The sequence below is a fragment of the Amblyomma maculatum genome, chromosome 7 (genome assembly GCF_055883805.1).
Source record: "Amblyomma maculatum isolate TAMU_Amacu chromosome 7, ASM5588380v1, whole genome shotgun sequence".
NCBI lineage: Eukaryota > Metazoa > Arthropoda > Arachnida > Ixodida > Ixodidae > Amblyomma > Amblyomma maculatum.
The window spans coordinates 138,590,645-138,734,823 of NC_139350.1; the positions used below are offsets into that span (position 1 = coordinate 138,590,645).

General features: G+C 44.4%; 3 long non-coding RNA genes across 8 annotated transcripts; 2 read left to right on the top strand and 1 right to left on the bottom strand.

The window, feature by feature from the left end:
* The first annotated feature begins 7,903 nt into the window (after positions 1 to 7,903).
* On the top strand, positions 7,904 to 9,736 carry LOC146184853 (uncharacterized). The gene is made up of 3 exons (XR_014708939.1): positions 7,904 to 8,150; positions 8,878 to 8,991; positions 9,089 to 9,736. It is a non-coding gene; the product is annotated as an uncharacterized LOC146184853 (long non-coding RNA).
* Positions 9,737 to 38,737: 29,001 nt separating this feature from the next.
* LOC146184854 (uncharacterized) lies at positions 38,738 to 95,542 on the top strand. 6 transcript variants are annotated; one of them, XR_014708942.1, is made up of 18 exons: positions 38,738 to 38,880; positions 43,882 to 44,025; positions 44,567 to 44,632; positions 50,352 to 50,455; positions 53,971 to 54,121; positions 56,989 to 57,091; positions 58,629 to 58,766; positions 62,185 to 62,309; positions 63,125 to 63,249; positions 66,884 to 67,034; positions 69,757 to 69,859; positions 71,399 to 71,536; positions 74,949 to 75,073; positions 75,885 to 76,009; positions 79,642 to 79,792; positions 82,712 to 82,814; positions 87,591 to 87,648; positions 95,394 to 95,542. It is a non-coding gene; the product is annotated as an uncharacterized LOC146184854 (long non-coding RNA). The 6 variants fall into 6 exon arrangements; XR_014708944.1 differs by lacking the exon at positions 50,352 to 50,455; XR_014708940.1 differs by lacking the exon at positions 44,567 to 44,632.
* A 19,353-nt stretch (positions 95,543 to 114,895) lies between these two features.
* Positions 114,896 to 115,504, bottom strand: LOC146184855 (uncharacterized). The gene is made up of 3 exons (XR_014708603.1): positions 115,397 to 115,504; positions 115,081 to 115,227; positions 114,896 to 114,938 (listed from the first exon to the last, which is right to left on the bottom strand). It is a non-coding gene; the product is annotated as an uncharacterized LOC146184855 (long non-coding RNA).
* Positions 115,505 to 144,179: the final 28,675 nt, after the last annotated feature.

A 144,179-nucleotide genomic window follows, 5' to 3' on the forward strand; every position in this document is an offset into this window, starting at 1 on the left:
TCGCGTCCAAGTTCACCAACCGAGGCGGCCAGGAATTAGAAACACGTGAAAACCGAGATGGGCATTGATAAGAAGAAAGAGAAGAAAGGAGGGACACTGTCAGGAATGAAGAGATGGAAACAGAAAAAAAAAGTGCCAAGAGGCTTTACCCTTCAGCAGGAGGGGAGGGGGGGGGGGGGGTGTCGTGAATGAAACATCATCACTCGCGTGAACTGGCTTAGTCGCTCAAAATTGTGGCTCGTTATCCCTAAGCGATCAGCTGCCGATCGGAAGTGTAAGAGTTGGTTTTGACAGGAGCATAGAGAGGAGTTATACACAACTAGATTTTTCCTGTGGAAAGGGGGGGTGAGATAAACCGCAGCAAGGGAAGAGGACTTCTCCAAATGGCTCACCGACAGCAATAAGAGCAGGAGCCTTCTCCGGTTCCTAACAGAAAATAATTTGCACGGGTTCTTATAATATGCCTTATGGCAAGCTTGCGCAATAAAAAAAGAAAAAACAGCGTGCGCATGCAGTAGTGCAACGATCGAGTGACACAGTTCGGCACAATGTTACAAGTGGCTCACAAATGCAAATTTATTTTTGTCCCAGCTTTTCCAGGAACAGCGGGTGCAGATCATCAGCCAGCTGGATGGAATGGAAGTGGACCTTGCAGGAGATGAGCGTTGCAACTCCCCTTGCTAGAGCGCCAAGTACTGCACGTACAACGTTATTATCATTCAGACTGACCATATTCTACAATGGGAACAGGTAAGAATAGGAGAGGTAAGGCAATGCTACGATACGTAAATTGGCAAGCTGCAATTCATATTAACTGTGTGAAGTCAACTGCAGTGCCCAATAGTGAGAACATGGGGCCTGGCCTCAACTTAACGAGTCTCAGTGCAGTCTTTAACAAAAGGCGACAATTTCTGCATATTATTAGGAGAAATTATTTTCAGCCTCATCAAGAGTGCCCTTGGCAAGTGCTGCTTGCATGTCTATACATAAAAAGAATCAAATTAAGCATTATATAATACAAACAATTGAATTACAAACTGTTTCATCGTTGCAAACTATTGGGGAAGAGATACATTTGCTGACATATATTATTATGTAATGAGTTTTTAATTTCATCTATCTACAGACCGCCACCCAGCTATCTGGACATATTGCAAGAGCAGCAAATTGCCCATACAGCACTACTTTGATGCTTGGCGCATTACTAAAGATGCATGCAGTTGCTTGCTTTAATAATAAGGGCGAATACATGGTAATAACATTATTCGCGTTTAAGAAGTTGGAAGCTGTGAGCAGGTCAAAGGGCTGTGAAGCAATAGAACCATGGATCCAGACAATCACAAGTCTATGTTGCTGCCCTGGGCCAGGGTAATGGTGACCTGATCATTATTATGTAGTGCAGCCTGTTGAACCACATATGCGATAAGCGTGATGGCCATGATAGACCATACAGCAAATGCCTGCATTAGCTCCTTGCAAACAGGCAATGGATGAGCAGAGGTAATCTGTTTTGTATAGGTTTTTTTGTAAAGTTTTCACTTTGATGTTGTTTGGAAGGTGCACGGCTCACACTTGTGGCATTTGTCAACCAATGATAAATTTAAGAGATAGGTAATGCAAATAGAACTTCACGGAAAAAACATTGTACACATCCGCACATAACAGCAAGTTCACATATGACATAGCCTAGAAAGAAACCCCTAATGAAGCGAAGAAACAAAATAATGTAAATGTGAGTGCTGAGACTGCAAGATATTTTAATACTGAGGCAGTTTGATTATACATGCCAGTATGGAACACAAATACAATGTGATTTTTCATACTGTCCTATACTGACAATTTTAAAGAAGACAAAGTGTGGCATGTTTGCTCGACAACATCTCTTAGATTTCTTTTTACCGTAATATAGTAGTACAAGACCTGGAGTCTTTTGTGAATATGATGCTAAAACTGTTTTCAGCTGCAATGCAGCAGCTGTAAGCGGATTCAACATCTACGATTGACTAGAACACACATCAACACTGCAACTCATCAGCCAAATTTTATATATATATTTTTGTGCATATATTTTTAACAGATTCATGTGCTTTCAAGAAGTTGAACTCCATTCTGAAGAACTCCCGGTTTTTGATTGACACTCGACAACTGTCTCCCAAAGCCCAAACATCTTCCCCCGAATATTTTCACAACTTTGTCATCAGGTTTGCTCCCAAATCAATTGCATACTCAGATGGTGGGATGCAAGTAAGGTTTGTTGAATGAAAGACAAGACTAAGACATTATTTTTCACACCAGTGTGACCATGTAGTCCAACTTTTTTGCATGGCATATGCAAACAATAAGTCCTTGAATGAAGCTTTTAATGCATGTACATAATATTGTCATTATAAAAGGAACAGAGACCGAAGGAAATAGAACACAGTGCGAAAAAGAAAAACAGAAGTTCATATCATTTGCTTCATTTCCTTTTGCTCCTTTTGATTCTTCAACTTGCTAAGCAGCCCATTGGAACTTGCAACAAAGCAGATCGCTTTTAGTTCGTGCTATGGAATAGCCCTGGAGGGCTGAAAAATTGCTTTGTGATCAATTTCAAGCACTTCAAAACAGTCTTTCTCGTGGTCTAGTGCTGAGGTTTTGAGAAAAAAAGTGCAAAGGTTTTTTTTTTTTGGGGGGGGGGGGGGTTTAATGTGAGGAGGGGGAAGCTGCTGTGTTACTGGACGCATTTGTGCCTTCTTTTTATGGAAGTTGGGCTTGACTTTAGTCTCCTTAATGCAGGGCTGGATCTGGAGCTCTCATGTTATCAGGCCAGGTAAAACGAGACCCTACAATTGCGATTCACAGGAGTCGACCCTGACATCTGCCAAAAAAAAGTGCCCACCACGTAACTCAATCCCAACTTCTGCATAAAGTAGGCACTCAATGCACCTTATGAGCCAGCTGCCACAATCCTTCCATCCTGATAGTAAATACACTGCTGTAAAATTAGCTGAACTCATCTTGTGTCTTTCTTTTCGAAACTTGGAACACTTCCATGTCAAAGGTAGTTATCATACATTTGGAGGAGACTGCAATGCACACTTCTGACATTCAAGGATGCTTCATATAATATGGTAAAAGCATATTTGGTAGAATAGTAGTGCTAGCCATTCTGTAATCCCCTTCCATGGAAAAAGTGAGACAGGAGGCTATAGACGTACTGCACAGGCCACCAAGGGTCCTCATTGAAAGTCATTGCTGGTACATTAGAATAGGCAGATGGGATGAAATAAAGAACAGTGCACCAGGAATACATAGACAGAAATGACATGAGCTGAGACACTGCAATGACCCAACGTTGAGGGCAAGCACGGAGGGCTGGCTGCAAAAACACCTCGTCTCTCTTTTGTGCTCCTCATCTTAGTGCAGTCCCAAGACAAAGGTAGTTTTTAAAGAACTGGAAGTTATCAAAGCAACTTTCCGAACCCTCTAGAACCTTCTCGAATGTCCCGAAGCTAATGTATTGAAACTGAAAGAATGCTCAAGGTTCACTTGATCACTTGGACTAATGATGATCGCTAGAATACAACAGCAGGAAGAACACAGGTGATCCACGATATGAAGTTGTATAGCCCATGTCATACATTCATTTTGCTGCTTGAAGATCATTGCATCACATTCTTAATTTGATATAAAAGCGCTGGATATAGAAGCTAAAACAGAAGCAATCTCTGCTGTAGTGATGTGAATATAATGCATAGTGGTTTCTTACAGAAGCCTCTACTTGGCATCATTTTGCTAGTAGGCAACAAGAAACACATTTTTTTCCAAAGTATGAGAAATTCATTCATATTTACCTTCTTTTTAGGTCGCATCTGGCTGTTATTCACTTCAATGAAAATTCTTCTAAGCTCCAGGCACAGAAAAAGAAAGGAGAGGACGGCTGGAAAGTGAAAATGGCAAAATCAAGAAAATGACATTTCAGTGCTGCTCCAGTGAAAATGGAGCATACGTTTTGTAAGTTAAAACTTTGTTCTACTTATATTATTACACAAAAAAACTAAGTGAACTGTTGTAATCACGATGACTATTTCACGCAGCGTACGTCCAGAGGCTCCTCCAGGATGCGAAGAAACAGTCTCAGGGCTCTTCACACAGAGACACAGATGCTAGCATAGCTTCAGAGCGCCACCTTATGACTGATGCCTATGAAAGACCGTCAAAAGAAGAACTAATTGCTGCACACAGGCACAGATTTGTGCTTCATCATGACTATTCAATTGCACAGCAGAACTGTCAGTATACTTAACCCAAATGCTCAACAGAATGGCATCAGCGAGGCACAGCATTGGCCACTGGAGCCAAAACAATTGTTTCAATATGTTTTCTGCGACTAACAATATGAGCGCAGTTTCATATGACTTTTTTGTCGTAGTGAGTGCAGTCTTGTACCCATATCTCTGTGCTTCGCATCTGGCTGCGGCCAAGCAAACGTGCACACAAAACATGTTGCTGTTTGCTTATCGCGGCAACTGCACATGGTATGCGACCGCTCGCAGGCCTTCAAGTATTGCATCAAAGCTGGCGCTTGAAACAAAAAGTAGGAAAGACAGAGCAATTGTGAGTTCAAGGTGTGTGTACAGCTAGATAGTGAATAATTATGCCGATCAGAGTTGTTCAGCTTCTTGAGGTCAAGCTGGAAGTAAATGGAAGTAATTAAAGTTAGCTGACTTCACAAGCAACCATGTCACATCTCTCTTTTCACGGGCTCGCTGTTCCCCATCCGTTAAGCTGCACAGTTTACAAGACAAGAGTGTAAATGCGCTGATTATTATTATGTGCGCGAAATAATACTGTGTTCTTAGCAGTAATTTATACTGCTGAGCGACTATGAAAGCACAGCGCTTTGCCGCAGATAGAATTTGTTTTTTAATAACGTCAATTATTTACTGCCTCAGGACATAATGAAATATGCTCTAGGACTTATCTAGAGAAATGCTGTAGGCCTTCTCTCGAAATAAAGTTGTTTTCTTTGTTTCTTCAGTGCCTTCTTATCACTGCACGTCATGTGAAACCTTGTAAGGGGCAGATACAGCATGCGAATCCTAATACGTGTTTACCGCGGCGTCTTGTATCTATCCAGCCTAGCCGCTCAGTAGTTTGTGGTGAAACTGCACACGGAGCTTTGATAATTCGGTAACTTTTATTTGCTCGCAGTAAGTTAGGTAAGGGTGCTTAATTCGTTGCTGCTGCGTACAATGCGAACCCGCAATCTGCGCCTGTATCAGGGGCCGAAAGCTGCCAACACCAGCACATGATACCACGGGTTCGCACATCGCGCACGGCCGAGCCAGGTAGGTACAGTTGTCTTAGCTAATTTACTATACGACAAAAGTTCATACACTACAAACTTACTACGTGACAAAACAAGTTTGATGCAATCAAGTCAACAGTTGAAGCGGTAGGATTTTAAAAGCCGCCACAGTATTGATACATCACAACAATGACTAACTCATTGCACCCGTGAAACCGTCGTTTATCTGTGCGCTATATTCAGGCTAGTAAACACACTACTTACCAGCGTATGTTGTCGCCTTGACTCGATCCGAGGTGCGTATTTTGATTTGGTGGACACGAGAATGGAGTGGTTTCCTCCGAAATTTTGCTGTACTACGTACGGCGCGGTGCACTGGGGCACGGCATTTAAGGCGCCGACCTAATTCTGGAGACCGGTAAGCCGATTTCGAAATCCATTTCGCATAGGAGACACAAGAAACGAGAACATACACGGTGGAAAGCGGCCCGCAGGGAACTGAAACGAGGTCGCCGCTCAACCGCGCCGTGGTTACCGTGGTTACCGCGGTGCCCGCGTGACACCGGAAGTGCAGGGGAAAAAACTTTCAAAAAGTGTTTCTGTCTACAAAACATTCTAATTTTCTTTCCTGATAACTAAAAGTTAAGCGTATTACAATTATTTTGGCATGAGTGGTAGTTTTATGGATGCGTGACGTTGCAAAGAAGCAGACCAATAGTCATTCGAAAACGCGTGTACGTAGACGCGTTGCACAGAGGAGACGAGGGAGCACAAAAGTGGAAGGAAAGAGAGCGCCAACTTTCTAATAGGATTGTGGGACCTGTGCTACGCGTAGACGTGTTTTATTACGTTCAGATGTGTATCGCAGCATAACCTAGCGACAGAGATAGTTTGCGAGCAATGCTCTGGAGGTGTTTGTGGGCCTCTTTAAAACAAGTACCATTTAGTTTTTTGTGCCTCGTAGTGCAATCAACCGCACCAAAGCTTGCAGAAATATCGAAAATCATGCCCGAAAAAGCAGCAAGCGCAGCGCATCCAATGCAGACGGCTCGGGCTTTTGCCTACACCACGAAAGTCACTGCTGTCTCCAGCGCTGCAGCATCTCCACTGACGTCATGGGCTGATGCTTGTCTATAGGTTCATTGCAGTAATTACAAGTGACAGTTGCAAAGACAGACACCTCAAAATTTTAAGCATTCACCTGATATGCACGTAGTAAAGAAAGGATGCCTGCTCATGTAATGGTTAGCCTGCAGATAGTGCAATAACAACATCAGCGTTGCGAAAAACTGGAACAAAATTTGTGCACATTGAACCACTAGGACGGAAGCTAAGAATTATATAAAAAGACACCATGAGAAACTAAACCTTAAGGCTGCACAAATCAACATATGATGGCCAAAAGCTGACACCTTAAAAAAACTGCACTTATCGAAATATTTGGCAGGATCCAATCCCAGCTGAAAAAGTTCATTGGTTCCAGTAAGAATTCTAGCTGGTTTTAACTGGAGCCAAATGGAATTTGTGGGTTCCAATTGGCAACAGCTTGCCCACTTGGTTTTGCTAGCTGGCAAAATGTTCTCCTATTGGAATTCTTAATGGTAACAGAATATGGCAATGGACGTAGTTGGCATGCTTATATTAGTTAGAAACTTAACTGGTTCCAATTAGAGGTCCAATGGGTTCCAGTAGGAAACTAGGCTGATTCCAATGGGCATCCAACTGTTCTAATTTACCAGTTCCCCTTCAATATTCCACTGGTTCCAAATGAAAATGAGGTGGTTTCTTATTGAAAACAAGGAAATAAGTTCAAAATGTCACACTTTCTTTCCTTTGGTCATCCAGCATGGATTTAAGCAGTTAATGAAAATTTAATTTATGTGCATGACCATGTTACAGTGTACATAAAGTGAATGCTATTTTTGGCATAGTTTAATCTGACTCATAAAAGAATGGCATTGCCAAGAAAGTCAAAATTACTGATGTTATATATAGTTATAGACATCTGCTTCTTTAAATAATCCTTTGAATGCATGAAATGTTTTAAACAAATTTTAAGTTCTAGTTTAAAAGGAAAGAAAATATTTTCAAGATTTCCATAGAACACAATTCTTGCAACTATTGTGAACTGATGTTTCTTAATTGAGTACAGAATTGAAACCCTGCTAATAATCGAGTAAAAAACCTAACACACTTTATTTTAAAAGTACTGGTGAAAAATAAGCAAACTCAATGCTTTGGATGAGACCAGAACATGTGCACGTATACAGGTGCATATCTACAGGCATATATATACGATATATCCCACGGGCATATATATTATATATGTACGACATTCTTTCAGCTGCTGTCTGCTAGCGTAGCAGACGATGCGAGTTCCGATGATCGCCTACATCAATCAAAGCAAAGTGCAGCGAAAACAATTATTTGCAAAAACTTAAAATTGATTTTAATAGCAGTAATTGTAAATATGTCACTTATCACTTGCTATAAAATTTTGACTAATGCATGTTTTCTGCACCGTGAGCGACATCATCGCTGTCGTGCCTTCGGCTTTAGCCTTCAGAAGCCAAAAATAGCCATTCCGAAGTCTAGACTAGACGACTAGCGAGGGACAACATGGCGGTGACAATGGCAAGCATGACTATAGCATGACGGCATGTTCGTGCAAACGCGTGTTTGCAAATGCTCTGTGCGGCTAGAATCCTGCGCTAATTATATGTTACCATAATTTAAACGTAGCCGTCATTATGAATGATTTTTCGGCATTTCATCTGACGCACTAAGTGGTATCACAACTTCTGGCAAGACTAAAAAATGTGAAGCGACTTCTACAAGGCCTACGACATGCTACTCTTCGGTAAGTAAAAAGTTTCTTTTCTTGTGGTAATCCCACCCTGTGTAAGTGTTCTAAGGTTGCATTGGTGTTCAGCTAAATTTTTAGAGCGTAATTAAGGCACTGACAAAGACCAACATTGACTGAAACGGGCCCGATAGCTACGATGACCGCTGCTGATCTCATTCGAGCGAACTGTCCAAGTGAGGTGATAACTTTTGTTCTCCGTGATTGATTTCCGTAGATTTATTGTATTAGCCTGTCGAACTACGTTTGGATTTACCTGCGGCCAGCAGAAAACCAACTTCATTATCCGATTGTTGCCGCCTCAGAACCGTCACTGCATATCCTGGTGGCTTCACTGTGATGACATGAAGCGCTGGTAGTTAGGTTTAAAACTAGAAACCTAGGCCAAAAATGTGTGAACAGGCAAAGACCGGTGGCTGAATGATTCAGTCTATACCTATTGCGACTAGGTTTATCCATGCTGCGATTGTGAGTGAGCATGTACCTTACTCACCTTTCACTTGTTTCATTTGGAAGCACCATTCAAGGAAAATATTTAGAGACCACATGCTTGTACAACACTTCACTTGTCCCTTGGAGGATTCTCGCCACATGTGTTTTTGCATTTGTATGTGGTTTTTTCATTTTACTCGTTCCAGAGCAAAAACTTGTACTCGATGACTTGTACTTTCTAACTAAACTAAGCTTTGCTAAATACACTTTTTTTTTCTCTACACGGCTACAGGAAGCGGCTGCAGGACATGGGCATGCCACTGCAAATGGCTCGGGAGACTGCCATGAAAGACGTGACGGGCCTCATCAACGAAAAGATTGCATATCTCAGAAGGCAAGCGAAGAGGTAATTGAATAATTTTATACCATTTTGTGTGTGACATTCAAAAAGCATCTAAGCTTGTCAGCTCTGTGATTACTTATGCTTGCCTTTATTACTTTAGGGAACAAGCTGCCAATGGAGCACTGCAGGGAGAAACCACACAAGCAGCTACGGCAGATGGCGATTGCTGAAGAATGCACAAAGGCACATTCAAGAAATTTTTTGAATTTGGATCTTTCACCATTCAGCTGTGCTGTTTTATGGGTAGCTAGTTTAAAAGGATCTTATTTGTTTCAAGTAGAGAAGCACTTTGCATTGCAAGTACATTCAAGTAATAAATGTGAAAGTGTGTTATTGAATAGAGCTTTGTTGTCTTCATTTCAAGTAATTCATGCAGATCTTGTTCTGGCCCACTCCAAACACAGAAATTAGTCCTGCAAGCATCAACATGCACCAGATGATGAGAGTATGGGTCTAGTATTAGTTCCCTAGTTAATATTCATTGGAGTAGGAACTTCCCAGCTATAATGGGGCAGCATTGATTCCATTATGTTATAATGGGTACTAGTTGGAATCGCCCAGTTAAAACCTATTGGAGTTGTCCAGTTAGAACCAGCTGGAATCGCCCAATTATAACCAGCTGGAATCGTCCAATGGGAACCAGCTGGAATCGCCCAATTGGAACCAGCTGGAATTTACCAATGGGTGTCCGAAAACCTAACTGGTACCAATTAGAAAAATTCCAATAGGAACCAATGAACTTTTTCGGCTGGGATGACCGTGCATCCCACTCAATGGCAGAGGAATGGGCAGCACAAAAGATGACAGTGGAAACTAGCTATGCATGGTAGGCAGCAACTGTGAACCATTGGTGGTTAAATGCATCTTATAACCACCCAATGCTTTAAAATGAATTCTGTAGGACTTTTGATGACTGCACTTTAGGGACATTGAGAGCAAAACTAATGGGGCAGTTGCACATGCAGCCAAGATGAAGCGTCTTCGTTGGAATGCAGAACATATGTGGGCGACTGAAGACACAAATGCGTGCTTCAGCAATCACAGGAAGGTCATAAAAAAGCACCTCGCCGGCATTGCTGAATATCCCATTAGCCAGTAGTAACTATGCTGCAGATTTTTTGCTGAGAGCACTGCCCACAGGCAGGACTTCTACTGCCAAGAGTGGCTGAATGTGGCCATGGGTAAAGCCTAAATCTCCTGAAATTCTGCAATCCCACAAACAACTGCAGAATTAGAAATTTTTTGTGAAACTGTGTGCCAGCAGCCATATACCCATTTTTTATATACTACTGTTTTTACAAACGTCAGCAGGAATGACAGAACGATTGAAAAATTACTAATATACCTGTTTTCGTAAAAATAAAGGGGAAAGGGAGGATTTTGAGACTTGAGAAGAACTTTAAAAGAAATAGTATTATTATTACAAGTAACCTCAAACTTCCAGGCCAACCTTAGCTGAAACACTCCCTCCTACCTTCTCCTCAGGAAAAAAATAATGTCAATGCAGATGGTACACTAAAATATGAGAACAGTGGAAATGATGGCGTTATTTAGGAAGCAAGGTAATGCTTCACACTTGCGTACAACAATAGAGCGAAGCAAAGCCTCCAATACGGAAATGCACGCAGCCTCCCACATAGCAGCAGTTGCCGCTTCTACTCGGAGTTTCGACCTTTCCAGTTCTGCACCCGTTAGCTCTTCTTTTCCTTTCCCTACATCAGTCCACATCTCTAGCCATCTACTCCTTTGAACCTGCTCACTGCGTGCTTTGCGCGAGGTCATTGAAAAGCTGGCTTCTCCTAGCACCTCCAATTCTAGCAGCGAAGTTCAGTTTAGCTACCTTGAAACACAGTGGGAAAAAGGAAAGAACTGATATTGATTTCATACTCTGTTTCTGAATAGGATGCAAGGCACATTCTAAAGCATTATTTTAAGCCTTCCTTAAAATTTTGCAGATTCTTTGTTCTCAATTCCCAAAATGCCACACAAAGTTTGGAGCCTTACTGCACATGGCTAGTGCAATATGTCAGGTTTCACAATTGACAATACAGAGTACTTAAAAATGCTAATTGAGGCACTAACTCTTCCAAAGCAGGCCACAGAATAAAGAAGTTTGACAGTGATAACTGAAAAATTGTCAACTGTGGTGCCTAACGTCCCTATGAGGGACATCATAGTGAAAGGTACGGGTTATTTTAGACCACCTTGAGTTTTCAGCGTGTGCTGACATCGCACACCGTGCCTTTTGCATTTTGCCTTCATTGACATGCAGCCAATATGGTGAGTATTGCAGAAAAAATGTTCTCTCAACCTCATACCGCACCTCCGACATGCACTATATGCCCATAACATCACCCTATGGACCACCATGGGGAACAATGGGCAAATAGAAGACACTCTCCAGCAGGCAGCCACCCACATACAACAATACGCTCGCACTATTGGCCTCACTTGCTCCCCAATCAAATCAGAACTCCTAATCATACACCCAAAACCTCGCACCCTCCCTACAACATCCATCAACATAACTCTGGAGGGCCAGCCTATACCAGAGGTAAACACCATATGTATCCTTAGGCTCCACTTGCAAAACACCGGATACAATAGTTTCATTACCAAAACACTTAAAAGCACAACTGCACTGGCACGTCACATTTGGCACGTCTCCATAAAACACTATGGTCAAGATGACATCTGCTGCCTCATCTACACCTTCTTACTGAGCCGTTTTTGTATACTGTTCCATATCTAAAACTATACTATTGGGAAATGACACCTTAGAAGCCCTCCTCAGGAACGCATACAAAACCACTCTCCATCTTTACCCTCATACACAAACCTCAAAACTCCAACTAGGACTCCATAACACTATGCATGAGCTCGTTGAAGCTCACAGACAAGCTCAATACTTATGGCTCACTAAAACTGCTACAGGTAGACACATACTTGATAGACTGCATATCCGAAAACTCGCCAACCACCCTCAGCTTCTCCCCCTCCCTAAACCCATACTCCACAACCTCCTAGCCAAACCACACACCCCGATTACCGCACCACACCGCACGCAGAGTGGCCCGTGCACGCGGCTTGTGCAGGCACGTGCTCTGCAGTGGCGATTGTGAACAACACGGGGTGCCCACTAATCTCTATCTCCTCCCCCCCTTCCCTCCAGAACCAGCAGAGGAGGCTGCAATAGCTGCTGCCATTGCCCACACTGAAGCTCGGTCATCATCATCATCATCAGCCTGATTATACCCACTGCAGGGCGAAGGCCTCTCCCATATTTCTCCACTTAACCCGGTTCTGAGCTAGCTGCATCCACTTGACCGCTGCAAACTTCTTAATCTCATCCGCCCACCTAACTTTCTGCCGCCCCCTGCTACGCTTTCCTTCCCTTGGAATCCAGTTTGTTACCCTCAGCGACCATCGGTACATTCTTTCAAATTCCAAAACTGCATTGCTAAATTAATTTTGCCAGAGTCAGGATCCATGAAACCACATACAGCATGCTAGAATCCATTTCTCCTGAACCATCTGGCCAAGTGGAGCTGATCTGGGTGCCTGCTCACTCGAGAAATCCTGGCAACGAGGCTGCCAATGTCCTCGCCCGAGGACTTATAAACCAGGTGGCGGCTCACTAGGGCCTGGATGACTCGCGAGAGCGCATGCATACCTCCAGCGAGCTGACGCAGGCCTATCAAGCCGAGCGTCAGCTCTGGCCCCTACCCCACCCATACCTTACCATCTACCACCAAATCCTATGGCGCCACCTGCAGGCCCTAAAATTCCCCACACCCTACCTACTATAGTGAACTAGAATACATTCTAGTGGCGCGAACGACGACACTCGGGCATGCCGATTTTCAGTGACGCCGCCACACGGCGCCACTGCAACATCTCTTTTCAATGCTTTCTTGCAGTAGTGCAACATAGTACCAATGCTTTTGTGCGCCTATTCAATAAAAGTGGTGATTTTTTCCCTATGCCGACGTATGTGGACCTCCACTCATGATAGAAGGCGTTTCATTCGACATCATTCGGGTTTTCGCCGTTGCACTAGGGTGAAAGCGCTCTTATTTCGCTGGCGTCTGCTACAGCTCATGCGGGGCGAGTTATTGCGCACTGTAAATCGTTACGGCACATTCATTTGTACAGGACAGGTATTTTTCTGAGCCCTGCAGAGCCCGCTTTATTACAGAGCTAACGCAACTGTCAGCAGCAGACTGGTAGCAAAGTGGCCAGGCATCGTGCGCACGCACGGGTTCTCGCATCTCTCCAACCACGCCGCAGTAACTTTCCTTTAGCTAATAATGATGATTATATTACCCTACACTATTCGGTATCCACTGGTAATCAGAAATGCTCATTTTAGCTTGATATCTGCTAAGCGTTAGGAAATTTGCGAACTGGTAAAGTGAGGAGCAGCTTCAAGCTGTTACATTTTTTTTTTTTTGACAATGTGGTCATGAAAAAAAAAAATCTGACGCTTTGAAACGAATTATCTGGCGATATTCTGTGGCGTCACCATTATTCTTTGTTCACAGACACAATATCTAAGATAAATCATCGCTGTAAGCCAGGGGCTCATTAAAACCCTTTCATCATCTCATATGCATAACATATATGCCAAAAATACATACATGAGGGCAGAGCAGTTTTGTTTAGGCACTTCACAAGGCTTCTGCACTGCTGTTTAATTTTATTTGAGTGCATGGGACAAAAGCCATCAACAATGAGTTATTTTGTGAAATTATTGACTACGAAAACAGTGCTAACAATGAGTTGTTTTGTGAAATTATTGACTACACAAACAGTCCTAAGAGCATCCATCTGCTCATCTTCAGGTGCTTTGAAGCTTGACATTGCGCTGGTTAATGCATTTTGTGAAAAAGTGCATGCGGGTAGTTAAGCAGTGATTTCAGCTGCACCAATTTGACAGTGGTCGGAGCACCCAAGTTAGCAGGTTTGCTTGGCCAGTAGCATACACTGAGTACAAGCTGTCTGCTTGAATTTAGGCTGAAGCAGGTTGCAAACACTTTCTCAAGGTCAGCCACAAACTGGTATCACTTCAAGGGTACAAAAGGCCTCTGTTGTCCTTAAAATTAGTAAAATTAGCCAAGTTTATTACATGTGACTTATCTTTTTCTTTTCAAAAAAAGTATAAAGCCTTTCTCACAGTTAGTTTGAAGTAGAATTTGAGGCAGGATAGAGAGGCCACAATTGTATACAGCTGCCAGCCAACTAGCTCACCCCAGGCAATTTTTTATTTTGAAGTTAAGTAATTAGTAATTATTTTTTCTAATTGACTAACTATTGCCTTTAGACAATAACTGGGTTTGCAGAATTTTAGACCGCCTTCTAAAACTTCCATTCCATTTATTTCCGATAAAGAAAGCCTCATCGTTTTTCCAAGCTCTAAAGAAAGCCCGCAAAATAAAAATATTATCAGCCTGTATAGCGCTGAGACTGGGCTGTTGAGTCACGGCCGCAGCTAATTTCTGTCACTCAACCCATGCACGGTTGGGAGCACAACAATATCGTAGTGCATGAATGCGTCAGTCACGTGATTTTTTTTTATTTCGCGGGCTTTCTATAGAGGTGGGAAAACTATGCACGTGAGGTTTTCTTTATCCGGAATAAATGAAATGGGGGTTTCAGAAGGTCCTCCCCAACTTTGCAAATCACATTTATTTGAACACAATACTTAGTAAATTAGAATTGCAAAATGAAAAATTGCCTGCACCGTTTTTTTTATCAATATTTATTGTCCTAGGCCATCAGTAGGATATGATATGAAGAATGAATAAATGATTAAATAAATGTGCCAGGTAGAAATCCAAGGATATACCATGACTACGCGGAATTGAATTTAATCTAATCTGAGCTGTCTGCTTTATTGAGCCAGTGGTAGTATTCGAGATCACACAAACAGTCGAAGCTTTCTTCCCCGAAGCCTTCCTTTTGTTCAGACCTGGTGCGCCAGGTGGCTGTCAGCAAGTGGTTTTTCTGGCCTATCTCAAATGGTTTATTTTTAACCCTTGGCTGAAGTTAGCTTGGACACGCGGTATAAAATATGTCGGCTATCGTTTGGTGCCACAGGCTTAATAGCAAGAATCTGCACTGAGCACAACTTTCTGCAACATCAATATTGCCCACATCCAGCCTTGGCTTCACGAGTTTGATGGTAATATATGCCGGACAACCCGGCAAGAGTGTATAGGCACTGCATCAGGTGCCAGTGATGGCTTTTCACACGGTATATCCTCACTTCTGCCGTTGATCATATATGTGTAAAAGCTCGTTAATTCGAACTTCACGGGACCGGGAAAAAAGTTCGAATTATGCGATGTTCGAATTATCGAATCGCCTCGAAAAAACTGACCAAAACCGTTTGTACTACGGTAAATGTACCGTATTTAGTCGCGTAACGAACTCGCTTGCATAATGAACCCACCCAGCCCTGATTTGTGCCTACGAATCTGAAAAAAAAATAATAATAAAGGCGTCAGTCGTTAGCGCGTCCCTCCGTTTCGCGCCTTCACCGTCCACAACGCATTTCTTGGCAGTGCGCCAAGATGCTGCGCGGAGATAACGGCGTGTTTATCTTTTGACTTTAGCTCGGGTAGGGAGGAGGAAAGCGAACTTGGCAAAGTGCCAGCGCTTGTCCGGTTGTGCAAGCCTCCTTTTCAGTATGTTCGCTTTACCATGCTATGAGCGACTTGGGCGGGCGGTGCCGTCTACTGCCACTCCAATCATCGGAATGAACGGTGCTAAAAGCCGGCGTCATGATCGTGGCTGACTCGCGAGCTTCCGTTGACGACTGATGACTGATGAGTGGAAGGATGGATGGCTATCGAAAAAAAAAATTGACCCATAGTGTCCGTCCAAAATCATAGCCTTTTATGGGCATTGGCTGGGACCGCGCCGACAGTACTTATCCCTATTTCCAAATTAACAGGGTTGAAATTAACGAGTATTTAATTGCGAGCTACGGAGGTTGCGCAGAAGAGAGAGCAGGCAGCCGCCGCCGCACGGCCATGCACTGACCTTGCCGCGGCCGCGTCCCCTCCCTTCAATGCCGCCGGCCGCCACGCCGGTCATGGCGCCATTTAAGTTTTACCCACTACTCCATGGTTTTACCTGGTTCCTTATTCTGTCCCCGTTTTGGACGTGCGCAGCCTCTAATTATGCCTACCGATCGCGGAGGTGTTTTTTTACTTTTTTTTCCCGCGCGATGTGCGCCAAGCCGCCCAGACGCGGCGGCGCGTAGTTCGAATTATCCATAGCGGAACCGACTCGCGTTCGAATTAACGGGCTTTTTTATACACAGATCTCTATGGAGCTTGGCCGGACCAAGTAGTGTAGTTCGAATTATCCGAAAATTCGAATTATCGAGGTTCGAATTAACGAGCTTTCACTAGTCACGCAGCAGGATGAGATGCGGCTCGAAATAATGCTCACACACTGCCAATGTTTCTCTGAGAAGCTTTTCCTGCCTTCAGAAGCTTCGTTTCCACTTTGTGCGATGTTTGTTGCCCCTCGGAGCAGCAAACAAAGGTGACTGGAGCATCCGGATAGCCGCGCTTCGGCATCTCGGAGCAAAACAGTGCAAGTTGGTCTTATTCCTGGCCATTTCGAACATCGCATGGTGCTTTTGAAGAGCTGAGATGTCTTAGTTGCTGTGATGGAAGGCAGAACTGAAAGTTCGAGGGCAAAATCGCAAGAATGAGCAGATTGCATGGCGCGCCAAGCCTTGACTTCCCTTTGCGGACGCGCACGCGGTCCTAGTAAACGTAACTGCAGCGCCACCAGCGGCGGTTAGTGGCGTCCGGCGTGCAAGAGGTGCCCATTTTCCTTCCGTTCGCGCCATTTTCCTTCCGTTCGCGCTAGTAGAAAGTATTCTAGTTCACCATACCACCTACTATCCCGCATGCACCCGGATGCCTTCACCCCATCTTGTTCCTTGTGCTTCCATCCCAACTCTGCCCTAACACATATTATGATGGAATGCCCTGCTGATATTCCCCTGCCAGGCTCAGAGCTCTCCACCTGGGAGAAATGGGAGGTCTTACTGCACGCAACGAACCTGCATCGGCATAAGGCCACCATCACGCAGACCGCGGATGTGCTGCAGCGACATGGACTGTCACGCATCTAGTGTAGTGAGGCCGTGCCTGGCCCAGGCTTGCGGCCTACACCAGTGGACAAAAAATTTTCTCTTTCACTCTCTCTCTCTCTCTGGCTCAGTTGCCAAACAGCAATCCACTGAGTCACCGCTTGCTTGAAGAGCGCGTTTATTCTGGCACATGGTACACCCTGGCACACTGCACGTGATCCTCATACGCCTACCACAACATGGCACGTTATTTGGAAGTGCAGAGTCCAGCTGCCAGGACCACACTGTTGTGCAGCCCTCTGTCATCACGTCTCGTTGTGGTCTTTTGCAACCATAAGACGTGCAGTGTGCTCCCAGAGACACCTTTCTGTGTTTGAGATAAGGTGTAAAGATGGCCTGACGTACCACTTCAGCCTCCAGAGCAGCAGTGGGCTCATTCACAACCAGAGTGGCAGGTGTACGCACGAGTGCCTCTGCGAGGGCCATACACTGCCTCTGCCCCTCCCAAGAGTCGCACCATGGCCCAATGGGAGCACCATAGCCCTGCAAAGACATTACATTATGCATACAAACATCTACTGCAATAATCCTACAGTACACTCTCGTTAAGACGAACTCGCTTAAGATGAACCCTCGGTTAAGATGAACAGTGGAGGTCGTTTGTTTGGTTCACATAGAGTCAATGCAAAAAAAAATCCGCTTAAGATGAACACTTTGCAATCGCTAATTGGTTAAGATGAATTTTCACGGCCGGCCGTACCCCACCTACGCAGCTTACTCGACCGTCCGAGCAGCGCTTCAGCGGAAAGAAAAAAAAAAGCTTTTCAGTGCCACGACCATCCGTGCCGCCGACGCACGCAGACCCAAGCACGTTGGCGTCAGAAATGCGATTCTACGAAGGCGGAAGAGTGCCGCTGCTCGTCCTCTCCCACCGTTCCCCCACTCACTCCTTTTGTCCCCGCAGTACGCCAGGCTGGATGCTGTCACCTGTGGTGTGCGCTGTTTGTTTTCGTGTGCGCTGTGTTCGCCGTGTTGCTACTATGGCTAGTCGGCCAACAACTCGAAAAAAGCCGCTTGAGCTTTGTGAGAAGGCCGAAGTTTTGACCGAAGTTCGCGCCGGCCGGTTTTCGAAGACTGAAATAGCGTGCAAGTTCGGCATCGAGAAAAGTAGCGTGAGCGGTATCGTGAAGGACGAAGTGCGGATTACCAGTGCTTTGGAAGATGGTGAGTTTGCACCGAAGCGGAAGAGGATGCGCACAGCTATGCACTAAGACCTTGAAGACGTTGTGCTTGCCTGGGTGAAGAGAGCACACAGTGCGAATTTGCCAGTGAATGGAGTGCTGTTGAAAGCTAAGACGGAAGAAATTGCCCTGCGACTGAATGTCGAGTTTGCATGCAGCGATGGGTGGCTCGACCGTTTTCGGAAAAGGCATGGACTGGCCTTTCGTTGTGTTGTCGGCGAGGCCACTGCAGTGGATGAAGCGGTCTGCAGCGATTGGAGGCAGAACAAGATGAATGAACTCATGGACAAATATGACCCTCAAGACGTATACAATGTGGACGAAACTGCGCTTTTCTACCAGCTACTCCCAAATAAGAAGATCAAATCAGTCGATATTGTCGACCATAAACCCTGACTGCTCATTGGAGGGTCAAATTCTAAAGTTAAAGCTCAGCTACTTTGGTCATCTGATGAGAAGAGAGGAGTCGCTGGAGAAAGATTTGATGTTGGGAAAGGTTGAGGGTCGCCGGAGAAGGGGCAGGCAGCGAACACGATGGTTAGATGGCATCCTCGAAGCACTGCAGATGAAGTTATGTGATGTTAGGAAGATAGTGAGAGACCGGAAAGCGTGGCGTGACATGGTCTATAGGGTCACGAAGAGTCGGACACGACTGAACGACTGAACTGAGCTGAACTCCCAAATAAAACGCTCGCATTTGCTGGTGATGACTGCGTGGCAGGCAAACGGAGCAAGCTTCGAGTAACGGTCCTCGTGGGTGCAAATATGACTGGGACTGACAAACTAAAGTTGCTGGTGATTGGCAAATCTAAAGCACCACACTGCTTTAAAAACAAAAAAACGCTGCCGGTCACGTACATGGCTAATTCAAAAGCGTGGATGACGCAGGCACTTTTCGAGCAGTGGCTTCAAGACATGGATCGCCACTTCCAGATACAGAAAAGTTCTCATTGTTGTTGACAACTGTCCTGGACACGGCCACGTCGCCGGACTTCATGCCATCCGACTGGAGTTTCTACCAGCGAATACAACGACGAAGCTGCAGCCTATGGACCAGGAAGTAATATGTAGCTTGAAGAGGCACTATCGTCGCTTTCTGCTGCAAAGGATGCTGATTTGCATGGAGAGCAGTAAGGAGTACACAGTTAACCTGTTAAGTGCTGTCCACTTACTGACGAGCGCCTGGGAGCAGGTTACTCAAGCCACTATTGCCGCCTTTCGCCATGCAGGATTTGTGGCGCTTAGTGATTGCTCAGTGCAGAATGACTGCGATACTACGAATGAGGACCACACTGCGAACTTGAAGGATAGAAGTATTGTTTCTGCACTGAGCAGTAAGGGTATGTTCATCGACATCAGTGCGTATGTCAGCATTGACGAAAGTGTGGAAACGTGTAGGGCTGACGCACTGGACACTGATTGAAGAAGTGCTTGACCTACCATCGGAAACTGCTGCTGAAGATGACAGCTTGAATGTTATGCCTGAATCTGCACAAGTTACCTGTGATGCAGCTGATGCCTGCCTATACACTTTAGTGCAGTTTTTTGAACAGTGTGAGGGCACTGAAGGGTACCTTCAAAAGTTAAGCGAGATGTCTGCTTTTGTAGCAGGCCGTCGATTTTCACGACGGACACAAAAAAAAATAACAGACTGGGTAACAGTCAACAATGCCTGATGCCTTACTACTGCAAAGTGTAGTAGACAATCATTAGTCCAATAAATGCTTGTATTGCAGTTTATTTTCCTGAAAGGCCATTTTATTCATTTGTTCTCATATACGAGGTATTTAGAAACACTCTGCATGCTCAAACGTCATTTTTGGAAGCACTCTTGATTAGACGAACTTCTGATAAGACGAACAATTTTCATGGTCCCTCGGAGTTCGTCTTAAAGGGAGTCTACTGTATTTCTACAGACATTACAGAAGTATCTCAATGATACAATTCTCAAAGGAATTGTAAATTAATACGTAGCTGAAAATCGTATTATTCAAAACAGGTCCCAAAAAGTAGCAATGAAGTATACTTGGCATAGCACTTACTTTTATTACCTTATTCTGAAATAATCATTTTGTGTTTTTCAGTATCTAGAAGCAAGCTTTTCTCAAACTAATAGAAACAAGTCAGTTTCATTGCTTCACTCCACACTCATGACAAAAGCGCTAAGAGCATCTAAAACTTGGTTGGCGCCAGGCACGTAGCCAGGGGAGACAAACACAGCAGCACCTGTGTTGTTTGTTCCTCTCTTCGTTCTGTTCTTGCGCTGCACTGTTCCCCCTTTTCATATACAAAAGCACTCCTTCGCCAGGTCTAACCAGGTTTATGAAGTTGTGCATCGCCACTAGGTAACCGAGTCAGCAGAAGCTGTAAACTTGCGCTACCAAATTTCAGTCACAGCTGCTAATCCTATGCAGGAACATTCGTGCAGCTTGGTTCTAAAGCAGCGCTTTATATCTTCCTCGTTCCTGCCAGCTTGAATACCAAATATCACGGTGGCGGGGACAACAGATGTCTAAAAATTTTCGCCGTATGTTTCCAGACGCTGTCCCTGGCTGTTGCTCTCAAGCCGAGCTGATGGATCCGCGCTGGTTTTTGGCCCCGTATTCTTGTGCGGCCAATATGGCATTTTGTGCTAGGCAAACTTTTCAAGTGATGTCAGCGGCACAGCAGCTACATGTCTCAGACCATTGAAACTTTGGCACATTGACAGCAGTAGTGGTGGGGGACAACAGACATCTAAAATTCGTCCCTGCATTTTTCCAGATTGGTCATTTGAAGCCCGCTATCTTCAAATTTCCTTTTACTTGAAGTCTGCTATCAAACTGCTCCCACCATTTTTTGGACATTGCAACTATTTTCTATGATATGTAGTCTTTTTTTTATATGTGCATTACCTGCTTTTCTTCACCAGTTTTCTTTTGTTTTTTGTCGTTTTAATACTAACATGGTTAAGGAAGTTGTAAAGATGTTTGAGAAGCTCAAACATGAACTGAAACAGGAATTAAAAGATTTGAAGGAAACCCTTGACCGTGACCTATGGAAGGAAATTAGAGAAATTAAGAACACTCTAGCACACATTAATAATGACTACGAAGGTATGAAGAAGTCCGTAAATCGTGTGGATGAGGAAAACAAAACACTTTGAGAGCAGTGGTAGCTTTGCAAGCAGAGCGTGACACCTTGTTTCAGAAGCTGAAGGGACATGGCACAAGAATACTACAAACTGAGCAACAGTAAAGATGCACCAATGTTCAAGTGAAAGAGCTGCCCTTACGGCAAATGAGAGCATTCTTGAGCCCACAAAGAAACTTGGAACTGCAATTGGCGCACCCCCTAAAAACATGGACATTCAGGCATGCTACGGTGTTCGCACAGCTAACAATGAAACTGCTCCCAACTCTGTCATCCAGTTCGTACAGAGGGACAAATGAGACTCATTTTTAGAGGAAGCCAGAAAGCAGAGGTTGTCGACAGACGATGTGCAAATGGAATTGGAACCCGCAGCTCAGATCTTTGTAAATGAACACCTTTGCCCTTCAATGAAATAGATCATTGCGACCAAATCCAAGACGAAAGAACGCAGATATAATATGCATGAATAAGGAATGGCAAAATTTTCATCCGGTAGCTGGATGGTGCACCTATTATTCCTATTAACCACGTTGATGACTTAGGCAGAATTGTACAAGTGCAGTTGAAACTTTTACAATATGGGCCTTCAACCATCTGAAATAAAATCCGTGGTAGAAAGACAAAAATCCGGCATATCACTTTTTCACAAACTGACATGTTTGTTCCAGATGATTGACGTATCGCTCACATTAATAATGCTGACTGAAACTTGGTGCACTGTAGTCAAATGTGGTTTCGTTTGCCCGGCTATTGCCACTTTTAGCACTACTGAAAAGATAAGTGGGGTGGTGGAATCAGCCTTTTAGTAAATGATATCGTTGTCAGAACTTTGGACGATTTCTGTGAGATGATTTCTGATTATGAGGTGCTAACAATGATCAATGAAAAAAGCATTTTCGTGGTGATTTACCGGCCACTTTCTGATGATTTTATTATTTTCTGTCTTTCCTTACCAACTTTTTCAACCTCTATTAGCAAATAATCTGGATCTTATTTAGGTGAGACCTTAATATAAATATCTTTGTCCTTACACAATACAACAAAGAGCTTGAGTTCTTAATTCAGTCAGATGATTTCACAAACGTTATAACTGAACCGACACGCATCACTCCAGAGAGAAATTCTTTGCTCGATGTGTTTATTACGAACACAACTCTTGAGGCAATAACAGCTAACACAGTATACACTGGTGTCAGCAACTGTTTAGGCATATTTATGCTCACCGATAAAACTAACCAAATGTAAAAAAAAACTCAAGAAAATAACATTTTCTTCAGCTTATCCCTCCGACTAACCTTGAATGTTTCTGCTCTGCCATTAATAAGAAAAACTGCAATACTGTTTACGAAACAATAGTTTTTTCGCATATGCTAACTTTATAAAAGTTTCCAAATCCATTCATCACACACATTTCCCGTTGCGCCATGTAAAAAACTCATGCAGGGCGCGGAAGCCTTGGCATACATATGAGCTATTGAGCATGATTAGATATAAGAAAGCTATATATGCCGAATTCGTGAGAACTAATGATATCAAAGATTTTTCTGTTTTTAACGCATATAAAAATAATCTTCGCTGACAGTTGAGGGTAGCCAGAAATTCATATTTTCTTAGCATTTTCACAGTCTGCATGCAGAAAAGGGAAGAATTCCTAGCATAGCACTTCAAATTCTCTGCCGCACCACAGCTCACCACCTCCCAGACATCCACATCATATGAACTCCGGGACACAACCACTAGGAAGGAAACGAGGCCGCCAAGGTCTCAGCCCGAGGATATGATAACCGGGCACCACTTCCAGAGGGATTTCGGAGAACACAGGATTCACCCAAGAAATATACTGACATCCTCCTGCATTACAGGCTTCACAGAAGAAAATATTCCCCACCCCACATGAAACTAACCAGAGAAAAAGCGGTCAACTTCTGAAAAATTCAAACAGCCACATCCATGGCACCTTACTACAGGTAGGATCTCGCCCACCAGCTACAAATATGAATATGCATTTTGTAACGTACTAAACACCCTACAACATATGGTGTGGGGATGCAAGGGACCGCATGGTACCATAACCACCAAGGACTTAACCAAAGAGCAGTGGGAGACAGCTGTCAAGCCCCAGCCTAGATGATCAGCTTAGTCTGGTCGACCAGACTCAGGACATGGCTTGGGTCCACGGCTTCCTGAACTGAGGCTGCCCACCTAGGGCGAATATTGCACACCTGCTCAGAATAAATGTTTGTCTTCTTTTTCTGAGACTACACTGAAATCGCATATTGTCTGATGTAAACTGAAACCATTACTCTCTATGGGTGTTCCAGAAGCTATTCCTACAGATTTGCAACACGAGGGAGAGTACATTTCTGGTAGCAAACTAGTAAACGCATTTAAGAATTTTTTTATTCGAGAGTCTAATCAGTTTAATGATGGCAATGATTGTATTTGATCGGTATATGTCAGAACCTAACAGCAGTCAATCACTCTTTCTTGCTCCCACAAACAGCTCTGAAGTTTTTCTTCCATAATTACAATAAAAACAGTAAAGCTCAGGATGCAAATGACATGCAAGCAATCCCGGTAAAATTCGTTCTTGATCTAATATGTCGTTATCACTCACATTTATAACCTGATTCTCTCCACAGGCGCATTTCCTAAAGAAATGCAGGTGGCTCATGCAAAACCTGAGTTTAAACATGGAGATCTAAGTACACTCAGAAATTATTGTCCAATCTCCATACTGCCTATTTTCTCGAAAGGAATCGAAAAAATATTACACAATCGAATTTCAACATTCTTCACACAACACAATTTATTTTCTGGCTTTCAACATGGCTTCAGATGATACCGATCAACAAAGACAGCTCTTATCACACAAAAAGAAATCATACTAGAAGCTTTAAACATGAAGGACAATATTGCAGGGATCTACATTGATTTTTCAGAAGCATTTGATATTATAAATCATTTAATTCTTCTGAGTTGCATGCATCCAGAGTACACGGCATTGCTCATACGCTACTTAAATCATATGTAGAAAATAGAAGATAGTATGTTGACATAAATGGCAATAAATCATCCTTATTGACGATCTCTACTGGTGTTCCAGAAGGCAGAATCCTGGGACCGCTGTTATTTACAATTTACATCAATGACAATATTCACTGCACCGACTGGGCAAAAATTGTCTCGTACGCAGGTGACATGACCCTTTTTGTACCAGGAAAGACACTAGATAGAAAGGCAATCAAATAAAGAACTTACTGCTTTACACCAATGGGTGAAGGCAAATTGCTTAGATAAACCTAAATAAAACACAAGTGGTTTTATATTTACCCAAAGGAAAACGTCAGCTTATGGTTTGTTGGTTTGTTCTTTCAGCGCTAGATATGCGAAACCATCCATGTAGCACCGAAGATGAAAATAATTTCATAAAAATGTAATGTAAATTGCAAAATGCTTGCATGATATAAAGTATTAGTATAACAGTCAAAGTAAACGTTGTAGGGTTGAGTTTTAAGCGTTAATACAATTCATATACTTGGCAATGTGTGGTATTATAAACATTATTTTAATTTTGCAAATAAACATTGTTTTAATGAACTTTTTACATGATATTATGCTTAATATGAAAACAAAAAATGGTTGATATTCATGACACCACTTGTGCTCTAAAGCACAAACTTCTAAAGCATTAAAGAAGGACACTCTCACTAAAGACTCATTTCAAGCCTTATATAGCGACCCATTGAGGCTCTCTACGGGAAAGTAAGGTTAATGTGCGGAAGGGAATGACATATGCCAGATGCGAGGGCCGTAACAGCTAGCGGCACATGACTATATGACTACATTGTCAAGACGGACGTTTCATCTTAGAGGAAAATCAAGGCACGGAAGGAAGTGATGGCATCTCCTACCATCCCATTTTCCACTGTCACATATTCCGGTTCACGTTACGTCGCTGGATATATCGTTTAGTTAATCAACTTCGGGTCTTACGCTTGCGCTATTCTTCTTGAAACTAGCGAAAGAAGCAGCCCCATGTAGTACGCTCTTCTACGGGGACAATGTTCTAGTGGACTGCATTATCCGAAACCAGAGCTTGTTGCCCTATTGGACAAACCTTTTTTTTTCGAAAGAGCTGCGTGCACCTACTACACACAAATGTTCTCGAAGTACAGTTACGATCCTGATTCAGTCAGCATTTCAGAACTCAACACTGAGTTGCCAGAAAGGAATTGACAACAGCTATGTTATTAGGTCCGTTTCTTTGATATTTGAAAAATTTCACAGAATTCTTCTTCTCAATTAATTATACCAGGAAAGTGACAGAGTAGACCGAGAGGCCAACTCATGTGCACAAGCCGTGCAGGAAGATTTTGAGCCTGAATTTTCTAGACGCAGGTCACATTTTGATGAATGGATGAATATATAGTGCAATGTGTAACTTTGAAGGAAATTTTTTTTTTATTGTTTGCCGCTCTTTTCGATTCTGCTTAACTGTTTATGCCCATTTCATTGATTAAAAGTAGTCGCGAGACTACATATACATCTTCGGTCTTTCAACCGACTGATACGTTTTGCCCCGCAGGGGGCACCTGTTAAAGCAGGTGTTTGTGTGTTTTGTGCGACACCACGGACCCCGAGCACCCACGCTTAGCCGTGCGTGGCATCGTCGTGTCTGGGGAAAAAGGGATCCTGGTGGTTGAGCCGATGCCGAGTGTTTGGACCCTTAAGGCCCCTCGGTGGAGGCAACACACCACTTTGGCCCACGCTTCCCATAGACGGCACCTCCGGGCTGACCCACCCGGGGGAAATCGGCAGTCGCCTTTTCCTATCCTCCCCTCCATCTTTCACTTTCCTATCCTCTTTCTCAGAACTTTCCTGTCTTCTCCTCCCTTCTCGCTTTTTCATTTTTCCTGGCGGCGAGGGTTAACCTTGTGTGGCTAACCACCCTGCGTTACGCCGTATTTGGTTATAGTCAGAGTGTACAGCTGACGTGGCCAGGACTCTTTGTACAAGCTCCTTTCCCGTCCCCTTGTTGGGCTCCATGGTGGGTGGCTGCCACTTCGGCCGAAAAATATCACATTTTATGGCTGCTTCTCTTTCTGGAACTGATCGCCCTCTCAAAAGAGGGCGGACCGATGTAACCCATGAATTTTTCCAAAAAAACAAAGAAGTCTTCCCAAAGTACTATGTGATACATAGTGAAGAAGAGCAAAAATCAGCGAGAATTATCTCCCCATTCATAGTTGAGAAATCACTGACAAGTGCACTAGGTGCAGGTTACAAGGTGAAAAAACTGGCAAGTGGAGACCTACTGCTTGAATTGAAAGACTACATGCAATACTTGAAACTGTCCAACATTGAGTCTATCGGGGACATACCTGTCTCGATCACTGCTCATCGATCACTGAACACTGTCCGAGGTGTGATTTCAGAAAATGATTTCATACACTTGACAGAAAATGAACTGTTAGAAGGACTTGCTGATCAGAACGTTGTAAATGTCCAGAGGATTAAGATAAGAAAAGAAAACAAAGAAATCCCGACAAAGCACATTGTCCTTACATTTGCTTCCAGTGCTCTCCCTGACACCATTGAAGTAGGCTACCTGAAGATAAGTGTAAGACATTATATACCGAACCCTAGACGATGCTTTAACTGCCAGAAATTCGGACACGGCTCACAGAGTTGTCGCGGTCGCCGAACTTGTGCGAAATGCGCTTCAAAAGAACACTCAACCGATGAATGCACCGAAACCACATTGCAGTGTGCTAACTGTGAAGGAGAACACCCTGCTTATTCAAGGTCTTGCCCCACGTGGAAAACTGAAAAAGAAGTAATCACTATCAAAACAAAAGAAAACTTGTCATATAAAGAAGCGCGACAAAAACTGGCCACTACTCCTGCTTTTCAGTTCACTGCAAAACCAAGTTATTCTGGTATGGCACAACAGCGCGGGGTGCCACACCAACATTTAGCACCTGCCCAGGCCACACAGAGTGAGCCTCGGGCAGGGCTACCCGCGCCCCAGGTGGAAGTGGCTCATGCTGCTCCCCCACCTCCATCTCAAAAGAAGGCTATGCAGCCCTCCGGGTTGACAAGCCTGAAGGCCTCTCCTCATGAGGCGAGGCCTAACACGAAAGAAAACTTATCTGGGGCGCGCTCCTCCGCTGCCTCTGAAGAGGAGGCAATGGACACGAGCCCCGGTAGGGCTGTGCCTTCGACGTCAGACGGACGACGGCACAGCTTAGACCGTCAAAAAAAAAAGACAGGCCCCGAGTCGTTGGGCCAAAAAAAAACCTAATCTAGTTTTTCACATTTTTCATAAAATAAGATGGCGTGTATAATACATTGGAATTGTAGAGGACTACTAAATAATTACAGCGACATAAAGGACATCCTGGCTACATTCTCCCCATTGGCTTTGTGTCTCCAGGAAACCAACTTAGGTCCTCAGAACAAAAATTTCCTTAAAAATTACAAAATCATCCGCCGGGACCGGGAGCTGTCCAGCAGACTCTCGGGTGGTGTAGCCATCGTCGTGAAAACTGGAATCGCTGCTCAGGAGCTGACTCTTAATACCAGACTTGAAGCGGTAGCAGCCACAATATTAACACATAAAACCATCACAGTATGTTCAGTATACCTCCAACCACACATCAAGATAACACTAGATGATTTAGAAGACCTTTTACAACAGCTTCCCGAGCCATATCTTTTAGTTGGTGATTTTAATGCTCATTCGTGTCTTTGGGGCAGCGAGCAAACAGATACTCGTGGTCAGCTTATAGAAGATTTTATTTTATGCAGCAACGTGTGTCTCCTAAACTCTGGCAATCCAACATACTACTCCCCAGCCACAGGCAAAGCGAGTTGTTTAGATCTGTCTTTTAGTTCACCTTCTATTTTTACCGATTTTAAATGGGAAGTTTTAAATAATCCGTACGGAAGCGACCATCTTCCTGTCATGATCAGCTTATCATCCTCACCATCAGTCATCCCGACAAAACCCAGGCGGTGGAAACTGCATTTAGCTGACTGGTCTTTGTTCAGGCAAGAAGCCAGTCTAAATGAAATATATTCAGAGAAAATTGATATAGACAAAATGAAGGAAATATTTACAGCATGCATTCTTGCGGCAGCACGTCTATCTATTCCCCAATCCACAGGCGTAGTGCACCAAAACCACAAAGTCTGGTGGACACAGGACTGTAAAGAAGCCAAAAAAGAACAAAATAAAGCCTGGGGTATTTTTCGGAGATACCCAACATATGAAAATCTGACAGTTTTTAAAAAAGCAAGAGCCAAAGCTCGATATATTCGTCGTAATGCCGAAAAAAAATCATGGCAGAAGTATGTTACATCTATAAACAGCTCCACAACATCAAAAAAAATGTGGGAACAAATTCATAAGCTAAATGGCAGCTTCTCCCCATTCACAATTCCAATCCTCACAGCCCCTAATACACAGACAAGCATCGAAGAACAAGCTAATATATTAGGTGTGCATTTCCACAAAATTTCGAGTTCTGCACACTATACAAAAACATTCTTAAAGTACAAGGACAGGATTGAAAAATATAGGCTTCCTACGAGGGGCAGCACGAACACACCTTACAATAGGTTGATTACGCTGCAAGAACTGAAAGATGTTCTCGCTTGCGGTAAAAAAACTGCACCTGGTCCTGATGAGATTCATTATGAGATGCTCGCCCATCTATCAGAAGCATCTGTAGAAGCGCTTCTAAAGTTTTTTAACAAAATCTGGGTGCTAGCTAAAATACCGGAGACTTGGAAAAGAGCCATAATTGTGCCGTTCCTAAAACCCGGCAAGCCCCCGACCTGTCCTGGGAGTTACAGGCCTATAGCCCTAACTAGTTGTTTAGCAAAATCTTTTGAAAGTATTTTAAACACTAGATTAACCTTTATTTTAGAATCAAGTAAACTTCTTAATATTCATCAGTGCGGTTTTAAGAAAGGATGCTCAACTACGGACCACCTAGTACGCCTCGAAAACACTGTCCGCGAGGCGTTTATACATAGACAGCATTGTCTCGCTGTTTTCTTCGATCTAGAAAAGGCATATGATACAACTTGGAGATTCGGCATCCTACGTGATCTAGCAGCTTTGGGCATCCGTGGTCGAATGCTCAGTGTTTTAAAAGACTTTCTTTCACATCGTTCATTCCAAGTGCGCCTCGGTACCACCTTGTCAAGAAGCTTCATTCAGGAGAATGGAGTACCTCAGGGGTGCATTCTAAGCACAACGCTTTTTGTTGTAAAAATCAATTTCATTACCAATGAAATCCCAAATTCCATTATGTGTTCACTCTACGTAGATGACCTCCAGATAGCCTACACCTCTTCCAATATATCAACGTGTGAGAGACAAATACAAATAACAATAAATAAACTAGTGGCATGGGCCGACAAAAATGGGTTTCAGTTTTCCCCCCAAAAGACGGTGGCAGTTATGTTTTCACTCAAACGGGGTATTCAGAACAACCCTGTCTTGCACTTAAATAGAACCGAATTACCATTAAAAGAAGAGCACAAATTCCTAGGCATTACTTTCGATAAAAAACTCACATTTCTACCTCACATAAACACACTAAAAAAGAAAGCCTCAAAATCTCTTAACATACTGAAAGTTCTTTCGCGGAAACATTGGGGTTCCGACAGGGCATGTCTTTTACATGTATACCGTTCTGTTGTACGCTCCCGCGTGGACTATGGGAGTATAGTGTACGGTTCAGCTAGGCCTTCATATCTAAAAAAACTGGACCCTGTACATAACTTAGGTCTGCGCCTTGCATGCGGTGCATACAGAACATCCCCTATAAGCAGCCTGTATGTAGAAACAAATGAGCCTTCACTGGAAGACAGACGAATAGCCCTCACGTGTGCTTACATTCTAAGAATAAGGTCACAGAAAAAACACCTCTGTTATCCAGTTGTCACAACTTGCCCCTCTCGATTAATTTTCACAAATAAACCCAAAGCAACAAGGCCACTGATCATGCGATTCGAAAGCATGTGCAGTGAGCTGCAGGTCCTGGACACCTTGCCTGATGTCGCACAAAAAAACAGCGCTCTACCTCCATGGTACAGTCTTCCTGAAATCTGTGACCTCACTCTCACACAGTTTCCAAAAACCAAAACCCCACAAGAGCACATTATTCAGGAATTCTTAAACTTGCAGGAAAAGTACAAAAACTTCACAGACTTTTATACCGATGGATCTAAAACTGCTGTGTACACTGGAAGTGCAGTTGTGCAAGGAGATTCTGTGGAAATCATAAGACTTCCACACTGTGCGTCTATTTTCACTGCTGAATCCTATGCCATTTCTGTTGCCGTAGAGAAAATATTAAAAGCGAATGTCATAAACAGCATTATATTTACAGACTCTCTAAGTGTTCTCACAGCTCTAAATTCCAGAAATGCAGCTGCTCCTTTACTTGGAAACATAATACACAATATAACAACAGCCATAGCTCGAGGATACAACGTAAAATTCTGCTGGGTCCCGAGTCACGTGGGCATTAAAGGCAATGACAGAGCAGACACATGTGCTGCTGAAGCCCGCGACAAGCAAATAAAGAGCATAAGCATACCTTACAAAGACTGCACGAAACTTGTACATCTCAAATTAAAAGAAAAATGGCAGTCTGCCTGGGACAGTGAAGTGGGAAATAAACTACACTTAGTGAAGCCCATTTTGGGAGAATGGATGTCGTGCCGGCATAAGGAGCGTTTTATAGAAGTGATCCTATGCCGTCTCCGCATTGGACACACGCGCCTGACACACAATTTTTTGTTGAAGAAAGAAGAGAAACCACGATGCGAAAAATGCGGAGAAGAACTAACTATTAACCACATTTTATTCACATGCGCAGGTCTTGAAAAGATAAGAAAAAAAATTTTTGCAAAATTTTACAAAGAATACATTCCTTTTCACCCTAAACTGATTTTAGATGATGATGGACTTGTTGATTTATCTTGTGTTTTTAGTTTCATAAGGGAAGCAAATGTTTTACACAAACTGTAGGAAAAAATGAAACATACGTCACTAAGAGAAACTGAAACCTTGTGCTAGGCACATCATGGTGTTGGCAGCTTAAGAGCCATTGGATCTAAAACAACCCAAGTTTTTAAAAGGAGATTTTTTAAACAAATTAGTTTTAACACACTCATTTTCCCATTTCTTGCAAAACAAAACTTTTACCTTGCTCGTGGCGCATGATAGCCTTAGTTGCTTATGCGCCAAAAAACCCAACACAACAACACAACAACATGATACGTTTTGAACAAAGCTAGAACAGCCCAGTCCACTTAACAAGTGAAATTTTTACTATATGAGTAAATTTTTGTTATTTACTCTGAATCTGAGACGCGTCATGAATTTTTGCCGGTGCCTCTTCTGATCTAAACGAAAACGGTAGCGGTTGACAGAATCTCCACCCAACAGTTCCCCATGACCTCACGTCAGGTTGCGCTACACCTGCTTAAAACATTCAAAGGCAGATTGCATAGCCTGGTAAATTTATTTTCGTACAAAACTTAGAGGTAAAAAATGTTGAAGTGTACCCGAAGCTTCATTCGACCGTGCACGGCCGCACTGACGAAGGAGCGCGCGCGTGAGCGGATTGTTGACTGTATTTTATTCCTCGTACACGATAAATGTTCAATGTTGATGACGGACTTTGTATAAACCATAAGGGGCGAAATGTCAGGACCTGCCAGTTGCAACTGACGCGGGCGAAGCTAAAAGCGAGCGCGCGTTTCCCTTGCGCGTGAACGGCTGTAGCGGAGGAGCAGCAATGGGGCGGTGGCGACCCCACCGAGGCGCGGCGGGCGGTTGAAACAGACCCCATTGGAGAGGCCGTAAGAGAAGAGAAGCGCTCTCTCCCTCGAGACCGGCCGTGCTCTTGCACGCCGGACGTCACTGACCGCCGCTGGTGGCGCTGCAGTTAGGACCGCGTGCGCGTCCGCCATAGAGTTAATACAAAAACTCTAGAGGGAAAGCTGGGCAGGGAAACGAGCTTCTCACTGGTTCGCCGCCATCATCAAATTTATCATTGTGGCCAGCACAGTTTCTGCTCACTGCGTCAAAAATGAACAAAGGTTTGAACAAAAGTTTTAAAAACCGCTGCCGATAACACAACTGTAGGAAATTTCTATACATTGTTTTCAAGTTTCAAGCATATTATATAATCTTTCAGGCACCTTCTTGGCCATAAAGGAATGATATAGAACAATTGGAAACCATGTTTGCGAGCAGACGTAGCAGATCAACAGTAAACACACACGAGCACCCTTTGACATTTACTGTATGCAGCACTAGCCATCCCGGATAGACCAAGGGCCGTTGCTGTGAAATTCGTCACCGTTTTTTTTTTTTAATATACTGTGGTCGTCGTCTTGCGCCAAAGCAAATTTCTGACATATTTTCAGGTGATCGGGCACAGAGGAGATGCATGTGCGCTCGACGGACGAAATGCATGCGAAGCGCGAAACAATCGCAGGTATAGCCGGCCTTGCGATGACAACTCAGAAGAATCAGGACACCTATGTGATGTTACAGTAGGTACGCGACGCAACATATCACAAGAAATGCTCCTCACGCGACGATTCTGCCGTTGTTTACAGCACCAGTAGCCGCCCGCCGTCGGTTAGCTGCACGCCGCCATCTTCCCACGATCCAAGTTGCCAGCTTCAAACCATCTTCATGTGCCAGATTTAGCAAGTAAAATTCATCTGGCAACCAATGAACAGTGTGATAATGGCGGCAATCACGCGGTCACTCCTCGAATGCATTGGGTGAACGGTCAGCTTTCCCTCTAGAGTCTTTGTATTAACTCTATGGCGTCCGCAAAGGGAAGTCAAGGCTTGGCGCAGGGTTGCCAGATTTGGCTACTTTACGCCAAATTGGCTACTTTCTGAGCCGCCTGGCGACAAAAATTTTAGGTTGGCTACTTGGCTACTTTCTGGCTACTTTGAAAAATTTTCGCCTATTCCAACGAGCCCGTTTGCGCGCTGTTCAGGATGCCCGTTTTTATAGATAGACAGATAGCAAATCTATCAACGGTAGCGCTGCAATACAACTAACTCTGCATGGTGACGACTGTCCCCACTGTGTTTCAAAGGGGACGCTCTTAACATCCATCCGCTAAAACCCCTGATAATTTGAAAGTAGCAACACTCTCCTCCGCGCCGCGCTTTCCTCTTCAATTCTCCTCGCGCGGCTAAGGGACGCGGCGACTAAATCTTTTATATCCTCCTTGGGCGACTACGAGCTCTGCGCACGACACGCTTTTTCTCCCTGGCACCCGCCGTCCGGCCGCAGCAGTCAGTGAAGCGCGCGTTTCTAGGCCAGGTCTGCGCTCCAGGCTCTAGTACTGCCTCTGTCTGGCTGTGTTTGGGTTTTTTTATCTTTTTTTTTGTGCGTGAACTCCGTCACCGCGGTAAAACTTCGCAAAACGAGAAAACGACCCAGGCTGGTGCTTTGAACTTTAAGATCAGAGAAAGTCAAAGCGGCCGCTCAGTCTATTTCGCTACTTTCGTTTCTTTTTTGGGCAAAACGAGAAAACGACCCAGGCTGGTGCTTTGAACTTTAAGAAAGTCAAAGCGGCCGCTTAGTTTATTTCGCTACTTTCAAGCTATCTTGGCTAAGCATAGTATATGTCACGTGATAAACCTTGAGTTTGGATCATTGGTTAATTATACACTTATTTTGACCAACTACGGGCGAAATTAAATGATATTTAGTAAATCGCTCTTGAAACCCAAATGTGCGCTGCAGCATCGAGTCATATACCGCTGGAAAGCTTAGGCCAAGTGTAATGGCACTGTGCTAGTGATCCTCTTTAATCTGCGTTAATTATTTTATTTTGTATAAAACCAAACTTTGAGCTCGACGATCAAGTAATATACCGTTGAAAAGCTTAAGATGTCTCCAAATGCTCTGAATTAGTTAGCAATCCATATTAGTTAGCGTTAGTGAGCTATATGCATCGTCATATACCTTTCGAAAGCTTAAGTTGAGTGCAAATGAGTTGTGGTAGTTATCGAACCAAATTAATTAGTGCTAATTATTTAACTGCACTTAAAGCCAAACTTTGCATTATAGATGGCAAACTAAGGGCAAATGTAAAAGCTTTATGCTAGCTAGCCAAACTTAGATAAAAATCACAACAGAGCTAACACACTAACTAGGCTTTCCACGAACTGCTTCGAAATGTTTTTCTTTGCCCGTGCATATTTGCTTGCAGTACGTCTTATTTAGCGTGCACCCGCTGACAATAAATTAGTCATGAGTGCATCTTCCGTCCATAGGTTTGTCTCATCAGTGTGAAAGTGGCTTTTGCACTTATACTTTGTTCACAAAATAAAACAGTTGCGCACTTTCAATGCGATCAAGGAGCACGGACAACCATTCATTGACCGCAATTCGCCGAACATTATTAGGCACTAGTGTCAAGGAAGCTTACGAATATACTCGGTATACCTATGAAAGAATGATTTCTATATCTCTAGGCAAGGTAAACGCCTCTCGATAATGTAATATTATACTTGAGAAACCGAAGGTTCCCGTCCAACGTCTAGTAGTCATGATCAAAACGAAGTGTGTGTGATCATATGAACACCCCCTGCACATTGGCCATATCCTTGATAAACCCAAACGATGATTGAGAAGGTCAACTCAACTATTTACGGCAGGCCTGAACATCGCACCTGAGTGGTTGCAGTTTCCTTTCGTCGTGTTCTCCTTTTGTAGCCATTGTTTGAGACATCCAACTCCACTAACATTTTATACTTACATTTTCGTGGACATAATTTTATGCATTTTATATTGTTTCTAATCATCACAGAGAAGTTTCTGATAACATGTGTGTTTATCTGGTCAGTTTAGATTTATGTCTGTTTATGTAATATCGCAGTCTTACGCAGCCAGTTTTTTTTTTTTCAGAAATCTTTTCTACGTGATTTAGTTTCTATAAGACGCAAGTGGCATTTGTTTCTTCACGAGCGTTGGAATAAAATGACTATTAAACGAATCTTTTTGGTTGCCTTTTTGCAGTGAGCGCTCTATTTACTGCCCCATGCATGGCCTCATGGCTCCTTTTTGGCTACTTTTTATTGCTCTTCCTCTGGTTGGCTACTTTCTGGCTACTTTTCCCATTTTTGTGGCGACTTTTCGTTTTTTGGACCTGGCAACCCTGGCTTGGCGCGCCGTGCAGTCTGCACATTCTTGCGATTTTTCCCTCTAACTTTCAGTTCTGCCTTTCATCACAGCAACTAAGACATCTCAGCTCTTCAAAAGCACCATGTGCAGTTCGAAATGGCCAGGAAAAAGACCAACTCGCACTGTTTTGCTCCGAGCCGAAGCGCGGCTATCCGGGTGCTCCAGTCACCTTTGTTTGTTGCTCCGAGGGACAACAAACATCGCACAAAGTGGAAACGAAGCTTGTGAAGGCAGGAAAAGCCTCTCACAGAAACATTGGCAGTGTGTGAGCATTATTTCGAGCCGCATCTCATCCTACTGCGTGACTACGCACATATATATGATCAATGGCAGAAGTGGGGATATACCGCGTGAAATCTATCACTGGCACCGGATGCGGTGCCTATACACTCTTGCCGGGTTATCCGGCATATATTACCGTCAAACCCGTGAAGCCAAGGCTGGATGTGGGCAATATTGATGTTGCAGAGAGTTGTGCTTAGTGCAGCTTCTTGCTATAAGCCTGTAGCACCAAACGATAGCCGACATATTTTATACCGCGTGTCCAAGCTAGCTTCAGCCAAGTATTAAAAATAAACCATTTGAGATAAGCCAGAGAAACATCTTGCTAACAGCCACCTGGCGCACCAGGTCTGAAAAAAAGGAAGACTTCGGGGAAGAAAGCTTCGACTGTTTGCGTGATCTCGAATACTACCACTGGCTCAATAAAGCAGACAGCTGAGATTAAATTAAATTCAATTCCGCAGAGTCATGGTATGTCCTTGGATCTCTAGCTGGCCCATTTATTTAATCATTTATTCATTCTTCATATCATACCCTACTGATATCCCAAGACAATAAATATCGATAAAAAAACGGTGCAGGCAATTTTTCATTTTGAAATTCTAATTTACTAAGTATTGCTTTCAAATAAATGTGATTTGCAAAGTTGTGGAGGACCTTTTGAAACCCCCATTTCATTTATTCCCGATAAAGAAAACCTCACGTGCATAGTTTTTCCCACCTCTATAGAAAGCCCGCGAAATAAAAAAAAAAATCACGTGACTGACGCATTCATGCGTTACGATATTGCGGTGCTCCCAACCGTGCATGGTTTGAGTGACAGAAATTAGCTGCGGCCGTGACTCAACAGCCCAGTCTCAGCGCTATACTGGCTATACAGGCTGATAATTTTTGTATTTCGCGGGCTTTCTTTAGAGCTTGGAAAAACGATGAGGTTTCTTTATCGGAAATAAATGGAATGGAGGTTTTAGAAGGCGCTCTAAAATTTTGCAAACCCAGTTATTGTCTAAAGGCAATAGTTAGTCAATTAGAAAAAATAATTACTAATTACTTAACTTCAAAATTAAAAATTGCCTGGGGTGAGCCAGTTGGCTGGCAGCTGTGTACATTTGTGGTCTCTCTATCCTACCTCAAATCCTACCTCAAACTAACTGTGATAAAGGCTTTAATCTTTTTTTTTTAAGAAAAAGATAAGTCACATGTATTAAACTTGGCTAATTTTCCTAATTTTAAGGACAACAGAGGCCCTTTGTACCCTTCAAGTGATACCAGTTTGTGGCTGACCTTGAGAATGTGTTTACAACCTGCTTCAGCCTAAATTCAAGCAGACAGCTTGTACTCAGTATGCTACTGGCCAAGCAAACCTGCTAACTTGGGTGCTCTGACCACTGTCAAATTGGTGCAGCTGAAATCACTGCTTAACTACCCGCATGCACTCTTTCACAAAATGCATTAACGAGCGCAATGTGAAGATTCAAAACACCTGAAGATGAGCAGATGGATGCTCGTAGGACTGTTTGTGTAGTCAATATTTTCACAAAACAACTAATTGTTGATTGCTTTTTTCTCATGCACTCAAATAAAATAAAATAGCAGTGGAGAAGCCTTGTGAAGTACCTAAACAAAACTGCTCTGCCCTCCTCATGTATGTATTTTTGGCATATATGTTATGCATATGAGATGATGAAAAGATTTTAGCACCTGGCTTACAGCGATAATTTATAACAGATATTGTTGCTGTGAACAGAGAATAATGGTGACGCCACAGAATATCGCTGGATGATTCGTTTCAAAGCGTAGAATTTGTTTTTTTTTCATGACCACTTTGTCAAAAAATATATATATATATATATATATATATATATATATATATATATAACAGCCTGAAGCTGCTCCTCACTTTACCAGTTGGCAAATTTCCTAACGCTAAGCAGATATCAAGCTAAAATGAGCATTCCTGGTTACCAGTGGATACCGAATAGCGCAGTGTAATATAATCATCATTATTGGCTAAATGAAAGTTACTGACTGCGGCGTGGTTGGAGAGATGCGAGAACCCGTGCCTGCGCACGATGTCTGGCCGCTCTGCTAACAGTCTGCTGCTGACAGTTGAGTTGTGGCTCTGTAATAAAGCGGGCTCTGCAGGGCTCAGAAAAATACCCGTCCCATACAGATGAATGTGCCGTAACGATTTACAGTGCGCGATAACTCGTCCCGCATGAGCTGTAGCAGACGCCAGCGAAATAAGAGCGCTTTCACCATAGTGCAATGGCGAAAACCCGAATAATGTCGAATGAAACGCCTTCTATCATGGGTGGAGGTCCACATACGTCGGCATAGGGAAAAAATCACCGCTTTTACTGAATAAGCGCACAAAAGCATCAGTACTATGTCGCACTATTGCAAGAAAGCAATGAAAAGTCGACTAGTAGATGTTGCATTGGCGCCGTCTGGCGGTGTCAATGAAAATCGGCGTGCCCGAGCGTCGTCGTTCGCGCCACTAGAATGTATTCTAGTTCACTATAATTAGAGTTGAGAATCGCCAGGGCAAATCGTTTGTGTCCACCAGTTGTAAAGGGGCTGCCCACCACTACATCATCAAAAGTGACGGCACAAATAAAATTTGGCGGCTGATCATTAAAGCTTGTGCAATCGCTTATCCCGCTATAATTCGCTGTGAGGAAAAGGTAAAGCATCACTATCATCATCATCACCACTATATATATCGCTTCACTCGTCTTGCCACGTTGCCATTCACTTCTGAACTGTGTACAGTTAGGCTGTCATGTTTTTCGAAATGGTTCTAAGCTGTGCTTGAACTATTTCGAGCCGCCGAATTTGAGCCTTTCACCGCTTTGCTATGGCCTTCGGTGAGTCGAATTTCCTTTCTTTGCCTCCAGCCAGTGCCTCTTTTCGACAGGAGGCACTGCTCGAGCGAACGTGGACGCACGTGGAGAGACGACCATGCTTAGCTGCATCGCTGCACTCTGCTCACAGAGGGAATCGGGATGCATCGGTAAAAATAATCGGTGGGCGCAATAAGTTTATTACAGAATTTGAAAGTAGGTAGAAAGGTAAACGCCAGGGGTATGGTAGTTCTTTGTGAAAGCTTCTCAAACATTCCAATAATCTTTCAAGCTGTTGGCATCATTCACAGGCTTTCTTCGTGACTTTTTAACATGGCGTCCAATGGTTCGTGCCTTACCAGGTAGGGGCGCAATATATCATAGTCCCTTGGACGTTATTAGCATTGCTACTCGGTTTACAGTCGCCTGTATTGTTCCGCGCCACGGCCTTGCCGCTCAAGAAGACTTCGATGATACGAATTTCCTTTTTTTGGGCTTGTATACATCACCCAATCACCGCGAGCGCCTTGCAGACGAGAGCTTTTTTTTGATGCGAATGAGCCCATGAGTCTATCCATATACATCAGCAAAGATTACCAATGGGAGCATTTATTTTATCACAGAATTCAAAGATAATAAGCAGGTGATTGTCACCAGCATTGTATTTCTGAAACAAATCTTGTTGAAGTTATTAAATTTCAAGTACTGAGCAACGATAGCGTGTTTCCTATGATGGCATTAAACATGGCGTCCAATGGTTAGCGGCTTCCCCTGCGGGAAAATATGGCTGCTTGCCCTAGGTTTTTGTCTTAGGCAGTCAGTTTGAGAAACAAGTGTTATACTGCGCCTTTCCCTTCCTGTAAACAAATTATTATTAGTCTGAGCTGGTTTTATGACCACGGTAGAGCCAATGGCGGCTTACTAGAAGGGGTTCTGTCTTTACCAGTTGATTTGAGTTTTTTTTTTTGCCACGCGAACCCATGAGTCAGTCTATAACATCGGCAAAAATAATTGATCTATGCATATACTTTATCACAGAATTCAAAGACAATGATAGGTAGGCAGTTGTTACCAGCATTGCATTTGGGAGGTAAAGCTTGTTGAAATTAATGAATTGGTTGTTCAAGTAACCAGCAACGCGTCTTTCCTATAAGCACCCTGCACCCGCTAGGCGCCGCCGCTGTAGAAGTATGTAGGGGTAAGTTTATTGAGGGACGTTATGTAGAGGCTGCGTTCAGTGCTTCGCGCTGCCGGTTCCTCGTCCCTAATACGAAGTATGAAGGCTCTCTCGACGTCTCCGCAGGGATGCCGCCTGCTAGCGGTGTGCCGCTGATTGTAGAGTCGGGATTTGGACCTGTTATGGTTTGCAAAATTCTTTCGGGGTGCAAATATCAGAAAAAGAATGAAGCTTTTTGAAGCAGGCCATGTACATGAGGTGAAGGAGGCAATTTCATGTGATGAGGTCCATGTAACAACCTGGTGAATCGTGCAGACAAGCATTGGGTCAGCATCAAAAACTGCGCTTACTTGTGCTGCTCGGTTTATTCAATGTAACAACCGGCCTGATTTGCCGAAGCGTGATAGACAGGAACGGCAACAAAAAATTACAAGGGACTTTAGTGACTAAAGTTGTGAAAGCCGAAAGCCTGAGAAGTCTCATCTTGTCTAGTGTACCTGCCATCTGCAATTCCACACTTGAGCGCGAGCCAAGGAACATCACGCGACAGGCGCCCGCAAAAGCGGGACGCACTTTGTCCACGACAGTATGAGCCATTTAAGGCTTTCACCTTAAAAACTTGCACACGACGTTTCGAGTTCTTTGTGGGGTGGTTTATTAAAAATAATCAAAGAGGAAGTAAATGAATGTTTAACTGAGCTGCGGACGGCGGTAGGGGGCAGGATGCAGGAGAGTTTTACCTTTTTTTTTATCCGATGATTAGTCTACGCCGGGTCACCGAATGTAGCCCATGCATGTAAGGTGAAAGGGAGTGATCCTGGGAACAGCTTTGTATCCTTCCTTTTGCTATGATTCCAGCAAGGTCTCCTGTGGGAGCGCGACCATCTCCACCACATTTTTTTTTTTCAAGCCATTCTTGTGTTGGAATGACCCGCAGTGTGCGACCACCGCGCTGTTTCTGCTCGTTTGTGTGATGTTCGCCTTGTGGTGCCCTTGCTAACTAATATGCAGCATACTCTGTTTCGCGCTTACAATGAATGATCTACGGAGCCTTTATCCAATGCCATGTATGTGCAGCATGCACGGCAGATGCCAAGAAACGTCCCTTTTGCGCATTTTAAGATTTCAACACGTGCCTACTTCTACAGTATGATGTCCGTAAAAAAAATGGAAATAAAACGCGACAATGCCATAGCATTCCGCAAAGTAAGTGGGCTGTGCGGACGTAGCGCTCACTATGCAGTACTAAAATTCTAACTAAACTGCGTTTACGTTTTTAAACAACTTTTATAGCCACCACGTCTACCGACACGTCTGAAGTAAGGAGGTTGCAGACGCGGCTTAAGCATGTTGTCTGCTGCCTGCCTGTTTGACATACGTTTGCAAATGCAGTGGCTTTTCATGCAAACAAAAGTGGATTTAAGAACGCACAGTTTTATTATTTTATTAGAGTTTTAATACTGCGTACGTAATCATACGCAAAACCCTTGCGTACGATGCACGATCCGTATGTACTTCGTATATGTTGTTTGCGAAGGCAAAAACCCCTACACTGCAAAAAAAAATAATCGTAAATTATACGTACGAACCCTCAATAAAAGAGCATACAGCTGCTCATTTCTACCTAAAACGGGCAGAACGGCAATAATGCATCCGTGAAGGTGGTTGCTATGATGTAGACAAAATTCACTTAAGACCGAAACAATGCAAACCACGGTGCTGGCTTGTGTTGTGTCGTTTGCATTCACGAAATAGTGTAGATCTGCTTTCGATAAGCCTTCTAGTTCACAAATGCGATGCGTACGGGTCATGGCGGTGCTGCCTACTTTCCTTAAAGCCTGATACGCAGCCGTTTCTGCCTTTATACGTCCTCCTTTTTATGAAGTTACCGATCGTTTCATTTCCGGTATAGTTTCGGGTTTTGAAAAATTAGGGCTGTGCAAGTGAAACAATGGTCGCTGTGGTGGTGCGGTGATCGTTTTTGCCAGCAGGTGAGCAAGATTTCATTCTTTGTTCATTATGGTTCTGGATGCGCGGTTATTTTTTCTTCCGTTCACCACAGTCATCGTTCCACACACCCTCTCAAGCACCTTACTGTAAAAGGAATTTGAACCTACGCTGTCAGTTAATTCGTTGAGTTAACCTAGTAGCGATTGTACCGCAGCCTCTTACCCATGCGAGTTGGAAATTAGTGAGCGGGATAATGTCCACGCATTGTTGAGTTATCGAGGTTTCTGTGCGTTTCGCAAAGCCTGCAGCGGGTAGCAACATTTGTTTGGACTATGCACGGGACTTCATAACTTCGCAAAAACTGTTGGTGTCGGCACCTGCTTGAACAAGTGTAGAACACATATAAAAAAAACGCATGAGCGTGACACTTAAGCTTTAGTACAGGTGCGGGGCACAAACTGAACTCCGTGGCAAAAAAAAAAAAAAACGAAACAAAAACAAGTGCTGCGTCGATCGACTTCACATGGCTGTCATCTCATTTGTTGCCGGCGACTGTCTGATTCCTGCACCCTAACACACTTTCTCTACGGCTTAACGCTCTGGCTGCGTCTTAAACTTGCATCGAGCCTTGCTTCATTTTTTAGTGCCTTTCTTGGCTACGGAGAAAATGTACCTGACCTCTGAAATCCAACTAACGCTGCGCATAAGGCAGGTTAATAAACTGTCTGTTATGCCTATTATATCAAACTGGTTCACTTTACAAGTTTTCGATTTTTGCTAGTGTCAGGCCCATGGTTCTTTCATTTTTAATTTGATTAAGTTTGCGATGACTCATTTCGATGCAGGCCCCCTTAACTTTTCTTTTTCATTTTATACAAACAGGAAAACTTACACAGGTTGTGGGCGAAAATAGCTGGCTTTAAGTGCGTCTGATGGACTGAAAAACATTTTACAGGTGTATCCTGCGGATCCAGTAACTATGCTTTAAGGTTGTACTAAAGGCACATTATGCAGACGCGGTACACTCTTCCCTTCTGGTACGGCCTACAGGTCGAAGCAGTATTACTAAATATGACAGATCTCACAATATTTTTCTTTGGTAAAGCAGCCAAGGCAGAGCTTGCTTCCATCAGCTGTATATTTGTTGAAACAATGCAGATTCAAAGGGGCAGGTTTGCGGGCTGTATATAAAAAAAAAAACAGATCCACATGTCACCATGCGAATATGCATTGCAATATTGAGATGGGGCCATCTTCACCCAATTCTCACTCACAGTGAAAATAACAGGTCATTACCCTATTGCTTTGCGCTTAACTTATGCTGACCTGTTGTGTTTTTTTGAACTGATCTTTCCGTACAGTGAAGCATCCACAAAATGTGATGGGGCCATTTGCGAAGAGGCACCTTTGCTACTACAGCGTACTGAAAACAGGGTCGTGCGCTGACAATTCTGGTCAACATGGGATGTAATCAGTGTGGTTTTTATATGCATTGATCTGAAATTGTACCCAAGTGTAAAAGTAAAATATTAAGCAAAATGACTGGTAGTGTTTTCTCCCAGCGAGATCGGAACCGAAACTAAATTTTACCTGCAGACGGCCAGCTGTGTTTTTTATTTCTTGAACGTCACTTTAGTCACTGCCTCGTCTTTGTCATTGCTTGCTATTCCAGATGTCAGCAAACTTCAATGTTTGTTTAATGAACTTCTTTAATTTTGAGTTGTCATGAAGTGTGCTGTGTTCAGTGTGCGATTACAACTGTACTAGTGCTTTCGCTCATGTAGTGCTGTCAAAGTGCAATATTCGACATAAAGGGCCATTCCGAGTCTTGGTAACTTCTCAGTGTGTGTGCTTCATTGTGCTGTGCTTTGTCTAAAGGATGGGTGCTCTGTTTCCAGTTCAAAACAATCAGAAGGAGCAGGCCTGGACAGTTCCGCTCAATGCGACTACATGTTTGATCTGCCAAATATGCAGCAGTACATTTTGCTGAACCTGGATAACATTGAACAGCTGTCTATATGACTACGCAATTGTCTTAAGAGGTAAGCAATATTTATAATCTGAATTTGAAGTACTTGTACACATTGCAAAGTGAGACCGTTAGAGGGATGACGATTTGTATTGTACTGCTGCAGTATTTGTTTTTACAGCCTCTAAGTAGTGTTATAGGCATTTAATTTCGAGTGCCATGAAGTGGTCACAGCATTTGTGGGTTAAGTCATGGTGATTTGTTGCGAGAAGGCATGGTGCAGAAAAGCTGCAGCTTTGGTATAGACCTGGTCGTTTTTGTATTTAAAAAATAATGCTACCGTGTGTGTGCAATGCTTTTTGTGATTGTAGCTTTATTAGCAGGAGGCAGATTGGGTCTTTTTTTAGTTGAATTGGTTGGTGTTAAGTGCTAATCTGCCCACATCTGTCTCTCATTCTACCATTTTAGCTCATGCTAGTTCCCATATTCTTGTGCGTGGGTTTGTTTGTGTTCATGTATGCCCATGCTAGTTTAAATTTATAGTTGGTGGTAAAGATAACAGCCGTATTTTGTTGACACGGGCACTCAAATCACTTTAGCATGCACTTTTTTAGCCGTGTCAGTTGACTGCTGGATCCATCCAACCTAGGATCGGGATCCTGTTGGTATTACAAACAAAGGTAAATTTTTTGTATCTGGATTTACATTTTTCATCGCATGAACAATTTTTTATGCCCATTTTGTGTCTGGCTGCCTAGACTGTAGGTTTTGGCATTTTGATTGCATTGGATTTGTTATTGTTTTTGTTCTTGGTATGGTTTTGGACACGCATAGGCAGATTTTTCTCCACAGCAGTACAATGATATGCTTACAAGATGAAGACAAGTCCCCTTGTCGAAATGTTGACTTGACTTGAAAATGCTGGCTCCCCTACAACTCATGCTCAGTGCTTTTTCATACTGTCTTTCGCTTGTTCTACTTTTGATTTATTGAGTCACATAAAATGATGAGTTACCATTCTCTTTTTCTTAAAATTATTGCTTGAAACAGAACAATACAGTGCAGTAGTGACAGGGGCAAGGAAGACGAATGCAAACACTAGAGCTGACTAACAACACTGTTTGTAGGCTTGAACCAGCTTATGGAGCTAAAGAAAATAAACAAAAAGCATGTCATGCAACTGTTAAATGAGTACTTCGTTGCTCCAATCCTTCCCTCTAATATTTAACATGTTCATGGGCATTTAAAAAGAACTTTTACACTCAAGTGTATGCATGGCATGGTAACACATTTAAACAATTTTGAAATTGCCTGAGCTTCTGCTATCAGTCTTGTGTCGGTATCACAGCATTTGTGCATAACAGCTGTTCTTTGAAAGGCAGGTGTGAAGTTCTTACACTTGATACAGTGTTTGCTTACCTCGCTGGAGTTTCCACCCGAGGTTTCTTGATTGATATATATCATGCTCCCTGAGACCTCATTTCTCAAAAGTGGAGTTCAAGTATGTTGAAAGCAACTCCAAAAAACTTATCTCCATGCATCTTTGTACAGCCTCGTCCACTTCTAGCTAGAACACGGTCACTGCTTTTAAAGCAACATTGCATCCGACCCGGCCACGCAGTAATCTAATGTGGCTGGCCATGTGAAGCAGCACATCCGTGTCTCGGTGTGCTTGCATCGCTTTGCATCGATATCTGCCTGCGTCAGATACAATGTTGCTTTAAAAGCAGTGACCATGTTCTAGCTAGAAGTGGACGACACTGTACATACAATATGAAGGTCATATTGTTTCTGAACGAAGTGGAATTTGAATTAGTACATGTCACGCCAGCCTTGCATCATATATATGTCTTTCCGAGACTACAAGTTTCAGGATCAGTGTACCGAGCTCGAAGTAACCCATGGTCTTTATGTTTATGGATGCCTTTGTTGTAGTTCTGAATGACGTCAAACGGTGTCTTGAGACACAAGTGTCCCAAGTTGTAACCATGTTCACTATTTGTCTTCAAACATTAAAGGTAACAGTTCAGTGCTGAGCTGATGGCCACATTTAGTGTCTGGGTTTGTGCTTTCATCTTGGCCCTGAGCATGTATGCTGAGCTTATGAGCTAAGGGGCAACAAGACAGTTCTGGTGCATGCCTTGGCACATTCGAAACAAGTAAAGAGATCTAGAATGTTTTGTTTCATGAGCGCTCTTGAGAAATCATGCAGATGCCAACAGGAAGATGCAATTCAGAGCCAGCTGCACCATCTTAAAGAAGCCAGGTACCCAGCAAATCCTTTAATTTCTGTTGCAGAGAGCGTGCTTTTTTAGTATGCTCTCAGCTATCAGGAAGCAACCAAAGGCAACTGTCAAAGAAAAACGGCAATGATACTGTGTTTACATACTTGGCAGAAAAAGAGGAAAGAGATGGCTTTACAGTATAAAAAAGCACTGAACAAAGGTTGAGAAGGCTCAGTTTGCAAGCCGAACCAACGTTTTGACATGAGGACTTTCCTTCATCTGGGCGCAGATGAAGAAAAGTCTTCTTGTCGAAATGTTGGCTTGACTTGTGAACTGAGGCTCCCATTCAAACCTTGTTCAGTGCTCTTTAATACTGTGTCTACGTACTGTATTACTCAAACCAAACAAGATTGGAAAGAGAGCACTAATTTATGTCTTCTCCGTGCCAAAAAAATTGAACCAATGGTGCAAAAAAAGGTAATTCTGAGAGCAATGTAGAGCCACATTGTGTGGTCAAACATTGCCTGTGGCAGCTAAACTGCAAAAAAAGTGTCTGTTCTGTTCCTGTGTGATGTGAAAGTATCTATCAGCCAGTGTCTAAACACTAGGCTGCAGGAGCACAGGATCGGAAAGACATCAACTGTGGTGAGCTCAGCCAAATTTGCAGCATGTGTAATTGCACACCTACTCTTGGAAGACCAGCTGCTCTGTACAAGTGCTATGACACCCCCACATGAGTAATAGCAAAAGCGCAGGCCTTTTCAAATTTCTTTGATAAGTGTGTCAACACACCATCCATGCACCTGATGAAAAGTTTTTGTGCACTTGTCGGCATGTTATATTAGATTGGCAGGAAGGGGCTGTTAATCATCATGGGCATCAGTAGGAGGGTGCAAAGGGTTTGAGCCATACAACCAGCTGCCCCCCCCCCCCCCCCCCCCCTCCCTGTATGATGCAGTTGAATTGGTTTTGCCTCCCCCTCACTCCCAAGAAAAAAAATTCCTGCTGACACCCATGTTATATTTCTGTCACACGGGCAATCTCAATGTCCATTGAGTGAATGGTGATCAAAAGTTTCAATGGTCGAGATGCACCACTGCCACACGGCAAATTTCAGTGGTCATTGAGTAGTGTGTGGGATCCAATAGATTGAGCCATGGGTGACAACATGTAGTAAAAATATGAAGTCAAACTGGACAGAATGAGGTGGATATCACACTAATTGCTATTAATAAATGAAAGGTCCTTCAGAGATGGGTATTCAATGCCTCACAGCACAGCATAACCGAAGGCACTGCAGGCAAGCAACACCGACAAACAATTTGCATTTGCCACATTCGTTTTGTGCCAGGATGCTGCCACAGCTTGGAGGTTGTCTTCGCTGCATGTCTGGTTGCTATTGTTAAAAGCACATATGGGGTTTTTCTGTGTGTCAGACGTTTTGTTTCTTTTAAATTTTGTCTCGTTATTTCACCTCGGGGTGAATGCGGGGCTGCTCTCAATGTTCCTTGGCATTCTAGTAGTAATTCATAAACCTCTTGAGTCAATACTAATCAAGTTCAAGAGTCATTAAAAACTGCTGTGTGGAAGTGGTCGATCCCCATCGATTTCGATGTCCATTGACTCAATGTGCATTGAAACTGCCCGTGTGATGGGTGTTACTAAATGCTTGTGTTTGCATGTCTTTTTTGTCCCTGCTACTACTGTGCTGTATTCTTGTGTGTCATGAACCAACATGCTAGGCAGTGCATACTATTGATTGAAGCTGTTCGAATCGCTTTGCCCCTGTATATTTATCTCTTTCTGTAAGCCAAATGATAGTTGGAATTTTCACATTTTGTGGTGATTAGAGCAGTATGTCTACTTGTCTTGAACATATAAACATTGAATTTCACGAATCAAGTGTCAAATATGTGCATGAGTGAGGTTGCATTCTATAGTGTTGTTTCCAGCTATTTTTGATAGCTTTTTATGAGGCTCAGTGTTGCTTTCCTTTTGAGAAAAACATTCTTTGTCTCCCATTTTGTAGCAGCTGTGGGTGCCGACATATAGCCAGTGATCAGTGGTATACCATACAAGTTGGCTTTAAATTATGAGGAGGAAAACTAACCGCAGATATAGGGAACTTCGCATTTTATTCTTCCGTGTTCTCTAATTTTTGTGCGGGAAAAGAACTAAGAATTAAGAAGGTTCCCCTGCAGTTTTCTGTAAGCAGGTCAGTATGAGGAAGCCACTTATCAGCAATTATGAATCAGTTTTCAAGCACACAAGATACATCTGGACTTTCTTACTTCTGAAACTTAACCAGTGGTTCGCCACACATTGTGCTTTTTTAAGCAGAAATAGCTAGCTGGCTTTATTATTGGAAAAATTGATACATAGTACATGTTTTTCTGCAAAAAATTATTCCCCTTGTTAGTGTAATCTCAAATGATAATATTGGCTGTAAGCATGCTACTCATGGACTTCTAATGCATGGCAGTAAGGCCTATTAGGCCTATTATGTTGCAATTTTACCCCATTGATGTTTTTTAAGACCTATAAAAATGTCATGCAAAGCTAGAAAACAAAGAGCCCAGAGTTCAAACTGCAGCATGTGAAGAAGTGTTTTCGATAGATGCAAAATGTCGGAAAAGAAAATCATTTAGTGCCACGTGCAGAGATATAAGTAGGGGTTGGATTTTAGTTACAGAAATTTCGGCAGACTTTTTCGGTATTTATTTGCAAACTCAACTTCCGTTTTTTTGGTTATTATTTTCTGCTGAAGAAATATTTTTTTTTTGCGGTGAGCTAAGAGGCATCTGTTCACAGTTAAGAGTGACAGTGTTTATTTAGTTTTTTCTTGCATGTTGTTTTATGCACATTTATTAATGTACAGTTGGTCATATATACAGCTGAACTCCTGCAAGAAAATGATATTGCATTGAAGGAAATTAGTGTTATGACAAAACGCATATGTAGACAAATTCGCACGTTACACAAAGTAACTGAAATGTTTTTTACGATCATTTGCACAACCTAAAAACTTCTCTCGGCTTATGTCCGAGAAGTGTCACGTGGCAAGAAACTGGTGGGCTTTGGTCTTCACGTTTTTGGGAAGCACTTGCTGCAAATGCTCCAGTTTCTCCTTTGCCCCTCGAAGTGTCTGCCTTGATGTTGGCGTCCCTTCTCAGGAGTTCCTCCTCGGACACTTTATATGTTTGAGGGTCAGAAAGCACGGCTGCCATTCTTTCTCCATTCGTGAGGCCATTAATGATGCCTTAAAACCCTCAACCACTGTTCTTAAATCAAAGATCCCACTGCCTTACATCATACGCCTGGATTTAACACTTTTGTAATTTTCTGCTGTCATCGAGAGTTTGTGGTATGCATAAAATGTACTGACCTTTTTTAGTTTATACCAAATTTTTTAAAATGCTTTCGGCATACCTTTATCAGTTTTTTTTTGTTTAAACCGAAAATCCCACCCCTAGATATAAGGGTGAACAAATTAATGCTCATTATCTTTCATACCAGAAGCAGGCTTGATTAATGCTCCAGTGACAGATTTTTGAGATGGTAGACATGTTCATGGGACTTTGAACGACATACATATTCAGTTCGCATTTTCTTGCTACTCTTTATTTTCTGTGTCAGTAATGCATAACTGCACACAATGAATTCTTTGATTTATAACATGTTTCATGAGACCCACTCCCTTGTGGCAGTGGGTCTCTGTCCAGTCATCTGTCCCGGCAGCGGGACAGATGACGCGAGTCGCTGCTGGATCCAGTCTTGTACATCCATCTATTGCCTGCAAATTACTGGCGTTTAAGGAAAGTGGGCCACAAACAGAATACAGACCTTAAGTGGAAAAAGTGGAAAATTACTAAATGGAGTTTATTCGTTTTGTGTAAAATAAAGATAGGGGCAAAAGTTCACCCTGCCGTAAATACAGAAAAATTATTTACTGGTCTGTAATGAGAACTATGTTGTTGTGAGGCTGAATAGCATGAGAAGGCAATGTGAACAGGGCCCGATACTTCTATCATGCTGAACTCTTGCAGGAGATGCTTAAGCGTCCTCCAATTAATTTTCTTCTTTTTCACTGGGCTTTTAATCACCACTTGAAGTATCATCCACTTGCTTTTGTCCTGCATTTGTTTATCCTTCCCTATTTTTTGCTTGTTCGCAGGTATCTCACAAATCCACAAAATAACTTAAAAATATATTGTTGGCTGTCAAAACTACTTTTCACACGATAACGTGTGCATCATCCTGGAGCTGAGATCCACACAGGTACGAATTACCTTTGACCCGCTGTAAAATCTTGCAGAAAAAAAATTACGGAGCAAAATAACAGAAACTCGCCAAGTTCTCTGTTCTTCCGGATATCGTTCCTTATTCTGCGCGTGGACCTCGTGGTGTATCTTTCATTTCCTACTTGTCTTCCTCGCCGATTTTGCGAAAAAAAGTAACTCTGCTAGCTTTTGGTTTTTTTTTCGTTATCTTCCTTGTCTCTAGATAATGTCTATGACAGTGCAGATTTTTGGCTGTTGTAAGAATACACAGGTATGCCAACCAGGAATTCAACAGCTGCAAAAAAGCATCCCGAAGGAAGACATATGTGCGCTTTGTGTTTTTTTCTCTGCATGCAGGCAGCTTTATGAGAATAGGGTGCCAAGAGAACAGTCAATGCCTGGTTTCACCATACCACGAGCTAACTTGTTACTTAGAGCATTGCAGTAGGATATGTTTTAGAGCCAATTGCCCGAACTGCTAGGCTTCCTGGTGCTAGTTAACTCATTTCGCCCGTATTCTTCCAGTCGTAGTTCAAGGTGAACCGGCTCCGAAAGACATTAACGGAGACCGAAGCATGACAGTTTTTCGGCTTTTATTTGGCTACCAATACCTGGCGGTTCTGCAGGTCATCTAGAATGACATTTAGTTGGTGAACCTGCTTATAAATGAAAGGGTGGAAAGTTCAAGCTGGCCTGGCCGACTTTAGCCACGTTTAGCAACGGAACTGCATTGCTTCTCTCCAAATAAAATTAGACGTAAGTATGCATGTCCTTATGACTGCCAGCAAATGTTTAGTTGGGTCGATATTAGAAAGAAATTAATAACGGAATCAAAAGTTAGCAAGTAGCAAATAAGATTTCCGCTTTACTTACCGACAATACGGCGTTGACTGGAAAATACTTCGACCACACGGCGCTGCCGCAACAGATGGCACGAGATTTCTACATCCATCCATCATCTTCAAATCATTGGGGTTTAAATGCTATTGTGTTCAACTTTAAAAGACAAAGGTTCAGCATCCTCCAATATTTTTTCGCGCCGGGTCTGGTATCGGGCGCGTAGAAAAAATCATTTTACGTAAATCCAACCTTGGTGCGAACAATGTAGCTAGCCGTTCTGCGAGATCTACAGCCTTTACAATGACATTTTTCCTTTTTATGACACCGAGTGTACTATTGAGCTTGTAAAAAATCAAGTTACATAAACTACCTTTGGTGGGAACAACTCAGCTAGCCATTCTGCGAAAAGTTAAATTTAGAATTAAGATTTTTTCTCTGAAGTTTATAAATAGGTAATTAGGTAATATGTTTACTAATTACCTTTAGAGAACGAACATTAGCATTGTTGACTCTGAATAGCTCTTAAATTGTTCGTGCTCTGGCCCGAGATTATTTTTTAACCTTCGCTACTTTTAGCTGTGCTCCCGGTATATCCTCGCACACAACACAAGTCGAGGGGTGAAAGAGATCCCGTACGAGAAGGCCGTAAATTGGCTTATCTTTTTGTTCCTTTGGTGACACGTGGCTTCTAGGGCGACTTTAGGAAAAAACAAACAAATGGCTGAAGACTGCTTCTTTGAAGTTGTCTTGAGGTCTCGAGGAACTCTATTCTTAATGGATGCAGTAAAAGCGCTTAATGCGCCCTCGTTCCCTATGACACCCACATGTGAGGGCATTCCCTGGAAAAGCATTGAAAAAGCCTCTGGTGTGCAGAGTATGCACCAAATTCAGAGTGTTAAGGACCATGTCATCAATAGGAAATCTGCGCATCTAACCTTTGAAGAGCAGATTTAGAATCCGTCAGGAACACAACAGCTTGAGTTGGTCATGAGGGTAGATTGCATTAAGCAGTCTCAGTGGAAACGCTCTCAGTCAATGTGGAGGACGCGGGTACAGTACACTATATAGACAGTGATATTTTCAAAGTAGGAATGTGAGAAGCTACTCCGCTAGCTCCTTTCACTTTGTGCACAGTTCCACCAGTGAAAATATTAGAAAGGCAGCTGTACTCAGTTTCCAAATGGTCAAGCACGTGTGAATGTCTTACCACCAAAGAACTGCTTGTAGCACGCACATGAGACATAGTGAATGCACAGTCAAGACTTGATAATGACCAGTGCGGATTCAAACGGCTCTTTTGGCTTGTGCCGACAAGCAGTGCCTGGCGCAGGCACGCGCATGCGTGCCTGCTCGCTGGAGGGAGCAGCTCACGCGTCCAACCGCGCCGGCAGCTTAAGGCGACACGAAGCGGCGGCGTGATCGCATGAGATTGAAGAGCGGCGCAGGTCTGTTCCCTCTGAAAGTCACTGAAGGAATGCATGAATGATGCCATAAAATTAAGTATTACTCTTGACAAAGTTTACCAAGAAAACGTTTGTTTTATTATGAAAAAAGGCTGAACCCACGATGGAGCCATAATAGCATCATATGAAGGGAACGAGAGTATTTTAGACTGACAGATCTGGAAGTTTGTTTACGTACTTTTTTTCGTGGACATGGACCACCAAGCAGCTGGGTGTTTCCACGAAACAGCAAATCAAGCATGTTCGGTCTACCTTTTATATTTACTTCAAATTTTTATATCTTGTTGCCCGATAGGACTGGAAAGAGGAGGTCTGCAATTGGTTTTGCTGAGAGAAAAATTGTTTCTAGGCACGGACAATTAACGTGACGTAGAGGTTGGGTGTCGCGCTTATCTTTGTGCGGTATTGGCCAGCTTTGTTAGGGATCACCCAAGATATATAAAATAAGACAGCTGAAAACTGTCCAAATATTTGCATGTTTTATTTGTATTGCTGTCCTAGGAATGTTGGTTGCGGAAACAGAATTTTTACCATCATTTTAAGCCTTTGTCTCAAGAAAGGTTTATGGCAGAGCAGCAGTAATACTGCAGGATGTTGGCAGAATACTTAATCTGTCAATTTGCTAAAGCATATATTTATATGTCGTTTCAATACAGAGATACTATCGCGCCAATATCAAGCAAACAGCGAACAATGAAAGGTTCTGAGGAGGAGGAGGAGGAAAAACTTTATTTGCAGAAGAATTCGAGGCACGCAGGCCTCCTGGGTCTCCGCACGACCCCACTCACGATCTAAACGTTCATATTATGTTTATCCATGACGTATGCGGCCCGGCTGACGAGAGAGAAGAAGTTCTGAGGACAGTTAAAAAAAGACGGTTGCTTCGATGGTTGCTCTGCTATAGTGTTCCTCCTAATATTGATTCCCCTAGTGATTTCTTCCTGTCTCAAGAGGCAGCACCACTAATGGAAGGGCTACTTTAGCCATTCTTTAGGCTAGAGGCACATTCCTTCAGTGCCGTGAGTTTCGAAAGCCATCTTTAGGTAGGTGCGCTGGACACGGATACCTTAAGCTTGATGGACACGTAGTCCTGACTCCAGCAACATACAAAACATGCCTTTCATAAAAAAAGTTATGTTCCAAAAAATTCATCCTAAATATTTCTGGTCTCTGAAGTGAACATTTCCACTGGTACCACTTATTCGTGCAGGTAATTGTGACCACCTACCGGGTGACACCTGATGGGAACTCGGAAAGCGACAAGAAACACGAAACGGCAACTTATGCACGAGCAGTGGAACATTAGCTGCTGAGCCTCCAGCACAACAGGAGCACCATGCTTTTGACAAAAAAAAAACAAGGTAAGAAAGCCTTGCATGATTGTGCTAGAGTGCACTATCAATGGCACACAAGTCATCGCGGCGAGCAGTCATCTTTGCTTTGAAGTATGCAGTATCTGTGCAGTATGCTTAATAGTAACAATTTCAGGTACCACAAGTCAGGCACAGGTCTGTTCCCTCTGAAGGTCATTGAAGGAATGCATGTATGATACAATAAAATTGAGCATTATTCTTGACAAAGTTTACCAAGAAAACGTTTGCTTTATTATGCAAATACTGAATAATAGAAGGGAACGCGAGTATTTTAGATTGACAGATCTGGAAGTTGTTTTCACGGACATGGACTACCAAGCAGTTGGGGGTATCCACAAAACATCAAACAAAGCAAGGTCGGTCTGCGTTTTATATTTACTTCAAAATTTTTTATCTTGTTGCCTGTTAGGCCTGGAAAGAGGAGATATGCAATTAATTGGTTTTGCTGAGAAAAATTGTTTTTAGGCACGGGCAATTAACGTGACGAAGAGGTTGTGTGTCGCGCTTATCTTTTTGCGGTTTTGGCCAGCTTTGTTAGGGATCACCCAAGATATATAAACTAAGAGAGCTGAAAATTTTCCAAATATTTGCATGTTTTATTTGTATTGTCCTAGGAATGTTGGTCGAGGAAACGGAATTTTTACCTTCATTGCAGGCCTTTGTCTCAAGAAAATTTTATGGCAGAGCAGCAGTAATACCGCTGGATGTTGGCAGGCTACTTAATCTGTCAATTTGCTAAAGCTTATATTTATGACGTTTTAATACAGATATACTATCGCGCCAATATCAAGAATACAGTGAACAATGAAAAGTTCCGAGGACAGTTAAAAAAAGACCTCTTAATATCTGATGCTGGAGCTATCCCGGGCTTCTGTTACTAGGCCGATAGTAATTGAGCGTAGAAGCAAGTGGACACTTCTGCTTGCTTGCAGTGCGACATCTTACACGCCTAGTAAACAGTTTTGTTAACTCCTGCTGTTCTCCTTAGTACAGAAATTATGGTACAACATTAGCACCATGCTTTAATGCAAATCGGCAATTGAAGAGTCATACCTAGCACAAGCGAGTGTGAAGGACTGGTTCAGGCCGGTTAAAAATGGGGCCAAGGTCAATATACCCACACTGAAATAGTACATGTAAGCAGGGGTTCTTTTTTCAAATGCGTAATGCTCTTGCAAAACTTTCCTATTTCAGTGAATTGTATGCGGTTTGGGCTTTTTTATTTTTACAGAGAGCAGTGGGGGGGGGGGGGGGTTCTATACCTGCATTATTCTAGGGCCCTCAGGTAAAGATATTTATTTCTTTGGAAGTGTTTACAGTATTTGATAGCCTTTCAGGGGGTTTGCATCATGAGACTGTGCAATCTTTTTCAGCCAGAGCTATATTACGCCAGGTATTCAAGCCGTCAGCGTGGTTGCGCCGTCACAGTGCTGGTAGGCTGTAGCTGTCAATAGAAATTATCTAGCACCTTGTTGCTTGACGAAAAGTTTGGCAGGAGCTACCAAATTGGGCCTCTTTCCAAATGGAGGATATCTGAACTAGGCTGTCAGGGCTGTTGCATTCACCTTACCCCTAGGCCACGCCACATTTACAGTGCTTTGTGGAAGTGGTGCTTTATTTACATATGTGTTGGTAGCCTACGATCTCGTGTCATACCCTTTTAGGCAGAGATTGTGTCCCCATATTTAAATAAATGTTTCAGACTTGGGTAAGGATAATGTTCGCTGTGAAAAATTGCAGATAGTGTAGATTCAATAGCAGATTTCAGCTAAATGAAAACAATCCGGAAATCATTTGGGATGGCCTAATATAGGCGAGGATACTCCTCAGGCAGATTGTTACCAAAAAGCCTTTTTAGGCAGTTATAAATGTTTTAATGTCAAACATAGGCGAGGACACTCCTCAGGCAGATTGTCACCAAAGAGCCTTTTTAGGCAGTTCTAAATGTTTTAATGTAGATAAATCGAGACCTTTCATGCATACATTTTTTGGGCAACTTTGCGCATGAGCGAAGCCAGCCAATAAGTCAATAAAATAATATATGTACAGTGAATGATTTATGTTTCTTGACGTCAGTGAATTGCCATTTGTGGTGCTGTGACCTCCAGCAGTTAAAGTGCAGCATTAAAGTTTGTTTCTTTTGCTTTGAATTGTTTTTGACCAACAGATGCTGCAGTGCTGGACGTTGGTAAAACACCATAATTATGGTTAACCGCTCCTTCTTGCATAAAACATGGTTGAACCATGCACAGGTTTCATAATAACACGTCTTTGACAGATAGTGGTGACTGTAGTCTGGTCGGTGTCTTTCTTCGGGGAACAGCACAGTTGGCACAGTACTAGCTTCGATTGTTAACAGCGACTGTGACGTAGTGTCCTCCTGCTCGAAGGCAGCACGAAAGAGGATGCAAACAATGCAGCCACTGGACATAGCAGAGCACACTTATCGCAGCTGTATGGTTTGCGCGTTGTTGAGGAGCCAGCAACTGATGCGTGGTCGAAGGGAGTCACAAAATTATTTGAGACCACTTTCTCGAGCAGTGAGAGGTGGGTCGATAAGGTAGAGGTGTGATGGACCAATGATTTAGAATGAGTGCAGGTTAATGTCGTTGTTATTTTACCATCTTTGGAGGTACATTTCGAGGAATTGTGCACCGTCTTCAGTTTTCAAATCCGAAAGCAAAGTGGAACATGTTACACACTGCTACACTGATTCTCGTATCTTCATAAATATTGATCTAACTTTGCAACTGGTTGGGGTGAAATACGCATGGAAGGCATGCATTGCAGCTGTAGCTGGCTAGCAAATCTTGTGTCTGTAAAGTGACGCAGTCTTCACGGCTCTTTGCGTACAGCCAAACACCAGCTTCCTGGGGAAGAAAACTGCGTTTCTATGGTGGATCCCTGATTCGCCACCCTCACATCGGTTCAGGACTCGCAGCAGAAGTGCATCTTACGGTGAGTATTCCCTTCATACGAGCACTTCTCACCGAAGATGGTGCACAAAGAGCAAATGCTGACGGAAAGTGGGAGTCGCATTGCACTAATGCGCACATTTTAGAACACAAGCCAGTTAAGTGGAAACCGGGAACATTTTTTCAACGGTGCTGGAACTGGAGCGGAGCGAAAATAATCTCTAAGGGAAAAGGCCCCGGTGCAGCTAAAGTCACAAATAAGGGACAATGTCGGTTGAAAATTACAGGACGGAAATAAGCTGAATCATTTCTTTAAGAGCTCCTGTACGACTTGGCTCATCTTAACTTATGACATTGCTCCTCAGCACCAAATTGTTCTCTGAGTAGTTGCCAACCACTTGGTCAGATTAATTTCAATGTGCACAATCATCTTCAAGCACCCTGCAGCGATGGAGAATATTTAGTATTTTATTCCCTTTACGCTCAATTCTGGTTCTACTGTGTTAATAATGTTGAATGGTTAAAACGATTTATTGAAAATCTTAGGATACAGTGTAGCTGTATGCACTCATATACCAAACCCCACCGAGCTCCCATAAACAAAATATTCATTATGTTAAATGGCACTCCATGCCCGTGTAAGAGATGGTCGTCCTCATAAAATTGCCGCATTCATCGCAAGCGGGAGCAGTGCCATGTGCATCCTTGAGTGACAGTGCTAACCACGTGGGGATATAATAAAAGGCTTTGAACGTCCGCCTCGCGTGCAAGAGGACCATGGTACGAATCTGGTTGCGAGCAATTTTCTGCAAGATTGCAAAAAAAATACGGGTGTCGGAGGCGTTGTGTATCTGGTCTGGGGTGGGACTTCATCTCTGCGGACAAGTCCGAAAACGTCCTTTGTCACTAAAACTTGACTTACAACAGCCTCATTATGAATTACCGATTGAAGGTAGTTCCATTCTGAAATGTTCTTGTTTGCGAGTGCCTTCAGATGCTTTCTTGGCTCGTAATTAGTGTACCACCTGCGTGTCGAGATTTTACCCTTTTTTGCTGATTAGCATCAGTAATATTTGTATAGCCTCCTAGACTGTCCCTCTTCAAAGTGTATTGATAATCACAGCATACCTGGAAGGTGAAAGCATGGGCAAGCTTATGAGCTCCCTCATTTCACTGGAGCTTTGGTGGGCTGGTGCCCATATTAGCCGGATTATTCTGTCATCCGGACATGTTTCCAGTACAATTTTTGCGAGACAGACACTCCCATTGACAAAATTGCCTATTGCTGCTTTTGATTCACTTCTAATTTTAGTAGCCTTTGTCCCTGATATCAGAGGGGCTATGGCCAACTATTTAGCTGTGTCAACTAAGCTCGTCCTGATCAAACCACTTATTCCTAGGTTTTTTGATCATCTGTTAGTACCGTAACCATAACATGCCTGTCATCATCGTCCTGATCAAACCACTTATTCCTAGGTTTTGTTGATCATCTGTTAGTACCGTAACCATAACATGCCTGTCATCATGTTCGCGGTGTCGACATATACCACATCTTGTCTTCCTTGATATATCTTCTTTAGCGTCTTCGCCGGAGGATCGGATACAAGCTGTCCAATGCCCTGCTGACTTCTTACCATGTGGAGAACGTAATAGAGTACCAGCACATGCCTCCACGCTTCTACCCATCCCTCACCTTTGAGGTCTCCCAGATGAATGTGGTGAGTGGCCGAAAAAAAGTTCTTAAATTCCACCGCATTTCTCAATAAAGGAGGAGGCTGCTATTCTTGAGCACCAGCTTTTCTTCTTTGATATTTAAATGAAATTTTCAGGGTAGGCTTATAGTAGAAACATTTGAACTACAAAGTTTCATGGAGCTGGGTTCATTGGTTCTCAAGTTGGAGGAGTATATCAAGATTGTTTACATAGGTCCCTTAGGACACACCTGGGGGATTTGCAAAACGTGCTGGCCAGGGCAAAACAATTCTCTTTCTTCAAATTTTCTTGCTGAAAAATTTTAGCACCCCGCCGGGGTGGCGCAGTGGTTAGGGCGCTCGACTACTGTGCCCAAGGACGCGGGATCGAATCCCGGCCTCGGCGGCTGCTTTTCGATGGAGGCGAAAAGCTACTCGCCCGTGTGCTGTGCGATGTCAATGCACGTTAAAGAACCCCAGGTGGTCGAAATTTCCGGAGTCCTCCACTACGGCGTCTCTCATAGCCTGAGTCGCTTTGGGACGTTAAACCCTAAAAACCAAAAACCAACCATCTTTCATTCTGGATGATGCTCTGGATACATGTTCCGTGGCAGCGGAGGGATCTTTTGTCGCCTCCTCACTTTAATTAGGTTATCCGCCTTCTGGGCCCCATGGATTTCATACTGTCACTTGGCGGTGACAAGACCGATGACAATAGATGAAGAGTCTGGGAGTGCACTGAAGACACTGTATCGAGCTGACGTGCGTCCGCAAAAGAACTAAGCAACTCGGCTGCGGCGATAGCAACAATCGTGCTCGACGGTCGTCGAGCTAAGAATGCGGTTTCAGTCGTCAGTGCTCAATTTAAAGGCGTCGAAGAAAGATATGAATAAAACAGCGAGTAATGACGAGCATACTCTGGAACATTGTACAAACGCACGTGCGTGGCTGGAGTATTTCCAGATAAATCTCAAATTATCTGCCGCAACAAGAAAACAAGGCCGCATCTCTCGACGAGCATGACAAAGAATACAGAAGTGACCCGTGCGCTATGTTCGCAACGATAACAACGCATGCCGGTGGCTGTCGGAAAAGAACAAATATTTTAATGGTTGGAGGCAATATCGAATGTCTAGTCTTGGTAGTATGCTTCTTGCCGTGCCAGTCGTTGCCAATCTTGCTATCGGGAGATTTGCTTGGCCTATATCACTTCTGCCAGCAGATTGGCGCGAACCATTCAAAGCTCTATTAGTTGTTTTTTAGTACCGGCCAACAAGTGGACTTACCAGTGTGATTGTAGCGTGCGGACCGTATATTTTTTTGTTTGTTCATAGCCTTTGTCGCAAGACGCGGCATTATAACGTCTTTGTTTCGGAAGGTGCTTCGAGATGCAAAAGCAGCCGCTGAATTAACCTCCCGCGGTAAGCGCGCTTCAGGCTAAGAATCACGCCCTGATCGAGAGGCTGTAAGACAGACGTGCAATTGGGAGGGAAAAACCTCAGCTCCGTGTTAGTGAGCTTGACTTCGTCGGAGTGATGCGCTGAACAATTGTCCAAAAGCAAGCAAACTTTACGGCCCTGCCGCTTCATGTCGCGGTCGAATGCCATCATCCACTCGGTGAAAATAGCGCGGGTCATCCATGACTTGTTGTTCGCCTTGTACTGCACAGGTAGGCTACGAGTTCCCTTAAAACAGCGCGGCTTGGCACTTTTGCCTATGACTAACGGCGGACGCTTGTCCGAGCCATCCATGTTTGTGCAAAGCAGCACTGTGATGCGTTTTTTGCTGTGTTTGCCGCCGTGACAGCGCTGCCCCTTGAAGTCGAGCGTCCTAGCCGGCAACATCTCGTAGAATAGCCCGGTCTCGTCGGCTTTGTAAATGTCTGCAGGCGCGAAGTTGCTTAAAATTCCGGCCATGTTACTCGCCTTCCAAGCAGTTGCTCCGTCCACGTCTGCTGACATTGACTCGCCGCACAACACTTTTCCAACGATGTTATGGCGGGCCTTGAAACGGTTTAGCTAGCCAATGCTGGCTTTAAAATCATCAATGCCAAGTAGGCATGCATAGTTTAAGGCTTTCTGCTGGACGATGCTTCCGGACAGGGGGACGTTGCTGGCTCGTGCTTCCACAAACCACGCATGCACTGCTTTGTCCAACTCTTCATGGAGGGGCCGCGTCACCTTTTTGTGCTTCGAGGATGTGCCTGAAGCAAGTGCCATTCTCACGCTGTCCTTATTGCCTAGAATCGTTGACAGCGAACTTGCAGGAATTCCGAAGTCTTCAGCAATTGCCGCTTTCTTCCTTCCGCTTTCTGCTTGGGCGATTATTTGAGCTTTTTGCTCAAGGGAAAGAGTTTTGCGTTTTTTCACTTGCGTTGCCATCGTGTCCTGCGGATGAAAACTCGTCGTTGTCGAAGAGAAAGGCAGCGAGTGAACAACGCGACCACAACACAAAGCCAAAATGGCGGAACTGCAATCACGTGATTTCATGCTTAATGTGGCTTTGGATTTGACTTGGACTTCTCGCCAATAAAACTAGTTTCGGTTTCGATTTTGAACGCGAAAATTTCGTTGAAGCGGAAACGCTCTGCAAAAATGGTTCGTTGTGCAGAGAAATTTAGGCCATTAATTCTTATAGGATACTCGCGGGGAATAACAAATTATTCGTTGTCGCGGAAATTTCGTTGTGGCGGTATTCGTTGTGGCGGGATTCAACTGTATTATGTTTTTGACTGTTACCTGTAGCTGATGCCTTCATTATGTTCCTTATTCCATGTCAGATCCCGCCGTAAAAGGTAAGTACAGCCCGTGAAGCACCGACTAACACATTTCACAGATTATGAAACACAGTCATAGTATAAAGTATTTGCACTATTGTCTACAGCTCGTGGTTTTTTCTTTTTCCCGTACGAGCATGTTCTGTGGGGGAGGGAAAGGGGGGGGGGGGGGGGAGGGCTAGAGGGTGGCGCTTGTCATAGTGGGGGCGCCCCCATCTCTTTGCGCAGACGACGCTGTATTTTCGCCAAATGTCGGTGGTACTTACTGGTCATGCTGTCAGATAACGGCCCTTTGCACGATCCCTTTTTCACGCATTTAGAAAGTGTTACGGCCCCGTAGATGACGCGCGGTATGTTTCGCCGAGTGCTTTAGCCTTACCGAGACAGTTTCGGCTTATGACTACTAGAGATGGAAAAACAGCGCGAGAGACGAACACACAGCAAAGGAACACAAGACGAGCGCTGTTTGTCTGTCGCGCTGTTTTTCCATCCAGTATGTTCCACCAACTCGCCCGTTTGGCTATTATGTGTGACTACTAGAGAGGCCATCTGAAATATCGCAATAGTTAACATTAGTCGCCCTGACACCTCCTTGCCAATTCAGGCCGCTCGTTATGAAGTGCCCGTGCATATAAGCTTTGATACTGACTTTGGTCTCTTTTTCTGCAGAGAAAAGTTCGAGATTGTGCTGATGCAGACAGCAGCTGAAATGTTCTGGCTTGCCTGTTTCTTCTGGGCACTGGGCTTTATTTGCTCAGTACACTTTGCTGTGAAGCCCTACCCAACAGATTTTGGTAAGCCTTCATAATTTTCGCTATTTCTGTTGTGTGTGTGGGGGGGGGGGGGGGGTTGATGAAGGTTATTTCACAGTAAAATTTGTTTTGAAGAAAAGTCTTAATTTGAAGCTCGAAGTCTAAGCTCGGTTGTGAGCCTGGAGAGGGTAGAAAAAAGAAGGGGGACAGAGGAGCCATCCTGCAATAGATACGCCTACCCATACTGTGGCGTAGTAATATTCATAGTATAAAGTATTTGCACTATTGTCTACAGCTCGTGGTTTTTTCTTTTTCCCGTACGAGCATGTTCTGTGGGCGAGGGAAAGGGGGGGGGGGGGGGGAGGGCTTGAGGGTGGCGCTTGTCATAGTGGGGGCGCCCCCATCTCTTTGCGCAGACGACGCTGTATTTTCGCCAAATGTCGGTGGTACTTACTGGTCATGCTGTCAGATAACGGCCCTTTGCACGATCCCTTTTTCACGCATTTAGAAAGTGTTACGGCCCCGTAGATGACGCGCGGTATGTTTCGCCGAGTGCTTTAGCCTTACCGAGACAGTTTCGGCTTATGACTACTAGAGATGGAAAAACAGCGCGAGAGACGAACACACAGCAAAGGAACACAAGACGAGCGCTGTTTGTCTGTCGCGCTGTTTTTCCATCCAGTATGTTCCACCAACTCGCCCGTTTGGCTATTATGTGTGACTACTAGAGAGGCCATCTGAAATATCGCAATAGTTAACATTAGTCGCCCTGACACCTCCTTGCCAATTCAGGCCGCTCGTTATGAAGTGCCCGTGCATATAAGCTTTGATACTGACTTTGGTCTCTTTTTCTGCAGAGAAAAGTTCGAGATTGTGCTGATGCAGACAGCAGCTGAAATGTTCTGGCTTGCCTGTTTCTTCTGGGCACTGGGCTTTATTTGCTCAGTACACTTTGCTGTGAAGCCCTACCCAACAGATTTTGGTAAGCCTTCATAATTTTCGCTATTTCTGTTGTGTGTGTGTGGGGGGGGGGGGGGGGGGGGGTTGATGAAGGTTATTTCACAGTAAAATTTGTTTTGAAGAAAAGTCCTAATTTGAAGCTCGAAGTCTAAGCTCGGTTGTGAGCCTGGAGAGGTCACTCCAGCTGAAGACTCGTCCAGACCGGCCGTCCTAACGATGCACTCAGCATATAGGTTAAATAGGCAGGGCGACAGTATGCAGCCTTGTGTCACTCCTTTCTCAATTGGAAACCAATCAGTAAGACCATGCCAGTTCTGACTGTGGCCTCTTGCCCTTGATACAAGTTCCTGAGGAGACAGATGAGGTGAATTGGAACTCCCATCTCTTGGAGAGCTTGCCACAATCTGCTGTGATCTACGCAGTCAAACGCTTTTGCAAAATCAATAAAGCAGAAGTAGCTGGGTTTTTGGAACTCTTGCTTTTTCCAAGATCCAGCAAAGATTTTCAATCTGGTCTCTAGTTCCTCTGCCCTTGCGAAACCCAGCTTGCACGTCCGGAAGCTCCCGATCCACTACTGCGGCAGCCTACTTTGGAGGAGTTTCAATATCACCTTGCTAGCATGCGAAATAAGCGCTATCATGCGGTAGTTGGAACAATCTTTGGCACTGCCTTTCATTGGAATGGGGATGTAAACTGACCTCCTCCAATCCTGTGGCCACTGCAGGGTTGTCCAAATTTTCTGACATGATGTATACAGAATGTTAAAAGTGTCTTCATGGTGTACGATTTTAAGCAGCTCAGCTGGAATGCCATCAATTCCGCTAGCCTTGTTTAAGGCCCATTCAACTTCACTCTTCAGGATGCCCTGCTCGAGATCAGTACTCACAACCGTCTTATGTTGGGTTTGCACATAGGGGTCCTTCTTTTACAGTTCTTTTGTGTATTCCTGCCACCTCTTCTTTATCTCTGAGGCTTCAGTGAGGTCCCTGCCTCGTTTGTCCTTTATCATGCCCAGCTTAGCACAGAAGCTTCCTTTGACATCTTTCTCTTATACAGAGCTCTTGTGTTCCTCAAATGGCTGTTGTCCTAAACTGCTTGGAACTGAATGTTCAGCAAGGCATTCTTATCTCTTGCTATTTTTTGAACATCCGCATTGAGAACCTTGTATCTTTCCCTTTCCCTCATAACTTTTGCAATCCTTCTTTCCTCAGCTATTTGCAAAGCCTCTTCAGGTAACCAGTTGCTTTCTTGCTCAGCTTTTGCTTTGGAACTACCTTATAGTAGCAACTTCTTGTGTTATATCACGAACATCAGTCCACATCGCTTCAGGCTCTCTGTCTTCTAGATCTAATTCTTGAGATCGATTCCTCACTTCCACAGCATATTATGATGCAATTTGATCCAGATCATACCTGAAAGGCCTTCTAGTTTTCTTCATTCTCCTCAATCAATGCTTAAATTTGGCAACAAGAAGCTGATGATCGGTGGCACAATCGGCCCCAGGCCTTGTTTTTATGGCTTGTATAGCGCTTCTCCATCTCTGCCGTCAAAGAATGTGAAAACTGATTCCTGTACAGATTGTCCGGTGAAGTCTATGTGTACAGGCGCCTTTTGTGCTGTTGAAAATGAGTATTCAGTATAGTCAGGATTTTTTCTTGACAAAACTCTGCTAGCCTCTGCCAAGTTTCATTTGTCTCACCAAGACCGAACTTGCCTGTAATTCTGGATAATTTTTCATTCCCCACCTTAGCATTCCAGTCTCCTATGAGAAAAAGGACGTGTCATGATGGAGTTCGGTCTAAAAGTCATTGCAGGTCAGCATAAAATCTATCAACGTCAGCTTCTTCAGCAGTAGTGGTTGGTTGGTGCATAGGCTTAGATAACTGTTTTGTTGAAAGGGTGACCTTGGATTCGAAGTGAAATCATTCGGTCGTTTTTGGGGTTGTACCCTAGCACTGCTTTGCCCATACGTCTGTTTACTATGAGAGCGACCCCATTCCTTCTCTTGGATTCGTGCCCACGATAGACACAATGGTCGCCGGAATTAAACTCCCATTCCGGTCCACTTGAGCTCCCTGATATCCAAGATATCAATCTTCAATCTGTCCATGTCTCGCGTGACGACATCGTTTACCTTACGCCGTGGATCTTACATTCCATGTTGTTATGTGATATATCTCTTTGCAACATCGGATTTTCCGGTCGCCTCCCGACACATCCACAACTGAGCGTCCTTTTGGCTTTAGCCCAGCTCCTTCATTCGTCCTGGTGCTACTAGGAATCGCCGTTTGTTCATCCCCAGTAACCTGTGGGACGCCTTCCAACCTGGGGGGCTCATCTTCCGGCGCCTTATCATTAACGCTATTGTGACTGGTCATAGGATTTTCTTGGCAGGAAATACTGGAGTGGGTTGCCATTACCTTCTCCTGTAAATCACATTTTGTCAGAACTCTCTGCCGTGACCTGTCTATCTTGGGTGGCCTTACACAGCAGAGCTCACGACTTCGAGTTTCGCAAGCCCCTCCGCCCCGACAAGCCCGTGATCCATGAAGGGTATCCTAGTGAAGCCCTCTTCGTGCTCCTAGTGAAGACTGGAAGGTGGGCTAGATACACTAAGAATAGGCCTTTTTATTCACCAAGAATGAAAAAAAATAGTCTGCAAAAGCATTCTGAGTCCGTTCGTGCACCCAAATGAACCGCGATTACAGCAGGCTCATCCGCTACCTGATAAAGCGGTTATTCGTGCCTTCAGTGTTGGCCAAGGCAGAGATTCGCTTTAAAGCTGGTTGCAAGAAAAGCACCAACCACTACCCGCAGCATGCTTCGCCTTCATGTCGGATTAGCGCTGGATCATAACGAAAGGGTCGCTTCTGCAAATCACGGAAAGCATTTATTTTTCTCCATTTATCAGGCCACAAATGAGAGCACTTTACATGGCCTCTTGGATTTTAGATGTGGGGCCATTTGTCCTGATTCGGCCGTAGAGTTATCTCCAAGTTTGGATTCTGAGTGCCTTTTCGCTAGGTGCACCCAGAACCTAGAAATTGAGAAAAACTGTATTTCACAAAATGGTACCTAATCTGTGGTGCATCCTTTCTTTGTGAAGCATACAGTGTGAGGTCATATCATTTGGTTTCCATCATCCTACAGTAAAATTGAAGGCTAGTTATATAAGCACCTTAGAGTAGTGCAGGTGTCCAATGGAAGCTGCACACGACATTGTGCCTACCTCTCGGTTAAGCAGGTTGAGCACAGAATACAAAAGTTTTTGTGGAATGAACAAGTAGTTTTAAAGGCCCTTTGCAACTGTTTCCAGGTCGACGTTTGCTGCGATGGTTGCTCTGCTATAGTGTTCCTCCTAATATTGATTCCCCTAGTGATTTCTTCCTGTCTCAAGAGGCAGCACCACTAATGGAGGGGCTACTTTAGCCATTCTTTAGGCTAGAGGCACGTTCCTTCAGTGCCGCGAGTTTCGAAAGCCATCTTTAAGGAGGTGTGCTGGACACGGATACCTTAAGCTTGATGGACACGTAGTCCTGACTCCAGCGACATACAAAACATGCCTTTCATAAAAAATGCCATGTTTAAAAAAATTCATCCTAAATATTTTTGGTCTCCGAAGTGAACATTTTCACCGGAGCCACTTTTTCGTGCAGGTAATTGCGACCAACTACCGGGCAATGCCTTATGGGGACTGAGAAAGCGAGAAGCAACACAAAACCGGAACTTATGCACGAGCAGTGGAAGATGAGCGGCTAAGCCTCCGGCAGAAAAGGAGCACCATGCTTTTGACAAAACAAAAACAAGGTAAGAAAGCCTTGCATGATTGTGCTCGAGTGCGCTATCAATGGCACTAGTCGTCGCGGCGAGCAGCCATCTTTGCTTTTTAGTATGTAGTATCTTTGCAGTATGCTTAATATTTAGAAAGGAAGCGTAATAGAAGGGAACGCGAGTATTTTAGACTGACAGATCTGGAAGTTGTTTTCGTGGATATGGACTAACAAGCAGTTGGGTTTATCCACGAAACATCAAACAAAGCATGGTCGGTCTACCTTTTATATTTACTTCAAAATTTTATATCTTTGTCCTGTTAGGACTGGAAAGAGGAGATATGCAATTAATTGGTTTTGCTGAGAAAAATTGTTTCTAGGCACGGGCAATTAACGTGACGAAGAGGTTGTGTGTCGCGCTTATCTTTTTGCGGTTTTGGCCAGCTTTGTTAGGGATCACCCAAGATATATAAACTAAGAGAGCTGAAAATTTTCCAAATATTTGTATGTTTTTTTTGTATTGTCCTAGGAATGTTGGTCGAGGAAACGGAATTTTTACCGTCAGTTTAAGCCTTTGTCTCAAGAAAGCTTTGCGGCAAAGCAGCAGTAATACCGCAGGATGTTGGCAGAATACTTAATCTGTCAATTTGCTAAAGCATATATTTATATGTCGTTTTAATACAGAGATACTATCGCGCCAATATCAAGCAAACAGCGAACAATGAAAGGCTCTGAGGACAGTTAAAAAAAGACCATATTATCTGATGCTGGAGCTATCCCGGGCTTCTTCTGTTACTAGGCCGATAGTAATTGAGCAAGAAGCAAGTGGACACTTCTGCTTGCTTGCAGTGCGACATATTACAGGCCCAGCAAACCGTTTTGTTAACTCCTGCTGTTCTCCTTAGCACAGAAATTATGGTTCAGCATTAACACCATGCTTTATGCAAATCGACAGTCATACCTAGCACAAGCGAGTGTGAAGGACTGGTCCAGGCCGGTTAAAAATGGGGCCAAGATCAATATACCCACACTGAAATAATACATGTAAGCGGGGGCTCTTTTTTCACATGCGTAATGCTCTTGCAAAACCTTCCTGTTTCAGTGAATTGTACGCGGTTTGGGCGTTTGTATGTTTACAGAGGGCAGTGTGGGGGTTCTATACCTGTGTTATTCTAGGGTGCTCAGCTAAAGATATTTATTTCTTTGGTAGTGTTTACAGTATTTGATAGCCTTTCAGGGGGATTGCATCATGAGACTGTGCAATCTTTTTCAGCCAGAGCTATATTACGCCAGGTTTTCAAGCCGTCAGCGTGGTTGCGCGGTCTCAGTGCTGGTAGGCTGTAGCTATCAATAGACATTATCTAGCACCTGGTTGCTTGACAAAACGTTTGGCAGGAGCTACCAAATCGGGCCTCTTTCCAAAGGGAGGATATCTGAACTAGGTTGTCAGGGCTGTTGCATTCACCTTGCCCCTAGGCCACGCCGACACATTTACAGTGCTTGGTGGAAGGGGTACTTTATATATCTGTGTTGGTAGCCTACGATCTCGTGTCATACCCTTTTAGGCGGAGATTGTGTCCCCCATATTTAAACAAATGTTTCCGACTTGGATGAGGACAATGTTCGCTGTGAAAAATTGCAGATAGTGTAGATTCAATAGCAGATTTCAGCTAAATGAAAACAATCCGGAAATCATTTGGGATGGCCTAATATAGGCGAGGATACTCCTCAGGCAGATTGTTACCAAAAAGCCTTTTTAGGCAGTTATAAATGTTTTAATGTCAAACATAGGCGAGGACACTCCTCAGGCAGATTGTCACCAAAGAGCCTTTTTAGGCAGTTCTAAATGTTTTAATGTAGATAAATCGAGACCTTTCATGCATACATTTTTTGGGCAACTTTGCGCATGAGCGAAGCCAGCCAATAAGTCAATAAAATAATATATGTACAGTGAATGATTTATGTTTCTTGACGTCAGTGAATTGCCATTTGTGGTGCTGTGACCTCCAGCAGTTAAAGTGCAGCATTAAAGTTCGTTTCTTTTGCTTTGAATTGTTTTTGACCAACAGATGCTGCAGTGCTGGACGTTGGTAAAACACCATAATTATGGTTAACCGCTCCTTCTTGCATAAAACATGGTTGAACCATGCACAGGTTTCATAATAACACGTCTTTGACAGATAGTGGTGACTGTAGTCTGGTCGGTGTCTTTCTTCGGGGAACAGCACAGTTGGCACAGTACTAGCTTCAATTGTTAACAGCGACTGTGACGTAGTGTCCTCCTGCTCGAAGGCAGCACGAAAGAGGATGCAAACAATGCAGCCACTGGACATAGCAGAGCACACTTATCGCAGCTGTATGGTTTGCGCGTTGTTGAGGAGCCAGCAACTGATGCGTGGTCGAAGGGAGTCACAAAATTATTTGAGAGACCACTTTCTCGAGCAGTGAGAGGTGGGTCGATAAGGTAGAGGTGTGATGGACCAATGATTTAGAATGAGTGCAGGTTAATGTCGTTGTTATTTTACCATCTTTGGAGGTACATTTCGAGGAATTGTGCACCGTCTTCAGTTTTCAAATCCGAAAGCAAAGTGGAACATGTTACACACTGCTACACTGATTCTCGTATCTTCATAAATATTGATCTAACTTTGCAACTGGTTGGGGTGAAATACGCATGGAAGGCATGCATTGCAGCTGTAGCTGGCTAGCAAATCTTGTGTCTGTAAAGTGACGCAGTCTTCACGGCTCTTTGCGTACAGCCAAACACCAGCTTCCTGGGGAAGAAAACTGCGTTTCTATGGTGGATCCCTGATTCGCCACCCTCACATCGGTTCAGGACTCGCAGCAGAAGTGCATCTTACGGTGAGTATTCCCTTCATACGAGCACTTCTCACCGAAGATGGTGCACAAAGAGCAAATGCTGACGGAAAGTGGGAGTCGCATTGCACTAATGCGCACATTTTAGAACACAAGCCAGTTAAGTGGAAACCGGGAACATTTTTTCAACGGTGCTGGAACTGGAGCGGAGCGAAAATAATCTCTAAGGGAAAAGGCCCCGGTGCAGCTAAAGTCACAAATAAGGGACAATGTCGGTTGAAAATTACAGGACGGAAATAAGCTGAATCATTTCTTTAAGAGCTCCTGTACGACTTGGCTCATCTTAACTTATGACATTGCTCCTCAGCACCAAATTGTTCTCTGAGTAGTTGCCAACCACTTGGTCAGATTAATTTCAATGTGCACAGTCATCTTCAAGCACCCTGCAGCGATGGAGAATATTTAGTATTTTATTCCCTTTACGCTCAATTCTGGTTCTACTGTGTTAATAATGTTGAATGGTTAAAACGATTTATTGAAAATCTTAGGATACAGTGTAGCTGTATGCACTCATATACCAAACCCCACCGAGCTCCCATAAACAAAATATTCATTATGTTAAATGGCACTCCATGCCCGTGTAAGAGATGGTCGTCCCCATAAAATTGCCGCATTCATCGCAAGCGGGAGCAGTGCCATGTGCATCCTTGAGTGACAGTGCTAACCACGTGGGGATATAATAAAAGGCTTTGAACGTCCGCCTCGCGTGCAAGAGGACCATGGTACGAATCTGGTTGCGAGCAATTTTCTGCAAGATTGCAAAAAAAAATACGGGTGTCGGAGGCGTTGTGTATCTGGTCTGGGGTGGGACTTCATCTCTGCGGACAAGTCCGAAAACGTCCTTTGTCACTAAAACTTGACTTACAACAGCCTCATTATGAATTACCGATTGAAGGTAGTTCCATTCTGAAATGTTCTTGTTTGCGAGTGCCTTCAGATGCTTTCTTGGCTCGTAATTAGTGTACCACCTGCGTGTCGAGATTTTACCCTTTTTTGCTGATTAGCATCAGTAATATTTGTATAGCCTCCTAGACTGTCCCTCTTCAAAGTGTATTGATAATCACAGCATACCTGGAAGGTGAAAGCATGGGCAAGCTTATGAGCTCCCTCATTTCACTGGAGCTTTGGTGGGCTGGTGCCCATATTAGCCGGATTATTCTGTCATCCGGACATGTTTCCAGTACAATTTTTGCGAGACAGACACTCCCATTGACAAAATTGCCTATTGCTGCTTTTGATTCACTTCTAATTTTAGTAGCCTTTGTCCCTGATATCAGAGGGGCTATGGCCAACTATTTAGCTGTGTCAACTAAGCTCGTCCTGATCAAACCACTTATTCCTAGGTTTTCTTGATCATCTGTTAGTACCGTAACCATAACATGCCTGTCATCATCGTCCTGATCAAACCACTTATTCCTAGGTTTTGTTGATCATCTGTTAGTACCGTAACCATAACATGCCTGTCATCATGTTCGCGGTGTCGACATATACCACATCTTGTCTTCCTTGATATATCTTCTTTAGCGTCTTCGCCGGAGGATCGGATACAAGCTGTCCAATGCCCTGCTGACTTCTTACCATGTGGAGAACGTAATAGAGTACCAGCACATGCCTCCACGCTTCGACCCATCCCTCACCTTTGAGGTCTCCCAGATGAATGTGGTGAGTGGCCGAAAAAAAGTTCTTAAATTCCACCGCATTTCTCAATAAAGGAGGAGGCTGCTATTCTTGAGCACCAGCTTTTCTTCTTGGATATTTAAATGAAATTTTCAGGGTAGGCTTATAGTAGAAACATTTGAACTACAAAGTTTCATGGAGCTGGGTTCATTGGTTCTCAAGTTGGAGGAGTATATCAAGATTGTTTACATAGGTCCCTTAGGACACACCTGGGGGATTTGCAAAACGTGCTGGCCAGGGCAAAACAATTCTCTTTCTTCAAATTTTCTTGCTGAAAAATTTTAGCACCCCGCCGGGGTGGCGCAGTGGTTAGGGCGCTCGACTACTGTGCCCAAGGACGCGGGATCGAATCCCGGCCTCGGCGGCTGCTTTTCGATGGAGGCGAAAAGCTACGCGCCCGTGTGCTGTGCGATGTCAATGCACGTTAAAGAACCCCAGGTGGTCGAAATTTCCGGAGTCCTCCACTACGGCGTCTCTCATAGCCTGAGTCGCTTTGGGACGTTAAACCCTAAAAACCAAAAACCAACCATCTTTCATTCTGGATGATGCTCTGGATACATGTTCCGTGGCAGCGGAGGGATCTTTTGTCGCCTCCTCACTTTAATTAGGTTATCCGCCTTCTGGGCCCCATGGATTTCATACTGTCACTTGGCGGTGACAAGACCGATGACAATAGATGAAGAGTCTGGGAGTGCACTGAAGACACTGTATCGAGCTGACGTGCGTCCGCAAAAGAACTAAGCAACTCGGCTGCGGCGATAGCAACAATCGTGCTCGACGGTCGTCGAGCTAAGAATGCGGTTTCAGTCGTCAGTGCTCAATTTAAAGGCGTCGAAGAAAGATATGGATAAAACAGCGAGTAATGACGAGCATACTCTGGAACATTGTACAAACGCACGTGCGTGGCTGGAGTATTTCCAGATAAATCTCAAATTATCTGCCGCAACAAGAAAACAAGGCCGCATCTCTCGACGAGCATGACAAAGAATACAGAAGTGACCCGTGCGCTATGTTCGCAACGATAACAACGCATGCCGGTGGCTGTCGGAAAAGAACAAATATTTTAATGGTTGGAGGCAATATCGAATGTCTAGTCTTGGTAGTATGCTTCTTGCCGTGCCAGTCGTTGCCAATCTTGCTATCGGGAGATTTGCTTGGCCTATATCACTTCTGCCAGCAGATTGGCGCGAACCATTCAAAGCTCTATTAGTTGTTTTTTAGTACCGGCCAACAAGTGGACTTACCAGTGTGATTGTAGCGTGCGGACCGTATATTTTTTTGTTTGTTCATAGCCTTTGTCGCAAGACGCGGCATTATAACGTCTTTGTTTCGGAAGGTGCTTCGAGATGCAAAAGCAGCCGCTGAATTAACCTCCCGCGGTAAGCGCGCTTCAGGCTAAGAATCACGCCCTGATCGAGAGGCTGTAAGACAGACGTGCAATTGGGAGGGAAAAACCTCAGCTCCGTGTTAGTGAGCTTGACTTCGTCGGAGTGATGCGCTGAACAATTGTCCAAAAGCAAGCAAACTTTACGGCCCTGCCGCTTCATGTCGCGGTCGAATGCCATCATCCACTCGGTGAAAATAGCGCGGGTCATCCATGACTTGTTGTTCGCCTTGTACTGCACAGGTAGGCTACGAGTTCCCTTAAAACAGCGCGGCTTGGCACTTTTGCCTATGACTAACGGCGGACGCTTGTCCGAGCCATCCATGTTTGTGCAAAGCAGCACTGTGATGCGTTTTTTGCTGTGTTTGCCGCCGTGACAGCGCTGCCCCTTGAAGTCGAGCGTCCTAGCCGGCAACATCTCGTAGAATAGCCCGGTCTCGTCGGCTTTGTAAATGTCTGCAGGCGCGAAGTTGCTTAAAATTCCGGCCATGTTACTCGCCTTCCAAGCAGTTGCTTCGTCCACGTCTGCTGACATTGACTCGCCGCACAACACTTTTCCAACGATGTTATGGCGGGCCTTGAAACGGTTTAGCTAGCCAATGCTGGCTTTAAAATCATCAATGCCAAGTAGGCATGCATAGTTTAAGGCTTTCTGCTGGACGATGCTTCCGGACAGGGGGACGTTGCTGGCTCGTGCTTCCACAAACCACGCATGCACTGCTTTGTCCAACTCTTCATGGAGGGGCCGCGTCACCTTTTTGTGCTTCGAGGATGTGCCTGAAGCAAGTGCCATTCTCACGCTGTCCTTATTGCCTAGAATCGTTGACAGCGAACTTGCAGGAATTCCGAAGTCTTCAGCAATTGCCGCTTTCTTCCTTCCGCTTTCTGCTTGGGCGATTATTTGAGCTTTTTGCTCAAGGGAAAGAGTTTTGCGTTTTTTCACTTGCGTTGCCATCGTGTCCTGCGGATGAAAACTCGTCGTTGTCGAAGAGAAAGGCAGCGAGTGAACAACGCGACCACAACACAAAGCCAAAATGGCGGAACTGCAATCACGTGATTTCATGCTTAATGTGGCTTTGGATTTGACTTGGACTTCTCGCCAATAAAACTAGTTTCGGTTTCGATTTTGAACGCGAAAATTTCGTTGAAGCGGAAACGCTCTGCAAAAATGGTTCGTTGTGCAGAGAAATTTAGGCCATTAATTCTTATAGGATACTCGCGGGGAATAAAAAATTATTCGTTGTCGCGGAAATTTCGTTGTGGCGGTATTCGTTGTGGCGGGATTCAACTGTATTATGTTTTTGACTGTTACCTGTAGCTGATGCCTTCATTATGTTCCTTATTCCATGTCAGATCCCGCCGTAAAAGGTAAGTACAGCCCGTGAAGCACCGACTAACACATTTCACAGATTATGAAACACAGTCATAGTATAAAGTATTTGCACTATTGTCTACAGCTCGTGGTTTTTTCTTTTTCCCGTACGAGCATGTTCTGTGGGGGAGGGAAAGGGGGGGGGGAGGGCTAGAGGGTGGCGCTTGTCATAGTGGGGGCGCCCCCATCTCTTTGCGCAGACGACGCTGTATTTTCGCCAAATGTCGGTGGTACTTACTGGTCATGCTGTCAGATAACGGCCCTTTGCACGATCCCTTTTTCACGCATTTAGAAAGTGTTACGGCCCCGTAGATGACGCGCGGTATGTTTCGCCGAGTGCTTTAGCCTTACCGAGACAGTTTCGGCTTATGACTACTAGAGATGGAAAAACAGCGCGAGAGACGAACACACAGCAAAGGAACACAAGACGAGCGCTGTTTGTCTGTCGCGCTGTTTTTCCATCCAGTATGTTCCACCAACTCGCCCGTTTGGCTATTATGTGTGACTACTAGAGAGGCCATCTGAAATATCGCAATAGTTAACATTAGTCGCCCTGACACCTCCTTGCCAATTCAGGCCGCTCGTTATGAAGTGCCCGTGCATATAAGCTTTGATACTGACTTTGGTCTCTTTTTCTGCAGAGAAAAGTTCGAGATTGTGCTGATGCAGACAGCAGCTGAAATGTTCTGGCTTGCCTGTTTCTTCTGGGCACTGGGCTTTATTTGCTCAGTACACTTTGCTGTGAAGCCCTACCCAACAGATTTTGGTAAGCCTTCATAATTTTCGCTATTTCTGTTGTGTGTGTGGGGGGGGGGGGGGGTTGATGAAGGTTATTTCACAGTAAAATTTGTTTTGAAGAAAAGTCTTAATTTGAAGCTCGAAGTCTAAGCTCGGTTGTGAGCCTGGAGAGGGTAGAAAAAAGAAGGGGGACAGAGGAGCCATCCTGCAATAGATACGCCTACCCATACTGTGGCGTAGTAATATTCATAGTATAAAGTATTTGCACTATTGTCTACAGCTCGTGGTTTTTTCTTTTTCCCGTACGAGCATGTTCTGTGGGCGAGGGAAAGGGGGGGGGGGGGAGGGCTTGAGGGTGGCGCTTGTCATAGTGGGGGCGCCCCCATCTCTTTGCGCAGACGACGCTGTATTTTCGCCAAATGTCGGTGGTACTTACTGGTCATGCTGTCAGATAACGGCCCTTTGCACGATCCCTTTTTCACGCATTTAGAAAGTGTTACGGCCCCGTAGATGACGCGCGGTATGTTTCGCCGAGTGCTTTAGCCTTACCGAGACAGTTTCGGCTTATGACTACTAGAGATGGAAAAACAGCGCGAGAGACGAACACACAGCAAAGGAACACAAGACGAGCGCTGTTTGTCTGTCGCGCTGTTTTTCCATCCAGTATGTTCCACCAACTCGCCCGTTTGGCTATTATGTGTGACTACTAGAGAGGCCATCTGAAATATCGCAATAGTTAACATTAGTCGCCCTGACACCTCCTTGCCAATTCAGGCCGCTCGTTATGAAGTGCCCGTGCATATAAGCTTTGATACTGACTTTGGTCTCTTTTTCTGCAGAGAAAAGTTCGAGATTGTGCTGATGCAGACAGCAGCTGAAATGTTCTGGCTTGCCTGTTTCTTCTGGGCACTGGGCTTTATTTGCTCAGTACACTTTGCTGTGAAGCCCTACCCAACAGATTTTGGTAAGCCTTCATAATTTTCGCTATTTCTGTTGTGTGTGTGTGTGGGGGGGGGGGGGGGGGTTGATGAAGGTTATTTCACAGTAAAATTTGTTTTGAAGAAAAGTCCTAATTTGAAGCTCGAAGTCTAAGCTCGGTTGTGAGCCTGGAGAGGTCACTCCAGCTGAAGACTCGTCCAGACCGGCCGTCCTCACGATGCACTCAGCATATAGGTTAAATAGGCAGGGCGACAGTATGCAGCCTTGTGTCACTCCTTTCTCAATTGGAAACCAATCAGTAAGACCATGCCAGTTCTGACTGTGGCCTCTTGCCCTTGATACAAGTTCCTGAGGAGACAGATGAGGTGAATTGGAACTCCCATCTCTTGGAGAGCTTGCCACAATCTGCTGTGATCTACGCAGTCAAACGCTTTTGCAAAATCAATAAAGCAGAAGTAGCTGGGTTTTTGGAACTCTTGCTTTTTCCAAGATCCAGCAAAGATTTTCAATCTGGTCTCTAGTTCCTCTGCCCTTGCGAAACCCAGCTTGCACGTCCGGAAGCTCCCGATCCACTACTGCGGCAGCCTACTTTGGAGGAGTTTCAATATCACCTTGCTAGCATGTGAAATAAGCGCTATCATGCGGTAGTTGGAACAATCTTTGGCACTGCCTTTCATTGGAATGGGGATGTAAACTGACCTCCTCCAATCCTGTGGCCACTGCAGGGTTGTCCAAATTTTCTGACATGATGTATACAGAATGTTAAAAGTGTCTTCATGGTGTACGATTTTAAGCAGCTCAGCTGGAATGCCATCAATTCCGCTAGCCTTGTTTAAGGCCCATTCAACTTCACTCTTCAGGATGCCCTGCTCGAGATCACTACTCACAACCGTCTTATGTTGGGTTTGCACATAGGGGTCCTTCTTTTACAGTTCTTTTGTGTATTCCTGCCACCTCTTCTTTATCTCTGAGGCTTCAGTGAGGTCCCTGCCTCGTTTGTCCTTTATCATGCCCAGCTTAGCACAGAAGCTTCCTTTGACATCTTTCTCTTATACAGAGCTCTTGTGTTCCTCAAATGGCTGTTGTCCTAAACTGCTTGGAACTGAATGTTCAGCAAGGCATTCTTATCTCTTGCTATTTTTTGAACATCCGCATTGAGAACCTTGTATCTTTCCCTTTCCCTCATAACTTTTGCAATCCTTCTTTCCTCAGCTATTTGCAAAGCCTCTTCAGGTAACCAGTTGCTTTCTTGCTCAGCTTTTGCTTTGGAACTACCTTATAGTAGCAACTTCTTGTGTTATATCACGAACATCAGTCCACATCGCTTCAGGCTCTCTGTCTTCTAGATCTAATTCTTGAGATCGATTCCTCACTTCCACAGCATATTATGATGCAATTTGATCCAGATCATACCTGAAAGGCCTTCTAGTTTTCTTCATTCTCCTCAATCAATGCTTAAATTTGGCAACAAGAAGCTGATGATCGGTGGCACAATCGGCCCCAGGCCTTGTTTTTATGGCTTGTATAGCGCTTCTCCATCTCTGCCGTCAAAGAATGTGAAAACTGATTCCTGTACAGATTGTCCGGTGAAGTCTATGTGTACAGGCGCCTTTTGTGCTGTTGAAAATGAGTATTCAGTATAGTCAGGATTTTTTCTTGACAAAACTCTGCTAGCCTCTGCCAAGTTTCATTTGTCTCACCAAGACCGAACTTGCCTGTAATTCTGGATAATTTTTCATTCCCCACCTTAGCATTCCAGTCTCCTATGAGAAAAAGGACGTGTCATGATGGAGTTCGGTCTAAAAGTCATTGCAGGTCAGCATAAAATCTATCAACGTCAGCTTCTTCAGCAGTAGTGGTTGGTTGGTGCATAGGCTTAGATAACTGTTTTGTTGAAAGGGTGACCTTGGATTCGAAGTGAAATCATTCGGTCGTTTTTGGGGTTGTACCCTAGCACTGCTTTGCCCATACGTCTGTTTACTATGAGAGCGACCCCATTCCTTCTCTTGGATTCGTGCCCACGATAGACACAATGGTCGCCGGAATTAAACTCCCATTCCGGTCCACTTGAGCTCGCTGATATCCAAGATATCAATCTTCAATCTGTCCATGTCTCGCGTGACGACATCGTTTACCTTACGCCGTGGATCTTACATTCCATGTTGTTATGTGATATATCTCTTTGCAACATCGGATTTTCCGGTCGCCTCCCGACACATCCACAACTGAGCGTCCTTTTGGCTTTAGCCCAGCTCCTTCATTCGTCCTGGTGCTACTAGGAATCGCCGTTTGTTCATCCCCAGTAACCTGTGGGACGCCTTCCAACCTGGGGGGCTCATCTTCCGGCGCCTTATCATTAACGCTATTGTGACTGGTCATAGGATTTTCTTGGCAGGAAATACTGGAGTGGGTTGCCATTACCTTCTCCTGTAAATCACATTTTGTCAGAACTCTCTGCCGTGACCTGTCTATCTTGGGTGGCCTTACACAGCAGAGCTCACGACTTCGAGTTTCGCAAGCCCCTCCGCCCCGACAAGCCCGTGATCCATGAAGGGTATCCTAGTGAAGCCCTCTTCGTGCTCCTAGTGAAGACCGGAAGGTGGGCTAGATACACTAAGAATAGGCCTTTTTATTCACCAAGAATGAAAAAAAATAGTCTGCAAAAGCATTCTGAGTCCGTTCGTGCACCCAAATGAACCGCGATTACAGCAGGCTCATCCGCTACCTGATAAAGCGGTTATTCGTGCCTTCAGTGTTGGCCAAGGCAGAGATTCGCTTTAAAGCTGGTTGCAAGAAAAGCACCAACCACTACCCGCAGCATGCTTCGCCTTCATGTCGGATTAGCGCTGGATCATAACGAAAGGGTCGCTTCTGCAAATCACGGAAAGCATTTATTTTTCTCCATTTATCAGGCCACAAATGAGAGCACTTTACATGGCCTCTTGGATTTTAGATGTGGGGCCATTTGTCCTGATTCGGCCGTAGAGTTATCTCCAAGTTTGGATTCTGAGTGCCTTTTCGCTAGGTGCACCCAGAACCTAGAAATTGAGAAAAACTGTATTTCACAAAATGGTACCTAATCTGTGGTGCATCCTTTCTTTGTGAAGCATACAGTGTGAGGTCATATCATTTGGTTTCCATCATCCTACAGTAAAATTGAAGGCTAGTTATATAAGCACCTTAGAGTAGTGCAGGTGTCCAATGGAAGCTGCACACGACATTGTGCCTACCTCTCGGTTAAGCAGGTTGAGCACAGAATACAAAAGTTTTTGTGGAATGAACAAGTAGTTTTAAAGGCCCTTTGCAGCTGTTTCCAGGTCGACGTTTGCTGCGATGGTTGCTCTGCTATAGTGTTCCTCCTAATATTGATTCCCCTAGTGATTTCTTCCTGTCTCAAGAGGCAGCACCACTAATGGAGGGGCTACTTTAGCCATTCTTTAGGCTAGAGGCACGTTCCTTCAGTGCCGCGAGTTTCGAAAGCCATCTTTAAGGAGGTGTGCTGGACACGGATACCTTGAGCTTGATGGACACGTAGTCCTGACTCCAGCGACATACAAAACATGCCTTTCATAAAAAATGCCATGTTTAAAAAAATTCATCCTAAATATTTTTGGTCTCCGAAGTGAACATTTTCACCGGAGCCACTTTTTCGTGCAGGTAATTGCGACCAACTACCGGGCAATGCCTTATGGGGACTGAGAAAGCGAGAAGCAACACAAAACCGGAACTTATGCACGAGCAGTGGAAGATGAGCGGCTAAGCCTCCGGCAGAAAAGGAGCACCATGCTTTTGACAAAACAAAAACAAGGTAAGAAAGCCTTGCATGATTGTGCTCGAGTGCGCTATCAATGGCACTAGTCGTCGCGGCGAGCAGCCATCTTTGCTTTTTAGTATGTAGTATCTTTGCAGTATGCTTAATATTTAGAAAGGAAGCGTAGTAGAAGGGAACGCGAGTATTTTAGACTGACAGATCTGGAAGTTGTTTTCGTGGATATGGACTAACAAGCAGTTGGGTTTATCCACGAAACATCAAACAAAGCATGGTCGGTCTACCTTTTATATTTACTTCAAAATTTTATATCTTTGTCCTGTTAGGACTGGAAAGAGGAGATATGCAATTAATTGGTTTTGCTGAGAAAAATTGTTTCTAGGCACGGGCAATTAACGTGACGAAGAGGTTGTGTGTCGCGCTTATCTTTTTGCGGTTTTGGCCAGCTTTGTTAGGGATCACCCAAGATATATAAACTAAGAGAGCTGAAAATTTTCCAAATATTGTAAAAGAAGGCTAGGTCGAGACGGTGAGGTCGTGACGCCAAGGACAGCCAAGCCTTGTCTATCGTTTTAATCCGATCACGATCTCAGGCGCGCGCCGGAGCCGGCGCCGCGGGACGATGATGATGGTATGTACAAATGAAAGAAGAAGATCATGGCATGTACAAATGAAAGAAGGTCCACAGAAGGCTCACAATATTTGTATGTTTTTTTTGTATTGTCCTAGGAATGTTGGTCGAGGAAACGGAATTTTTACCGTCAGTTTAAGCCTTTGTCTCAAGAAAGCTTTGCGGCAAAGCAGCAGTAATACCGCAGGATGTTGGCAGAATACTTAATCTGTCAATTTGCTAAAGCATATATTTATATGTCGTTTTAATACAGAGATACTATCGCGCCAATATCAAGCAAACAGCGAACAATGAAAGGCTCTGAGGACAGTTAAAAAAAGACCTCATATTATCTGATGCTGGAGCTATCCCGGGCTTCTTCTGTTACTAGGCCGATAGTAATTGAGCAAGAAGCAAGTGGACACTTCTGCTTGCTTGCAGTGCGACATATTACAGGCCCAGCAAACCGTTTTGTTAACTCCTGCTGTTCTCCTTAGCACAGAAATTATGGTTCAGCATTAACACCATGCTTTATGCAAATCGACAGTCATACCTAGCACAAGCGAGTGTGAAGGACTGGTCCAGGCCGGTTAAAAATGGGGCCAAGATCAATATACCCACACTGAAATAATACATGTAAGCGGGGGCTCTTTTTTCACATGCGTAATGCTCTTGCAAAACCTTCCTGTTTCAGTGAATTGTACGCGGTTTGGGCGTTTGTATGTTTACAGAGGGCAGTGTGGGGGTTCTATACCTGTGTTATTCTAGGGTGCTCAGCTAAAGATATTTATTTCTTTGGTAGTGTTTACAGTATTTGATAGCCTTTCAGGGGGATTGCATCATGAGACTGTGCAATCTTTTTCAGCCAGAGCTATATTACGCCAGGTTTTCAAGCCGTCAGCGTGGTTGCGCGGTCTCAGTGCTGGTAGGCTGTAGCTATCAATAGACATTATCTAGCACCTGGTTGCTTGACAAAACGTTTGGCAGGAGCTACCAAATCGGGCCTCTTTCCTAAGGGAGGATATCTGAACTAGGTTGTCAGGGCTGTTGCATTCACCTTGCCCCTAGGCCACGCCGACACATTTACAGTGCTTGGTGGAAGGGGTACTTTATATATCTGTGTTGGTAGCCTACGATCTCGTGTCATACCCTTTTAGGCGGAGATTGTGTCCCCCATATTTAAACAAATGTTTCCGACTTGGATGAGGACAATGTTCGCTGTGAAAAATTGCAGATAGTGTAGATTCAATAGCAGATTTCAGCTAAATGAAAACAATCCGGAAATCATTTGGGATGGCCTAATATAGGCGAGGATACTCCTCAGGCAGATTGTTACCAAAAAGCCTTTTTAGGCAGTTATAAATGTTTTAATGTCAAACATAGGCGAGGACACTCCTCAGGCAGATTGTCACCAAAGAGCCTTTTTAGGCAGTTCTAAATGTTTTAATGTAGATAAATCGAGACCTTTCATGCATACATTTTTTGGGCAACTTTGCGCATGAGCGAAGCCAGCCAATAAGTCAATAAAATAATATATGTACAGTGAATGATTTATGTTTCTTGACGTCAGTGAATTGCCATTTGTGGTGCTGTGACCTCCAGCAGTTAAAGTGCAGCATTAAAGTTCGTTTCTTTTGCTTTGAATTGTTTTTGACCAACAGATGCTGCAGTGCTGGACGTTGGTAAAACACCATAATTATGGTTAACCGCTCCTTCTTGCATAAAACATGGTTGAACCATGCACAGGTTTCATAATAACACGTCTTTGACAGATAGTGGTGACTGTAGTCTGGTCGGTGTCTTTCTTCGGGGAACAGCACAGTTGGCACAGTACTAGCTTCGATTGTTAACAGCGACTGTGACGTAGTGTCCTCCTGCTCGAAGGCAGCACGAAAGAGGATGCAAACAATGCAGCCACTGGACATAGCAGAGCACACTTATCACAGCTGTATGGTTTGCGCGTTGTTGAGGAGCCAGCAACTGATGCGTGGTCGAAGGGAGTCACAAAATTATTTGAGAGACCACTTTCTCGAGCAGTGAGAGGTGGGTCGATAAGGTAGAGGTGTGATGGACCAATGATTTAGAATGAGTGCAGGTTAATGTCGTTATTTTACCATCTTTGGAGGTACATTTCGAGGAATTGTGCACCGTCTTCAGTTTTCAAATCCGAAAGCAAAGTGAAACATGTTACACACTGCTACACTGATTCTCGTATCTTCATAAATATTGATCTAACTTTGCAACTGGTTGGGGTGAAATACGCATGGAAGGCATGCATTGCAGCTGTAGCTGGCTAGCAAATCTTGTGTCTGTAAAGTGACGCAGTCTTCACGGCTCTTTGCGTACAGCCAAACACCAGCTTCCTGGGGAAGAAAACTGCGTTTCTATGGTGGATCCCTGATTCGCCACCCTCACATCGGTTCAGGACTCGCAGCAGAAGTGCATCTTACGGTGAGTATTCCCTTCATACGAGCACTTCTCACCGAAGATGGTGCACAAAGAGCAAATGCTGACGGAAAGTGGGAGTCGCATTGCACTAATACGCACATTTTAGAACACAAGCCAGTTAAGTGGAAACCGGGAACATTTTTTCAACGGTGCTGGAACTGGAGCGGAGCGAAAATAATCTCTAAGGGAAAAGGCCCCGGTGCAGCTAAAGTCACAAATAAAGGACAATGTCGGTTGAAAATTACAGGACGGAAATAAGCTGAATCATTTCTTTAAGAGCTCCTGTACGACTTGGCTCATCTTAACTTATGACATTGCTCCTCAGCACCAAATTGTTCTCTGTGCAGTTGCTAACCATTTGGTCAGAATAATTTCAATGTGCACAGTCATCTTCAAGCACCCTGCAGCGATGGAGAATATTTAGTATTTTATTCCCTTTACGCTCAATTCTGGTTCTACTGTGTTAATAACGTGGAATGGTTAAATCGATTTATTGAAAATCTTAGGATACAGTGTAGCAGTATGCACTCATATACCAAACCCCACCGAGCTCCCATAAACAAAATATTCATTATGTTAAATGGCACTCCATGCCCGTGTAAGAGATGGTCGTCCTCATAAAATTGCCGCATTCATCGCAAGCGGGAGCAGTGCCATGTGCATCCTTGAGTGACAGTGCTAACCACGTGGGGATATAATAAAAGGCTTTGAACGTCCGCCTCGCGTGCAAGAGGACCATGGTACGAATCTGGTTGCGAGCAATTTTCTGCAAGATTGCAAAAAAAATACGGGTGTCGGAGGCGTTGTGTATCTGGTCTGGGGTGGGACTTCATCTCTGCGGACAAGTCCGAAAACGTCCTTTGTCACTAAAACTTGACTTACAACAGCCTCATTATGAATTACCGATTGAAGGTAGTTCCATTCTGAAATGTTCTTGTTTGCGAGTGCCTTCAGATGCTTTCTTGGCTCGTAATTAGTGTACCACCTGTGTGTGGAGATTTTATCCTTTTTTGCTGATAAGCATCAGTAATATCCGTATAGCTTCCTAGACTGTCCCTCTTCAAAGTGTATTGATAATCACAGCATACCCGGAAGGTGAAAGAATGGGCAAGCTTATGAGCTCCCTCATTTCACTGGAGCTTTGATGGGCTGGTGCCCATATTAGCCGGATTATTCTGTCATCCGGACATGTTTCCAGTACAATTTTTGCGAGACAGACACTTCCATTGACAAAATTGCCTATTGCTGCTTTTGATTCACTTCTAATTTTAGTATATCGGAGGAGCTATGGCCACCTATTTAGCTGTGTCAACTAAGCTCGTCCTGATCAAACCACTTATTCCTAGGTTTTGTTGATCATCTGTTAGTACCGTAACCATAACATGCCTGTCATCTTGTTCGCGGTGTCGACATATACCACATCTTGTCTTCCTTGATATATCTTCTTTAGCGTTTTCGCCCTTCTCTTCTTTCATTCCGGATGATGCTCTGGATACATGTTCCGTGGCAGCGGAGGGATCTTTTGTCGCCTCCTCGCTTTAATTAGGTTATCCGCTTTCTGGGCCCCATGGCTTTCATACTGTCACTTGGCGGTGACAAGACCGATGACAATAGATGAAGAGTCTGGGAGTGCACTGAAGACACTGTATCGAGATGACGTGCGTCCGCAAAAGAACTAAGCAACTCGGCTGCGGCGATAGCAACAATCGTGCTCGACGGTCGTCGAGCTAAGAATGCAGTTTTAGTCGTCAGTGCTCAATTTAAAGGCGTCGAAGAAAGATGTAGATAAAACAGCGAGTAATGACGAGCATACTCTGGAACATTGTACAAGCGCACGTGCGTGGCTGGAGTATTTCCAGATAAATCTCAAATTATCTGCCGCAACAAGAAAACAAGGCCGCATCTCGCGACGAGCATGACAAAGAATACAGAAGTGACCCGTGCGCTATGTTCGCAACGATAACAACGCATGCCGGTGGCTGTCGGAAAATAACAAATATTTTAATGGTTGGAGGCAATATCGAATGTCTAGTCTTAGTAGTATGCTTCTTGCCGTGCCAGTCGTTGCCAATCTTGCTATCGGGAGATTTGTTTGGCCTATATCACTTCTGCCAGCATATTGGCGCGAACCATTCAAAGCCCTATTAGTCGTTTTTTTAGTACCGGCCAACAAGTGGCCTTACCAGTGTGATTGTAGTGTGCGGACCGTATATTTTTTTGTTTGTTCATAGCCTTTGTCGCAAGATGCAGCGTTATAACGTCTTTGTTTCGGACGGTGCTTCGAGATGCATCTCGAAGGATTCGAGCCACGTTGTTTTGTTTCTAATCTCTACCAGGTTATGCTAGTTGTCATTCACGGATTTATCCATATCTTTCTTTGCCGCCTATAAATTGAGTGCTGACAAGTGAGACAGGCATTCTCTCTTCGACGACCAGCGAGCATGTTTGCAGTTACTGCCGCCGCCAAATCTCGCAGTTATTTTGCGGGCGCCAATCAACCCAATAAAGGGTTATTAGAAAGGCTGTCACCAACAAAATAAAGCGAATGCTGCAGGATACACGCGTGCCGCATATAGCAAAACTCTGCAACTTATTGCGTATTGGTTCCCACAGATGGAATAAAATTTCGCTGCACCAATCTGCGCCGAACACACCAAACGAAACTCTCCGAGCACAGCTGACTTCTCTTAAAGAAAGGTGGATTGCAAAACGCGAATCAGAAAGAATTTGTGGACACAAAAGTGGGAAGAATTTCGGGAGTGCGCATCACCAATGCAGTTAGCCTATATTTTGCCCGAATTTACAAACACTATTATCCAACCTTTTTGAAATCAATAAACCAAAAATACCTTTTCTAGAATAGAAAAATGACTACATGTGATTCAAAGTCAGCAGCAATAGCACGCAACCAGTTATAATTACGGGAGCCCCAGTTACCGTAGTTAATTATTTGAATAGCATTTATTGTATATTTAAACATTTGTGTAAAGCAAATTTTGCAATTATATATGAAGAGCATCGGCGTTAATGTTTTTTATGCCTAGTGAAATAACTTATCGACATCAAGCAGTTAACTTAAACATCACTTTCAAGATTCGGGAGAGAGTTGAAAATTGTCTTGCGCCAAATAAATGCTCCTCAGTTCAGTTCAGTTCAGTCGTTCAGTCATGTCCGACTCTTTGTGACCCTATGGACCATATCACTCCACGCGTCTCTTCCTGCTTGAAGGCAGCGTGAAAGAGGATGCACACAATATAGCCATTGGACATAGCAGAGTCCACTTATCGCTACTAAATTGTTGTTTGTGTGTTGTTGAGGAGCCGGTAAAAGATGCTTGGTTGAAGGGGCCGGATCACGAAATAAGTTACGAGTGCATTTTCAAGAGCAGTGAGGGCTGGGTAGACAATATAGAGGTGTGATGACCAATGATTTGGACAGAATGAGGGCAGTGTTAACTTCAGTCTCCTTGTACCACCTTTGGAGGAAGATTTCAACTAATTGTGCACAAGCTTTTTCAGAGCTCTAAAAGTGGAAAGTAGAGTGGAATAGAGTACACCCTGCTCATTTAGTTAGTCCACGCAAGTTTTTCTGAATATATTTCATGCAAATAGCGTTTTCTTTAAACGTTGCCCAATCCACTAAAGGCAGGTTTCAGCATTGTGGTTTCATTGGAAATGCTGGAGGCGGTGATGATAAGTTAATAAATGCTGGTAAGTGATCACTCCCGTATGGATTATCTAAAAAGCATCCATGTAAAATCGACAAAAACAGATGGTGAACTAAACGACAGGTCTAAACAGCTCATTTCCCCGGATGATGCAGAGCAGTACGTGGGTTTACCGAAATTTCGCAAAAGTCATTGGAAATTGTATATTCCTCTAAAATTTTACATCTGCTTTTAGGTTTTTCACTTCACCAAAAGGCAGAATGCGCGTTAATATCTCCACCTATCAAGTATGGTTCTGGTAGCTGGTCTAAAATGCCATCCAATTATTGTAGTTATTTTCATATGGGTTGTAGATGGTTTCAGACCTGTGCAAACTTACTTCAAGAAAGCAAGACCAGTAGCGTGATACGCCTGAAGGAATGCCGAAAATACCCTTGGAAAAGTTACGTGTCGTCTCAAATACGTCAAAAAATATGGGGGTGGGTACAGAAGCTAAATTGCAGCTTCTCACCATTTAAAGTTTCTCTTATTATCCTGTATTCAAACAACTCTACAATAGCAACCAAGCATATTAGGCGAATACTTTCCAGCAGCTTATATATCTTCGCATTGCACTCAGTCATTTTTAAAACACAAAAACATCACTGAAAAATAGACTTCCAACAGCTGGTTGACGTACAAAGCTTATAACAGCCAAATTACTGTCCATGAAATCAACAGAGTATTATCTGCTGGAAAACAAACTGCCCCAAGGCCTGAAAAAATACAATATGAAAGGTTGGCCCATCTTTCAGATTCTGCTGTACATGCACTTTTGAAATTAACAAAATGTGCATCTCACAAATGTTACTACTGAAAGCTTGGTAAACAGCTGTTGCAGTTCCATTTCTTAAACCGGGAAAGCTGGCAACTTCCCCTAGTAGCTCCTGGTCTGTAGCCCTCACAGTTGCCTCAATAAATCTTTTAAACCACTTCTAAAACGTGGCACTCTGAGTGCCAATGCTGCATTTGTGTTTGCACCTTTGCATTTGTGCATTTGGTCAATGTAGGTGTGTCAGGCATAGATAAACTGTGGAGAATTCATTCGTGCCAACTCCCATTGTTTTTTGCAGCAGGTGGTGAAAGGGATTCTTGTGCTGAAACCCAGGCACCCTTAAATCTTCCGGACATGTATGTTAATTTTTCTTCCTCCTTGCGACCTGTTTTCTGCGTTTGACATTAGGTCAACCTTTGTTTTTGATTCACGTAATATTCTGAACATTGATCAGTGTGGTTTTAAAAAAGCATGCGCAACGACAGACCATCCTCTTAGACTTTAAAATGCTGTCCAAGAGGCATGTATACATAAACAACACTGTCTTGCCATCTCCTTCAACATGAAAAAAACCGTATGACACAACATAGAGGTTCGGCGTACTGCGTGACCTGGCAGACTTGGTTCGAGGCCAGATGTTAAACTGCCTGAAGGAATTCCTATCAAGCAGTTCACTTAAAGTACATGTGGGCTCAATCCTTTTGGGGGACTTTGTTCAAGAGAACAAAAATCATGGTGTATTTAAGTACTACTTTCTTTGTGGTAAACCTTCAAACAATAGCCGTGGAGATCCTCAAATTGATTATGCACTCACTTTGTGTGGATGATCTCCAGATTGCAATACATCCAAACAACATGCGAGTGGCAAGTACAGTAAACCATAGATAGACTACCTACATGGGCATTCTATATCTTGGCACCATTGTATTCTAAATGCATTTGACTGTAGGTATTGTGACATGGTATTCGGGTAAATTTACTATTAGTCCCATTAAACTGATTATTAGTCCCAGGTCCTGTTTGTCTTAGCTGTGATTTGAGGAGTACATGGACAGGAGATCATTGTTTCAATACTGTACTGATCACTTTCTTTGTCTTTAATTTGTATGCAACTGACGGGAAATATTCTCAGATGCTGAAGTAGTGTCCGGCTAGAGGCAGGTACCTTTCAGAAAGTTATTCTAGAATCACTGTATCGGGAGGCTAATGACCCAGTTTTGTTTTATAGCTACAGCAAAATTTCTCTCAGCAGTGTCACAAGTAACTGTGTGCAAATTGCATGGCTCTTAGTAAAGTATGACATCCAAACACTAATTTAGAGAAAATATGTGTACTTGCTGCTTTCAGTGCATATTCGATTTCAAGCCAAGCCCAAACAATTTGTGTGAGCAGAATTTTAAAATGGTTGTAGAGATAGCTTTAAATTGACGCAGCTAATACCTTTGGAGTGGAACGCTGTATGATTTTTTTTTGTGTTCAGAGCGAGTAGACTGTTAGTGATCATCTCAACACTCATGTCCTTGTTTATTATGCCGTCTAGTTCCTGTATTGTATCCTATATTGTATAGTAACATTCCGTATCCTAGAGCATGAGAATAGGTCAAAGATGATAGATAGCAATTCATTACACATTTACAGAAAGAGCGGAGTCAAAGTGCTGAGCCTTGAGGTACACCAAGTAGGATTTTTGGGGGGACTGATGTGTAATTTTCAAATGCAATGCATTGTGACTGTTGAGATAACTAAATCGTGTTTCCCCTTAGCTCCTAAGTTATGTTTCCTCTAATAATATAAATTGCTGGACTGTATTTATTGTCGGTTTATTCAAAAACATGTGTTTATATGGCTGCAGAATAAACTAAGATGACTGCAGTGAAATACTATATTAAAAAAACTGTGCTGGTTCAACTATCCGAGAAATCTGCAGTCGCTCCTGCAAACACCTTTGTTACACAAGAATTACACAATGCCCATCTAGGGCACTGTTTATTAATAAGCCTCAAGCAGTCAAGCCACTCCTACTTCGTTTTGAAGGGAAGTGCACAGAATTAAACTTACTCAATACACTACCAGATGTTGCACATTGCCCCCACCCACTGCCACCCTGGTACAGTTTCTCCGATGTATGTGGCTTAATACTTAAAAATTCCACAAAAAACGGACATCACATGAACACCTGTTACAAGAATTTTTGACCCTCAGTGATAAATGCAGAAATTATAAATCATTTTACACTGATGGCTCTAAAACAGTATATTATATAGGCAGTGCCATAGTGAAAGACAAAAAAGAAAAATAGTAAGGTTACCTCAGGGCGCTTGCATTTTCACTGCTGAGTGCTACGCGATCGCCGTGGCAGTAGAAAAAGCAATAAACGAGAACTTGAAGAAAAGTGTCATTTACACTGATTTCTTAAGTGTACTCACAGCACTTCCTCTTACACCATTGATTGGAAATATCATACAAAACATAGTAAAAGCCACAGCACAATGACAGAGCATAATACTGTGTTGGGTTCTATGTCATGTAATTAAAAATACATCCTTGGTGTGCTTGAGTGCAGTTTTATATTCAAGGGCCGCGGCCTGATAAGCAGTCCAACGCTCTTGGGAACCGGTTAGTTTTGCAGAGCGGAAAATGCGTTTTTTCTTATTGCAAAGCAGTTTTAACGATTGAGTGAACCATGGTGATTGTCGATTACAGGTGATGACTAAACATGGTTAATGGCATCAAAATTAGCATTTTTATAGTCGCGGATACATTTTTTGTGGTTACTCTGATGAGGTACGGTGCAAGATAAAGAAAAATGAAGCAGTAAGTGATCACTTAGCCCTGGTAGGAACGATAAAGGCTGAAAAAGATCGGGCGAAGTAGTAAGAATTAAATCAAGGATGTTAGAAGTAGTCGACATGATCGAGTTGGCTGCATCACAAGCTGGGACAAGTTGAAATCGCTGCACAAACTCAAAAATCTATCGCCTTCACTGGAAAAAGGATTACAATAAGAATTTACATCACACCACACAATGTTAGGTAAATTGAAGTCGCCTAGTAAAGTGAAGGGACTGTTTGGATACTGCACAGTAATCATATGGATGACATCATGAAGGTCGTCGGCAAAGGTTGGTGAACTGGAAGGCGGACGATAGCAAGTACCCAATATCAATTTCTTGGAGCACGTGTGAATTTCAACCAAGACTAGTTCTAAATCGGTTGTACAAAGGATAGGAAAAGACAAAATAGCATCACAGATGGCGATAAGCACGCCTCCACTACACCGAGCACCCCTGTCACATCGATAAATGTTGTAGCGCTTTTGACAGTCAGAGTTCACTGCTATCAACCTTCGCAGACAGCCAGGTTTCAGTAAGACACTATGTCGGCATCACAAGCATTGATAACAGAGCAAAGATTGTCGCGTTTTGGAAGTATGCTCCGTATATTTGTGAATAAAAATGAAAGTTGGTTACTGACGGGTAACTTTATTCCACTGCCCCTCGCGTAGTGCTAATCAGTGATGGGCTGAGCGGATGAGGTGGAAGGAATAGATAGTGCATGCATGTCATCAGAAGATTCGACCAGTGGCGTAGAGACACTGGAAAGTACATGCACGCAATCATCAAAGGGATTGTAGGTGTAACACGTTTTGTTTATGTACAATTTATTGAAGTGAAGTTTGAAGGTTAATTGTTGGGTTTTGCCAAGTTCAGCCAGTTTCTTCCTAGCAAGACGAGTAGCGACGGAATAGTCTTCACTAACTCCAATTTTTTCTTCCTTCAGCTTAGAACTAGCGAAGAGTATTTTCTGCTTAAACTTGTAAGACGAAAATTTAGCAATAAGTGGCCTGCATATATTCGGAGTACAGTAGAATCTCGATGATACGAATTGCAAGGGAGCACGCAAAATATTCGTATCATCCCGAATTCATATGATTCAAAACAAGTCAACATCCACATGGGAATGAATTGAAAATGAACCAAAGTTTATTATGGTGAACAACTTGCGGCCGAAAAAGTCCGTAATGCTTGTCTGCACTTTTTTGCTGTTGATGTCGCGGACAAGCTCCGCTTGAAAGGCATAAAACCGTGCCGCGGTTTCGTCGCTCACGCTGCTGGCACTTACGGTGCGGCGCAGAACGTCCAAAGCGTGAAGAGTATCTGCCTTTGATGGTGGCTGATCACACTCGTCATCAGCGTCACCATCGCTGTCAGGCTCACTTTCGCAATCATTCGCTTCATTGACCAAGTCTTCAATAGACCGCAGCCCACAGGTCGCGACGTTGTCGTCCGCGGTAACGAAGTCCCGAACCGAAGCTTCAGTTTCCAGATTGTCCCAGCTATCAATCATGAGATCTTCGTCTGGCTCTTGACAATCTCCTGCCGAAGCCGCAGCAAGTCCGATGGCAAATCCGCACTTTCTAAAACAGTTCGAGATTGTGTCTGAAGTTACACTATCCCACGACATGGCTAGAAAGTGCAAAGCATCTAAGAGACTGATCCGCAAGTTTGCTTCTTTACGGTCAATTTTTGCCAGCAGACGCCTCACTAGAAGTCCTTTGAAATGATGTTTCACATTTCTAATTATCCCAGCGTCCAGTGGCTGAAGATGGCTGGTAGCGTTCGCCGGCAGGAACCTGACTTTCACGTTATTGAATGTCATTTCCTTTGGGTGGGCAGAGCACTGGTCCACGAAAAGCAAAATTTTCCGGTTTCTTGACGCCATTTTCTGATCAAGGCTTGTCAAGAACTCGCGGAAAAAATCTCGTCATCCACGTCTTTCGGTTGCCTTTGTAAAAGACAGGCAAACGCTCCGCCGATCGGAAACACCTCGGTTTCTTCGACTTACCGATGACTGTAAGCTGGAGTTTCTCGGATCCATCCGAGTTGCAGCAAAAGAGTACTGTTACTCTCTCCTAGCTTTTCTGGCCGCCCTGGCATGCCTGGCCTTTTACGCACAAACTTCTTTCTAGTTGAAGGTTGAAAAAGAGGCCCGCCTCGTCGGCATTAAATATGTCACGTGGCGCGTACTCCGAAATCAGCGCCGGCAGCGTGTTCAGCCACTCATCTACAGCTGACTGATCCACTTTCTTGCCTTCACCTGAGACGACCCGGCAGACAAGTCCGTGCCGCTCCTTAAACCGGTGCAGCCATCCCCCAGACGCTTGGAAATTTTCAATTCCAAGCGAAAGCGCGACGGTGTCTGCTTTTCACGTAGCACCTTGCTGTCCACGTTGACGCCGGCCGCTGTCACTTCGCGGAACCAAGTCAGCAGAACCTCTTCCAGCTTGACATGGGTCGCTGTTTTAGCCTGCTTCACGTTCGCACCGAAGTGCTGCACATTCTTCAAGATGACATCTCGCTACCCAACAATGGTGCAGAGTGTTGACGGTGCCAACCCTAGCTCTTTTGCTAAGTCGACACTCTTCTTCTTAGGGTTTTCGTCAACCCTCTTCAGCACTTCAAGCTTTTCCTTAAAAGAAAGGGCTTTACGCTTCCGCGACATTTCGGCAGCAGCAAACGCTTGCGTCTTTCTAACGTTTGGGCAGTTCACGTCACAGCGAACGACAGAAAAAAGCGGCGAACGGAGAACCGGAGAACTACTGTAGCGGCAGCCAGCGTCACAGTACTCCTGGGAACAGCCGGCGAGACAACTTTTCGATAGACCAATGAGCTGCCAGCGAATGAGTGACGTACACGACTGGGCACGTGTTTCGCCTTGGCCGTCCTTCTCTAGTGCTCGTCGGTTTGCGGGTTTGCTACGAAAGGGAGGGGGGAGTAGGGTGGCTAGTGGGGTGAGAGGCGTTGGAGAGGAGAGGCAGCGGCCGCGGTGGGTACCCTCTCCCCCTGTGAGCTCTTGCGCTGAGCTGCTCGGTGGCTTTGTGCGTTTGTACAACGTTCGTTCCTATCATTCGCGGCGGGGGGAAGGGGGGGGGGGGGAGGGAGTTAGCGGCGGCCGCGTCGGTTATGTTACCCTCTTGAGGCCAGCCGCGCCGGCCCGCTCGCATGCACGACTGGTTTGCACGTTCGTATCAACCGCGGCAGGTTCAGAAACTCTTCGTATCACCCCGAATCTTAACGTATTCTATACAATGTAGTCCGTTCAAAGCATTCTTAAAATTCGTATCATCCCGAAATTCGTACCAGCCGTAATCGTATCATCGAGATTCTACTGTATACACGCCGAGCCTGTCTGCTCTTTCGACCAGAATTTCGGTGGGTGGAATTTTCAAACAGGACGAAAGCATGCTAACCAGTTTTTCCTCTGACAGCCTAGGATTCAGATTGTGTGTCTGATAGGCCGTAGAAAAGAAGGTTGTCTCGCCGCTGCCTGTCTTCAAACTCGGCCTGCTTAGACAGTTGAGAGTTTTCAGTTGAAAGACGATCAATCGACTGGCGAAGACGCTGTAGCTCCTCCTCAACTGCCTCAAGGGTGATGGTTTTGCGTTCAACCCCTGTTAGCCTTCTTTCTATATCTGCCAGATTTTCTTGAAATTTAGCCTGTGTTTTTTTAAGATCGTCAACAGACTTATTAAATCATTCTGATCCCTTTCCATTTTTTCAGTCCTTGTGTTCACAGTTTGCAATATTGCAAGTATATTGTCCATATGCGTAGAACCAGAATCTGACGGAGACTCCTGCGCCCTCGATTTCGTGTTCAGCGAAGGCCCAGGGTTGAGCTCAACATCACCGGACAACATAAACAGATGGGTCGTAACATCAAAGCATTCACTGAAAGCAAAACTCCCGGGCTTGGGAACAGCAGCAGACAAACGTTATTCGATTTCTTAGCGTATAGAGGTGTAACAGGACTAACCTTGACGAGGAAGCAGAGCGGGTTAGATAACCGCATTGTCGTGCTGTTCACACGCCCACTAAAGGCGCCGTGATCCCACCAGCTCTTCATATAGGCAGCAGAGGGTGATGTTGCCGTCGATCCGGATCTTTGAAATGATGGAGGGATGACCGTGAAAATCCGGGTGTCGTGAGGCCAGGCGGATCCAATTCCGTTGTTGAAATGACAGGGCTTGCTGGCGTCAGTGGTGGGTGAAGATAGCGGTACGGCGCTGAAGTGAGCCCATGCGGTAACCTGGACGAGGAAGCAGAGTGGGTTATGAAACCGCATCGTCGTGCTGTTCACACGCCCACTAAAGGCGCCGTGATCTCACCAGCTCTTCATATAGGCAGCAGAGGGTGATGTTGCCGTCGATCCGGATCTTTGAAATGATGGAGGGATGACCGTGAAAATCCGGGTGTCGTGAGGCCAGGCGGATCCAATTCCGTTGTTGAAATGACAGGGCTTGCTGGCGTCGGTGGTGGGTGAATGGGTGAAGATAGCGGTACGGCGCTGAAGTGAGCCCATGCGGTAACCTGGACGAGGAAGCAGAGCGGGCTAGAAAACCGCATCGTCGTGCTGTTCACACGCCCACTCCCAGTTATAGATTTTTTAACCAACTTTTTAGACCCATCACATGCATAACAGCACATAGTCGTGCTGCATGTTTCATTTTGTTTATTTTTTTTTCATTTTACTTTGTGCCTTTGTATTTGTATTATCCACTTATGTATTTGTTCTGCTTGGATCTGTACATGATCTGCAGTATGAAATAAATAAATAAATAAAATAAGACTAAACCTCGCGCCTGGCGCCTGATGGCCTTCGTAGCCTATGTGCCATTAAACCACACTAAACTAAACAATCTTGTCTCACTTCTGCTTTTGTTAAGCTTCTCGGTCATAAACATTACAAACCAAAGTTTATTACCAACATGTGCGCAACAAATCAACAAATCGTTTAATGCTATCCATAACCTAATGCATAAAATGGTTAAGCCACAATGGCCATTTGAAGAATCATTGGAGGTATATGCAAAGGTCATGGGTGTGAATCCGGAGCGTATGCTATGACTGAACTAGTACTTTTGTGCTCTGTAACATGTTGAATCGTTTGAAGCACTCCGAACATTCTGCGCACGGTGTTCCACAAATTTGTTTATAGAAATGGTGGTGCTAAGTGGTCCAACAGCAATGGTTCACAAACCGGAGTATGTATCGCGGAATGAAAGTGCGAGCAGTAGAGCTAACAATCTGAACCTCTTTCTCCAGCTATCCAAGATGAAACCTGCCACTGCTTTGGCCCAACCAACCACTAGCAATCAAGAGGAGACAGGACTAACGCGCACATTCAAGATGAACACTGTACCTTTTCTTTCTCATATCACAGAAATGTAAATAAATGTAAATATGTAAATACATTTCTGGCCACGTTTCCACATTGCTTATGTCTCCACGTTATAAATACTTCCACCGCAAGTATTTTGTAACTTGGTCCAAAAAGAATTGTCCATCAAATTCCACATACTGCGTTTCATATTGATTGCATCGTATTAGCCGCTGCTTTTCTTGATGACTTGCTTGCACTCTCGCGTAATGACTCGCATGATGCATGCCATAATAAATGCATCGGGTGGCACAGACGCATGCCACTGCATTTACTCGTCTGGAGCTTAGTGGACAGAGTACAGAAGAAAAACACTGACAAAGGGCCTTGTGTTATGTTGGCAAAAGGCTCAGGGGTAAGAGAAGACAGTCTTGCAGTTGAAGCTGTGTGCGCCACATTGTCGGTCGAAAGTCAGAACAGCGACAGTTGACAAGAAAAAACCTTAGGCCATTTTAAATCACCAATGAGTGTCCTGTGTCAATTGCCAAGCTCGTTCCACGTCTTGTAGCCAGATAGTCGGTTAAATCTTCTACCAAACACTTAATGCCATATCAGGCCAGGTTATAAAAGACGCCCGTAACCGAATTGATTGATTGACCTATCGCGTTGAGCGCCTGTCACAAAATTGGCGGACGGCCGTTGAGGCCACCGGGTGAGCGGAGCTGCAAAACTGACCATGCCAGTAAGGTTTGCTTCTCCCAATAAAATGGGAGCTTGGCATGAAGGAAGCCTCCTCAGGACTATGAAAATGAGCCGCTTCATGAAGCGATATGAATGTAACTGCCGAATGTGCATCCCTGACCCGCTCCCACCAAAAGCCAGCCGCAGCAGCTGCGGATGAAGCATCTTGCCATACTGAAATGCGATAAAATTATGCATATGTGGCGGAGAAGGGTAACGAAAAACCACTAATATTAGTTACACACTTTTAAGGCAATAAAAAAAACGAATGTGTGTATAGGCCAGAATTATTTGCTTTTATTTGGTCTGTCCGGTAGCTGGTGCGATGTCAGTGCACATTACAGAACCCCAGGTGGCCGAAATTTCCGGAGCCCTCCGCTACGGCGTCTCTCAGCCTGAGTCACTTTGGGACATTAAACCCCACAACCCAACTCAACCAGTTAGTCAAAACTAATTAAAATTTTCTACCCTTGCCAACGCTACCAAACGTACTGAAATACCTCCAAGGAGAGAATATTAAATATTGCATGGCGGGTTTCTGCTGCACTTCCCTGTTAGCTTTTACAACTGACCACGAAGTATGAATAAATTGCGATGCGTAAATGTGAACGGCCATCACGAAATCTGCGCACATTTTTAGGCCGGTGAGGCGCGGGCCTCGCGCCTCGCCGCATGATAAATTCCTCAAGATCAAGAAAAACCCTTCCCCGCGCGAGAGAGCGCCTAGCTTTGTACGCGTCACCGTCGCCCTCTTTCTCACCACCCGGCGTTGAAGGTGACTCACCGTCTGGAATACGCCAGAACTATCCAGAAATTTCTAGGGGTCCTAGCCAACAACAACGCGCGGCTCGACGGGAGGAAAAGGGAGCGCTCTAACCAGCGAAGCTAAGTGTGTGCATGCGCTAACTTTGGCGCGTGTTAACAGACGCGGCGAGCCTTATTTAAAGAGACCACGCCGCTTGTGTAGTAAGTCTGTCAGTCAGTCAGTCAGTGGTTGCGGCGTGTTCGCCAGTGCTTCGGCTGGACTCCCGGGGATCACCCGCTGCTGGCAAGTCCACGGACCTGCGAGGGAGCGGCGCTCGTCTTGCATGGCAGCCACATCGTGACTCTCGAGGCGTTGGGCTGCAGCAGTGCCCGGTGAACAATTTGGTGTTTGTTTTGTGACTCTTGTGTTTGATCTGTTGTAAATCCTCTGCGTTATTGAATACCTCTGTAATTGCATGCTTAGCATTCGTATTGTGTGAACCTCTCGTCTGTGCATTTCAAATGTTCTTGTGTATTCCTTTGTATCGTCTCTTGCTGTGCATAAATTGTGTTTTGTTTGTTACTTCTGACTCCGAACCTTACTCTGGTTTGAACCAGTGACAGCTGGGCACCAAACGGCCACCCCCTTCTGTCACTACAAGGTAGTTGAATTCCGGCTGAGCTTGCCACGCAAGTCGAGGGCATCTCCTTTGCGACTGGAACAGCTACCCCCACTCACTCTAAGAGTGTCTGGGAGTGTGAGCGCCGTAAAGGGTGCATCGTTAATAATACCTTCTAATTATTAATGGGTGACAACGGCATGCCGTTTGTAAACGTAGGCCGGAAACGCATTAATGCATGAGAGCTTTTTAACTGATTTATAATAAATGCTCCACCAAAACCTTCCTCAAATTTGTTGCGCATTTCTTCGTCGATTTTTTTACGATTCGCGAAATAGTCGAACAGGTCAACTACCACTGAACCGAGCTGTCGCTGATTTTTCTGTTTCTCAGTCTGCCATTGCGGCTATTAGTGCTTATTTCGTCGCCCGTAACAGCAAACGTCCGGATGCTAAAAAAAAGGACTGCATTTATTGCCAGAAATTTGCCTTTGGAGCTCTTGCCAAAAAAGCGAAAGCCTTCGAAGGTTAATATTTCAGACTGCGGTAGGACCGTTTTGCTAGTGCTTTACACGATGGTTGGACGTAACACACAGAAAATAAAGCTTTTTTCCTTCACTGTTTGATAATTATGCAAATTTACACTCTAACAACAACAATTTCAGTTGCATTTTTCTCAGTGGCGCAAGAGAGGCCACAATGCACTGAGTCCCTGTTTCATCAAAAGTTTTTGAATAAGGGAAAATGTACACCGAAAACGACCAGTTTGATAGATGCCAGTAATTTCAGTGTCCTTATATCTCGGCTTATATGCCTCTTTCTGGCCAGTTCAAATCTACAGCTAAATCTGTGCTGTAAGAGGTGCAATTCTTTCTGCTTGCGCTGGAGTTTTCCGCGTACCGCCAGCGCCGTCTATTGGCCGTCTCGCCACTACCTTGGTAGGACAGCTGAGACTGCCGCGCCTGGAGGCGCTGAAGAGCGTCTACTTTATTGTGAAACTAAAGGCATGCTGCTGCGTTTAAAAGCGCTCGGTTACAATAAAAAGATTGCTATGTGCTCTATTCCACCGCAGCTGTACAAAACACAGTGGCGGTAGAACTTAACTGAATTTGGGAGACATGGGGGATTGTTGAGTTTCTCGTTTGTGCGCTGCTCATTGCACTTCATCAATACATCAATTGCGGAACCTGATGAGAATGTTTTGTGAAAGGCGCCTTTTAGAACTGGGCGTGAGTGGAGCCATTGCAAGATGGACGACAATTTAAAGTTAACAAAGGGCGAGCATAAGTGGCATCCCGACATGCATATTGCGATCATCTAGATGAGAAATCGAGAGTTAACAACCTATCCGAATACGCAGTGTTTTGTCAGAATTGAGTTGCATAATGCATTAACCGGCACGCTTTCACACTTCTTCCTGCACTAAACTATCGGAACTCACCTAGTAACCGTTCTACAATTTTTCAATGGGTCAGTAACTGAGTTGTGATTTAAAAACGCCCCACAATTAGAGAATTAATCTTTTGTTGTTTGCTTCGAATAAAAGACTTAAGAGAAAGCGCTTTTTGTTTTAAGTTGGATTATTTATTTTGCTGGCTTGAAGCACAGCCGAAAATATTCATGCACTATTTGTTTTAGCACACCTACAAATTAATAGGTAGATATTCTACATAATCAAGAACATACCTATTGTAAATATCGCGCTGTACGATCTAGCTGCCTCACCATGAATGATTGCTCTAAGGCACGCATACTGCTAGCTGACCATGATTGCTTGAGTCGTTTATTTGAGCACGGAATAGTAGATACGCTGATCTCCAGTCGCAGTCGGTGCACGGGGAGGATGGAAGGGGAGGGGATAGGTCAGTGCATAACTGCTAAATAGTGCCTGTTACAATTTTAATTCTGTCATCATCGATACTAATCCCATCCTTCGGTGTAGTTCATTCTTGGCTCTTAAGATAGAGTGCGGGTATAGACTAAAGAGATTCAAGGCATGAAAACTCTCCCTCACGCTCTTGCATTGTAGGGCACCGTTAATATCCGTCCAACGTTTATGACTAGGAAAGTTATGGCCACTTAACTTTTTACAGTGCTAGCAGTGTGAGCCTTCAAGATGCATGCTTCGCAGCAGATCTCGGCATTATTCGCTTCGAAGAATAAGACAAACCCATCAGTTGCTTGTCGTTCATTGACGTAAATAGGCAAGTGCAGAAACGCGACTGCATGCCTTTGTTTCTCTACAGATGCGTTCAACGGCATCGCCCTAAAAACCGTGCATTATATATATTTCGCGACGCATGAGGCACCATTTTAATCGGAAAACTTTCTCATCGCGAAGCTAGGTGAATCATTACTGTTCCTCAAATGGGGAGTAGAAGTACTTCACATGTTCAATGCTCTTAACTGTTAATACAGCAGTGAGGTCGTTTCATTTTGCTGTGATATATTTACCCTCCACTAGTGATGCTTCATCGCAGGAGAATCTTATTTGATAGAAAGTGTGCCCGTAATTCACCGTGCAAAGGCGCTGTACTTTGCAAGCGCCCCATAATAAGGAAAAAAGAAAGACAACTCACAACCGTTTCAAATCTACGCTTAGAGACCGTCGCTTCCACAAGGCAGCAGCGGTGCAGCTTGTAGCCAAATTGGCATGCAGCTGAAGAGGTCAGGTTGCACCTTCAAGCAATTAAAAAGGAAATTCCAAGTTTTTCAGAACAATAAACTTGCGATAAAAGTATTAGGCATGAAATAGAAAGCGTCAAATCCTCCGATGGGCGTAGCCACGGCACGAGTGGCGTGCTCCGTCCTACTATACGCTTGCTCATTTTAAAACCAGGCGGCGCTGGGTGTCAGACTTCAAGCGCGCCCCCTGGTCAGCGCAGCATCTTACAGTCCGAGGCGAACTAGCAGATAGAGAAAAAGATTCAGTTCACTTCTCTTTCCGTTGCGGAATAAGATATCAGTGTTCTGGACTTACCACTGTTTTTAATACCCTGCCGTCATCATCACCACAGCTGTCATGCTGAATAAAGCGTCCAGTTTTGGCTTAAATTGTTTCGGGGCCATTTTATTACAGGCACAGGGATATAGATATCTGCCATCGCATGACAAGAAATATTAAAATGGTGCAGAATATCAATACGGTGGCGAAACGTATGTGTAGGGTTAGTTGTATAGGAAGAGCTTGTCATCTCCAGTTCTCTCGGACTGTGCCTTCTTCTCTGCTCCCGAAATTAAAAACAAAAGTATGGCGAAAGAAAGTCGCACATATCAGCGACAGAATAGATAAAGTTAGTATCTTGAAAGAAGAATATCACCAAACTTCAACACTCATACAATAGCTACCCCGCCGGGTTGGCGCAGTGGTTACGGCGTTCGACTCCTGTTCCCAAGGATGCGGGATCGAGTCCTGGCCTCGGCGGTCGGTTTTCATTGGAGGCGAAAAGCAAGGCGCCCGTGTAAAGTGCACGTTAAAGATCCCTAGCTGGTATAAATTTTAGGAGTCCTCAGTTACGGCATCTCTCATAGCCTGAGTCGCTTTGGGACGTTAATCCTAGAAACCAAAACATCATGCAATAACTCAAGTTATGCAGAAAATTGCTATTCTATAAGAGTTGGACAAAAGAAATTCAGAGAAATGAAACCAGTGTTTAAGGGGAGATGCTCCTCGAAGATACTTTTTTCTTAATATTCAACCTATGATTATGAAACTTATATCATTGATAAGGATTTTAATGCAGATTCCAAATATGGTTTTGGTTTTTATGTAGCATGCATAGTTTCTGTGTAATAGAGTCTTCAAAAGTAAAATATAGGGCTTTTTGTGCACACTTTTTTGAGGATTAAATTTATGTTTAGAGTAGCTTGCAATAGCTCATTTTGCATCTTGAGTTTAGTAGTATGAGCAAAACTACTTGAAATTTGATTACAATATCCTGTATTTGCAAAAAAATTCACTAACATCAAAAGTGTACATTCTGGGTGCTGCTAGTCAACATTTTGAATTTTTGCCAAAAAATGTAGAAAAGATATTGACAATCCAGATAGATATGCCCATTCTGCATACTTTGAAGAACCTGTGTGCAAAATTTTATCCAAATCTGAGAATTCTACGCACTTGAAAGTTTGTGCACAAAATGTAAAAAATGCTGAAAATTAGAATTGGAGAAAAACGCATCTGAAAGTTTGAAACATCTGCATTCTTAAAAAACATGACACAAGCACATGAAATTTATTCACAAAATACAAAAATAAAAAATACAAAAATACGAAACTGCAGGAGATGCTGTCGGAGAGAAGAAGGCTTACTCTTCCTCTCCAGGCAGACGGCAATGGCGGGCGCTCCAGCGTTCTCGAGAGGCAGGCGCGCGAAAGTTGACGATGTGCGCGAAAAATTGCAGTTTCTCGAGTCACCTTGGCTCAATAAAATGGATTTTTTATTAACTTCGCGTTCGAATTTAGCCTTGATTTTTGGGGGGATTGTAGCTGAATGCCCAAAGATAATTTTGCAGTAAAAAACCGAAAATTGAAAAATGTCGCGAAAAACTTGCTTTATCGACGTGCATCTCCCCTTAATAAAGAAAACTGCTAATACAGCTCAGCTGTCGCAACACTAAAATTGGGATGTAACAAACCTCGTAATGAATAAGAGGAGCTCAGAATGGTAAAATTTCAAACCACAGCTCAAAATATTTGCGATGGGGTCTGAAAATGTTCACATGCATGGCAGAAATAGCTCTGAATTCCTTACGTCGCCTGTAAGAATTGCCATAAGTGCCGTAAGAGGCACATCACCCAATGGCTTGCTATACTGAAACAGGATAAAGGAGGGGCTTTGAGCTCTTAGTTAGTCACTGTTAAGGATCTGGTAGGCAAAAATATATCAGGAAATGTCGGTGCTTCATAGACCATTCGTTCCGCAGGCTGTAATTGGGATCGTGTCTTCTTTGTGCACAATCAGCTCTTCCTCCTCGATGCCAAAAAAATAGGAAGAAAGTGGATCTGGTATAGGTCCCGGCCTACTATGGTCTCTCGGGTAACGAGGCCACTCACTAATATGCGCGAGGTTGTGTCAGCCGAGCTGTGAAGGTGTCTCGGACGTGGGTGCCTCAAGAAGTGAAGCACTGGATACGTATCAGGTGATTGCCAACCCTTACAGAGAGCTTAGAGCGAGCCTGCCTCTTCTGCTTGATTCGCTCAGCCAAGGACAGGCTACACGTGGCAGCGCCTCCGAACTCATTCGCAGCCACACCCCTGGACTTAAAATATATTTCCTGAGCTAGTAAACCCGTTCTGCCAAACGTGCAGCAAGCCTCCCACCTTAGACCATGTAATCTGGGACTGTACGAAAGATCCCCCTCGGGCAGGTCTGGCAACATATCTCTCGCTTGAAAAATGGGAAGCAACCCTCGCCAGTCAGGACACAGACATCCAGTTCCGGGCCACGGCAAGAGCGCAGCAATTCGCTGACAGACTTCAACTGCCAGCCACTTGGAACCGCTGTGAAACTATCATTTCACTGACAAAGATTTCTCTCTCTCTCCTCATATACTTGACGAGCCCATCATAGAGTGCAGAACCGGTATCACTGATAAGGCGGGACAGATACTGAAGTTTTGATATAATTCGTCATTTGGCGCTGCGCATTACGAGGTATAATTTTTGTCATGCCGTGAAATTTACTTTTGACAACGTAATTACAATCTCACTGATATCTATCTGCTTTGCACTCTCTATGGATATGGAATCTGTGCATGTACTAGCAAAGTGGCCAAAGCTTGTTGAAACTCTTAAAGGAACAAAGGTATACTAGCAATTCAGCACAGCGTTCTGGCTGATATGCTCCGTTGGTGTGGAGAGTGCAAGTTCGTTGTTTTCAACCATCCTTTCAAACAGATTGCACGCTTTCCAGAGCGTATTGTTTCCATACACACCTCATTTTATAGTCACTGGCAATTCAAGAGCAACGCGGACTGAACTGCCATCCAGCAAATGTGCTTGAGTCAAGTATGTAGTGTCACGTTTACTCCCTTTTGCCGTGTTTTAAGTGCTTATTCGAATAGGGATGCATACGGAGGCGCTAAATCCCGTCGGCATCATAAGCCATTCATAATTATATGCATCGACCAAATATCGACCTTCCTTGTACCCTTTACAGAAAAGATGGAACTGTTCCAAAGCGACAGCCGCTGTTCCTACGATGCGAAACAATCTAGGTCTGTCGACTAAGGGGAAATAGCGCACGGTCAGAGCGACATCGTCCGCCCCACATACGTGCGGCATCTTTAGCGTGAAGGTCTGGGCAACCGCTGCTGCAAGCATTAGCAACATGTCCTAAAAATTTCCTGACACGTCTGGGGGCGCTCCTGCTAAATGACCACTTAACAGCACCCTAAATGAACCAACAATGCTGTCACAACCCTAAACATATCCAGAAGTTCGTGCAACAAGGCCCGCGAGAGACCTTACTGCTCAGCTACAACCTGGAAATTCAACTCGAGGCCGTGGCCCAAGATGTCGCCGCCAGCATCGACTGACGGTCAGCTAGCAAGCTATAGATATACAAGCCCACCACCCATTAAGTGCCAATAATATTCTTACAGTCCAAATCCAAGACGAAAACGGACTGCCATAAATTGTTCCCGGCTTTCTGTTCGTCATCGCATGAAACTATGCGTTATCTATTCCTCTTAAAGGGCCCATGAAAAGCTTGAAGCCGTGCTTAAAGGGCCCATGAAAAGCTTGAAGCCGTGCTTAAGAAAGGCGCACGAGCGGTCGGCGTGCCTTCACTAGTCAGCAAAGCGCAAAAAAAATTTAGGCTAACATCTTTAATAGCGCAGATATTCCATATTAAAAATGACGCTCCTCCTCTCCCGTCACTGTAGCCCTCAACTCATACACGCCGATGCGCCGGCAAAAAAAAGAAAATGTCCGGGCCGACGCCCCGCCCATAATGCATCACGAAGTGACGCCACCGACTCTCGGTTTGTTTACTTCCGGTAGTGCTCCGATTTCTTCCCCTTCGTGTTTGCGGGTTTGCGGCGGTTCGCGTGTCGGTCGCCATGGATCGCATGGATCCCAAGCTCGAAGCGAGGCTGCGTGAAGCCGCTGCCGAGCTGGACTTTGATCCATATGATTATACTCCGTTTCGTGATCCGCTAGACAGCGACGACAGCACCACGCCATCGACTGGCCCTTCTGAACCACCCGCTGGCAACGGAGACGACGGCCTACCATGGTGCGTTCCGTGGCGCACGCGCCACTGCACATAAGTTATTACAACTTTCTTATTTCACGAAATGCCGTTTCGTGTTTGCTTCGCGGCCTTTTCACATTTTACTTATGCGCAGGTGCCGCTGCGGCCGCTGCGAAAGCATGCCCACACCTGAAGAAGATGCGTACTGCCGCAGCATGCCGGAGGTGCTGGCGGTGTGCCAGCAGGACGGCGGCTGCATTACGATCCACCCAGCGTTCCAAAGCGTCCGAAGTCTTTCGGGCTGTGCACATTGCACTAGAGGAGGAGGGAGCGAACATCGATGGAGACGGAGATGTAAACAAGTAGGTAGTGCGGAAGCGTCAGGTGACAGATTCGCATTATTATTATTTTGTGTGTGTGTGTGTATGATCCGTTTACTGTAAAGTGTGGTATTTTCAGGCAGCACCGCTTCATAGCCTACCGCTTGTTTACCAAGTGGATTTGGGGCAGGCTGGGCGAAGGCAACAGGGTGGTCCTGCCAGCCTGCGTCGTTTACCGGGTTCGGCGTGAATTTCCGTCGGCGAGCTGCGTGGGATTCAGGCACCCTCCCCTTTAATCTCAGGTGATTGTCGCTTCACTGAATGCTGTATTCTAAACTTTATCACGTGTGCCAGGCGCACTGCTTCGAGTGGTGCATGGAAGTGCGTTTATTTTTAAGGTGGAAAAATAGAGTATGCTATTTTATGAACGCCAAGTTATGCACTGCGTCAATTGTCTGTTTTGTGGTACTGTTTAAGAACAGACATCTCATTCCTCTAAAGTGCCAGAACTTGTAGATATCTAATCAAGAAAGGTGTAGAACTGTTAGTTAGTGAAAAATAAAGCCTGGGAAGAAAATTCAAATCCTAGTAAAAAAAAAGATACACATCCAAAAGCAATCCAGAATGGAGACAATTCTGAGCATCACCAAGTCTGCTTGAGCACATGCTTCCAAGCATCTACCATAAACATTCATTTATTTGGAATGGAATTTTATAGAAAAAAAAAATTAAAATCGAAACACAGAATGCTTGTGCCGAGGCAGCGCAAGCATTCTGTGTTTTGAATCATACCGAGTGTGTGAGTGCTCGATACTGACACAATGAAATGAGTGCTTGAAGGTTTGTTTATTGATACTCCTAGCCGTGAATACATGACAACAGATCGCAGAATACATCCATTCCAGCAGTGGAGTAATACAGGTGAAGCACAGATCAAACCACAACTCTTGTTCCTGCATTTGCTGATCTGAATTATTAATTTGAATTTATTTACAGTCTAATACGCTTTCAGAGTGTTACATTTATCTCCAAGCTGCAGTAATAGCTGGTCCCTTTCAGGTGTGTTTGCCAAAGTGTAGGGGCAGCACTGCATTTTTCAAAACGTTGTGCAGGTTCAACCGTCCTTGAACCAAATTTCATGAGCGTTAGCCATTGGCCGCAGTCACAGTTGCTGCTGCCACTTCGATCTTGGCTCGCTTGCACTCTTGCTCAGCTTTTTGGCAATGGGCTAGTCTGGCTTCTCTGTTCAATGGTCTCGGCAGGCTGTCTGGCACGGTTGCAACCTCCGTCTATAGTGAGGTGGCGTATGTGCATGGTGTATTTCCGTAAGTTTAATGAAGGAGAAGGAGTAGATGAAACATTAAAACGATGATCATTGTAGCACACGAAAATGTCTTGCAATTAGAAATTGATGGAGGCGATGTTTACTGACAGTGCGAGTGTTGTAGTTTTACTACGAGGTGTGATAGGTTGTGGCAATAGCATAGTGCTCTCATGTCAAAGCTATAAAGATGACATTGTTTGCTGCACAGCGTGAGAGTTCAAAGTCAACATTGCATTCACTTTGAGGTTTGTGCACGGGAGAAGTCGAGCGAATGCTCTAAAAACCTTATTTTAGCTGTCTCGGCTATCACCAGCTGTCATGCCTGGACATAATCCCCTATTTCTTGATTATCAGCTGTATCTAACTGTGCATTACATCGCTCTCCTTTCACAGTGAATATATGTACACGAATTCTGCCAGCTAAGGTAGCCACTGCTTCTCATTTTGTGGCCTGTACTGCAGGAATCACTTAGTTGGGCTGGGAGACCTTGTCATTGCCTGTTCTAATATTTATCCCTCGGGCATTTTATAGAGTGAGGAGCTTCTTTCATAATTCATTCATTTGACACTGTTGATAAGGATGTTTTTAACTTGTTCTCTTGCAATTTCTAGGGCCTGAACTTTGTCGACAGCTTGGCTTATAATCTTGCTTCTTTGAGATCTGTGAATATGTTTCTAGTTTTTACTGTCGCTTTTCTATCCGCATATCTCCTCTTCTGTGGCTTCTTTTCATGGTCGCTTTTTCCAGTGTTGGTGTTTACATTTTATTCATCTGTGCAGGATAGTCAAAGGAAAACGAAAGGCAGTATAGAACAGAACACCAGATAGAAGGAACAGAACTGAAGAATTTACAGCTTTGCAGAAAAAGACCACGATGAAATTTGCAAGGAGAGAAGACGGGAGCACTTATCCAAGGTGAAGAGGTCACCTGCCTTGGGGCAGAGCATTCCGACCAGTTACGTGGGTGTGTGATGGTGGGCAGTCGGCTTTGACGGTTCCAAGCAGCCTCCACTGGCTTCTGCTTTGGTTATGTGGGCTGAGGCATTCCCCGTCTACGGTACGAGCAATGCACTTTGCAACACACTCTCATGCTGTGCAGTAAGCATCATTCTCTTCATCAAGTTCAAACTACAACATACTGTTCAGCTGTGTGGCAAACATTGTGATCTTCATGAAGTACCATCTGCACCACTCCTTCATTTAACCTGGGTAAATATGGCATACACGTACGCCATCTGGACAAGTGCGGCCGAGGTTTGCTAGCGTAATGTCGGACCAATTTAAGCAGTGTGACATAATTCGCAGTGCTTTCACATTACTGCACCTAAGCAGAATTGAGTGCACTCGTGCAATTTCTTTTGGAGGGGGGGGGGAGGGAGCAGTTCTTTTCACTGCACTAGAGTATGCAGGTTGTGCCACAAATTTTTCTCAAAGTTGGCAAATCCCATGAATCCTTGCAGCTCATTGACCTTTTTGTAATTTTTTAGCATATGTAATACCTTTCCTGCAGTTTTGGTCTGTTCTATATTGTCACAAACCACGCCTTAACGATTAACAGAGGCGCAGCATCCCCTTTATGGTTACCCATCGTCCCTCTATGAGGTTTGAGAACACAGTTAAAAGTTAGGCTGGTCAACCAGTGAAGTGCGTGTGTTGGTGTGTGATCAAGGAATAAATTTATGCGTCACTTTTTTAACACACAATGGGAACATATATAGGTAGTAGTCCAAATTACACTGCATAAAAAAAGTTAATAACACACCAGGACATGATAGTAATAAAAAACGACTCAATAAATGACAAGAGAAAAAACCGACAATGAACAAACGCTGCGATAAAGAAGACTATAAAATAACAAAGCAAGTATTCCAGAGATAGTAAGTAAGGGCGAGAGTTACACAAAAACACAGCGTAAAATACTAAGCCAGGTCAAGGTTTAAACAAAGGCAAAAAGAATATTCAATTAACCAACAGTCTGTAGAAAAACAGATTCTCACAGCCTTCTTATCTAATGAGGTATCGTAATCGCAGAGTTGGTCGGTAGCGGCGGCCATACAGGGAGTGCGGACGACAAGTTGGTTGTGGGCTCGGTGAAAAAAACGACACTTTCCTGGAGCAAGCAGCCACGAGAGTAAACTTTTTTGTATAGCAGGCCATCACATAGGCATAGGCAAAACTGGCTGTTCGAGGTGGGTCTTGAGCAGCAGCTAAGAACGACTCCAGATGCTGATCGGTGTGTTCCTCGGTGCAAAAGGTATGAGTATTTGGAAATCTCTGAGATAAAGCAGTGACGTAATGATCAAAGTTGTCCGCGTCGCATTCCGTCGTGGCAGGTGGCAACCAGGAGAGGCAGTCTCCATCTGCGTGCCGTCGGCCACTTTTGTATGAAATGCTGTAGTCGTATTCTTGCAAGCGAAGTGCCCAGCGGTCTAGGCGACTAGACGGATCACAGAGATTGAGTAGCCAGCATAGGGAATGGTGATCGGTTACTACTACGAAAGGCTCTCCGTACAGGTAGCAGCGAAACCGCTGCACGGCGAAAACAACCGCGAGACATTCCTGCTCGGTGATGGTGTAGTTGTGCTCAGTCTTGCTTAGAGTCCGACTGGCGTAAGCAATCACATGTTCACAGTCGTCATAGCGCTAAACGAGGACAGCACTGAGGCCTATGCCACTTGCGTCCGTGTGCACTGAAGTTGGAGCAGAAGGGTTGAAATGCCGTAAGATAGGATGTGATGTTAGGAGGAACCTCAGTTGTCGGAAGGGATGAGTCGCATTACCTCACCGACTTGAACTTGTGCAGTGTGCAAAATGGCTCCATTCTGCACAGCTAGTACACTGCAAGTCATGTACTTTGTGCTGTAGCCTGGCGAGTCACAGCGATCATCCCCTGCCAGGTCTGTTGTTGTCCCTACAAGCTTACTAGCAAGTTCTGCTTCCCTTTGCTGAAAAAGCTGCAAAGAAGGAGATGTTCAATTTAGAGGCTACAAACTTGCAGTCATGTGGTTGCCTTAATGCATGTTAGGATGAGGGGGGCAGGTTTCAAATGCTGCATTGCTTTTCACTTTTCTCACAGCACATTTACAAAAAAAAATATGCAAAAATTATGCCTTCAGTACTAAAGCATGCAGCTGGTCTATTAAACATGTAGCCAAAGGCAACAGAGATGTGCAGTAGCAGGTGCATTGCACTGCAATGCCTCCGCTGTTGCATATATGCTGCATTTTATATGTTTTATATCTTTCATTGTAGCTTCAAGTTGTCATGAAAGGATGCGACATCTAGTTATCGAGTTAATGACATATACTTTGACTTGAATGTTGTATGAGAGATATCCTTATTGTCAAACCTCATTTCTGGCAGGTAGCAAGTATGCCCGTTGGTAGTTGTAGTAGGTCCTCTCTGTGATGCCTTGCACCCCAATGGATTGCAGGAACCGAAGAACTGAAGCTATACCGCAGCCAGAGAACAAGATGCCTGCAGTCAGGAGGACATTTCTTGCTGCCTTTCCTTCAACCAGTGGTTGGCTTTTCCAGAGGAAAGAATGCTGCAGTGAGCATGTCCCCTTCACAGTCACAAGGCTTCCCGCTATGCTAAAGTAAAGGGTTATTGTTTGCCCGCACATTGTTCTGGTCTCAAGAAGCTGCCGCAGGCAACCCTCGAACACAAGGAATTTTCGCTCTTTGTAGAGGGGTTCCTCAATCGCTGACTGGGCCGTTTCATCCTGATGGTCGCTGAAAAAGAAGTGCAGTGATGTCAGCGATTGGTGTCATGTGATTGTTAATATTATGAACTAATATGTAGCAGCCGTGAATGTTCATCTCGGTATGTCTTGGCTGTAAAATGTGCTAAATAAAGCTGCTGTCAAAGCTTATAGTAGGTATGCATTCTTTTTTTTTCATTCTATCAACAGGGAACAGAAAAATGCCATGGCAAATTAGGTACACTTTAGGGCTACGCAACTTATATTTTTTTCACAACAGAATCAAATATCCTTGTGCATCTTAGTGACTTGTTCAAATATTTGCGCAAAATTAAACTTCAAAGTGCATGTGATGGCTCCACAGTAGCTCTAAAGACAGCACTAATGTACACTAGGCAGACACAGCATGACCATATTATGTAAGGAAAAATTGCCCTTTTGCTACCTGACGCAACTGTGAATATCCTAACACCACGTCCGAGATTAGTGGTGTGCAAGGTATGTATGAGGCATGGTCTCTATAGACTCATCAAGGCAATATTTGTTGACCCATTGTGAGTATTACCACATCCTTAATCATGTCAAGCCATGCATGAGAGTTATGAATGCTATCATTCGAATGGACTGTGTCACAGGGAGGGTATATTTGCAGGTTTGAATGAGTGAATATGTGACACATAGGTGAGTTATTTCGTCACATTTTCTTTTTTTTTTGCCTAATGAACAGTGGTTAAATGACAAATTTTCTTGCCTGCCATAGCCAGCAAATGCACAAAAGTGGATGAAAGAAGTTCTGTTCTAACGAGTGGCCAATGATAGCAGTAACTGGCCAGTGATAGCAGCCTGCCACTGACTTCTCTGGTGGCAGGCTTCTCTGCTAGAACCTTGGTGCTGACTAGAAATTTAAATCCAGTAGACAACTGTGTGCCTGGAAAAATTTCATATATTTAAAATTAATCGCAAGCACCCCATCTACGTTTAATGTAATCAATCATAATAATAAGCTCTTTAATACATTTTCACAACACTACAACATCTTTATCAATAATGACTTACCAACAGAATGGCACTCCCACATTGTGTTGCCACAGTATGCATGCGAGTAGTTGAAGGCCCCGCTGGTGATGCTTCCTGCAGACAGATATTCATAATTATAATGATGGTTGCTGATTTGAAATTTTTCATGCTTTCATTTTCAGGTGCTGTATAGAGTGAACTGCCCGTAACAAAATGCAAACATTGTCAACTTGCTACACATACACAAATATTCTGAAAGTGGAGAACTGATATGACTAAAAAATTTGCACAGACAAGCTGTAGTTTGTGGAGTTTCAAGAGCCCTGAAAAATTTGGAGGCATGTTAGCAGCACAAACAAGACACAGTGCAGGACAGTCGACTAATACACTGTTCCATGAACCAATCCAGCAGCTCATTATTTTTGAACGTCGGGTCTCCCATATTAATCCAGTTAATATATGCTCCGAGTTTCTTGTTTTGGTGCGCCAGTGCACACCAAAGCCTTGCATCATCCACTAAACAAAATTAACTATTTGAACTCCAAAATAATCTCATCTCTACAAGGAGAGCTACATTTTAATTGCTTCCAGAAGGTGCCTCAAGCGGTGATTGAGCTTGTGCATGGAAGCAGACATAACATTTGCACTAATTTGCATAGCTTACTTACTCGGGCAATAGAGCCATCATATGCAATATAATACAAAGCTGTTCAGTACAGTTGAAAATTAAGCATGTACATATGTCAAAAGACTTGCATCATCCACTAGACAAAATGACCTATCCAAAATATTCTCACCTCTACACGAAGAGATGTGGTATTTGGATCACCTCTGGTAGGTGCCTGAAGCAATGGTTGGACACATAACTGCATGAAAGCATAATGACATAGCAACATTTGTGCTAGTTTATATAGCTTCTAGCAATAGAGCCATCATATATGAGTGCAACATATTCCAAAGTTATATATGTTGCCTAAATATACATAAATATAAATATAAAAGTATATATACATTGTTATTAATACCATGATAACAGTACTAATACCTGTCCAGAGGAAACCTGTGTAGTGCTGAGGTCTTTCGGGCTCCCTGGCGATGATGGTTTGCCATGCTAGGAAAAGAAAGGAAATTTGTGTGTAATCAACATTGTGTTAATGGCAGTTTTATTATTCTGCACATGAATGAGAATGAAAGGAGACAACAGTTTGCAAGTGCAAGGTAAACATAGGGGATACTTTCTTTCTTTTTAACTATATACCACATGTTATTTTTCCTTCCACTTGGTATTTAATTATCTTTCTGCCTAAAATCGTTACAGGACTAACTCTGATCAATATCAACCACAAAAGTATTAAAAAACAACCTACATTTACCTTGGACTCAACTGTTGGCTCCTTTCATTAATTGTATCATAACGAGCCAATTTCCCCTTCAATTTTCCTTTTCATGAATGGGAAAGACATGCATGTACAGGTGCTAAAAGGCAAAGATCAAGAGTAGACTAAACGCACTGTAAAATAAGCATATCTTTGGGTGGATGGGGGGGGGAATGCAGTTGGTCTGTATTGTTATTAGTGGGCTGGTATTTTTTTATTACAAGTCAGGCTTGGTTTATGGGGTTCAACGCCCCAAATTCGACTCAAACGAGGCGCCACACAGCACTGACCCAAGCAAAAAAAAGTGTGTGGCAAAAGGTAGGGCCGACCTTTCTCGCCGACCAAAAAGTGGCCGGCCGACCTTCGGCACCCGAATGAGGGCCGGCGTCGGGGATTGACACTGACCTAACGTCGGTCGATTTTCGGCAATCGACTACGGCCCGAACTTTTGGCCCGACGTGATCGACCACCTGCCGCACGTGGGCCTGCCGTCTGCCAGCGTTACTGAATGGTCGGCCGCTCGTCTGCCCTAGCATTTTGCTGACGAAAGACCGTACGTCGGCCGGTTGCTTCCCGACGCCGGTTAGTGGCCGGCATCGCCCCTCGTGCAGGTATCATGCCATGCATTTAATATATCGTGGCCCATGCATATATAACGGGGTAGCACATACAAATGCATCAAGAAAAGCAGTAGCTTTTCTGATGCCATGAAGAAACAAGCTGCAGTATTTGGTGAAAAATTTATTTGTCAACAGCGTTGTGGATATATGACTGCGCGTGTGCCACATATGGAAGATGGGCTTGAGGCTTGGTCTCCTTCTTTTGGCAGCCTGTCGATCACTTGATGTCTGCGACTGGTCGGATCTGCGGCAGGTTCCATCTTGGTCAGCTGTATGAAGAAAAGTGTTTTAAATAAATATTTCCTTTTCGCTTAGACTTTCACATTGCAGGCAAATATAGGGTGAAAAGGTAGAAAAAATAATGTCTGCGCACTGCCACCAACTGCACTATCACATTAATATATTTTATGCGCTTGACTTCATGCGACCCTACTGAAAACGCATTAGCGCAAAGCCGCAATAGGTAATCAGGATTACAATAGGTAATCAGGATACGTGAATCCGCGAGAAAGGCGCGATCACTTTGTTTTGCTGGAGTCATGATGTTGCAATTTGCAACCGTAGCGCACTCAAACCTTATCCTCCCGAAGTGCGTTCTTGCATGCTAATGCTGCAATTTAATAATTCTAGCAAAACCAAGTGTCCGCGCTTGTCATAGAGCGCGTATGAGGGATTCCAACGCGGCAGAACAAACAGTTTCCGCGATATTACATGAAACCTAAAATAAGTTTATTCCGTAGAATACAGCTTAATTTTCTCAAACTAGATGGAACTTTTACAGCAAAAGCGACCGGATATTTAACGATAAGTCATCTGATTTATTTTCGTTATTTAACAACCGAGCATTATTTTAAAAATTGTCTCATCAGCCAAGACGGCTATTTAGACAGCCTAACTCTTAGAAGCTTATAGAACCCGTTCTAAATTTTTTAAGCTTGAAACAAGTTAGCTGAACACCTCATGAGCATGTAAGCACCAGGAAATAATCCGCACGATGAAAATACAACTGCTTGCCCAGAAAGCAAGCGCACAGAGCAAAATCAATGTGAAACGGCTCAGATCTGTGTGCATCACATATATAATTCCAAAATCCACAAAATGAACGCACTGGCTCACTTACCTTGCCAGCATACCGCATCACTCAATCATCAATTTTCACGTATATACATCATTACAGCAGCAAAAAAAATAATAATAATAAACATGGCATAAATCTTGTACTCAGTCCTGGCACGAGCTTGCTTGGCAGTAGCGATGATGCTAGTACAGCTTCTGATCACTCCTATGGCGAGGGGTGCTGCAATATTTATATCAGTGATAGCATTTGACATTTAACTGGGTTGCATGCGTCCCATCGATGTGAGTCGGATAATCGAATTTTCCGAACAAAATCAGCGCTAATAGCTGTCCGGCAAGTGCACCGCCATGAAGAAGCGAAAGACCAGCGTTTTAGTGTAGAGGAGACCAAGGACTTCGGGCTTCGGCGAAACGAGCTTCCACTGTCGAAGCCAGTTTCCAGATCAGCTGATATCGCCTCCCTGCACGGTCAGCGCAAGGCGCGCACACCAATTACAAAATATGCATTTACAGTAACAAGATGCGCATAAGTCTCAAAACAATAGATAATTAGTTGCAGTACATTATCGTATAGAAGAAAATCAGCGATAATTTGACTTACCTGGTCGGTATACATGTCAGTGCATGCACTTCGATGTGAAGAAGTGAAAGACGGGCGTTTTGGGGCAGAGGAAATCGGACCTCGGACTGCAGCGAAAAGAGCTAAATCCACCGCCGCAGCATCGTTTCCAAGTCGGCTCAGCACGTCTTCCTGCGCAATCAGAGCGAAATGCGCACACATCGATTATAAAAAAAAAATGTACGTAGTAATAAGATGCGCATATATATACGCGCTCCAGAAACAGTTGCAGTATATTGTCGTATCGAACAAAATATGTGCTAATTGGACTTACCTGATCGGTATAGTGAGTGTCCCTCCATATTAAAAGGCGAGCATTTTGGGACAGGAGATACCCAAGGACCCAGACTGCAGCAAAATGAGCCAATTCTGCCACCGCAGCCAGCCGCAGCCTTGTTTCCAAACGGCTCAGCAAGTCTTCCTGCGCGATCAGCGCCCACACCAATTATATATATATATATATGAAGAAAGATGCAAGGAGTATATAACAAGACGAACATATGCTCCAAAACAATAAATTATTATGTTCAGTATAATATCGAATCTAGCAAAAAGCTCCTCTGATCAAGACCGAAAGATCATGTACTTACGCATGTTTTGGTGAACTTCGGCACGAAGAATCTGTACAGAGCGGCTGCAATCATCAGCTGCATATATGGGCTGTTCTTTTCAAACGCTGACTGCTGCAGGAGGTTGAGACAGGTTGAATTTGCGCGAAATAAAAGCGGACGATAAAATTAGGCACTAGGCACCGCGCGCGCCCACACGGACTCACGGAGGCTGGCCATCGACTGAGTGGCGCCGCGCATCTTAGCTCGCGCGGGATGTGTTTTCCCGCCTTTTGGCCACGTGACCTCAAGAAGGGAGGAGGGGGGGGGGGGAGAGAAGCTCCAAAAGCAGCGAGAATCTCCCTGTGTGCGGTGCATGCAATTCTTTTTTTTTTCGCCGCTATTTCTCTCTGCTTCGGCATTCCTGTCGCCCCCCGCGGTAGGGTGCCTCGATGCCTTTCGCCTCCCCGTGGTTCTTTCCGCTTTGCCGCAGGGAGAAGAGATGGACCGATGGGGGGCAGCGGGTCCCGCGCAGCGAGAAGCAGTTTTCTTTCTTTTTCACGCCCGCCCCCCCCCCCCTCCCTCGTCGTTCAAGAAGCGTCGAGGTAGTTTCTTTTCTTTTCCTTTTTCTACGGCTTCTGTAGAGCCCCCGTCTTGATACCAGCGGCTGTAGTTCTTTGCATGAAAAAAATATGGCTTGGAGTGAATGTATGTAATGTTCTTTTAACCGAATATCTTCCACATAAACCAAGTGTGGGGCAGTAGAAGACCTGCAGCTTCATTTAGCCAAAATAGCAAGACCTGGCTACGTATATAGTGTTCAGCAACTTTATCGGAACCGTCTTTTCCAAGACGGTTAAGTTGCAGAACACTGTATATTATGAGTGCTTTTGCAGAGATCACATAGTCCATGCGGATTTATACTTCCCAAAGCAGTACGTGAGTTATTTAGAGTCCCTCGGGCTGTCATATTAATCGCAAACCACATTTCCGTTTTCGCGTTTGGTTTCCATCATAATGCGGCTTCTGCAGCTCGACTAAAGCCCGTGACCTCGAGCTCAAGCTGGTAAATACCGATTGAACCACATAGTAACTGCTGCAAGTTTCTGACAAAAATATATTTTGTCCATTTGTTTTAGGGATGCATGAAAATCAGTAGAAGGTCGCAGGGCAAAGTGCACCGGATCCGGATGAAAGCTCATAAAAGATCACCGCCTCTTTTCTTGACCCCGTACGAAATGTAAACTCACGGAGTCTGCGAAACGAATTGAAGGGCGTTTAGGATTGATAGGTTTCGAGGGCACTGGCAAAAGTAATTGACGGTTAACATATAAACCTCAAAGGCACGTGATCTCTTCGGTTTACCGTGGATTTGCTTAGGGTTACGTTATAGGTTAACTTTATGATGAGGTTGTTTAAATTCAGGGGTTACCATTTAACCATAAAAAAAAATGGACAATTACATTCGTAGGTTCATAGCAGTTACCGCGCAAATCTTAGGCACTTAATACTAAGTATGCTTCAAACAGACAATCAGCGCCTACCAGTTCACAAATTCAAGCATAAGTTCACGACAACTCGCGATCAACTACAGAGTGTACCATACCCGCCGCGGCTCAATTAGCGCGCGGTTAAAGCTTTATTTCAAAATATATATAAATAACAGTTAATTTCACATTCTGTTGCGCAATGTATAATTCTATCAGCAGGCTCAAATGATATAGTGTGAATATATATCATGCACGCGGTATAACTCAATGTTGCATAAAAATGGCTGTTTCAATGATACGAATTTTCCACTTTTCTCCTGCTAAGCCGACTTCCTCATGGAACGTAGAGGGGAAACCTGCTGTATTGCAGGAGCTAGACTTTACTTTGATATGCACAATGTTATCTATTGATATATTATAGCAGCAGTGAATACGCAGCTGGGAAAAAGGGGATTCGAGGAACTTTATATATATTCTGGCATTTCATACCATATTTCTGCGTGTGAGGCTGACGTTGAAGAATTTAACAATGTAGACCGCCACTGGTGCAGGAGCCGATCGATCCTCGTCATGTTGCGCGGGATTCTCAAAACGCAATCCCTTTGAATTTCCTCAAAAAAACCAAAGGTTACTTCTTGCACAATGCTTGTGTTCGCAGGAAGTATACGTTCGACAGGCGAATCGGCCGGGCGATCGGCTCTTTGCGTGCCTTTCATTTTTATTTGAAAACTATCAGGACCACATTTGTGTTCTGGATAAAGACAGTCGGCCTCGGCATATTGATATATAAGGAATAAAGCTTTCCTAATCCCCGTGTTTTAACTGAGGCGGGCAAATATTTGTCCCAAGCTGTTCCATTTATCCTCATGTCGGCAATATACTCGAGTTTCGTCTATCGAGAGTGCAGCATATATGTATATATGCGAAGCGCTACAGCTCATTTGGTCCAAAAGCCACCTCGCTAACCCGGTTTTCGCTTGAGTATCGTCGGGTTTTGTCTGAAATATTCGGAATGTGGTAGTAAATATGGAGATGCGGTCCAGGTTCCCACCGGGATCTGTGACAGATGCTGCGCCTTTACTTTCCTATAACCAATTTACAATTAACTGCTGTTGTCCACCGAAATAGAGAGATAGAGAGAAGAATGAGAAGGCGTTGTATCCCGTCGAATGTTAAGGGGAAGCTTGAGCGTCCCCCTAATTTTTATTTCCTTCTTTCAAATATTATTAACTATTCCATCGTACCACTGTGTAAGGTCGTGGAACAATTTACTCTGTGCGACTGCAGACGTGCGTAAGTGCGTGCGTGCGTACGTGCATGCGTCACACACGGCTTCGTGCCGATGTCGCGATAGACTATTAACTCAATAATCTCGGACATCTTGTTCATCCTAAAGTTATAGCTAATTAACGTATGCGCGAAACTTCCGATAAAGCCTAGTGCACACAGGTGCCAACTTTCCCACATCTGTGCTCCTTGATTGTTTATTGATCCAGCCTCCCAATGATACGACCCTGCATGGCTTAGCACGTGTTTTCTTGTGGATTCCTCTTGCAAAGTCAATCTACTTTGATTATATTTTCACTATAGCTAGGTGGTGGCGCCTATCTGGGTTTCGCCTTGTCTTCATTATGCCCTTTGTTGTGCGGATCACATAGGGTGTTGGAGTGGATCACATAGGTTAAGTTGGGCGGCCTTAACTTTTATACTGGCTTGGAAGTAGAAGGCAGATGCTTGTAGTGCATGGTCAGGGGAAGCAGGCGCACGTGTTCGCATAGTTAGAGGAGATGTTTGTAGACGGAGCATGGATAGCCATAGCAGTATCTAATCTCTGCGAAGCGCTCTGCTATTCTGCGCCCCTATACATATGTGCCAAACGTATGCGAAGTGGGAGACGCCTGTTGCACCCAATCTCCCGCATGCTCTAAGAGACTTTCGGTGGCGCACTGAGTGTGTCGTATTCGATCCCCACCAAATTAAGACAGGCTTTACAACTGGCATATTGATCCGCACAGTATCAACTTTGGTCAGGTCGAGTCTCACACACGTGTCCTTAAGGACTGCGTCGCAGCTTGGACATTCCACTGCCTAGCGCCGTGAGCTTTTTCGTCGCACAGTGGAAGGCCGCGCGAAGCGTTCGAACAACGTGTAGTGAAGTCCGTAGGATTGATCATTTGGCAGAATAGGAACGCGGTCGATCGTATTCTTTCGGTAACCCCGTTGTCTACTGTTCCCCATGCTAGTGCGTCTCACCTAGATATAGCCAGCTGTTAGTTCTTGGAGAGCAAAGCTTTATCCGGAGGTTGTTGACGCGGCACATCCACCTCAGGAAGGTCACTTGTATATCGAAGTGATTTGAACTGGGTTCTTGTCTTGAAAGACGCAGGCCTGCGGCTCACGCGTATATGTGTGAGCACAAAGGATCGAGCCATCGACTGTCTGGAAATTTGTTAGGGGGTCAGAGCTCCCGAGGGAGTCCTGTTGCAGCTGCGCATTATTGATATACAACGTGTGACCAGAAACTCACTGCATTATATATTTCTTGCCGCTACCTTATATGTTCGGTACTGTTTGCTGTTTTACTGAAACATTATTTATTGTCCCAGTGTGCTTTGCTATTTCCATGTTTATCAATAAGATTTCTTTGGTTCCCTGCTATGTAAATGGTTGAAGTTCACGCCTATGACGTCATGATCGTTTCTACTCTCTTATCCCGGTACTTTTCAAGCAGAAGTCTTAAGTCTCTGGACCTATGCAGCATTCCTTCCATATGCAGGGCTATTCTACAAGCGATCTCTCGGCTTAGTACGTACGACAGATAATTCGCTTTAATCACTTCCGATACATGTTCACGCCTTAAAACTAAAAGTTCTCCATATTATTAGTCGTCAAGCCACAACAAAAAACCCGAAATTGCGGCAGCTGCTTCAGGAAAGAATTCTTTTCAATTAGCTTCTTTTATTGCGCGTACATCGTGTAGCTCTCAATAAATATTCTTAATTTTCAATCACTCTGTCTAACATAGGGGTCTCAAACTCATATTGATACGCAGGATGCGTTGAGAAAATATGTCTCTCGCGGACCAGGAGGGGACAGTAACAAGCAAGAAAATATAGAAGCCATAATTCAAAACAATCTGCAAAACAAAAGCGAAATACTAATAAAATAGATAAAAATCAACTGTTTCGTTCCTATGAAACCACACTCCCATTCTTTGAGCAAAAAGAAAAAAGGAACAAAAAAAAAAACAGAAAAAGCGGAGCATCTTCGATTTTTTGTGTCCAAACGCGCCGGAGGAGCGCGTTACTTCAGGATGGCTTGGCGGAGTTACTGAAAGGATACAGCGTTTGAAAACTACTACAGTCACTTGTCCTGACAGTATATAAATGCGAATGAAAAAGAGGTCTAGTTGTCCAGCGCCTAGTTATTGAAGGTAACAAAGTTGACTGTCTTGTAATTTTAACTAATAACGCGCAACTTTGGGAAACGCGCTTACATTTCCAACATTTCGTTTGCACGTACAGCGTCCTCGTGCGCTCGAGATCGTCTCTTGGTCGCGCTCTACACTTCTGCAATGAACTTGAAAGCACGCACGCACCCACGAGCACAAGCTGCCGAGTCTTCCAAGAACTGTTGACAAGAAGCGGGGGAGGAGAGGGGGGTAGTTTCCGGTGTAGAATCGGACCGCTCGCTGCGAAAATGCGCCCCTCCGACTTCCGAAAAAAAATGAAAAGAGCCGCCCGTCCCACCCCGGCAGGTCGTAAAAGAGGATGAATGGGCCACACGCAAAGAAACAAAACCAAATGACAAGGACGCTGGCCCGTTTTCTCGCGGCTCTTAGCTTTACCAGACTGTTTTGAGAAAAAAAGTATGGGATTAATAACCTGGACAATAATCATTTTCCTTCGTTTTTTTTTCTTCATGTATTTGATCGTAAGACAACTTTGTTCGAAAAGAGCTCCTTCAAAAATAGTATACAAATACCACAAAACTGCATGCTCTCTTCAAAGTCGGCGTGTATACATCTCTTCTCTCGCCCAGTCAGGAACACTCGCCACCAACTTTCGAGCTGCGGGGGTGACACAGTTGCACCGCCCTTCCCACCATTTCCCCCCTCTTTTCCGCCCTTCCTTCGAAACGTCCGAGCGTGAGGTCGGTTTTGTTTCGTCCGGGTCTCCCTCCGTGTACGCATTTCTCTTCTCCTGCTGCGAAGTAGTGTTTTTAGAATTTGTCTCTTTGCTTGCCTGCCGGAGCGTTCGCCGCGGCCAAGGCTTGCCAGTGCCCTACGCATAATTTCTGCCCCCGTGTGCTTTTTCTCTTCTGTCCGCTTCTTTTATTTTACACAATAGCCTCCTCCTTCACAATGAGAAGTTGCGTCTACTCAAGTGCCCTGCCATATAGCGGACGCATTTCAGTGAGTGATACGGGCTAAATGGGGTGTACGGGAGCTTGTGCGCCGAAATATAACTGATGTTACAGCACCTACAGCTGCGCTTCGTATTAAGCAAACAGTATAATGACATGATCTACACATGAAATCGCGGCCACCTTGTGGCTTGCTGTTTATCAGAACTCGGTAAATAATTTTACTAACAGCTATAAGGTTCACTAAAAATGTGAGCAACAAGTTAAACAAACAATAGCATTAATTAATGTAACAAAACATTTACACTGAATAGCATGTATCATTTTGCTCCATACTAAGCGCAAATTACATAACATCGTGAAAAACCAAAGCCAAGTAAAAGGCAAATAAAAAAAAGTAGCAGTCGTGCTCTTCATAACTTTTTTTCAAGGTACCGCCTCAACAGTCGGGCCAACGCATTGCCGCACTCTTGCCATTAACCTGGCGCCGTGCCCGGCATTTAGTCCGCCCAAAAAGTCGGGCCAAAGGCCGCTGCGAACTACTTGCCGAAATGGCTGGCGGCTACCTCCGGGCCGACCGCTTGCCGTGGTTTACTAGCCGACTAAGTAGGCTGCCGACCATTTTCCGAACGTCGGCCACACGTAAATGGTCGGCCAAGGATGCTTGGGGAGCGACATCGCACAGCACATGTACAGGTGCGGACGTAAGTAAACGGAGCAGCTAGGCTTTTTCAGTCAAATTAAAATAACACCTTCCTCACTGGAGATCAGGAAATATTTGTCCGTGAAAGGGCACTTGCGTCTACTACCGGTCCACGCATACCACGACTACCAGTTTCAAATATGCCGAGACTCCGAGCCATGCTACGCGTGTTTCCACAATAACTCGCAACCCAGAAACGTACCATTCCACGGAGAAACTGCGTCGGCAAAGCGTCGGACTTGAGGCGTTGACGTCTCACGTTGAAGCCAGTTTGCTGCGCCAAACTGGGATTATACTGGTATGCGTCACGGGAAAAGTGGCGGCCACAAACTCTGAGCTCCTGGCGCTTGTCCGACGATGACAGCCCGACGCGTTGGAGCCAGCTTTCCCGCGTGACACCTTGCTTTGTAGGGACACGATGTCGCATTATAACATCTTTCCTGTCCTCGGCTTTACAGCCAACTACACAGCAATGGTGGTCCATTGCAGACCAGAAAAAAAGCAGCAGCAGTTGGGATCGCGAGATTTCAAGACTGACAACCGGGCAACACGTGCTTTTGCGAGCAGACGGATCTCTCTCGGCCGGAAGTGTTCCGCTTCTATCAAGATGTGCGCAGAATTCTTACCTTTCTTTAATGTACAATAATAACTAACGAATAAAATACTACTTTCAGGAAGAATAGGGCTAATTTTAAAATCTGTAATTGCAAAAATTACACGTGACGTCATATGGCCATGGCCAATGATAACGCTAACCCCAATGACATCGCATGGGCTGGGCGGCTGAAAACGCACGGTGGTGAGTCGCCCAAATCGGCTGCGAGCGGCAATTTTCCAAAATTATTTGTAAATTACAGCTAACACGCAGAGCTTTTTGAATGTGATCTCGATGCTCACTAAGACCACCTCTAAACACATGTAGCATCAAAATACGGCCTTAAATGGCGTTTCAGGGGCCCTTTAAGAAAGGTGCACAAGCGGTCGGCGTGCCTTCACTGGTCAGCAAAGCGCAAAAAATTTTAGGCTAACATCTTTAATAGCGCAGATATTCTATATTAAAAATGACGCTCCTCCTCTCCCGTCGCTGTAGCCCTCAACTCATACACGCCGATGCGCCGGCCAAGAAAAAAAAGAAAATGTCCAGGCCGACGCCCCGCCCATAATGCGTCACGAAGTGACGCCAGGCCGCGGAAAGTCAGGACCACTTCCGTCCCGTCTAATTCTCCCAAGCGGGGGCGAAAGGAGGAAAGAAAAAGCTGGGAGGAGGACTTCTCCCTCGCGCGTAAATTTTCCCCTCGCACTGACGGCGCCGCCGACAGCGCTGCGTGGCTTGCTCCGTCCTCGCGTGAACCGCTGTAGCCGTTACGACTCCGCTCGTTTTGAATTAGAACAGTCGTTTGCTTCGGTCGTCGGCGTAGCCTAGCGCTGTGAATTCTCTGCGTGTTGGCTTATCGGCCAAAGTCGCGATTTTTCGTCGCGGTTCTTTTACTCTGTGCATCTCATTCCTGCTGGCTCTTCGCCCCTTCGTGTGACGAGAGACTTGTCTGCGTGCACCTCCAGTTCCGTGGACCCATCTCGTCTGCTGATTGTGCTGGCCATTACAGTCGGCGATACCCGCTGTGTTTCGTGTTGTTGAACTTGTTACCTTCATGTACTGTGGAGAGACGTGCGTTTCGAAGAAGACGGTTCTTCCAGGAAGGGTATTGTAATTTTTAATCATGCATTTTGGTTATGTATAGCACAGTGACATGTGATTACTTGCATCAAATACCAAACACCAAGCTAGGTAACTAGAACGCAGGTATTTGCTCATGTTTCTACATTGCTTTGATGGTATGGAATGCGTAGGATGAATATGTGCATCATTTATTTAATTTCATATCAACTGTACACATGCTGACAGAAGCAGTGCCGGCAAACTGGGTTCTTTTGTAGTGATAAAGCAAGCATGCAAGATTACAATGTTAGCGCAGAACACATAACACTACTGTAAACTGTTAGCTATGTAAAGTGCGTGTGTGTGAGGGATACCTTGTCGCATCTTTTCATTTTCTGTTTCACGTGCACTTAATAAAAATGGGAAACGATATCTGCTGTTCTCTGTGCTATTTCTATACTGCGGTCGGGTACGCTCGCGAGCGAGCGCCCCACCCTCGAGAGCGCTATGCTTGTGGTTTTTCTTTCCATCACACTGTTCCTGCTGCGAGCCGGTCGCGCCGCGGCAGAACGATGATGCGGTAGAAAATCCACGGGCAGAGCGTTTTCCCGGGCACGGGCGCACGCGAGCGCGCGACCCGTGCTGCTTGAAGCAACCTACCGACACCCCTTTCAGCGCACCGTTTTTTTGGACCAGTCCGCTATACGGCCTCCCCCGTCAAGTCCATTTTTCACGCGCCCCCTCCCGCTATAATCCTATAATGGGGAGTTTGGCGCTAGCGTCTGTAATTCGTGGCCGCTGGGAGGTATAGGGAGTTTCACACCCCTGGTGACGCCACCGACCCTCGGTTTGTTTACTTCCGGTGGTGCTCCGATTTCTTCCCCTTCGGGCTTGCGGTGGTTCGCGTGTTGGGCGCCATGGATCGCATGGATCCCGAGCTCGAAGCGAGGCTGCGGGAAGCCGCTGCCGAGCTGGACTTTGATCCATATGATTATACTCCGTTTCGTGATCCGCTAGACAGCGACGACAACAGTGACAGCAGCACGCCATCGACTGGCCCTTCTGAACCACCCGCTGGAGACGACGGCCTAGCATGGTGCGTTCCGTGGCGCGTGCGCCACTGCACATAAGTTATTACAACTTTCTTATTTCACGAAATGCCGTTTCGTGTTTGCTTCGCGGCCTTTTCACATTTTACTTATGCGCAGGTGCCGCTGCGAAAGCATGCCCACACCTGAAGAAGATGCGTACTGCCGCAGCATGCCGGAGGTGCTGGCGGTGTGCCAGCAGGACGGCGGCTGCATTACGATCCACCCAGCGTTCCAAAGCGTCCGAAGTCCTTCGGGCTGTGCACATTGCACTAGAGGAGGAGGGAGCGAACATCGATGGAGACGGAGATGTAAACAAGTAGGTAGTGCGGAAGCGTCAGGTGACAGATTCGCATTATTATTATTTTGTGTGTGTGTGTGTATGATCCGTTTACTGTAAAGTGTGGTATTTTCAGGCAGCACCGCTTCATAGCCTACCGCTTGTTTACCAAGTGGATTTGGGGCAGGCTGGGCGAAGGCAACAGGGTGGTCCTGCCAGCCTGCGTCGTTTACCGGGTTCGGCGTGAATTTCCGTCGGCGAGCTACGTGGGATTCAGGCACCCTCCCCTTTAATCTCAGGTGATTGTCGCTTCACTGAATGCTGTATTCTAAACTTTATCACGTGTGCCAGGCGCACTGCTTCGAGTGGTGCATGGAAGTGCGTTTATTTTTAAGGTGGAAAAATAGAGTATGCTATTTTATGAACGCCAAGTTATGCACTGCGTCAATTGTCTGTTTTGTGGTACTGTTTAAGAACAGACATCTCATTCCTCTAAAGTGCCAGAACTTGTAGATATCTAATCAAGAAAGGTGTAGAACTGTTAGTTAGTGAAAAATAAAGCCTGGGAAGAAAATTCAAATCCTAGTAAAAAAAAAGATACACATCCAAAAGCAATCCAGAATGGAGACAATTCTGAGCATCACCAAGTCTGCTTGAGCACATGCTTCCAAGCATCTACCATAAACATTCATTTATTTGGAATGGAATTTTATAGAAAAAAAATTAAAATAGAAACACAGAATGCTTGTGCCGAGGCAGCGCAAGCATTCTGTGTTTTGATTCTGTGTGAGTGCTCGATACTGACACAATGAAATGAGTGCTTGAAGGTTTGTTTATTGATACTCCTAGCCGTTAATACATGACAACAGATCGCAGAATACATCCATTCCAGCAGTGGAGTAATACAGGTGAAGCACAGATCAAACCACAACTCTTGCTCCTGCATTTGCTGATCTGAATTATTAATTTGAATTTATTTACAGTCTAATACGCTTGCAGAGTGTTACATTTCTTATCTCCAAGCTGCAGTAATAGCTGGTCCCTTTGAGGTGTGTTTGCCAAAGTGTAGGGGCAGCACTGCATATTTTCAAAAAGTTGTGCAGGTTCAACCGTCCTTGAACCAAATTTCATGAGCATTAGCCATTGGCCGCAGTCACAGTTGCTGCTGCCACTTCGATCTTGGCTCGCTTGCACTCTTGCTCAGCTTTTTGGCAATGGGCTAGTCTGGCTTCTCTTTGTTCAATGGTCTCGGCAGGCTGTCTAGCACGGTTGCAACCTCAGTCTTTAGTGAGGTGGCGTATGTGCATGGTGTATTTCTGTAAGTTTAATGAAGGAGAAGGAGTAGATGAAACATTAAGACGATCATTGTAGCGCACGAAAATGTCTTGCAATTAGAAATTGATGGAGGCGATGTTTACTGCACAGTGCAAGAGTGTGTTGTAGTTTTACTACGAGGTGTGATAGGTTGTGGCAATAGCATAGTGCTCTCATGTCTAAGCTATAAAGATGACATTGTTTGCTGCACAGCATGAGAGTTCAAAGTCAACATTGCATTCACTTTGAGTTTTGTGCACGGGAGAAGTAGAGCGAATGCTCTAAAAGCCTTATTTTAGCTGTCTCTGCTATCACCAGCTCTCATGCCTGGACATAATCCCCTATTTCTTGATTATCAGCTGTATCTAACTGTGCATTACATCGCTCTCCTTTCACAGTGAATATATGTACACAAATTCTGCCAGCTAAGGTAGCCACTGCTTCTCATTTTGTGGCCTGTACCGCAGGAATCACTTAGTTGGGCTGGGAGACCTTGTCATTGCCTATTCTAATATTTATCCCTCGGGCATTTTATAGAGCGAGGAGCTTCTTTCATAATTCATTCATTTGACACTGTTGATAAGGATGTTTTTAACTTGTTCTCTTGCAATTTCTAGGGCCTGAACTTTGTCGACAGCTTGGCTTGTTATCTTGCTTCTTTGAGATCTGTGAATATGTTTCTAGTTTTTACTGTCGCTTTTCTATCCGCATATCTCCTCTTCTGTGGCTTCTTTTCATGGTCGCTTTTTCCAGTGTTGGTGTTTACATTTTATTCATCTGTGCAGGATTGTCAAAGGAAAACGAAAGGCAGTAGAACAGAGCACCAGAAAGAAGGAACAGAACGGAAGAATTTACAGCTTTGCAGAAAAAGACCACGATGAAATTTGCAAGGAGAGAAGAAGGGAGCACTTATCCAAGGGGAAGAGGTCACCTGCCTTGGGGCAGAGCATTCCGACCAGTTACGCGGGTGTGTGATGGTGGGCTGTCGGCTTTGACGGTTCCAAGCGGCCTCCACTGGCTTCTGCTTTGGTTATGTGGGCTGAGGCATTCCCTGTCTACGGTACGAGCAATGCACTTTGCAACACACTCTCATGCTGTGCAGTAAGCATCGTTCTCTTCATCAAGTTCAAACTACAACATACTGTTCAGCTGTGCGGCAAACATTGTGATCTTCATGAAGTTCCATCTGCACCACTCCTTCATTTAACTTGGGTAAATATGGCATACACATACGCCATCTGGACGAGGGCGGCCGAGGTTTTCTAGCGTAGTGTCGGACCAATTTAAGTAGTGTGACATAATTCGCAGTGCTTTCACATTACTGCACCTAAGCAGAATTGAGTGCGCTCGTGCAATTTCTTTTGGGGGGGGGAGCAGTTCTTTTCACTGCACTAGAGTATGCAGGTTGTGCCACAAATTTTTCTCAAAGTTGGCAAATCCCATGAACCCTTGCAGCTCATTGACCTTTTTGTAACTTTTGTAATTTTTTAGCATATGTAATACCTTTCCCGCAGTTTTGGTCTGTTCTATATTGTCACAAACCCCGCCTTAACGATTAACAGAGGCGCGGGATCCCCTTTACGGTTACCCGTCATCCCTCTATGAGGTTTGAGAACACAGTTAAAAGTTAGGCCGGTCAACCAGTGAAGTGCGTGTGTTGGTGTGTGATCAAGGAATAAATTTTGCGTCACTTTTTTAACACACAACGGGAACATATATAGGTAGTAGTCCAAATTACACTGCACAAGAAAAATTAATAAAACACCAGGACATGATAGTAATAAAAAAATGACTCAATAAATGACAAGAGAAAAAACCAATGAACAAACACTGCGATAAAGAAGACTAAAATAACAAAGCAAGTATTCCAGAGATAGTAAGTAAGGGCGACAGTTACACAAAAACACAGCGTAAAATACTAAGCCAGGTCAAACTTTAAACAAGGCTGTGGCTAAAGGTACGTCCGACGGACCCGATCAGTGGTCTTAAAGGTACGTCCGACGGACCCGGTGCGTTTTTCTTCGGGATCCGTCGTACGGATCCGGGAAATATTTTTCAGAGGTACGGCGGACGGACCCGATCGGTAGGGTTCTTCCGACGGACCCAACGCATTTTTCTCCGATATGGGCCTTGGGATCCGTCGGGAAAGCCGGACGGATCCGAGATCCCCAGATGTGGTTGTAGCAACTAACATTGGTAGCAACAACATGGTAGCCATATGTAGCCAAATCGAAGTTGGTATGAGGTGTACGCATGGTCATGGTGTACATACGTACGAGGTGCAAGAAGTATGTATACATACTGCATGCGTGAAATGTGAAATTACAAAGAATAGTACAGTGGCAAGAATAGTGCCTAGAATGGGTGATATACTACGTGATGGCATGATGATAGGTTTACGTGAGTTGGACCGCGGCAGGGTGGCAAGCACGACCAGAGCGCAAGCGCATGTAATCGCGGTGTTGACGGCCAGCCCGTGGCCCGCACGCCCGCTCATTTGGTCCTCGTTATCATGTGGATTAACGTCTACGACGGTCGTTATGTAATTATGTAGTTTTGATTCTTCAAAGTTTCCTCACTTCCATATGTGATGAGATGCGTCACGTAACACATCGCTTTCTGCTCGCATTGAGGTTTGGTGCTGCAAGTTCTACGTAGTACAAGCGGCGCTGAAAAAGCTGGGCACCGCCGGCCTGTCTCTAGCCCAAGCATCGCGTCATTCATGTTTGTTGTACAACTGGAGGTGTGGTTTGTGCTTACCGTGAGATGCTGTGATTACGGATTACGTCCTACTAGAGTGCTGTGCGAGACTACGAAGAGTGCTGTGATGAGTGCGCCGATGCCCGGACGGACATCAGTGTGTCCGTTTATGATCGGCGATGTTGCACGTGCATGTCAGTGTTTATTAGGTGCAGTAGTAATTTATTTACACGCGCTGTGCAACAATCAGACGAAAATAAGTCATCGACAATTTGTTAGCCTGTACTACAGAGCTCAAAACTCGGAAAATGGGAATGCACATGATGCAGTTTTCGCATGTTGGAGTGGACCGAAAAATAAGTGCCCAGCCCACACCGCCGGGATGCGCATTCCTACAGGCGAAATCGTTCAGGTTTCTGTAAAATAGCTGCCTGGCACAGCACCTTTCGAAATTTTCAGGCTTTGTACTATTGTTGAAGGCCACTTTATCATTAATAAAGGAACGAATATGCTTTATGTGTTAATGACTAGTGTTTTTTCAACATATTATGTTCATTTTTTTCGCTTTTCCTTAATTTCCTTTGTTTTTCATGCTAGAAAAACACAAATAGTACACTTTTAAACTTGTCAGTCCAAAGCTGAACATGAATATCTGCCATGCATCTGACAGCTTTAATGCTAGAAAGGTTGACATGTATAGCATGTACGTACACGCTGCGACATCTTAGTGGCACGTTCGGCTACTTGCCCCAAGGTCGTGATGTTTAATACCAGTGATGGCAGTCGCACTTTGGTGCAGGTGAAATGCAAATGCTTCTGTTTTCTGCAAGATGTCAATGCAAAGTACAAAGCCTGGGCAGTCAAATTAGTCTGGAGCTCTCCACTACGGTATTCTTCATAGCTACATATGTCACTTTAGGATGTGAAACCCTACATGCCACAGGTAGGCCGCATTGTTTTTTAGATTTTGTAACCTCTCATCTATGTTTTGCAACATTTGGCTAATTTTGGTTCCCAAACAGTTGCTAAAGATGAAACCGAAGCAGTTCTTGGCATGGTTTGCTGCTTAGATTAATTTTCTAATTGCAGTTCTTTGAAACTTGCATCAATGCTGGACAGTTCAAATAGCAAGCAGTTGAATTACAGAAATGATCTGGATCATGCATTTCAGTTCTGACAAGTGGAAAGTAATGGTCCCCTCCTTGCATGCATAGGTGCCTTTAGACAAATACATACTCGGGTGTGTGATTGTGACGCATATCAAGGGCCAACAGAAAGCCATGTGGAGCCAGTGTGATATTCTTCATGAAGGCTCAAGTAAAATTGTACAACAGCTGCTGTACCATGCAGAAAAAAATTGATCATTTAGTGTATGATTAACTGACCATGAATAGCATCTTACTCAGAGTATGATGTGATATATATCTGGTTTAGCATCCCAAAATAACTACGGCTATGAGGAACACAATAGTTGAGGGCTCCGGTATAATTTCGACCACCTGGGGTTCTTTTACATGCACTGACACCGCACGGTGCATGACAGCCTATTGTTTCGCCTCTATTGAAATGCCTCTGCTGTGGCTGGAACCAAATCTGCATCTTTGGGTTCAGCAGCCAAGCACTCTAACTACTGAGCCAGCACAACGGGGCCAAGTATCAAAATGCATGCCATTACATTTCCTTCTAGCCTGTGGTTTTCTTCACAGAACTAATTTATACAAGAAAAAGTAAATAGCAATAAAACATTAGTTTTATTGCACACTATATTCACATTTCAGCAAACATTCTCTAGGAAAAAATTTCTCATAATGTTTGCATGGAAACCATGAACATCTTACAAAAACAAAACAATGCACTTACTCCACTCCAATTATTAATGGGCAAGGTTGCATCTATGCTACTACACTGCACTTATCACAAAACCACAAGCCCCATCTGCTTTGGCCAATCACTTGATGAAACTAACGGAGACAGATGTCGCACACCACAGACTGGTCGTCTCGCAACATATCTCTGCATATGTTACATTTCAATTTCATGCCTTTCCACTTAGTTTCAACTGTTGCCAGCATTACTAGTTACCCATCTTTTCTGAAATTCCTTTTTTACGCTGTTGGGATGAGCATCCTTGTTAACGATGGTCTCTGGAATTTTCGATGCTATCATTTTCACATCTTCCTCATCTGGAAGAACGAAGGAAATGACAAGCGTTGAGCAGAAAAAAAACTAGGGAGACTCCTAATCTCCACTGTAAGGGTATGGTGTGCCAGCATTAATGGTTCTTGTCTGCAGATCCCACTGTGGATTCCCGTTAATCTACATGCCCTTTGCTACAAACATAATTACTAATTCCTTAATTCATGTCTCTGTTATCTCAGATATACTCATTAGCATACGGCCGTAGGCTGCCCTGTTAGGTGATAGACAACCTGGCATAGACCTCTGTAAGCCTCAACCTTTCTTAATTGGAGCTGAAACGTCGCAGAACATATTTTAAATATAACTTTGTAAGCTTGACTTAACAGCTCCTGCCATGTCGTGTGGCCTCGTGACATTTGGCTCGTGGCACTTTTGGCTTGTGCACAGGGGTCATCTGTTAAATACTGGTTAACATGCATGACAAATACATTTTCACACAAACTGGTGGCAAATGGTCAAGTGGTGCACTGCAGATTCTGAAATGTATACCTAATATGCATGCAAGGATCGCACCATCACATAACATGATCAAGAGTTCTATCAGTACCTGTAGTTACATAGCATTTCAATGCCCATTAAAGGACCACCTCAGACAATGGTTGTTGTTACCACAAGACCTGTTCTAACAGCGTACTGACACCATTCCACTGAGCGATGGACATGTATATGCACACCCTAGATAGCTCATGATTGTGGATCTCATTTATTTCTACGACTTCCAAGGAGTTCCTGTCGTCAGAAACCCTACACTTTATGAAATCGGGACAGTTGTCTTGAAAGGTGATGAAAAGAAATAACTAGGTTACCTTGACGCAATGCTAAATTACAGAGGGTGAATATGCTGCATGAAAATACCAAGAAGCTTGTACAAAGAAAAGTGAGAGTGAAATGGCAGGATTTTTGAAACAATGAAATAAACTACAAACTATACTTGTCAAACCTGTCATTAAGGAATGGAAATCATGCAGTAATCAAAAACACAACATGGAGGCCATTTTAGGTCATCTTCACAAAACACATATCCACACCTCACACACAGCTTCATACTTATGAAAGAGGACAAACCAATATGCAAGGAGTGTGGAGATGAACTAACAATAAACCATATCTTACACGTGCGCCAGAGTCAAGCAAATAAGAGGAAACATTTTGTACAATTTTGCAACAGATCCTTTTCCATACCAGCATGATTCTAGGAGAGACGTGCAAATTTCCTGCATTTTTGGTTTCCTAAAATGTTCCTAAACAAGCTACATCCTAAAGAACATTTTAGTCATTACACACAAAATAAATACATTACACCTTGTTCTTGGTGCATGGCAGCATTAGTTGCTTATGCACCATAAAAATCAATACAATGCTGTAAGGTATACCTTGGTTAGCTATGTTATATGAGACAAGCTTTCGGTCTGGTGTGGTCCTTATTCACGTGACAGCGCTGTCATGAGGGTCTATGTCCCAGCGATCGGAAAGTGACCTATTCCAATAATTCTACAAACTGAAGGCGATTCTACAGATTTCTAAAGACTGGAGTGCTCAACTGTTTTATCAACGTCCGCCTGCTTTGACAGCCTGGAGTGAAACTGTTGAAGAGAATACATTTTTTACATTTAACGCGTTTCTGAAGGCGTTGCTTTCAATTACGGGGCCCACAAAAAGCAGCTGAATGTCAAACGCCGCTTAGGTAGGCTTTCTAGCTAGACAGCGGTGTAACGTGGATAATCGCTCCGCCGGTCCATCGCTGGCGCCGCTGACTTGACAGGCGAACTGTTCAAACTTATAGCTACAGACCACACTTGAAACACTGAATTGCGCATGATCAAGACAGAATTTCTCAAACACTGAGCACTGGTAGCTATCGATTTCGCGCCCAATATTGTGAAAATCTGTCCTCTCTTCGATCATTGATACGTCCACGGTTGAACATTTATGCGCCTCGGGGTAGGCCAGCCGTTGGAACATGGATGCGTGGTTGTAGCAACGATCACTTGCATGGCACACTCTGCAAAATTCCAAGAGTCAGCTTCTGCAACGAAATGTGCAGCGCACATTTTCTACCGCGTACCTAAGTCCGGCGATGCATGCATATCGATCCCGATCGTTTCAAAGCTGCGCGGCCGTTCAGTCGGGTCACGCTAACCTCGAGCATGCGGAGGTTTAAACTACATGTACGCAAAATTCAACGACAAGAAAAAGATGCAGGCTAAGCTCAAAGAACATTGCTGTTCACATGGAAATCGGATCATTCGCGCTTCCGTCTTTCCGGTTGTGCACTCTTGCGGTGCGGTGCAGTAGGTCTTCGCCTCGACGAGTCGATGTGCAGCTCGCCGCAGTAGCAGCGCAGGCCTCTAGTAGATTCGGCATGTCTTCTGCCACGACTCTGAGGTAGAATTTAAACGAAGAATTTAGCTAGAAACATCATGTTTCCTCGGTCTGCATGTGAGGAACAAGCATAATGCCATTTCACATACATACTTTGGACTGCTGAATGTTCTGCACGGCGAGGTGCGTGTGTGTTGTGCCAGCGCTAGATCTTCGGAGGTCGATGCACGACCTAAAACAGCGTAAATGCTAGGAATAGCTCGCTCGCATTACGGGCGATCGAGGTGATAGTTTAGTGCGAAGCGAAAGCTGCTCGTGAATGTGCGTATCTCGATGCCAGCTGGTGGAGCTGGTGCAGTACGTAGCATCGCCTGCAGCAATGTGCGTGACAGCGATGCTTGCCGTACACAACCCTAAGTGAAGACCGTATTCTATGTTAGAACGGATGCACTCTTCGTAGCACCTCATCGAGAGTCCGGCTAGCTGATATCATAGAGGATAAGATCATTCACGCGTAGCAAGCGGAATGTGGCCGCGTTCGACGTGCATATAGCCATGAGCCTGTATATCGACGTCCGCCGTATCTTTACGAAAATCGAATGGATACGTCGGACGTACCTTTAGACACTTCGTTTAAACAAAGGCGAAAAGAATATTCAATTAACCGACAGTCTGTAGCAAAACGGATTCTCACAGCCTTCTTATCTATTGAGGTATCGTAGTTGCAGAGTTGGTCGGTAGCAGTAAGATTTCAGGTATTACCAGCAGGAAGCGAAGGCCAGTGTCTGAGTAAACTTTTTTGTATAGCAGGCCATCACATAGGCATAGGCAAAACTGGCTGTTCGAGGTTGGGTCTTGAGCAGCAGCTAAGAACGACTCCAGATGCTGATCGGTGTGTTCCTCGGTTCAAAAGGTATGAGTATCTGGAAATCTCTGAGATAGACGTAATGATCAAAGTTGTCCGCGTTGCATTCCGTCGTGGCAGGTGGCAACCAGGAGAGGCAGTCTCCATCTGCGTGCCGTCGGCCACTTTTGTATGAAATGCTGTAGTCGTATTCTTGCAAGCGAAGTGCCCAGCGGGCTAGGCGACTAGACGGATCACAGAGATTGAGTAGCCAGCATAGGGAATGGTGATCGGTTACTACTACGAACAGGTAGCAGCGAAACCGCCGCACGGCGAAAACAACCGCGAGACATTCCTGCTCGGTGATGGTGTAGTTGTGCTCACTCTTGCTTAGAGTCCGACTGGCGTAAGCAATCACATGTTCACAGTCGTCATAGCGCTAAACGAGGACAGCACTGAGGCCTATGCCACTTGCATCCGTGTGCACTGAAGTTGGAGCAGAAGGGTTGAAATGCCGTAAGATAGGATGTGATGTTAGTGGAACCTCAGTTGTTGGAAACTGATGAGTTGCATTACCTCACTGACTTGAACTTGTGCAGTGTGCAAAATGGCTCCATTCTGCACAGCTAGTACACTGTAAGTCATGTACTTTGCACTGTAGCCTGGCGAGACACAGCGACCGTCCCCTGCCAGGTCTGTTGTCCCTACAAGCTCACTAGCAAGTTCTGCTTGCCTTTGCTGAAAAAGCTGCAAAGAAGATGTTCAATTTAGAGGCTACAAACTTGCAGTCATGTGGTTGCCTTAATGCATATTAGGATGAGGGGGGCAGGTTTCAAATGCTGCATTGCTTTTCACTTTTCTCACAGCACATTTACTAAAAAAAATATTGCAAAAATTATGCCTTCAGTACTAGAGCATGCAGCTGGTCTATTATACATGTAGCCAAAGGCAACAGAGATGTGCAATAGCAGGTGCATTGCACTGCAATGCCTCCGCTGTTGCATATATGCTCCATTTTATATGTTTTATATGTTGCATTGTAGCTTCAAGTTGTCATGAAAGGATGCGACATCTAGTTATCGAGTTAATAACGTATACTTTGACTTGAATGTTGTAAGAGAGATATCCTTATTTCTGGCAACAAACTTCATTTCTGGCAGGTAGCAAGTATGCCCGTTGGTAGTTGTAGTTGTGATGCCTTGCACCCCGATGGATTGCAGGAACTGAAGAACTGAAGCTATACCGCAGCCAGAGAACAAGATGCCTGCAGCCAGGAGGACATTTCTTGCTGCCTTTCCTTCAACCAGTGGTTGGCTTTTCCAGAGGAAAGAATGCTGCAGTGAGCATGTCCCCTTCACAGTCACAAGGCTTCCCGCTATGCTAAAGTAAAGGGTTCTTGTTTGCCGCACATTGTTCAGGTCTCAAGAAGCTGCCGCAGGCAACCCTCGAACACAAGGAATTTTCGCTCTTTGTAGAGGGGTCCTCAATCGCTGACTGGGCCATTTCATCCTGATGGTCGCTGAAAAAGAAGTGCAGTGACGTCAGTGATTGGTGCCATGTGATTGTTAATATTATGAACTAATACGTAGCAGCCGTGGATGTTCATCTCGGAATGTCTTGGCTGTAAAATGTGCTAAATAAAGCTGCTGTCAAAGTTTATAGTAGGTATGCATTTTTTTTTTCGTTCTATCAACAGGGAACAGAAAAATGCCATGGCAAATTAGATACACTTTAGGGCTACGCAACTTATATTTTTTTCACAACGGAATCAAATATCCTTGTGCATCTTAGTGACTTGTTCAAATATTTGTGCAAAATTAAATGGCAAAGTGCATGTGATGGCTCCGTAGTAGTCTAAAGACAGCACTAATGTACACTAGGCAGACACAGCATGACCATATTATGTAAGGAAAAATTGCCCTTTTGCTACCTGACGCAACTGTGAATATCCTAACACCACGTCCGAGATTAGTGGTGTGCAAGGTATGTATGAGGCATGGTCTCTATAGACTCATCAAGGCAATATTTGTTGACTCATTGTGAGTATTACCACATCCTTAATCATGTCAAGCCATGCATGAGAGTTATGAACGCTATCATTCGAATGGACTGTGTCACAGGAAGGGTATATTTGCAGGTTTGAATGAGTGGATATGTGACACATAGGTGACGTATTTCGTCAAGTTTTCTTTTTTTTTGCCTAATTAGCGGTGCTGAAATGACAAATTTTCTTGCCTGCCTTAGCCAGCAAATGCACAAACGTGGATGAAAGAAGTTCTGTTCTAATGAGCGGCCAGTGATAGCAGTAACTGGCCAGTGATAGCAGCCTGCCACCGACTTCTCTGGTGGCAGGCTTCTCTGTTTGAACCTTGGTGCTGACTAGAGATTTAAGTCCAATAGATACCTGTGTCCCTGGAAAAATTTCATATATTTAAAATTATTGGCAAGCACCCCATCTATGTTTAATGTAATCAATCATATAGCTCTTTTAATACATTTTCACAACACTACAACATCTTTATCAATAATGCCTTACCAACAGAATGGCACTCCCACATTGTGTTGCCACAGTATGCGTGCGAGTAGTTGAAGGCCCCGCTTGTGATGCTTCCTGCAGACAGATACTCATAATTATAATGATGGTTGCAGATTTGAAATTTTTCATGCTTTCATTTTCAGGTGCTGTAGAGAGTGAACTGCCCGTAACAAAATGCAACCATTGTCAACTTGCTACACATACACAAATATTCTGAAAGTGGAGAACTGATATGACTAAAAAATTTGCACGGACAAGCTGTAGTTTGTGGAGTTTCAAGAGCCCTGAAAAATTTGGAGGCATGTTAGCAGCACAAACAAAATACACAGTGCTGGACAGTCGACTAATATACTGTTCCATGAACCAATCCAGCAGCTCATTATTTTTGAACGTCGGGTCTCCCATATTAATCCAGTTAATATATGTGCTCCGAGTTTCTTGTTTTGGTGCGCCAGTGCACACCAAAGCCTTGCATCATCCACTAAACAAAATTAACTATTTGAACTCCAAAATAATCTCATCTCTACAAGGAGAGCTACATTTTAATTGCTTCCAGAAGGTGCCTCAAGCGATGGTCGAGCTTGTGCATGGAAGCAGACATAACATTTGCACTAATTTGCATAGCTTACTTACTCGGGCAATAGAGCCATCATATGCAATATAATACAAAGCTGTTCAGTACAGTTGAAAATTAAGCATGTACATATGTCAAAAGACTTGCATCATCCACTAGACAAAATGACCTATCCAAAATATTCTCACCTCTACACGAAGAGATGTGGTATTTGGATCACCTCTGGTAGGTGCCTGAAGCAATGGTTGAACACATAACTGCATGAAAGCATAATGACATAGCAACATTTGTGCTAGTTTATATAGCTTCTAGCAATAGAGCCATCATATCTGAGTGCAACATATTTCAAAGTTATATATGTCGCCTAAATATACATAAATATAAATATAAAAGTATATATACATTGTTATTAATACCATGATAACAGTACTAATACCTGTCCAGAGGAAACCTGTGTAGTGCTGAGGTCTTTCGGGCTCCCTAGCGATGGTGGTTTGCCATGCTAGGAAAAGAAAGGAAATTTGTGTGTAATCAACATTGTGTTAATGGCAGTTTTATTATTCTGCACATGAATGAGAATGAAAGGAGACAACAGTTTGCAAGTGCAAGGTAAACATAGGGGATACTTTCTTTCTTTTTAACTATATACCACATGTTATTTTTCCTTCCACTTGGTATTTAATTATCTTTCTGCCTAAAATCGTTACAGGATTAACTCTGATCAATATAAACCACAAAAGTATTAAAAAACAAAAACCTACCTTGGACTCAACTGTTGGCTCCTTTCATTAATTGTATCATAACGAGCCAATTTCCCCTTCAATTTTCCTTTTCATGAATGAGAAAGACATGCATATACAGGGTTAAAAGGCAAAGATCAAGAGTAGACTAGATGCACTGTAAAATAAGCATATATTTAGGCGGATGGGGGGGGGGGGGGATGCAGTCAGTCTGTTGTTATTAGTGTGCTGGTATTTTTTTATTACAAGTCAGGCTTGGTTTATGGGGTTCAACGCCCCAAATTCGACTCAGACGAGGCACCGCACAGCACTGAGTGACATCGCACAGCACATGTAGAGGTGCGGACGTAAGTAAACAGAGCAGCTAGGCTTTTTTAGTCAAATTAAAATAACGCCTTCCTCACTGGAGATCAGGAAATATTTGTCCGTGAAAGGGCACTTGCGTGTACTACCGGTCCACGTATACCACGACTACCAGTTTCAAATACGCACCGAGTGAAAAATGATAGAAGAAAAAGCGTGCTCCGTTTACTTTTGTCCGCACCGGTACGCGGGCACCTTGATTGCGCTTCCGTCGAAAAGCGGCCGCTGTGCCTAATTGGGCACAGCAGTCGACCACCCTAACCCACTGCACCACCCAGGCAAATTATACTGCGATTGTTGTGATCGCGTACACGTTAGTGTATGTTAATTCATGGTTCCATGTGCGCAGGTCACCTTATTTTTTTTTTTCGTTATCCGCGCGCCGCAGGGCGAGAGCTCCCTTTCATACATTTTCAGCGCCTTAACTTGTTGTGGTCCTCTCGCAAGAGCGGTTTGCGCGCAAGGAATCTGCGCCTGAAAAACTTGCGTTAGGCTTCATGCACTTCCATGCGAGACTCCGAGCCATGCTACGCGTGTTTCCGCAATAACTGGCAACCCAGAAAACTTACCATTCCAGGGAGAAACTGCGTCGGCACAGCGTCGGACTTGAGGCGTTGACGTCTCACGTTGAGGCCAGTTTGCTGCGCCAAGCTGGGATTATACTGGTATGCATCAGGAGAAAAGTGGCGGCCACAAACTCTGTGGTCCTGGCGCTTGTCCGACGATGACAGCCAGACGCGTTGGAGCTAACTTCCCGCGTGACACCTTGCTTTGTACGGATACGATGTCACATTATAACATCTTTCCTGTCCTCGGCTTTACAGCCAACTACACAGCAATGGTGGTCCATTGCAGACCAGAAAAAAAGCAGCAGCAGTTGGGATCGCGAGATTTCAAGACTGAAAACCGGGCAATACGCGCTTTTGCGAGCAGACGGATCTCTCTCGGCCGGAAGTGTTCCGCTACTATCAAGATGCGCGCAGAATTACCTTCCTTATGTTTAACCTATGTGTTGCTGCTGAAATGTTATTTAATACGTACGTCGTTGATGCGGGCCAACTTGCAGGCCTTTCGCACTTGCCGACACGAACTTCCGCCTGCCGGCACCGCGATTAATCTCGGTTAACCGCCCAATCAATCCAAGGTTCGGGGCTCGATAACTTCGTTTTGAAACGCCGTGTAATATGGGCTAACCACGAGTTTTCGTTGCACTAGTCGAGTATACTTAACCCATCATGAGCTTCTTTCTCCTCCCCTTCCCCTTCCCCAGTGCAGAGTAGGCCAGATTTGAATAATTCTGGCCAACCTCTCTGCCTTTCCTTTCAATAAATCTGTCTATCTATGGTCGCTCATGCAGCCGACCTTATAAAAAGTAACAATCATTGAAAAAAAAATTAACTGAGAGTTAAATAATATAATCGGGAAGTAAAAACATAAGTGCAAGTTTAATCTTAAAAACAGCGGTGTCATGTTGTTGTGTCATTTGGTTGTTGTGATGTATTCACGAAGAGGGCGATGAAGGCGTCACTATACGGACAACTGGCATAGTAATATGCTGACAATTATCTGTATTTACATATCATGCGTGATGTCAGGAGCATGCTGACAACGTCAAGTAACGCGTGGGCGACGGAGATTACAAGTAGTAAAGAATTGTTACATTGCCCTGAGCTACAAAATTCGCGCTTAGCTTTATTTAGGGAAAGAATAAATAGGACGATTTGTACAGAAAACAAGGCCACACGGGCAGACATATTGAGAATAAAATATAAGCCCCTTAAGGAGATGCAACATGAATGACGACGCCCCGTCCTCGTTCCGGGAATCGTCGTTTTGAGCAAGTTTCGGATGAACGCTCGCAAACCTCGGTTCAGTACCAGCCACCACTGGCCTCCGCGCTGGTAGGTTTTATGCTATATAGGAACCGGGCGCCCATTTTATGGTGCCACCGTCGCCTCTAGGGTGCCTCGATGTCGCCTCGGCAAAACAGCGCTAAAAAGGCAAACAAGAGGCCGGTGTAAATGATGGAGAGTTACAAGGTCACAGAACTTCTCCAAATTTGTGAGGAGATTAGCATCAATTTGGGCTCAAAAAAAAAGAAAACAGGAAATTCCTGAGATCATGCAGGCAGAGGAAGTGACTGTTGAGGAAGCCGCAGAGGCATGGAAGGAGGAAGCCAAAAGGCTAGAACTCCAAAAGCGGGAGGAGCATGAAAAGCTTGAGCGCCCAAAGCACGAGGAGCGTGAAAAACTAGAACGCCAAGAGCGCGACGAGCGTGAAAGTCTTGAACGTCAAGAGCGCGATGAGCGTAAACGGTTAGAACACGAAAAGCGGTTTTCCCGCTTAAAGAAGCTTATGCAGCTCGAGCTTTCAGCACATGAAAAAAGTGTTGAACGGCATGAAACTTTAATTGTCATTCAAGGTAACAGCTCGAAGCCGCGAGAGGGACTGCAGCCGTTCCTCATCGCCGAGTATATGACAGAGTATTTGGAAGATTTCGAGTGTGTCTGCAAAAGTAAGTGCTTCGAGCAAAATACTTGGGCACAAAAATTGGTAGCTCTTCTCTCCGCTGAGGCGTCGGAAGAAATCAACCGCGTGTTAGACGTTGACTTGAAAAACTACGATTATCTGAAAGATTCATTGCTGAAAAGATATTGGCTGTCACCGATGGAGTTTAGGGACAGGTATAAATGGGATACAAAACTGTGCCAAAACGTCTTTGGATTTGGCGTTCAATTGAAAGCCGCTATAACCGAATGGCTAGACAGTCAGGAAGTCCTGGAGCAAATTGTACTTGCATCAGATTATGAGACACATCTTGGGGAAGCGGCCGAGCAACGCGACTGCAGCAGCGAGCCGATCGAGCCTCGAACAGAAGTGTTTCGGGTTACCTTGTCGAGCCACTGGCAGCTGAGGCGGTTGGAGCCGGCTCCATCAGCGAGAAATCTGCAGTGACACCGTCCTGCACGCCGGCCCACGTGGCTGTAAGCAATCCGACTGTACCAAATGAAAGTGGGCATCTGACACTAAATGAACCACTTGTCGACTACGGGGCAGCTGTACAGCGTGGCGGGCAAGGACTCGCGCTAGGAGATGGCAAAAGGGCAATTATCGAAGTCAACGTTGCTATAGGTCATGACACGCAGAAAAACGAAGTGCCGTTCGTAAAAATTGCGCAGCCAACGAGTGTTGAACAGCGAAGGCAGACCCATGACGCGGATGCTGCCTAGAACCACACCTGTGAAGTCGACAGCGAGCGACTAGACAGAAGCCATGGATATTCGTGCCCTGACGCGCTCAATCCGCCTTTTGCGGGAGGATGTGGCGCCATCATGCGGGAGCGGGCGAGAAACACAATGGACAGCAATTTAGCAGATGACGCGAAAGCACACCATACGAAATGGCCACGCCAACGCAGGTAGAAAGCGAAAGCTTCCCTCCTTTTTTGGCCTCGGGGCGGAAAGTAGTGACAGTGATTGCAGCATATCATGTTCACGCAGTATGGGGGAATGTAGAGCGTTTTCACAATCCACTCATAACGCACGTACGCATATACTATCTTCGTATTGTAATAAAGAGCGTGTAGCGCGGGCCGTGTTCGACGTGACAGAATGAGACGATCTCAGCGTGCAGGTTTTCGGCAGACAGGAGAGCGCGGTGGCAGAAAGAGAGAGAGAGAGAGAGAGAGAGAGAGAGAGAGAGAGAGAGAGAGAGAGAGAGAGGGATCTCAAAGGGCAAAGCAGCCAAGGGTTTGTTGATGCTGCAGAGCTATAGTCTCCTGTGACTTCGAGCGGCGCATATGCGCGGGGTGTCTTGAGTTATCGAGCACCGCGGCGCCGGCATGGTGCAATGGGCGTCGCTTCCTCCTCGCGTCATCTACAAGCGTGCAGCTATAGGATTTCATCTACGAAGCTCGGCAGAGAGGCACATATACACACCCCCTGAAAAGGGCATTGTCCCGGCTGGAATGCACACCTGCAGAAAAGCGCGGCATTTTTTCTTAAAACGAATGATTCAGCGCTGTATCCGGTTTCTGCCCTCAGGAGTCAGAACGGATGTGGTCGCAGTGGTGAAAAGGTTCTCGGTGCACAGAGAATGGTCATTCTGTTGTGACAGGATCCACAACGTTCCTTTCTGCCGCCGCCGCGATTTCTGCGGAATCAACAACTTTGTGACACATGTACATCTCCTACATATCGGATGTGCATCTCAGTCAGGAACCAACCCTGTTCTACGTCCAGAGCGATCCACTCTGCACGTGAACGAGCATGAACCCTCCATGAGACTCATTTATTGTGCCGGGCGGTTTCCTTGCCGTTGCAAACGGTTGGACGAAGACGACAATTATCAAGCTCCCTAACGAAGTGCATCTGATTGCGTACACCAAAGCAACAAAATCCGGATGCTTTGGGGTGCACGAAGGCGAGCCTTTAATTAAAAAAAATACTGTGCGTCGTGCAAGAGTGTCAAGTGCGTCATATGCTCCGAGCGGCAAATACACAGATACTACAGGTATGTATACATCTAAACGAAATGTGCATGATGAAAAGCACCTACTGGAGTTTTCACCCAGGCTGTAGCGCACCAGTAATGGCTGCAATGAGGATTTATTCGGTGCGTGATTGCTTTAGTTGCCCCGGGGCCTGAAGGCGATGTATTTTGTCGTTTCTTTTCTTTATGTGCGAAAGGGCTAGGTAGCTTAGATATCACAGGCGGCTGCGTGCGCTAGGCCGTACTATTTAGCATGTGTTATCGTGACTGCCACCTCACTAACAAGAAAAAAAAATACGGCGTTTTAATGCACTGCCATTCGCGAGCCTCATGACCAGCTCAACCACTCGGCTCACTAACGGCGGTGCATCACAACAAACGCCCAATTTTTCTTTTTAGTCAGGCGGCAGTCGTGATAAAACATGCTAAATATTACGGTCTAGCGCACACAGCCACCTGTGATATCTGCGCTATTCGGCCCCTTCGCACATAAAGAAAACAAACGACAAAATACATCGCCATCAGACGCGCCGAACAAATGCTCATTGCTGCTATCACTGGTATATGTTACAGGCTTGGTGCAAACTCCGGTGGATACTTTTCATCATGCACATTTCTTTTAGATGCATACATACCTGTAACGAAGTGTTTTTCGCGCAGTCGAGAGTACGCAGTCGATTGCTAAGGTCGGCCATTACATCTTGACGCTTGGTGGCCCTAATTCAAGCTTCACGTCGTTATTGGCCGCGGCTCGCCGAAGGAAACCTGAAAAACCGCGTCTTGCATCTTGGCATGCTTAGAGAATGGCAACCGTACGCGGCTGATGTGGTTGGCATCGCTTTGCCAAGCCTGTGACGGCCACCGTGCCGCCCGGTGCCGCCAGCCCCCCTGCACTGGCGGCGCCGAGAAACGCTGTCGACGCCGTCCAATGTGTTTCCATCGGTCGCCGCTGCGACTTCGCGCATGCGCAGAAAACTCGCGCAAAAGGCGGATTGTATTGGCGAAAACAACAACCCTAGTGCGAACATGGACCTCACGCAATCCGAAGCGCCCCAGCTGTCGGATGAATTTGATCGTGCGCCGGTTAGCGCTGAGCGACACGGTACACCGGCGGATCCGGGTAACTTGGGTGGCGAGCCTGCAGAGGATATGTCTAGCC